Source organism: Drosophila suzukii, chromosome 3, assembly GCF_043229965.1.
Source record: "Drosophila suzukii chromosome 3, CBGP_Dsuzu_IsoJpt1.0, whole genome shotgun sequence".
Taxonomy (NCBI): Eukaryota; Metazoa; Arthropoda; class Insecta; order Diptera; family Drosophilidae; genus Drosophila; species Drosophila suzukii.
Genome location: NC_092082.1, coordinates 71,757,180 through 71,901,358, shown reverse-complemented (window position 1 = coordinate 71,901,358; position 144,179 = coordinate 71,757,180). Strand labels below are relative to the sequence as shown.

General features: G+C 39.6%; 1 protein-coding gene and 2 pseudogenes across 4 annotated transcripts; all 3 read right to left on the bottom strand.

Moving 5' to 3' along the window:
* Nucleotides 1-6,109: 6,109 nt before the first annotated feature.
* Nucleotides 6,110-6,699, bottom strand: LOC108006388 (uncharacterized; annotated as a pseudogene).
* Nucleotides 6,700-29,852: 23,153 nt separating this feature from the next.
* hth (Meis homeobox homothorax) lies at nucleotides 29,853-140,951 on the bottom strand. 4 transcript variants are annotated; one of them, XM_036817167.3, is made up of 14 exons: nucleotides 139,643-140,951; nucleotides 131,111-131,391; nucleotides 128,795-128,936; nucleotides 119,564-119,614; nucleotides 117,370-117,420; nucleotides 111,867-112,052; nucleotides 86,876-86,999; nucleotides 72,365-72,412; nucleotides 55,293-55,388; nucleotides 50,811-50,834; nucleotides 42,347-42,495; nucleotides 34,308-34,384; nucleotides 31,814-31,872; nucleotides 29,853-31,577 (listed from the first exon to the last, which is right to left on the bottom strand). In XM_036817167.3, the coding sequence occupies exons 1-14, from the start codon at nucleotides 139,655-139,657 to the stop codon at nucleotides 31,435-31,437; spliced, it is 1,446 nt and encodes a 481-aa protein (XP_036673062.1). In that variant the 5' UTR covers nucleotides 139,658-140,951; the 3' UTR covers nucleotides 29,853-31,434. The 4 variants fall into 4 exon arrangements, with proteins under 4 accessions (XP_036673062.1, XP_036673061.1, XP_065722462.1 ...); XM_036817166.3 differs by having other exon boundaries at nucleotides 29,853-31,595; nucleotides 139,643-140,950; XM_065866390.2 differs by lacking the exon at nucleotides 72,365-72,412 and having other exon boundaries at nucleotides 29,853-31,595; nucleotides 139,643-140,950.
* Nucleotides 47,231-50,797, bottom strand: LOC118877640 (uncharacterized; annotated as a pseudogene).
* Nucleotides 140,952-144,179: the final 3,228 nt, after the last annotated feature.

Below are 144,179 nucleotides of genomic sequence, written 5' to 3'. Positions count from 1 at the left end.
TCTTGTTTACTAAGTTGTATAAGATTTAGTTGGTGTAAGATCATTTAACATAAAGAAAACAGTGTGAAAATCAAACATAAATTTAAAATTAACAGATTATTCATACCAAGATTAAAAAAAATCTATTGAATGTCAAAAAATGTAATAAAACTAAAGTTTCAAAGATAAGGTGATAATGTTTTATGAAAATCGTATGAAATTACAGAAACCAAAACTCGTATTCAAAAGCAAACTATATTTAAAGTAATGTTAAAATAAATGATTTTTTTTCGAATGTATTGAGGTATATTCGAAAGTCTTGTAACACGCATTCACAACTCAATTATCGCACACTCACACAAACACACACGTTCGCAAGGCGAAAGGGGGGCGGAGAAAGTCAACCCCTTTCTCCGTCTGCTGGTGGTGAGGTTGATTTACGACACCCAGGCGGCGTCACCTGAGATTAAAAAAGTAAAAAGCCCGTCGAAAGTGGAAAAGTGGAAAAAAGGAGCAGCCAAATGGCGAGGGAAGAAAGGCAACAAAAGGGCCAAAGGAAGTGCTGGAGAAATAAAGGCATTAAAATCACTGACAGCCAAAAGGATTGTGCCGCAATCACACACAGATACACACGCACACACACACTCGCATGCCCGAACGTCAAAAAGGGCAACATCATTGGCACCATATGTTGCGTAATTTGTGTTATTGCCACACCAATATGCATACGTGTGTGTAGAGTTGTGCGAGTATTGCGCACTTTCTTTTAACCCTTAACCCTTTTATAGTGCCCCCTTCCTCACCCTTTACCTTTTGCGGTTGCCCTTTTTGAAATCGATATTTAGTTTTTAATTTTAATTCCAATTGCTACATAAAATATGGCACTGCACTTCATTTTAATTGAATTCGCACACTCTCAATTGTGCACGTGTGTGTGTGTGTTGGCGAGGGCGTGACAAGGCGCGAACACACAGATACACAGATACAAAGATACATACTTGCATATATAAATTACCTCATCGCCGATAATTGCAGGCCATCAATCTTGAGCACATCACACAGGAAAATTGTCAACGCGCGCAAAAAGTCATCAGACACGAGCACTTTTCCAGCTTAATGGCCAAAGGAGTTGTTGTCTACCTATGTGGTTTTTATCCCTCGAGGGGGGAGGGGGGATTGGAGGCGACTCTGTGCCCATATAGGTGGGCTTCATTAGGACACCACATACCTGCGGCACCTCTGGGTGGCAACACTCGACTGCAAGATATTGTTTCAGAAAGCATTTCATGATATATGAAAAGATATTTTTCTAGGTTCTAACCATTTTATTTGCATTTAGGGAAATGCTTTTTATTAGTGTAGAATAATTAATATAGTAAATCAGATAGAAATTTGAAATTTTTGGGTGACTCTCCTTCAAGTTTATTTTTATTTTTAAGTTAGAGGGCAATTAATAAAATACCAATGTTTGACATGACTGAACCATTTATTTTCTAATGTGTGAACAATAACCATATACTTTAATTTTACTACGTCTTCATATAAAACTAAATACTAACTTTTTCAAAATAATACAAAAGTAATAATAATATAAAAATTTTGTACAATTTAATTTAAGTTTTTCCCTCAAAAGGTTTCCAGTTTTGAGATTATATATACAAGTCGTTGATAAAAATATTTTGTCTTAAATTTTAACAATTTAAAAATATATTATAAGTTAAATTTGCTGCCAACTGTAATTGCTGTTGGTTTTGCTCTTGGGTTATTTTGTAATACACTGTCATAAAAGGCCCGCGAGAACTGGTGAGTTTTCTTAAGGAATTGGGGATAACCATCCCCGCCAGAACTACTCCATATAGTTCTTGGCCCGACTGTAAGGGAATCGTTATTAGTTGCTTTTGCTCTTTGGCCAGCAGAGTTGGCTGACAGGCGCTATGTCTTGGCCCGCAGCTGTCCTGGATTGGCAATTACTCGTCTCTGAAATCTTATCACGCATCCTCCAGCCACTCGGCTATAGAACCACCCACCCATCTGGCCACCCACTCACGCACATCATTAACAAGGCAGCTCCGTTGGCCAAATTACTCATTAGAAAATGTTGCCAACATCTGGGTGGGTGGCACAGGCTCATCCGCGCACAAAACGAAGGCCACCAGCCACGACTAACAGTAAACACTAGCTATATGGTCGCCTGATCCCAGAAATCCAGAAATCCAGGGGATCGGATGAGGAGGGTAAACTCCGGCAACTTGACGACGGCGGCGCAGACTGCGCCAAAAGTCAAATTTTGTAGATTGCAATAAATCAAATAGCAATTACACGAAATTAGGCATGTTTTCTCAATTTTGCACACACACACTGGAGGGGTGTGAGGAATTTTGAAAGGACCGACTCTATGTGGGTGTAATCCCGAATCCTCAGCCCACATGGAGCATTAATTGCAGCAGCTGGGGCCACGGCAACGTCGAAATGGCAGAGTGTGCGAAATTGGTAAAAGGGTTCAAAGCCGGCAAACTTGAACTTGTCTGCACCACCGAAAATTGGATGTGGAAGCGGTTGAGTGGTTGAGAGGATGATAGGCTGAGGAAGTGGTGTGGGGGCGGCAGCATATGCGCCAGCTTTCTAATTATGTAAACTTGGCCATGTTGCTGCGATGTTGCAATGTTGCGATGTTGCCGCTGCAGCTGCAACACTAAAAACGCCGCTGGGGGACAACGGCGACGACAGGCGGACAACACACCATAGCCATAACATGCACCAGGAGATGCTCCCCTTTCCGATCCAGTGATTCCTGTTCCAGTTCCCAATCCAATCCTATGCGATCCGTTGCCCGGCGGAGTGCGTGCTTCGAGCATATTTATCTTATGGCTGCAACGTTTTGGATTTTTATTACAAATCAATTGAAGCATCATTAGCATAATTTATACAAAGCGTTCGCTTAATGAACCTGGCTGATCTCCGGTTCGGTTCCAGCCCTAGAAAGGCCTGGAAATCTGCTATAGGGTTTCGGTGAGAAACGAATGCACAGGGCTCAAAATTTTCAACAAAAGCTAAATAATTCGGTTATCTTTTATTATATAGCTAACTGCTATACCTAAGTTAAATATGCCCAAAAAAATGTTTAAAATCAGACAACCTACTGATTCCTATAGTTATAACAATTTTATAATATAAAACTTTATAAGCATTCCCTACATTATGAAGTGTTATAAAACATTTTTTTAAAATAATAATACCCATGGTTTCTTGAATTTACAAGAAAAAATCTACATAATTTATAAATGTATTCAAAAACCATAAAGAAAATTGAAATCTAATAATATGAAATTATCAAGTAGATCTGTCACAGATAAAAAACCCCCATGTTGTATGATACTATCTGATCTTACAACCACTTTGAATGCAGATTTTTTCTCTCTGTTTGATCTGGTTAACTGAGCCGGGGTCTCGGTTCCCAGCTCTTGGGTCTCGAAACGGATCGGATCGCCGCCTAATCACGATCATCAGTCAAACGGCAAATCCGCCGCTCCAATGCTCCAATGCTCCATCGCTCCATTTGGCGCCCTGACACTTTGACTCGCCTGTCTCGGAGTCGCGGAATCGCGGATGCCAGTCTTCCTGGGGTTTCGATGCCCAAGCCCAAAATAGTCGCCTGGGATCGGTGGCAGCGTACTGCGTATCGCGAACGGCGATCGGTCACGTAGCTCGAGAGTTGGAGGTGCTGGAGGTACCGGTACTGGGTAGTGGGTACTGGGTATATATCCAATGGAACTGGAGGTGCCAGTGGCTCAGATCCGTGGCCAAATGTAGCGCCAATTGCTACGCATTTGCGAGCAGCGAGGCGCCTATAACAAATGCCAATCGTGTCGTGGACGACGCCAGCGATATTTAATTGTTTCTGCGGCGACAACTTATCGGGGAATTCCGATCGGAATTTTTAATTTCTGCAAGGTCTGCAGTCCGCTGGATTCTCCATCCCCAGACCCCAGGTCCCCAGTCCCCGAACCCCAATCCTCCGATTCCAATTCCATGATGAGTGTCACTGCAGAATGCATAAAAGGCGGCGATGTTGCTGCTGTGCCTGCAATATTGCTACCGCTGCTTTATGCAAATATGAGAGACGGACAAAGAGCGAGGCCAGGTATTCTGAAAAGTTGGCCAACTGTAATTACCAGACCCCTCCCTCTGCACCTGCCCCACCCCCTGACAACTTTTTCACACCTGTTCAAACAAGTTAATTAACAGCTCGCAAAACTACTTATTAAAACTAAAAAAAAAATAAAAATAATAAAAAACAGCGGGAGAGAGAAAAGAAAAGGCAACAACAGACGAGCAGAAGCCTATGGGAAAGTTTCTAATTAAATGATTGTCATCTCGACTGCGCAGTGGACAAATGGACGCTGACCACCGAGGAGCTATGTATTTCCGAGCTGGCGGCCCACAGTCGGCAGCCGGTGGCTAAAACTCCGAGATTGTAGTACAAACTTTTGTCATTATGCAGGCAGAATGCGCGAAACAAAACAAACAAAAAGGTGGCACAGAAAAAAAAAAGAAAACATAGTAGACAACCAGCTGAAATTATTAGCAAAGATGAGGGGCAGATGGTCAGCAGACCAGGTTTTGCAAAAATCCCAACACAGAAAGAAATATGAAAATCAATTGCATACTTAAAAGACTTCACAATCAGCTTAAAATTTGTAGTTCCAAAAATATTTTCAAATATTTAAAAGTTATTCAGATAACTAAGATAACTTATAAAAAAGAATACTTTAAAGGATAAATATTTGATATGACTTTATATGATATGGTATGATATGATATTATATGATATGATATTATAAGATATGATATTATATGATGTGATATTATATGATATGATATTATAAGACATTATATTATACGTTATGATATTATATGATATTATAAGATATGATATGATATGATATGATATGATATGATATGATATGATATGATATGATATGATATGATATGATATGATATGATATGATATGATATGATATGATATGATATGATATGATATGATATGATATGATATGATATAATATATTCAAATCAAAATAGCGTGGATCGTAATACAGCATTTTCTCCAGTGCACTCTGGGGTCCGGCAATGAGGTCATCAGCAGCATCATCCCATATATCATCTGCAATAAAGCGATTTCCCCAACTCCCCCACGAAAACCCATAATATCCACTCCAAAACAGAGTGTGAAAAAGCGAATGGTTGGAAAAAAGTGACTTTGCCTTGGTGGTTGGCCACCAAATTGGCGACAAAAAATTAACGGATTTTTTTTTTGGTGCCGTGTGTTTGCCATTCAATTAATATAACTAATGAAAAAGCTGCTAACTTTGGCCAGGCAACTGGCAACTGCCAGACGAACTGCGTCTCAATTAAGCCGAATCTCTCGGATCTGCCTTGTAATGAAGTTGCTCCACGACCGGTGGACGGTGTGTTTTTGCTGCTCTTTAAGGATTGCCAATTTATGATGGAGGCCCCCGTGTGGGGGAAAAATGTCAATCTTGTAGATGTAGATTAGCCACCAACAGCTGGGAGCCTTGACCACTTCGCTTGATTGGAACACGCCGCAAATGCCAGACGAAAATTAACTAAATGTCAACTTAATTCTGTAGTCTTGTGTATTGTACACAAAAGATGTCAAAAATTTGACCCAGACCTTAACAATTGGTTAAGTATGAACTGCTGTTGTTGAGTTTCATAATATATACAGATTCAATTTAAGAAAGATAAACAGCAGGTTAACATGTTAAAAAGGTGTTCCTAAAAGTAGTGAACCATCATGTTCCGCCAAAACAGATTTAAAAAATTTAAAAACAGTTCCTAGACTGCCTCGCAAGACAATTGACCTTTATCTAGTTGCCTGCCACTTTCCTTATTGAATCCCGATACTGGGCTTATGCAAATTCCCCAACTCCCGGATTCACTTTCTTTTCATTAGGATGAAAGCGGAGACCAGGAAATCGATGCATTTCGAATGGACTTGGCGGCGACTTCATTAAGCGGCCGTTCGATTGCAGTTTGCGTGCTACAAAAGCGAAACTTTTCCCGCCTTTCGAGCTTTTCAGTGGGCGGTTCGTGGGTTGGCTCGATTTCATTTGGGCCAGGACTGGGGGAAATCGAGAAAAACAAGCGGCGGCGAGTCCCGAAAAAAAAGGGTTAAAAAAGCAATAAATAAAACAAGTGGCAGCCACGGCGACAGCAACGATATTTGGTGAGTTAGGAGCATTTGGAAGGAGTTTTGGTAGGGGTAAGGTTGGGGGTCTTGTATTCTGCAAACCCTGTGACAGGCAAATCGCCAAACGAATACCGTGGGGATGCTGACTTTCCACCCAGAAACCCCCGCTACTCCCCCTCTGTGTGTGTGGCATTTTCATTTTGTAAATTTGTTTTTCTTGTTCCGTTTGGCTTCATTTCCGTTTCCGCCGCCAGTCTTCTCGTTTTCCATTTGCCAGAAAGTGAATGTCCTGCCACCGGAGGATATTCCCCACCCAATTCCACCCAATCACCCGCTGTCGATAAGAAAGTGCGTGTGAAAAGGGTTCCTTCGTGGCTGCATAAATTTGAATTATAATATTGCAATCCTGGGAAGCAGGATGCGGACTGGTCAGGAATCTGGATTCTCGATTCTGGAATCCCGACTCCTTGCTGGTTGCAATTTGTGTGCGGAATATGTTCCGGCATATATTATGGAGATTTTTTTCAGCCCCCTCATACGATCCGCCGACTTCTGCCAATGCATGATATACTCACATATCCGAGTGGGGATTTGCCTAAATCAAAAGTGCGTGCTCTTGAATTTATCAAAGGTGGATGGTCCGGCCAAGGATTCATCCTTGGTCCTTGGTCCTTTGGACTTGTGTGTGTATTTCTCCCAATTTCTGTTTTTTTTTATTTTTTGTTTGCTCGTCTGCGGTTGCGGGCTTGTTTGTTTGGCAAGCGCCGTGATTTATGGCTGAAAGTTTTCGCAGCGCGTGCCAAGTTCCCGGATTAGGAAAACTGCCCTGGAAATCGACCATTAGAATCCGCACAATTTGCTAGTCCCATGAAAAAAACTCAAAATAAAAAAGAAACTCTGCTTAGAACTTGGAAAAGTGCAAAACATGACACTTGGCGTTTATGTTAATCACCTGCCCGAAAGCCCGAGCAGCTGCAGCCTCCTCCTGCGAATCCGATTCCGATGTTCTACAGCCATGTTGACAATGACAAATACGCACACGAGTCCGCCAACCATGTCTAAATACATATATCTAAATATATATATATATACAGAATACAGTATCCAGGAGACACATTTGCACTATTGGGCTAGCAGGAAAAGTGCAGCTAATGAGTTGGATTGAACATCGCTCGGGAACTCATTAAACCAGCCAGTTGTAGCCGAAGTGCTGAGGAGCTGCTAGCTGCGAGATAATGATGAATTTCCATAAGTCCCCACAACAGAACGCAACTCGCCCATTAATCTTGGCCAGCGAGACATGGCATGGGTATGGGATCGGCTGGGTTATGTGGCACAGTGTCTGGGTTGCTCCTCCTTGACTGCACTATGTTGCTGTGGCTTCAGAGGATGAGGATAGGGATGAGGATGAGGATGAGGCTGCCCGCTGTTGTGTTGACATGCGTATGCGTTGTTAATTGCGAAAAAAAGGATTACCAGCAGACGGCGACTCCAACTCGGGGGATTACATGTCAGCGTTTAGAAAGTTTAATTTTGCCAATAGCTCTTGAGATTTGCATACGAGATGCGAATGAATGCCTTCTGAGATTGGCACTGGCCAGTGGGAAAATCATTTAATGGTCTGGGGAAATTTAGCTATAACCGTAAAGATATAAAAATGTTAGAGCTATAAAAGTAACACTATTATATCCAAGATAATTAGGAAAATGTGTTCTAAAATAAGTTAAAATAATAAGAAATTCTAATACCAATTTAGGAATCGTATCTCATAAACTATCTTAATAAACATATCATCATATCATATTGATAAACTTATCATTTTTATAGGAATTACTTGTACTTACCAATTTTTCCTTATCCCTAATCGATTATAACAATGGCAGACTCTTGCCAGATGGAGGAAATGTGACCTTTGGAGAGCCATTACCCTCGCGTAGTACCGCTATGAGTCTGCCTTTAATTAGTGCCAATATGAATGGGATTATCGCCAGTTCCCAGCGACTTTCGCCGATCAACCCCGTACAGACACTGCAACCCACATAATCCGCTTCATATTGGCCACAACGAATGTAATCAGGTTTCGGTAACCCTAGTCAATTCCATCGATAACACTTCAATGGACTTCTGTTCTAATCCTCCACCCCCTTCGACCGACTTGGGTTTAAATTTCCTCGATTCGGGGACCGAAAAACCTTTCTCCAGATAGACAGGCTGACACTCGGGAGCACAATACAATACAATGCAGCACGCCCAGTGATAATTAGTAGACATGCCCATTTAGAGGTTGCCCTTTTTGGCAAAGTAGTACTGGAAGGAGAAATGGGAACGAGGGATCGGATCGGATGGTATGGGATGGGAAGGGAGGGGAATGTACGATGTAGATACTCGTGGCATAAGGACTACGATGACCATTTCGGTCACGACATAAATCGTGCGTCGGAGCGTCGTTTGCAATTAGCAGCGTTACGTTGTCGAACTCTTAATCAAAAGTATTGAGGCCCAAACACTCTGGTTCCTTTATGGCCCACACCCACACCCGCACACACCCATACACACAATTGCGGAACGGCAACAACAAACATGCGGATGTCCTCTGACACTTCCTGTTTTTCTTATTCACTGATTTTTATTCGCTGTTTGAGGATACGCAAATGACCCATTTGGGGGATGTTATTACAACAGCAACGGCGACGGCGACGAAGTCGTTGATGTTGCCCCTTAACATCCCCCTGCTGCCACGCCCACTTTGCCACCCCCACTCCCACTCCCCTTTTTGGAGGCCATTGAGCTTGAGTTTTGGGCTTGGCATAACGGCACATGCCAAATGGGCACATAAAAAGGATAAAGAAATTATTTTCGCATTGAATCCAAGTTCCTTTTGGCATCGGATAAGAAGCAGAAGGGACTACGGATAAGGAACGTGAGGGCTATGGAAGAAGGATCTCTGCTAAATCCATTTATGTAATTTTTACAACAGCTTCCTAGCGTATTTCTGGCGCCTTTGTAATATTTTTTATACAGTGAAAACCAGCTTGTTTCTTAATAAATATTCCAAAAATATATAAAAACTTTTATTTTCAAAAGAATAAGAGAATTAATAGTCAAAGAAAGAGATTATACTAAATAAAATGTTTTTTAATGTACAAATTCAGCTTTTAATACTATCAATACTATACCAATTTGTTTCCAATTCTTAAAAAAACTTAAAGATTTTTTTTGAAAATTCATGTTTTTTTCATTTGATAATCTTAGATAACCTTATATTATTTAACATCCTTAAAATTTTTTTCTCGATCTTTTAAGTAACAAGTTTGCAATTTTTGTTCTTTTTTCCACAGGTATTACTTCATTTTTTACATCTCGGGATTTTTTTAATATCCTTTTCTATATCGTTTGGCACTGCTGATGCTGTTGTTATAATGGTTATTGTTGTTGTGGCATTGTTGCGGTCGGAGGTCGCGCATACGCCACGTGGCGCCACAGCGAAGTCAATGCGAAAAATTGCAGCGCGTGCCAATAATTAAGTCGTCTTCGTCAACAGTCTTCGAATGGGTCTGCTAAATCGGGAGAACCGTGAGGGGATTCAACCCTTTTCTTTAGAGCAGGGCATCAAATTGCAGGCTGGCTGCAGTTGGTGTCCTTTTGTTAGATGACAGACCACAACAACAACGACAACAACGACAACGGCAACCGGCCAGGTTATTCACAGAGTGTCCTTCTGGCCATTGTGAATCTACTGGCATTGTTGTGGGTGAGGTTGTTTGCGTTAAATTTTTGGATACGCCCTTTGTTGTTGCCTGCGCTTTTGTCTGGGGCATTCTAAAAATTAAATGCACAAAAGGCGGATTTTATTTCATCAACAAAACGGGAAACGGCAGCTTCTGTTGTTTGTTAAAGCATTCGCCCACGCAACAACAACAAAGGAAAGTAGAAGCAACAACAACGGGAAGCGGCAGGAGGAGACACTTTTTTATGCTCAGTGCTCAGTGAGCAGAACCCACCTCTTTCCCATCCTGCAGTCTTCGTCGTATCCTTTATTGCACTGCAAGAAATATTTTCATGATTTTTAATTATTATAAAAATTATATAAGATACTGATAAGACAATATTAAAATGGTAAAAGCTATAACTACTCCTATATTTAGGAGGTATACATGTTTTTGAAAGAACTAATTTTAATGCCACAAAGAATATTTTAAGGGACATAAAATAATAGTCTTAGTATTTTTTTAGTATTTTTAAACTTATTCATATTTATTAGACGGAAAACTTTCTAGTAAATAACGAAAACATAAAAATAGAAAGACAATTATATGTTAGGTTCCACAATAAATTTTATGAGAATATGATGACCTATAAAAATTACATCATTTTCAGATATAAGTGCAGTTATTTTTTCTCAGAGCACTAGTCTTCCTGCCAGCCGCCAGGGGCAGATCCCAGAACCCTGAGCCTCAGCCTCCGCTCGCAACAACAATTCTAGAAACAGACGTTCCTCTCAACGCAGCTGAGCCCGCCGCTCGACCCGCTTTCCCCGCCGACTTTCCATCGACCTTTCACAAAGGTAGAGAGCTGGAAACTGAAAACTGCAAACTGAAAACAGAAAACTGCTGCGCTTTGCATTGTTTTCCTTTCGGACCTCAGTGGCAAGGGGATTTTCCAGTGGGTTTATTTATTTTTCCTGGCCCTGCAACGCCACATCTCCGGATCTCCGCCTCCAATGAGTGCATTCTCCTTTGTAACCTGGAGGGGAATTTGAATTCCGTTTGGTTTCGTTTCGGGCAAACATACGCTAAATGTGAATGGGCCGGTGATAAATCGCTGCTTATGCAATCGAGTGTTGGCAGATTGGCTTGAGTGGTCTAAAGAATCTGCTTGTGGGCCACTTCTTCGAGTATTGTATTTCCGGCACCTGGTACTACCACTCAATATACTTACAGTGGGGAGAAATTGGCATTAAAATGATTGGATTTTAGAATATATGGTTATATGGTCTAGATTAGAGAACAAAGTGTAATAAATTAGGAATTTTTACCAAGATGATAAAATGATTTTAAACAAAGACTAGTCTCTGTCATTTGGATTTTGCTATAAGTTGATCTCTGGCTTCGAGTGGATAGCTTTATATAATATATATATATATACCAAGTTTTATAACCCTTTTCGGCAGGGTTCTAAACTATAGCTATTTGAATACTCCATTTAAAAGTCAACTTATTTCATGCCCAATTTTTTTTTTATATTTTCCCTATTGGTCTTCCTACACCTTAACCTCTTCAAAAGGACTTCTAACAGTTCCATTCGCCGCCATCCGAAACTTTCGGCTGCCGGGAGCACTTAAGTAATTGTAACTACTTGCCCTGACTGATATTGCCTATTTCACAAATTATTATGAGGCCCATTTGGAGGCACATTCCCCCCGCCCTGCCCACTTTTCCGCCCCTCGGAAAATCCCCAAAGCGTTGCTGATGTTACGCCTGTTGTTTAACGGCTTGATGCCAAAAAACGACGACAACGACGGCTATGAGCCTCATCGCATTCAATTATTTCGGCATTGTGCGGCATCTCGCCGACTTTCTGTCTGTCTGTCTGTTATCCAACTGCCAGAAAAGCAAAAAAGAAACCATCACAAACCCTCCAGGCAGAGTGGGTGCTTTTGGATTGGGTGGGAGTAGAGTGGGTAGTGGGATAAAGGCCAAAGGTTGAATTGGTGTTCGGTGCGTACGCCGGAGTTTAGTCTTATCGGCCAGCTAAGATCGCCTGGTGTATTCGAACCCAGGTCCAGAACTACTTCATTTGACTCCGAGGGGGAGTCCCCGCCCAATCCATCGCCTCCTGCGGATATCTTTTCCCCGTGAGTGCGAGAGCGTATTGCATAATTTCACAATTTTCCATTTGATGCTCGTTTTGCGCCGCCACCGCCGTCGAGATGTTTGTCTAATCAACTGTCATTTGTTTGACGTTTCCCTCAGGGAAGACGACAACGACAACGGCTGGGAATCAGACTGGGAACGGTCATGGGAATGGGTAAGAGTACACTGAGGGAAATGCTTGTGATGAGGAAGTACCTCCTTAAAAAATAATAAAGGTTTGATAGTTCTCAAGACGTTGTTTTAAAATACTGGAAGCTTCATAAAGCAGAAGAGTTATAAGATGATTGTATAGATTATTCTATCGCTCTAAAAAATATTAAAGGATGGTTAACTGGTTCAGATAAACTTCTGAAATACTTCATCTTATTATGATGGATGAGTTATAAAAGGATTGTGCTGGATACCTTATAAATTTATAGTTAAGAAATTTACTTTATACATAAGATCTTTAAGTTTAGCAAACTCCTAGTAAGAATAGTATAGTTAGGGATGTGTAAATTAAGAAACTATTATATAAAAATGGTATTCAAGGATGCAAGTTGAAAAAGTTTGGGAAAAGAAGTTCAAGAAGATCAAGATCAAGTAATAAAGCTATATTTAAGAAAGTTTTTACTCTGTCGGTTGTTATAACATTTCTTTATGATAAATCATAATACATATTTTGGGACATCTAGTTCTTCACCTCATTTTTTTCCAGTGTCTAGCCCTGGGATTGAGGATGAGTTTTTCGAGGATGAGTATTCCGGATGAGTTTGAGACCCAAAACGCACCAGGACGCAATGCACAGCTTCGTGGGCTTGGGCCTGGGCATCTGAATCGGCATCGGCACTCTTGTTGATTGCTGCGGGGTGAATAAAACCCCGTGCGGCGGTCTGGGGCGTCGTGGGTTAAAGGGGGTGGCGGCCAAACGGGCCCAGCAAAAAAGTTAAAAGCCGAATGTGTGCCCCTGTCCCCGAACTTCCGACCATCCACAACCATTTCCCCCTGCGACAAGTGCCCCTCACCAAAATTCTACAATCCACAATCCCGTGACAATGACAGCAAAACGTAAACGCAAAGCCAAATGTTGTTTTCAGTGAATTTGATGACTTTTATGTGCGCTGAGACAAGAGATCAGGCGTTTAAGATGGCCACGGGGTTGCCCATTTGGTTGTTTGGTGTTTGGTTGTTCGGTTGTTCGGCTCTCACTGTTACTGTTTGTACCGCTTTTACTATTGTTTGACGACCGTTTAGACGTGTTCGCCATTGTTTGCCTTGTTCGCTGGCCCGGGCAATTGGCTTAAGGCGCTTAAAATGATTTCTAATTAGCCGAAGTGGACATAAAAAATGGGGGACGGGGTTAAAGTACTTGCTCACCTGGCGGGGTGGCGATTTTTGACAGCTAAAAAGACCTAATAATGGGGGAATTTTGTTTGATAGTCCACTTTATCTTTACTTTGATAAGGCAAAATAAGTTTTGTCTTGATATCAAGATTATGGATTGGTTTAATAAGTTGTTAAACATTTTGTAAAATAATGTGCCTGTAACTAGTACTTTCAAAAATGCCTTGAAAATAAGGAAGTAGGTGATAATCTTTTTCTTATTATTGGTATGTGGTACTATAAGCAACATCTAAACATAAGTTAGGACTTTAATTATTAAGGATATTTAAAGATGTTTTTCATATTTCCATACAGAATAAGAGACTTAAATGTAATTATACAAAAAGTATTTTTGGTTTTTGTTTATAGATGTTATGGCTCGTAACCATGTTCTCTATTAAGGGATTGCTTAGTTTACGAGTTACAGATGAAATCTATGGTAGCTGGGCTACGTTAAACATATTAAATACAAAATTTCTGCCTAAATAAAGATTGATTTAAAGGTCAGTTAAGAGAACCGTGTTGTCCACAATTTATTGATCTCAATCAAAAATTAAGTGACAATCCCACACTTGGCTTAATAAATTAAATTTTTTTACCATTTACATGACGCGCATTTGTCGCTGCTTCTCAGCCCCTGCTCATTAGTCTTCTGAACGTGATGAGATTTTCGTTTCGGCCCTCGAATCGTGGCACATAAATTCCAATTATGTCAAATGTAATATTTTAATAAACACTTTCGCGAAGGCCGCTGCAGAAAAAGACCGAGAGAGAGGAAAGCAGGAAAAGTGGTAAAGAACCATAAATCTCGGGGCTCTCGACGACGTCAGAACGGGCAAGCGTCGCAATTAATTAACGCCTCATTAAAACCCAGCCGACCCAGACTGGCCAAAAAAAAAAACAAAAAAAAAATAAAGTTTCCCCAACGAATGTGGGAAAATGCCGGGCCATGAGCTTTGTTTGCCAACCCATTCCGGCCAAATCTCTGCCTATCTCTGCTGCTCACCTGCCAGGTGACTGGGAACTGGGAACTGACATTTGGCAACTGGAAACTGGGCTGATCACTCCATTTCACCTGGGTTTCTGGCCAAACTCTGGACTTATCGATGGCTCAATCAGTCCGGCTGGCTGGCTCACATAATGGCTTGATAAAGAGTTGGCCGGGGGTTAACTCCCAGTTGTAACATTGAAAATCAGCTCAAATTGCCATTAAGATTTTGTCGGCCTGGAAAAGGTAGATAGCAGGATAATGCAAAATGAAGTTGTTGTGTTGGCCAGGCCGGGATTGGTTCCTTCAAAGGGTTGCTACCCATACTCGTACCTCCGGAAAATTCTGGATTCCCAGGGGCGACATTTTGCGTTTTGGTTTATGCGTCAAAGCCAAAGCAAAAGAAGCCGTCATTGTCTTGGGTTTCTTTTCCCATTTCCCATTGCCGTTTTCTGCTCCTTGAAGGGTTCGTTTCCCTTTCAGTTTTCCGTATTTTTTTTTGTGCGAGTTATATACATAAAAAATTGAATTTTTAATTATCAGCTACGCGCCCGCAGGTTAGAAAACTAATTCCAAAGCAACCCCGAGAAGCGAAGAGCTGTCGTTCGGTTTGCATTATGCCAGGGATCTTGGAAAAAAGGGGGTATGGTTCCAGAGTTTGGGGTCGTCTGAAAGGGCGGTCCTTAATGGCGGGTTGCCTTACCTGCCTGCATTGATTTGGCTTGTAGAACATCGGCAATTATTGAACTTTCAACGGGAAAATTTGCATAAAAAGGTGCTCTAATTGAATCCGCCCAGCAGAAGGCTTTCCTCTCCCCGTCCGTCGGTTAAAAGGAAAAGCCGGAAAATTACGGAAAAAACGGGAAAATAGAAAAGCTGCTTTCCCCACCCTCTGGTTGGTAGCCCCCCAAAGATTCTGGGCTTTGGGTCTGGGTTCCTCCACCATAATAAGAAATTCAAATAAACCGCGCGCGCTGTCATCTTAAGCTATGCCACGCCTCCAACTAAAGCACGCCCCAAAGTGCCAACCCCTGCCCAAAACCCCCTTTCCCCACCCCCTCCCAGCCAGCATAGTTGGGTTGGCTAAACTCGAGCTTAGCTGCTTCGGCATGGCCACACTGATCGAAAAAGTAAGAAGGTTAATAGATATCATTGTTAAAAAAAATAGACATTTTATTGATAACAAAGAGGTTTCAATGATCATTCTAAAGTTTATATTGTTTAGAGCTTTCTCTCTGCGCATTAACAATTTAGTCAAGAAAATGATTAATATATTTTATTCTTAGTGATAAAGTAATAATATTTAAAATTGTATCTTATGTAGATTGAACAAAGAATAAATATATTTAAAAACAAATTTAATATTTTAAAAAAGCAATGTATATAATTTTAAGGACCCAGCAGCAAATAAGTGTCCCTATTTTTGAAAAATATCTAAAGAATATATTAATTTTTTAAAATATTCATTCTTATTTTAGATATATAGCTATGCTGTACATTTAGACCTCTGCATATCCATACTTCGTTTTGGAGACATTTAAAATAAAAAATTAATATTATTTAGTTGCTTGCCTTTGGAACCTCTTTGTTTATTGATGGTATTTTATTTTTTGTGCTGTGCCTATTTTTCTCTGAGTGCATCCCGCATTGGTCCTGTCTCCTGGCTCCGTTCTCGTTTTCGTCCTGGTTCGGCTACAGCTTCAGCTTTAGCTTCAGCTTCTGGTCCTGCTCTCGTCGTCCTTGCGCACTTTCCAGTCGACAGGATTTCTCAAAGATAAGGGAATTGCTCTGTCAAGTAAAGTGATATATGGTCCGAAAGGACTTCAATTTATACAATTTCTCTTATTTTTTCGCTACTTTTTGCGTTTGCTTTTTTCCCAGACCCCCTTCAAAGCCCCACCCCTGTTTGCCCCTGTTTGTTGCCCTTTTCCCGCAGTGTTGATATTGGGTTCAGCTCGAGGATGGAATGGAATTGGTAAGCTGGATGCTGTATGCTGTATGCTGGATCCTGGAGCCGGAGCTAAACTTCCCCCCGAGTTCCCGGCTTTTTGGGGTCTGCTGCGTGCTCGACAAAAATGCGAATTTGCGAGTTTAGTTTATTTTTCTGCTTTTAGACAATTTTCATTTATTTGTTGTTGGTTTCGGGGGATGGGGGAGGTTGGGTGGTTAAGGAAAAGCAATACGTAAAATGGGAAAATAGGAATTCATGACCTTCGGTGTGTGCTATAATTTAATACACTACGTCCAGCCCAGCCAAAGAATATTTTCTGCTTACCATTTTGAGCCTCGACGGAAAATGGAAGTGGATAACTTCTCGATCTTGTAGATTAACTGTGGAAGTGCAGCGATAAAACAAAGCCGAAAAAGTCATTAACTAAAAAGAGTTAGTAGATGGGACAAACTTGTAATTGCTTCATATAATGATCGATGGTTAGAATTGAATTCTTAAAAAAATTAATTTAATCACATTTTATCCGGATAGCTTATTTATTTAAGTTCTAAGTATTTGGTTTGTTAAAGCAAATTGACAAATACAACAACTTCACACCAAGTACCCAAGTACCTTTTAGCTCCCTAATGGATGTTTACAAAAATCCTCAAAATGACAAACAAATAAAGGCAAGCCAGCAGAAGAAACCGCTGTCAGCCAGGCCAATAGAACACAAAAGGCCCAAAACATGTATATTTTAATTTTAATAAATAAGCAAAATGGCGACTAGCAGATTTATGCGGCTCAGCCGCCGACGCCAATAAATGGAGTAGACGACCATAAAGACTTTATCCGCTGAATGGTATGGGATATGGAACCAATTTACGAAACCAAGCGTTCTTAACCAAATGGTTGGGGAAAAAAAAAGCGGAAAAAGTCGCGACTCGTCTGCAAATATGAACTTCAAATCGGGCGCAAAAATGAATAGCTCGCTGAGTGAATGGAACTGAAACCGGGGATCTGAGGCACCCTGGACTTTCGGCACATCCTCGCCGGTTTGGTGGATAGGAAAGGAAAGGATCTGTCAGCTGCAGGCCAACGGGATGCGAGCCTGCAATTGACGGACGCATTGTGCGGCGGACTGTTTTAGGACTCAGCCAACAAAGGCGCCACTGCTTGCGCAACAGGGGACGCTCTGGCACCCGCTTTCCCCTCATCTCTTACCCATCACCCACCATCCAAAAACCACCCACTACTCATGGAACCCACACCACAAAAAACCCAGCTAGCATTCTGGGGTGGCTCATGCAGAATTTCGGCCAAAGCATTCGATTGCCTTAAACGCAAAAATAAACCAGTCAGCCATAAGGATATGCACTTTTAGAAAAAATATTTAACACAAATTCTGAATATTTTGTACAAGCACAAAGAGGTTCACAGTCCTAGAAATACTTAGAGAAATAAGGAAAAAAATCAACAGACTTTAAAACATTGCACATGATATTTACGTATATTAAGTTTTTTGAGTTCTTTACTATTAGGATTTTTGGAATTATATTTAAGAATACAGATTTTAGGAAACGGTTGTAAGGCTATAAGTATAATGTTTAACCTTTTTTTTCCATAAATATATTTAAATACTTTTTAGGAGTTTCTTTGAGTAAATAATTTTTCGCAGTGCACAAGTATTTCAGAATCTATATCTACGATGCAAAGGATATTGTCGATGGCCCAGACAACGAATTTGCGTTAAATTATAATTAGAATTTCTTTTTTATAGGCAATCATCTCCTGGTTGTGCGAGTGTGTGTGTGTGCGTGTATAAGTGTGTGTGCCTGTTGTGTGGGTGTTGTTTGTCTGCCTTTGTTGTTGCTGCTGCTGTAATGTGTCCTTGGGGCGTCGTTTAATTGCTTTTACCAATTTGATTTTCAAGTGCCATTAAGCCGGGCACGCCCCACATGCCACGCCCCCTGCTCCCCGCCCACCGCCTCCTTCGCATGTGGCAGGAAAATGAAAGCGAACTCAATGAGGGAAGTATGAGAAGTGAAAGTATCGCGCGTGCCTCAATTAATTGGAAAATGAATGAAGCTCGCCACTGCCACACACTCATTGTCTATTTTCGGGGAAATCTCGAAAAAGCGGGAAAAGCGGGAAAATCGGAAAACTGAAAACCGAACAGAATGACAGTTGCACTACAGCCAGCCGTTGGAATTCCTCTAGCCGGCATAATTAATGGCGCATGTTGAGGGCCCAGGGCGGGAAAAATTATTAATTGCCACAACTGGCAACTGTCGCCATGTTTGCCGAACAGCGAACTTTGGCAACCTGACGCTGTCGTCGCGTTGTATATTCAACTGAAATCCGACAGCCGTCTGGTCGCTGTATTCCAATTTTGAGATACCCCAATCCTCGATCCCCAATCCCCAATCTCCATTCTACAATCCCCAATCCCCATTCCCCATTGCCATGTCATAAGTCGTATGCAACACAGCGGCTAATTGTTAGCAGCTTCCTTTTGCCGCTTATTAATAGAAAATTAAAGCAATTATCAGCGCAGGGAAATATGGCAAAGAGATCGACTGGCATGAGTAATTCCACAGCCACATGGGCAACACGCAACATTCGCCATACGAAATACAAATGACAAAAAAACACTGGCTACAACAGCAACATCGAGGGGCTGGCATCGCTCCGTTGCATTTCGCATGAAATTAATTACTTTTGGCACTTTTCATTGAGCAAACACATTCTTTTTTCCCGGCTCCTTCGAATGGCCCTCCGCTGCTGTTGTTTCATTCAGCGTCCCGAAATGAAAAATTGTTGTAAGAATTAATTACGCGCCAAACGCAGCAGCAACACCAAAAAAAATAAAAAAAGTCGAAAAAAAATAAAATAAGAGAAGTAAAACTACAAGAAACAAGACCAACTGCAATCAGAAGTCGGGGAACAAATCATCATTGGTCCGCTTCAAATGCTCGCCAAGCACTCAGGAATTCATTCATTTATCCAGTGGCACATCCATCGATATCCCCATCCACCCAGCTCCTTTTTGTACACAGGAAAAAATCAGGCCTTATAAGATTGCAATCCCAATAAAAAATCTTAATATTGTTGAAGTACAAGTACTGAAAAGGATAGGTCAATTAATTCTGATCACAACATTTTTATTGAAACTTTTGTAAGTTAGTATTTAATCTTTACATTCTATATATATTTATAGATTTGATTTTCAAGTTAAAACTAAAATTACCAAAGGATTTTAGCAATGTTTTTGAAAAAATTTAAATTAGTTTGCTTTCCATTAAGGTAGATTGGTTGATTTTTTTTTTGCCAATAAAAGTAGTAAGCCAAAACTTTGAGGATATGTAAAAGCACTGCTGTACTGATGATTTATCTAAAATGCAACTATGGGCCTATTGTATCCAAGATCCTTTTGGTAAATTCGGATACTTTTTTTTTCAGTGCATTTAGCCTCCGTTTCTGACCACCTTTCCTATCCATCTCAGTGCTCTGGTCGGCACTTTCAATGCCATCTCGAACGCAGGCTAATTAAAGTGGTGTCCACCCACCGAAAGCTCCATCTCCAACAACTTGGTCAAGAGTCCAGCTCGGCGAAGGTCTGTCCATCCGTCTGTCAGCGCCTGACACTAACCCTCGACCATCTACCATCTACCATCGACCATCTACCATCTACCATCGCCCATTGGCAACGGATCTGCCTGGATGGAACTGCTGATGGAAGTGGAGATGCAGATGGATGTGGATGAGGATGTGGATGTGGATGAGGCTGAGCATTGGGAGATGGCGAGTGAAGCCTTTCGAGGCGGCACTTTTGTTGCGACTGCTTTCAATTTGCGATTTTTATGCGATTTTTGTTGCTCCTCCGGACATAACAATGACGATAGGTTTCGAGCTGCGCTACACTTCCTGATCGTCAAAAAATTCATTCATGTTCATCCATTCTATAAACGGAAAAAGGAAATTGTTGCGGCTCTATATCAAGGAGTATTTCATTTCTTACATTTACTAAAAATTAATACTATTATAAGTAAAGATCATTGATTGATTTTTCAACTTTAAACTAAACAGGAATGGTTAAATTGTTTACTTATGTTATAAGCATTAACATTTTTCTGAACTATACTTTATAAAATGCACTTATACCCAAAGTTATATTTTAGCATACCTTTATATATGCTAAAAAATTGACTTCTTTAAGTATAACAATTAAAATGTAATACTTTACAGCCTTTAAAAATCCTGTAGCGTACATAAACTGTTCAAAAGTCCGATAAGAACACCCCAGTATAGTACTATCCCTCATATAGCTATCCCATTTTACGACTCGGCGGCTGACGCTTCACATATATTTATTAAGACTTAAGGCCGCACTTGAAGACTTTCTTCCCCTGCCGAGCAGTGCGAAACTTGGAGAGTGCAAACCCTCGTCATAATTATATTTTTGTTTTACGGCCTGCAAAAGTGACCAGCCCACCGAAAACGTCTTGAGCTTTTTTGCCATAAAACAGAAACTGTTGCATAAATGACACCTAGGAAGGATGATTGGAGGGGTGGGGGTATCCTGGCGGGGGTAAAGGGTATATTAAATGGTATATGGGTATTCGGGTGTTTGAGTTTTAAAAGCGTTTTCCGTTTTGCCGACATTTTGGACTGGGTGGTGGAGGTGTGGCCACAAAAAAGGGTGGCATATTGGGGCCTGGGGTTCGGAAATAATTCAAATAAATTGACAGCCGCACATTACGCAATGGCCACGTTGCAGCAACAGCAGCAGCAGCAGCAGTCGAGTTGCAACGTTGCACTTTTCGAATGACCACAAAAACACGAAAAGCCAACAGCAACACCAGGGTTAAAAACATTTTCGGGGGAACGAGAGCAACATGCACTGAGAATGCAGAGACAAATCTAATTGCCGAATGCAGTCGATGCGAAAGTGCAAAATCATGTCAACAGCAATTTTCCATTGTTAACTGTGTTGGCGACACCGAGATGAGATGGCCAGGAGAAAGGGAGAAAAAGAGATAGAGGGATATTGGGAGAAAGAGACGGCGAAGAACACGGCTAAGTGCAATGTACGCATACTTGATTATGGTTTTATTATCATCATCATCAGGCAGCAAAGACTGCCAGCTCCTCTTAGCCATTTCTTTGGCTAATTTCGTGGCGAATCCCTGGCACTTAAATTTGAAAACTAAACCCAATCCCAATCCCCCAGGCGCCCATCCTTGGCATCCTTTGCCATCCTCAGCATCCTTGCTTCGTATCGCTGCAGAATGGAGCACAGATTGCCACGTACAACTTAATGCGGTCTAAGTGCAATAATATTACTTTACTTCATTTATTTTGCGCAAAAATATAACAAAGATGTGACAGCGCCGAAGAGGAAGAATGGGTTTTATACCAGGGAAGTGGGATCCGTATCCCGGGGTAGGATGAGTTGGGGACCCAGGAAAATAAGAAGACGTTGGCAAACAAGGAAGTTGCTGATGTCGAGATGTTGCTGCTGTAGTTGCTGCTGTTGCTGCTGTTGCTGTTGCTGCTGTTGCCGTTGAAACTGGAAGCTGAGTACGCCATAATGATGATGTCATTGTCAATAGTATAGTAACAACAACAGCAAGAACAATGTCACTCTGCCATCGCAAAACAACAACAACAATGTCAAAGCATAGCAGCTGTAACTGAATTAAGCATTAAGTGCGGATATATAAACAACCCCACCGAAAAATCCATCCATGTGTGTCTCTCTCAACTGAACTCAGTGTGTGGGTTGGATCTTGAGAATACACAAACAGATTATTTTTGGAAGGGGTTCTTCAACGGAAGGAAGCATAAAATAAAATGCATGCCACACAACAGCAGCAGCAGCAGCAACATCATCATCATCGCCTTCGGTTGCAGCCAAAAATATGCAAAGATTTTAAGAAATTATTATTGTGACTTTTATAATATGGAACACCACACACACGCACTAGCAAATTTTTGGTAAATTTGTTGACATGCGCACAGTTTTGGCCACAGACATTTGCAATTGTTGTAAAATGTCTTGTTCTTTCCCGACTGCAACATTTTCCTTAGTTTTCAATATAAATTCTATTGTTGCTACATCTGCAGTACGAAACTTTCCCACTGCCGTCCTCATCTTTTACTTTTCAGTGCTGAAAAAGCAAAGACTTCTCCAATAAAGCACTGAAAAAATAATATAATGCAGTAATTAAATATTAAGACAGAAAATACTTAATCTGGTATAATAAAGTTCTTAAGAGAATCGTCAAATTTTAGTAAAGTTATCTAAATGCCAAAATGTACGTATTGTATTCAAGTCTGAATCATCCACCCTTTATTCTTACAAATGCCCTACTTATATTTTAAGACCCCTTTACCACATCATTAAAACCAAAAAATATTGATCGGGGTTTCTGAAGGGTCCCCAAATATTTTCTTTACAAATTGTCTTTAAGAACCTTAAGATTTCAATAAAAAACATTAGTTTTCAATTTTTCTCTGTGCACTTTCATTCAAATGTATTTTTCACTTTGGCATGTCAAACCGACAGTGGGCGTGGGAGTGGGCGTGGCAGGCCGGCCTGCATTGACAGCATTTATATAAATTCTGTTGAAAGATTTTTGCCAGAGAGATGGTATGGTAAATGTATATGCGAGTTCGAAATGCAAAGAACAGCCATTTTTGATTGCAGTTAAATGCATTAAAGTTGATTGGTTGTACATGAATTTAGGAGTATGTGGCACATATGTAATGATATATATATCGGCACATAAGTAGACTGTCTTAGCGACTAATTCAAAATTAAATTGCTTTTTGTTTGCGACATTTTATCTTCGGAGAGAAGGAGGTAGTTTTAAATAATTGAATTGCCTAGGCAAGTGAAGTGTGACTAAATTAATAATGGGAGATAATTGGCAAACTCTTAATTGGACGCATTGCCCAAAGTGCGTATTTAAAGTCACCCAATAAAGTCGAACGGGGTGGACCAAAAACCATGCCCGCAGGCGCAATCCAGCCACTTCATCCATCCAGAGATCTTTCTCGAGTGCCCCATAATCTGATCATTTAATCTGCATTGGAAATCATTATACGCATTAAAGTCAAGCATCCCGAAATCGGAATCGCAGACAAGCCCGCAGATGGAGGCCACCGCCGCATAACAGAAACCAGAGGCAACCACCGCAGAAGCCACCACAGCACCAGCACCACCGAGCACCAGATACAGCACCACATCCATATAGCGCATATATGGACCATAATTTATGCCCGCCGATTGTTTCGAGCACATTCGCACACTTCACAATCTGTTCGAGTTACATTTTTATTGACAAATTGCGTTGATTTTTGCGCCGGCGGATGAGGGCCCTTTTCCAGATTTTGTATCTCCGCTTGAGGCCGTCTCTCTCTATATATATATATATATGTATCTGAATCTGTGCCTGCAGGCCGGCATCGATGGCACTTCAAACTGCAAACGACCGGAACTAGCAATTGTCAATTTGATGATGCCTCCCGCACCGCGGAAAACAGCCAAACGAACGAACCATCGACAGCTCGACAATCAAGCAAACAAATTCAATTATGTAAATGCAGACATCAGCACGGTTACTGCGAGATACAGATAGAGATACTACTGCCGCGAGAGATACAGAGATACAGATACGGGGGAAATTATGCCACAGTAAGTGGGACAAGTACACGCGACATGCCGCGATGAAAGTGCAAAGGCAATCGAGACAAAAGTCAGCCCCATGACATATTGAAGCTGTCCGCTTGTCCGGTTGTCCGCTCGTCCATTTGTCCGTTTGTCCGTGGTTCGCGTGGGCGGACAACGGACAACGGACAACGGACATACAGCATCCAACATCCAACAGCCAACAGCCAGAGAATTTCCAACTGGCGGTGCACTAAATTTTTCATTGAATCAATTGTCAAAACAAAGTTTTGGGATTGTCGCCACACGGATCTCAGAACGCCAGAATGCCAGAGTGTCAGCCGCCGTTCGTGGTGTTACTTTCAATTGAGCTTAATTAAATTTGTAAGTGAATCTAGTGCGGGCCGCACGATATCGTCTGTCTGGGCTCTTTGGGCTCCTCTGGCCTCTCAGCTACCCCGCATTCCCCATTACGAACCAAGTGCATTGTCTGGGGCGACAATTTACATAATTCAAGTCATTTAAATTATCCGAAAACATTTCAATTCCCATTCTCCATTCTCCGTACTCCACTTGACACCAACGCCCCCGCAAAAACACATCGCATCGCCCATTGTCTGTCCCCTGAATGATTTTGCGATTATGCAAAGTGCATTAATGAGCCTCGGACTTTGTATTTCTCTTTAGATCCTAGCTCCAGGCTATAAAATTCTATCGAATGAATGGAGATGGAGATGGAGCCCTGAATGAATGAATGAGTGAGTCAGTGGTGGAATGAATGGTTTGACAAACGCGTGTCTTGAATGGATGGCTCTCGCTGCGATATCACATTACAGGCCAAAGACAATGGCTAATGCTGCTAAATAGATTTGGCCAGGAGAATGGGATAGCTGAGGCCAATGAATGCCAAATTAGTAGAGCCAGGCAGGCACAAAGGAAATCTATAGCCATTGTATTGCGATGGTCTGGGCTAACCATCTGTAATATAGCCAAAAATAAAACATCTTTAAATAAGTTTATTTGGAAAGGAGGCTTTGTTGGGTTATGAAGAACCATTTAATAATCGTGATCAAATGTTGAGAGATTTTGATGATTTTTTTAAAAAATTTCGATCCTAAAGTGGGATGATTTTATAGTATTGGAAAAATATAAATAATAAAGCTATAAATAGAACCAATTTACATATATAAATTAAAATGCATTCTTAAACTAACGAATTTGGCTCTCAAAGAACTGTATAATGGTTAGTCATAGCTTAAAACCTACTCTTTGTATCTGCACTTGAGGCTAGAAATCAAGTTCTTCTTGAACCGCACTTCTTTTCAACCCCTTGGCGGAACTCCCCCTAACGAAACCCAAATCGAAGTCCCCCTCTAGACAGAAATTGCTCATAATACGCTCGCACCTGCTTTGATCTGGCCGGGCATTTAACCCAATGCCGATGCTGATCCCACTTAAGACCCCGGCTGAACCTGAACCTGAATTTGAACCCACCGAACCCCTGGGCTCACTTCCCAGGGCGGAGATGCGACGATGATGCCATAAAGGAGATAAACCCGTCGCATAAAATGGTGTCACATATGCGCAACATTAATCTGTTTTGAAATTATAAAAGTGGCGAGAGAACGCAACAAAGTCGGGCGGGGTGAAAAAAACGAAATTAAAATAGCAACCACGGGGGGATGAGAATGGAGTTGTAAGGGATGGGTATATGGTGTGGTTGTGTAAGCGCAGTTTACAATGTTTTCGCTCCCAAATCATATTCATATGCAAAACGAGGGCCAACACACAATGGTAGAAGTAATGATGCCAACACCGAGCGTGACATTATAACACTCGGTATGGAATGGGAATGGTAAAAAAAAACAGGGGGAGGTACGGGAACATCCAGGGAACAGGAGGCAACAATAACGAGGGAATTACGAGCATCAAAATGCGCAATGAAAATAAATTAAAGTTTCAAAAACAACAGCCGCAGGGCGGGAATGGGAATCCCGGGATGTCGTCCTCTGCAATTGTGCAGACAATTTAAAGAACTTTCTGTGTAGGTGGACTGGACGGAAAGGAAACTTTTTTTTTTGTTTCTTTTTCAGGGGGAAATAAGAAATTTGCATAAATTGACAGCAGAAATTTTTATACGCCACCACATAATGACCACTCGGAGCAGCTGTAAACAGCTCGTAAAAGTAATTACAGCCGCCGACGGACAAAAGCGGGGGATGGGGGTTACCATTTCCATTTCCATTTCCCCCACGACTGCCCACTAATTATAGGCAACTTAAACGCAACTAATTTTCACACTTGGAAAATGATTAAAACTCCATTTATCTATGTGGCGTGCGAGTTTGTGGTCGAAATAATGCGTGTATGTTGTATTTGGCCAAGGAGCAACAGCGTGAGATCCCCGAGATCCAGCGGGAGAGCCACCAGCTCGACACCTTGGCTAATTAATATTAATTGAATTTCCCTGGCCACTCGGCGAGTGCGTGGAAAGCCACGCAGCTGTTGTCGGGTGCCACTCGATTGGCATTAGCAGCGACTGCCAAAAAATAACAACCCAATGAAGTGGAGAATACCCTGGTATTTGGAGCAGCACTGCAAGAAAAAAAATAAAGTTTAAAAATGATAAATATCATAGGCTTCGAAGTCTGGTAGCAATGTTCAATTACATTTTATGCTAAATAAGTTCGACTTTGAAATAAAACAATTGTTCTGGGTTTTTATAATAACAACCAAAATTATTAGATGATTTTATCCTCTAACAAAGAACTTAAGAAAAGTTCCTTTAACGATCAATACATGTATGATCAATAAGATATTCAAACATTGAATTTATTATTAAGTAACCTTTCAGAAAATAACATAACAAAGTCTATTCAATGGAATCACTTGGTATATCACGGGTTCCAAAATTCTATACAAAATTGTAATGCCTTTGCAAAGGTCTTTACTAAAAAGTGGTAATACAGACTTGCTATACAATTTTTTTCCAAGTACAAATTTTTTCTAACTATACAAACCTTTAATAAAGAGATCCCATAATTTTTTCCAGATTTTACAAGAATTTTTTCCCAGTGTCCAGACCTCAAGAAGAGCATTCAGTTCACACCAACTCAGAACTCAGCTAATGCCGGGTCTAAACGATCACGAAACCCTGGCGGAAGTCGAACAGATGAAGCGTGCTCCGCACGAACATTTCGGGGCAATTATAGTTCAATTATATTGGTCAGGAGAGCGCCGTGCATATATGTAGAATATATTGGCCATAGCAAATGACCGGGGCACGCAATGGTCAAGAGCGGGTCGAAAGCAGGGTCAGTTGGCGCTGGACTAAGGGTTTTGGGTCTTGGATTTGAGTTCGGGTTTGAGTTCGAACGACTAACTGACAGCTGGCAAATTGCGAGCGGACCCACGTCAGTTGTCAGGACGCAGGACAGCCAGGATTTCCCATTCCCAGGCTGGACTTTGGTCAGAGGTCAAGCGCCGAACCCGTTACCCTACCCACACTGCACGCCAATTTAAGAAAAGACTTTCTCGATTGGTTTTCATAATCTTTTATTTCATAATTTATTACAATTGAAAATTATGTTCAATATTTCCTCATATTCTGTTTCGCCCTTGCTGGTCCTAAGCCATTCATCTTACGATTTATGGCTCCAACAAGTTCAGGAATTCGTTAATTGGTTTTTAGTTCTTTACATAGAAGCTTCAATTAGTTAATTAATTTAATGATACTGTTTCCTTTCAATATATTTATATTTAATTCATTCTGGCCTTTAAGTCTAGCAATTTAGTTAAAGTTAATTTTTACACGCACAAACATTTATTTAATTCAATTCTCCATATAAATATATTTAAAGTTTTTACTTCTTAGAGTTTTCTTCCATTTCTTTTCTTTTGTTTTATTGATTTAATTTCTGGATTTCGCAACTACTGAGTTAGCTCTCCCTTTCTAACTCTTGTGCTGCCTCTTGCTCGCTCGCTCGCTCGCTCTCTCTTTCTCGCCCGTGTGTCTTTGTCTATTTCTAGCTCTTTCATTCTTTTGGATTTACTTGATGCTGTCGCGTGGGTAAGTTGTATAAATTGTTCATCTGTCTTTTATATTTTAATATTTTTCTGGTGCACTTTAGTCTATGCTCAGGGTTGCTTTTCTCCTCTGTGACGTACTTCCCTTACCATTTATCGCTAGGTTCTAGCTTTAGATTAGGTTTAAACTTAGCTCTATAATTAGTATAATGTTCTTAAGTGTGGATGATCTATGCAAATGTTGCAATATATTTACAGTGTACTTTCTAGGGGGAAGTTATCAAAAATGTACAATATTTATTACATACATTACACTCGAATATGTAAATTTATAATCGTATTTATCAATCGTAATAATAATAATAATGGTAATAATAATGTTGCTGCAGCACTTAATAATCATATTCATAATATTTACGGCGTATACATTAAAGTTTCGAGAAAAATCACATTTTAATTTAAATTCTGACACGAAAATGATTTCAAACGTAAAAAGCCATCGAGTTCGCCTCTTTCATATACAATGCGTATTATAAATCGTATAGCTCATTATCGGGATTATTGTGGAAAACATATCCACACCTATCCAATACGCACACATATTGCCATATCCCCTCGAATCAATCTTACTGATTTAATTTACAAGCTTTGGTCGGTTCGGGGCAGCGAGCATATCCCTCAGATACGATACTCCATGGGGCAGATATTGGATATCCCGACGATCGAATATTGAAGGGGCATATAAAAGAAGCTCATACAAAATACTTGAAAACTCTCGGGATTTCTCAAGACCCCTGTGAACTGTTGGATATCACTCGCCGCTGTCCGCATCGACTGCATTTGGTTCCCTTTTCTTAAGCCATAATGTGTATGATATATAGATATATATATACTATTCAAGATTTATTAAAATTTAGTTAGGTATAACTAGGTATAGTTTATGTTCTGTATATAGACTCGTATACATCATTCATTCATTCAATGCTTCCACTTTGGTTTCTCATTTAAGGCGTTCTGTACAATTTGCGTTTAAACGTTTCTCAAGTCAATTGTTGTGTCGATTATTTAACTACTTTATATATAGTCTAATAAATTACTAGCGATGCGTACTCGTACTCGTATATCGTATAGTTCTGTTGTATAATTGTGAAAATGTTCAATTTGCATTCAATTCAATTTCAATTACAATTTCTATTCGCAATTACAGCTTTTGCAGTTTTAGCAAATTTTGTAAATAAATTTATCGCTTCGCTTGTTAGGTGCAAAAAAATTCGCATAAGGTTTTCATTTATGGGGGATTCTTAGAGAAGTTCGTATACATTTGAGTGATTGTTTCGAGTGTAGTCGGTAAGTAGTAAGATGAGTTTGCCTAAGTGTTTCTGCCAATTAAATGTTGGTTTCCCATGCAAAAGAAGCTCAAGTTGCGTTCAAAGAGCCGGCTAAGTATCCATCTTATTTCGCGTTTGTATTTTCAAAATAGGTACTCGCTTTCCACACCTCCAATCTATTTATATTTAATAAATTCCAAACTAAATACTTAAATTTCGATTTGTTGCCCTCTGCATTTACGTATATTCGTTACCATTTAAGATTAATCAGATTCACAAGCAATGTAAATTCAATTCAGTTCCTTAGCATGTGACGCGTCTGCCAAAAGATCCAACAGGAGTACAAAATAAAGATTTCATGGTGGGGGATGATAAAGCTCTTGGAGCACAAATATCCCCTTCAGAAATTATAAACCCTTGCCCCGCTGTAAGAAAATCATAGGCCAAACCAAAATCAAATAAAAACACAAACAAAGGTTATTTTTTCAAATATTTTCTCATATATGCATTTTTGTTTTCATCAATAAATCATCTTTCGTACAATTCTATCCTCTTGCTCAGTGTTTTGAATTAGTTAAATTTAAATCATTAATTAAGTAAATGTAATAATAATAATAATAGTTAACTAAGGATTAACGCATACAAATTAGAATACATAAATAAAAGTACAGTTTAAACGTAAGCATAATTTATTATTAATATTACGTATACATATTCAGAGTTATGTATATATATGCCTATGCCATTATTTGTATCGTATTGTTTGTATCTCGCATATATATATATATTCAAATCGGTCCGTGTGCTTCAGTTGGAAAATAATACTACAAGATCCGCACACAATAAAAACTCTAAAACAAATTCCATTTAAATCATAGGGTTCCCTCCTCTTTCTGATTCTTTCATCTTTTCTTTTATGTAAAAATTAAATTCCATTTCGTTTTTACTTAAGTGTTGCAAGGCGTAAAATTAGAAAACAATTCAATTTATTTAAATTAATCGTCTAAACGTAGGATATATATAGTAGGGTTCTATCGCCTAAACATAGATGTACGTATGTATCTATAGTTTGTTATCGATTTGTTTTGTATGTACATATACAAGATGCGTAAAGGTATAGAAAACAAAGCGTTACTACAGCTGACTTGTTACATAACTAAAATGAAACTAAGAACTAGCAAAGAATTCTCCTCTCATCCTCTCATTCCGCAAATTATATTCAAAAACTTTATTAAATTTCGTGCTTTTTTTCTTGATTTTCTGGTGGGGGCGGGGCATTTTCTAAATTCAAACTAAAATCTATAACAATTCCGAACGAAAATGTCGCTTAAATTTTTGTGTATTTTAGTTTTAATTTCCTTGCTGGTCTGCGCCTAAATTCATGCTTTAAAAATGTTGTGTTTTGCATTCTGCAGCTTTGAACATAAAAATTTGCATTTCAAATTGTTGTTGTTGCCGTTGCTGTTCGGTGTGTGTGTGTGTGTGTTTGGGTGTGTCTGTGTGTGTGTTGGGTTCTGGTTTTATTTTGTTTATTTAACTTATAGCTAAGCGTTTCATTTTTGTTTATGCATAAATATCTTTTTTCTTGTTTTTATTTTTTCCCTTTTTTCTGCTTTTGTTATTTATGTTTAAGGTATACACAAATAGTTTCTTTAAAATTTCTGGTTTGTTTTTGCTGGTTGTTGTTCTGGATTCTGCAGTTGTTGTAGTTGTTGGTTGTTGGTTGTTTTGTTGCTTAGCTAATATCATTTTATAGATTTTTACTACGGTTGTTTTGTTGTTTGTTGTTCTTTGCTTGTTGTTTTTTGTTTGCTATTACTTGACTGATATTGCCACGCGGTATGCTAGTTTTGGGATTGGATCGGACTGCTCCTCCAGTTCCTGATGCTCCTCCATCCATCTATCTTCCTTCATTCTCCAGTTGTGGTTGTTGGTGGTGGTAAAATTTAAGCTATGATTTTGGCTTGTTCGCTTCCGGAGAGCTCTCTGGTTCCCGTTTCCGTTGCCGTTCCAGTTCCAGTTCCGTTTCCGTTTCCGGTTCCGGGCCGGATTACGCGGATTACAAGTGCTGGCCGTAGTACTCGGCCGGCGGATAATGCGGATAGCCCTGATGGAACCCGGGATCTCCGGGCGGACGGTGCATCATATGCGCCTGGCTGTCCATCATGTAGCCCATGGCGTCGTGGCCATATCCGGAGGGACCTGGATGCGGTGTATAGACTGTGTTGGTGAAAAAGAAAGCGTGGGGAAAAAGAGAAAAAATGCACATAATTAGAAATTGCGTTCGAGTGTGTTTGCTTTTTCAAAAATCCAAGCGCGGCGATCCTCGCGGTTCACCACACTTAGTTCTTAACTAGATCATCGCCATTTCATAGTTATGGATATTTTTTTTGATTTCTTTTCTTTTGTTTTTTTTTTTAACTAAGAACAATAGTTACCTGCACGATTCGATTGATCGATCATCGGCTGGACGATTCTTCGCCGCGCATTGATGAACCTGTAAGAGAGACACAAAGAGATTTCCGTTTTAGTGGCATTCATCTAATTAAAAAGCACACACAACCGAAAAGGTTGCCATGAATTATGCATGAATTGGAGCCGGATTTACCGCCGGACCACGGTGGTGCTTTATGTGCCCAACTTAGCCATAAACCAAACCAAATCTCCGCCAGAGTCACACTTTTTGCTGCCCTCCGGACCAACCGGAGGCCAGATCAATGGGCCTCGCCGACTTTGGTTATGATTGTCGTTTAATAAATGCAATAAGAAATAATAAGCAGTTGGGAAGCCAGCCCAGTTGCCCGTTGATCCGAAGGATCAGTGGCGACATAAAAAGCGCAAAAAGAGCAAAATGATTAAAGCAGAAAGCCGCCGGCGGAGTGACAGTCACTTGGCCAAGACGATGTTACTCGCAAGCTTTGACACGGCCTCAGATGGAAAAAATATATATATCAGCCAAACAACGAAACCACACGGCAAAAAACCCAAACAGGGAAAAGGAAAAACACCAGAGGAATCAGTTACAGGTGCACTGGGAAAAACTAGTTGTCAAACTTGGAAGAACTAACTAAATTTCGGGGATTAATAAAATTCTTTTTCATGGATTTATATCAGATTTTGTTTCTTCAGATTTCACTATTAAAGAAAGATTTAAAGAATTTGAAAATTTATTAACAACTAATTAAAATATTTAACCTTCAGTTAAATTTAAATTTGTTTTTTTTTTATATTTCAAGATGGCATTTGCTTTTACTAAAAAAAGATTTTGATATTTAAAAGAAACATATCATTTTTCCCAGTGCACGTACAGCTACTCGCATTAGCCAAAAACGAACTAACCGGAGGTTAATGCACTTGAGAACTCCTCCTCAAACGGATTGAAAAAGGGAACATTTCACCGCTCGCCCCTTTGACTTTTCAATTTGCAGTTCGTTTGCGATCTGCCCCTGATTTTTGCTCATTTTGGGGCGGAAATTGTTGCAACGCCCTGAAATCGTTTATCAAAACGACAAAATGGAATTGAGTTCCGTTTGCTGCCATATAGATATTTCGCCGGTTTTTTTCGCATTTCAAGATGCAGCTTGTAAGCTGCAAATCGATTTGCCCGCTGGCCCCACACTTGATTGGAATGATTGCAGATGAGAAAAAAAAGAGAGAAACATTTTATATATAGGTTCAAATCGGTAGGATAGCAAACATTTGCCGAGTTATTTATGTACTTAGGCCATAATTATAACTTTTCCCTCTGCAGCTGTAACTAAGCGTTAATATTTAAAACTTGCTGGGGAAAAAAAGCGAAACTTTTTCGATTACGAAAGTTACTTTTGCTGTCTGGCCATCTCTTATTGGGTGTTAATGGACTTGTACAGAATCTCCTGGTCATTTGAATGGCTTCTTATGCCGAGTTCCATTCTGCCCGTCTCAAATTGCGCAAAATAAATACACATTTAGAGGAGATATAGTCCTGCGGGGGCTATTCCCCCAGGATTAAAGTCCAGTCCTGCTCAGCGAAAAGGTGTTGCCCGCCTGCCCATAAATAACCAAAAGTGTCAACATTTTATTTTGCTATTTTCTGCCAAGGTTTTTCTTTTCGCTTTTCTTTCTTTTCCCTGTTTTTTTTTTGTTTTTCCCCAGGACCTTTATACGCAGCGTTGCGTGCCTAAGCGAATCGGAAGGATGGGCCACGGGGTCCTTTGGCTACTATTTGTTAATTTGCAGTGTGCTTCGGTGAGCGCGAAATTCAATTTAATTGAGCTGAGTGCCTGCCAGGCGGCAGAGCTCTCACACATTTCTCCTCGGATTTTATTGTGGCCTGTCGCAGCTTAAAAGCATTCCACAAAGCCACCTCGCCACCCCGATGGGAACTGCATAAAAGATTCAGCAGCGCTTTTAACTTGGCTCTCAAGCTTTTCCATCTCTATTCCTATATTTTCGCATCTTGCAGTTTGCACTTCTTGCACTTTTCAGCTTGCCGAGTGTCAAGTTCTCTAGCCTGTCGCATAATGTGCAAAATTTGATGAAGTTGCCGTCTCCCAGAGACGTTTCCCTGGATCTCTGTGGCCCTGTCTCAAGCCTAATGCACTTTGGGATCTCTAGGATTTCCAGTTTCTCCAGTATCCCCAGTATCCCGCAGTATCCATATGAACATGGCCCATAATTTTGTTTGCCACATTCTTTTCACCTCTTTGCCTGTCGGCCATGTGGCAGGTTCTATTTCCTTGGCGTGGGCTGCCTTATAAATTTGTTTTGGCCAGTTGTGTGCTCTGGTTTTGGTTTCGGTTTTCGTTTCGGGCTTAATCTTACGGCCAAGTTGGAAAATAAAGCGTGTGAGTAATGGACAACCCAGGGCATCGTTTACCATATTATGATGTTGGGTGTTTGAAAAGATATCTGAGCCAATGCGATACGATCGGATCTCGAACGGATACTCACCAATTATTCACTTGCAGTATCGTTAGGCCGGTGTCCTGGGCCAATTGTTTCTTCTGGTCCTCGGATGGGTAGGGATGCTGTAATGAAAGGGGGAACAAATGTTATTATAGATAATAATAATAATAATTAATGCTTAAAGAGTGCTTTAAATTAACAGAGGTTTATCCTACACTTAAATTTTATATAATATTTTGAGATGGGTAGTGGAATCATTGATTTACAATGATATAAGTATTCTTATTATATTATATTCAGCAAGTGGTAAGATTTTCATCAGTATTTCTTAAGTATCATTGATCTTCCTATCATAAGATTATCTTTTAAAATGAAAAACCTTTAATTTTATTGTAATTAAAAATGTTAACCCCTGTTTTTCAGGCCCCATAGCATAGCGTCTATAAATACATAGTGTGAAAGTTGGACAAACTGTTGCAGTGCCCAAATTTACAATCTATCTAGCGAACCGGCCAAACAATCGATCAATCATGAGCCGCAATAAAACCGAATGGGAACCTGTCAGCCCGCCTCGATGGCTGCACTTGAAACGCTGAATTTTCGGTTGTTTTTGGAGTTTTATCAGAGTGCCGGTTGCAGTGCCTTTGCTGCTTATCAGCAGTGCCACTCAAAGTGTCCTCAATTGCCGGTACCCTCAGGGGGTTAAGTGTAAGCGAAGGGAATGGGTTAAAGAGGCGGTAGGCGGGGCATTGCAATTGGAGCGCGTGTCTAGCGCCAAATGGGCAAACAAATGCCAACGAGCAGTCCACTTCCCATAAATCTTGCAGTCGAACCGCCGACACAGTGGCGTCAGTGGGTAAATAGTTTGACTAAAGTGAAAGTGCCACTCCCCCTGGACAACCGCCCCCAAGGCCCCCGCCCCCTTTAAGCCAAGCTAATCTAATCGGCTGCTCGGCCTGGCGCTTATTACAATTTGTTTTATTTGCCTAGTTGTTGTGCACTTTTTGTTGATTCAACGATTCCGATCGTAGCACAAATTTAGTTTATTAATGATGGTTGGGAAGGTACACAGAAAAAAATATTAAACATGCTTTTGAAAGCTCCACTAGTAGAAAAAAAATTTTAAGGATCTTTATACGGCACAAGACTAATGAGAGAATTTTTTAAACTAATCTTAAAAATCTTAAAAATAATAAAGAACCTAAAAAAAAATGTTTTTAATTGTTTAACGTTTTATAAAATGATTTTTTAGAATATCTGTTATCAACAATCTTAACTTTAAACATTTAAAAAAAATGGTATTCATAGTTGTAAACATTTTTCAGTGCAATAAAGTTAAAAAAGGGTTCCAGACGTCACCTGGTGGCTGTCAAAAAATTATTTCTAAGGATCTCTGTTGGGCGGAAATAGCCGTCAAATGATTTTGGCTTTGTTTCGCCCCTCGAAAAATCGGGATATTCTTGTGCGCGTGCTCCGCGAACGGAGGACCAAGGACCCAGGACGCAGGACGAAGGAGCCTTTGTGTTTTAACCCTCGACTGGCCGCAATCGTTTCCGGCAGCTGTGGGCGGTTCCTTCAGCTTTTTCGGCCACTCGTCACCAGTCGATAATTGTGATTCGAGGGGACTCGAACCCACAACCTCCATTTCCATTTGCCTGCGAATGCAATTTTGTGTGCTGGCTAAGAAGTTGTTTTGGCAATTTACGATGGCCCCCCGAAAAATAAATGAACTGTCAACCATACATATAAGGCGGGGCCAAAGCCATTCCAATCCAAAATGTGCAACGCTGCACATCCTTGTCTCCATCTCTATACATATATCTGTATCTGTATCTGTATGTCCTGGCCATCGTCTGTAATGCAATTTAGTTGCCATTGTTGTTGTCCTCCTGTAGAAGCGAAGGCTTGGCCTTCCCATACAGCCTGCCTTAAATGCATTTGGCTTATTGTTTGTGTTTAATAAATTTTACGTGTTGTCTTGCTGCTGCTTGTCCAAGTCCAAGAAGTCCTGTGCCCGGCAGCAATAGTTGTTTGCTGTCCTGTCGAGGCCAGGACTTTCAGCCTGACACGCCCGCACTTCGGACAACAACAACAACCGAACAACAAACATCTAGCAGATATACACCAAATACTATATGAAATTTGCGTATTGACAAATAAACGTAGGAGCCATGTAAATACAATGGACATGCCAATGGCAATGTTAACCCATCCCAACTGCTGCTGCACCTCGTTTTCCACACATATATAAAATGTTCAAGAAGTCAGAAGGCATAAATTACATGCAGGTAAATTAAAACGGAATTTATAGCATACTTTGTGGCGCACATCTATTTGCAGAGATGGCTTTCTCAAAAGGAGGCGATGGATTTGGATGGGTGTGGGTGGAAATAAGATGGGGGGGTTTTCGGTTTTAGTTGCAGGTGGAGCCTGGTTATTGATTTGATGTTGTGGCCAACAAGAGCCGAGACATCTGGCTGTAGCAGGAACAACTTTGTGGTTGTCAATGGGGAAAAGGAATGGTCTGCAAACTTGGAATAATTAAGAGTCCAACTCAGGGAAAAGCATATATATTTGGGATTTTATTGCCTGGACAAGGAAGTTGCATCAGACAGTTTTAAAGTGAAAAAAAGATAATACATATATTAATAAAAAATAATATACATTCTAATGAAAAATATCAAAACAGAAATGCTTGATTCATTTTGTCCTCGGAAATTAATAAATAATAACATAATATGAATAGGCTTTTTTAAATACCCAAGTTTATGATAGTATTCCCATCGTTAAATTATAAAAATATCATAAGATCAAAATGGATTAAGGATCTGAAAATATTACTTCTGAATATATAATCTACAATCCCACAGCAGAAATTCCTTTCACAGAGACAAAGAGTTCTTTACCAACTATAAATACAACAGACTTGTCCCAACTGAATATAATCCTTTATATATATATATCTGTCAGGTCAAGTTCGTTGACTTGCTCGACTCTTGGGGGATCAGAAGTGCATATAATTCATTTGCAAAAGCTTTTCTTTCAACGCCTACTCTTCGTTTGTAGACTCCCAAGAGTCTGTCTCCGTTTTTCCCCCCTATAACTTCCGTCTCTGTCTGCTTAAGCGTTTTTCTTTCAGCTGCACTTTGTTGCACCAATTAGACTAATGAAAGCAATTATGCATTTCGCACTCACATACAGAAATATATATATATATGTATATACAGAGAGTGCATAACATGTCAAGTAGAAACAAAGTCCATTTGGTTTATTAATTTACCATACGACAAAATAATTAATTACTGTCACGCCTTTAAGTTGTCGCCCCAGCCCATAGTCCTCATAGTTGTCCCGTCTCTTTCTCTCCCTCAGCTGGCCGTCTCTTTCTTTCTGATTGCTGTTTCTCTTTCTGTTGCTGCCTTCTTGTCCCTGTGGCAACTTGACTCGCTCCACTTTTTTTGTGCCAGCATATTTTCACTTTGTTGTGTGTTTATTTAAACTTGGCAAATGAATTTAAAACAATCATCGCACACAGATGTGTTGGGAAAAGGGGGGAAGGGGGGTTTCAAGGGGGGTTTAACTCCTTCCTGCTCTACCCCCCTTGCTGACAAGTGGCAGGCCCAAGGCCCCCAGAAGAGGGAAAGGGGGAGGAGACCCCCTTTTCATTGGACCTGGGCCCAATGATGTCAACATGACTGCAACGCCGTGACACATGGCACAACAAGCCCAAGAAGTCTGCCCCCTTTTGGATCCCCCGCCCATGTCCCCCCCCCCACACATACACATCAAGACCAACAACAACAACAACGGGCAACCATGCGATGCCAACGATGCCGACGCCATTAACAACGCCAAATGCGACGCCATTTGTGAAACAAGCCAACGGCAACAGCAACAACTGCTGCAGCAACAACAGCAACAGCAACAACAGCAACACCAACTGCAACAGCAACAACAACGTTGGCAGCAAATTGCAGCGGTGAAAATTGCATTGCCACAGCGAAGAAAAGGCGACTGTTGGCCATTATGAAGATTTTTTCCAGTCTAAACAAAGCCAAATGAGTGTTTTTCCCTCGCATTTCCCGCCCCCCTTGGAGGCCCCAATGATAAGGTGAGCTGGAAGGCCTAGCACTAATCGCAATGTTGTCCCCCATAATCAGAAAAAATCATAATAATATTCAGCTTGACGATGAAGAGGGTTATAAAGTTATGAAGATGCTCTACGTCTAGCAGGTTGTGAACCTTAATATAAAATAAATAGGAAGGGGTTTTAATTTAAATGAAAGGCCTTTGTGTCGCATTTAATTGGAAACCGCTCAAGGCAAGAAACCTTTGAAATAAGAACTTTAAAGTTACCTATTTATTGGAATAGTAAACAGCATAGGAAGGGGTCTTATAGTTAAGGCAATGGTATTATATAAAGTGTGATTTTGAAATATAATTCTTTTTCAATAAATATAAAAAAAGACACTACCATTTCTTGGCAATCAAGGTATCTTAAAAACTAAGAGAATCAAAAAAACCAAAAATATTATATTCTAATTTCTCTTTATACAGTTATTTATAACTATAATATTTTCTAGTCAAATAAAGTATATAGTATTATAGTATATAGTATAATATATAGCGCATTGCTGGTTCGTATTGAGTCGGTACCTTGAACCATGCCACACACCAAGCGCCGTTGCAACATGACTCGCTGACAACAATGCAACTCTTTCACCGCGGCTGCACCTAATTCCCCCTGCCAGAAAGCCCCCCTTTCGTAAGACCCCTTCGACCTCCCTCTATGGCTTCCTTTGGCCATTTTGCCATGGCTTAACATTTCGCGCTCTTCGCTGTTTTTTTTCGGGGGTTGCAAGTTGCAACGGCAATACCAGCAACAGTAACAGCAACGTCAAAATGTAGGCCCAAAAGCAGAACAGCAACAACAGACAGCCGGAAGAAAATTGCCGGCGAGGGAGGGTGTTTTTTTTTTTTTTTGGTGGGGAGGGGGCTTTGAATCGAGAATGGGAACGAACCTGGGGCATATGGGCAAACTGCACACACATGTGGCTAACTGCTCGAGTAGGCGGAGCACGCGAAATGAGACTTTTTTGCTGGTGTTGCTGCCGTGCCATTGCCGTTGCCTTGGTTGCTGCTGCTGTTGTTGTTGTTGTTGTTGCTGCCTGTCTGCAGTGCGCGCCAAATGTAAACAAAATATTCGCGCGCCTGCCATAATTATGGCAACCAAGCAGCGGCAACAACAGCAACACATTGCTGCAACAACGGCAATCAGCCCATAAGCAACAACAAGGCAGCCATGCAATGCCCTCAATGTTGCTGCTGTTGCTGTTGGTGTTGCTGCTGCTGCTGCTGTAATTGTTGTTGCAGCCAACGTCTGGCTTTTGTTTTTTGGTTGGCCAGTCAGTTAACCCGGCCCCAAGCACCCCGCCCCCTTTGCCAGAATGAAATGCACTTCATTAGCACCATCATTGCGGTCTTATTTGGGGTCTGTCTTATTCGGATTCAATGGCTTTCGAGCGACATCTCTTTAACTGAATTTATAATGCAAGCTAAATAATTCAGCTACCGTTGGGTATAAGGATAAGTCTTTAAGCATATAAATCAATAGTAAACACCCACAACTATTAGCGATCTTCAATATTTAATGGGCGATTTCTCAATGTCATGTTAACTTTTGTCAACTTTTGACCAAACTTCCCACTGAATTGTGGGATTATAAAGAATTAACCTTACATTGAAAAACAAATTTGTCTTTCTGAACAGTTAATCTTCATGTTACCTTTCTTTGACAGACTACAAACTAGAACTTTAACCTGAAATTGTGAAAATGAATGGAATTTTAGCGTGCTCTACCTCAATCATTATTTTGTTCTAAGTACATATTTTTTAATTCTCCATAAATATATTTTAAGCTGAAGAATTTTAAAACCACATCATTCATAGGCTCTTTTGGCCCTTAAGTTAATTATTTCGAAAGCTATACCCTCAGTCGATAAATCAAATTGGCAATCATTGCATTATGCCAAATCGAAGGCTTTTGAATACGAAATTAAAGTTTCAAACGCATGTCGGCGTAAAGGAAAAACAATTTCCCTAATGCGTTGAAAAACTGTTAATGGCATTAAGCCGGGACGACGGAGTTAGTCAAGGATGTGGATGTGGATCTGGATGGAATGGTGGATTGCCGATGAGGATGTGCAGGTTGTGAAAGTCGAGACGCTGCCGCTGGGCAAACATGAGTGATGCGCTGATTTAAACGGCAATTCATCAATGTCACCGAGGGTTTGGGGGAAATGGGGGTGGTTGGGCTAATGCTTCTTCCGTTTACTTTACTTTTCGCCCAAGGGGGTGGCTGGCGTTTTAAAACGCTTATATTCTTTGGGTTCTCTTCCTTTTTTTTTTTTGGGCCAGAAACGCATCCTCAACTTTAATTTCCGATTCGCTGGCTTATCGCGCTGGTCAGCTTTTGGTCGTTAACTTTGGCCACACACCAAACACACTCGCTTACCGAATTCCATTAAGATTTCTATCATTTTACATACGCAGCAGCGGCGGCAGACTCACAAAAAATCCCCAAAACTAATGGCCAAAAAACGTAGTTGAAACTTCCTTGACCCTTCCGTCCAGCATAAAATCTTATAGTTTTGTTTGGCTCTTTCTTGGCTCGACCGCATATTCAACCCTTGGTCACCTTGGATTTTCCCCTTTTCCCTCTTTTTTGTTGCTTAACATAAAGTGGCGCATAACAAATCTGTTTATTTGTATTACACATCCGGTGGATTGGACTGGACTTCCGTTTGGCATCTCCGAAATCCGAAAAAGGAACTTTGAACTGCAGTTTCTTTGCTTTGAATAGCCATTGCCATTGGCAATTTGTTTTTAGTGCCGCATTTCGAGGCCGTTTAGCCGAGCTCTTTGATGGCCCCAAAATGGAAATCTAATTGGACGCGATGACCGGGCAAAGAAGCCGAAAGACAAGGTCCGAAAGGGTATTTGGTATGGCCAACTGGATAAATGGCTAAATGGATGCTTAGGCCGAGTGAGTGGTCTGCGATTGGGCTTGGCAGTTGAAATGGGTGGGGGGGGGGCTGGTATAGGGGATAGAAACCTCTTCAGTCTGATCGAGTACAGCACACAATCTTGTTTGCATTTCCCACCCTAATGGCCATATAATCAAGGTTCCGAATGGCGCCTCCCCTGGCTGCTATCGTTTACATCATCGTGCAGGCTTTCCAAGTTCCCTCGAACCCAAGAGCCCCTTTTTTTGCTTCCCCCCAGCTTTTCCCCACCCACTGCGCCGCCCATTGACGCAGGCCATTCATTGGAGCCCATGCGGTAATCTTATCAACCTGCCACACGTTGGAAAAATGAACGGAAATAAAACAATAGGGGCACTGAGAAAAAAAATTCGTAAAAATCCGCTTGACTTACTTAAATTCTTAAAAAGTTTAAAGAAGTTTTTCCTAATAGTTTTTATTACCTAAGAATTAAATGTTTTCTTATACCAACGATATTACGTGGATTTCTGGAATATTTTAGAGCATTTCCTTTGCTCTCTGTCCATGCTTAAAATTCCCAACTTATTTTTTAGAATACCAAAAATTTACTGATTAAAGTATTTGTATTATGATAAATATGATATGATATAATAACATATAGGATATAAGTACTTTTAAACTGAATAACAATCTATTTCTTATAATTTCTGTTTATGCTTATAATTCCCAACTGATTTTTCAGAATATCAAAAACATACTTATTTAAGTAGCCTCTTTCATTCATTTGATATGATTTTAAATTATATTTTTTAGTGTTTTACATTTAAGTTCAAAGTTTTTCCAATTTTTCTTTCTTTTTCGTTTATATATATTTTTCTCAGTGTGACTAGACCACATTCTTATCAGACTGGGGCTGGTTTAGCTCCTAGTTTCTAGGGGTGGGGCCCCAGCCCCCAGCCAGTCAGAGATTCCCACTGAGATCGCGATAACATCTCTGACGTGCCGGGAAGCCATTGGCCATTGAAAATCGGAGGTGGAAATGAAGGTAGAAGGTGGAAACATGCCACTTGCGCTACTCACCGTTAAATGCTGAAACAGCCACGCTCTCAATATGTTGGTTGCTACTTTTGGGAAAATGCCACGTTTCTTTTGGTTCTTTTTGCCGCTCGCATCGTCGTCCTCCTCGCCGGTGCCCTCTCCACTTCCTATGCTGGCATTGCTGGCATCACCTGGAAAATTCGTGGAGAAATGGTAGAAAAGTGAGTGGTGTTCGGGGCATCTTCCTAAAGGCCTATGTCAATATTGTCACAGTTCTACATACTACTACTATGCTATACTATACTATAGCATAGCCCCCAAGATCCCAGATTCAAGACAAGTTTTGTGTTTGCTGTTCTGGTTTATGGCTGTTTGTCAAGTGGGCATAAAATTACTCGACTCGGTCGTAACGATAATCATATGGATGACATTGTTTGTGAGTGCAGGTCAGTAGAGTGGGTTCAGCTCCAAGACTTGTTTATAAACAAAATTAATATTTGTCAGGGCTGCCGCTTTGGCTTTTTGGTAATGTTCCTGCATAATTTTTGGTTAATTTAAACTCCCCCAAGGCTTTTATCTTTTGTTTGCCCCTCTCAGCCATCCCAGGCCAGGCGTTTCCTGTGTGCTTTCCTTTTCATCATCATCATCATCCACATCGTACTCAGTGGATCTCCCTAGTCTATGTATATTTTTGTTTAATATTAAGTATGTTATTTGTGTGTTTACTTAAAGTTTTAGTTACACTTAAGTAACTCAAATGCCAGCAAACAGGAAGCCTGAATCGCTGCGCACATGCAAACAAAATAAACCAGACCAGGCTGGAGCAACCCAAGCAACTCGAAGACCATCCATGGATTGCATAATTTCACGCTCCTTCCTCGATGATGATGATCATCAGATTTCGGGTGCCCCAAAACAAATATTGCCCAACGCCAAATGTCTAACTTGGTAGCCTTCGTTTAATTCCTTCATAAATTTTCCATGCTTTATCTTTTGCACAACACCTTTGGCATTTGCTTTCGCTCCACCTTCACTCTGGCCGCTTTTCATTAATTTTTCAGTTAACTCATTCATTAATTTTCACACACAGTAGCCACACCTAGAAACAAACACTCAAACACTCAAACATTCAATGGTGGCAGACTTCACGCCATTTTGCGTAAACCGGAAGTTCGTTTTGATTAATTTAGTCGCCGATGGAGACGTTCGCTTGGCGAGTGGTCAGAAAAGTGGAAAAGGTAAGGGAAGGGGATTTTCCAAATAGGCCATAAAACAAAACCCGATGGCAGCAGACCAAATAAAAAATGGATGGAAAAAACAAACAGAACCTGGGGAATTTCGATGGTGAAAAAAGGCAGACCTCTCTATACTCTCAATTTAGATAAAAGAATTGACGAAGATTTTTAAGCTCACATCATAAGAAACTCTTAAAAAGCATAGCTAGATAAAATATTATACCAAAATTTGTTTGTTTAATATAATAATACTCTTAGATGTCGTCTAAAATAGCTTAGATAGGCGAAAGTATTTTTGGAAAACCTAAAAACATAAGACAAAAGCTAGACCTTGTTATTCAAATATTATTACTTAATATTCAATATAACAACCTGAGATACAGAAATATAGAAAGCCACTAACCAAATCAGCGGAACACGAAACCGGAAAGTTGTAAAATTAATTTACCAGAAAGAAGAAAAGGCCCGAAAAACGTAAACAAAAGAAGAAGTTCCCAAAACAATCACTTGTTGGAACGCTGGAACCTTTCTAGCGCCTTTCGCCCCCACCATTCTTTGCATAATTTAGCAATTATGGAAATGCGTCTGTGGCCCCATAGTGTATATATGGATGGTATGGTATGGTATGTGGCCAAATGAAAGCCAAGAAGGAGGCGTCCATTACACAAAGCTTATCGAGGAGCACTGTGAGCTGCACTTTAGCTGCGAAGAGCGCCGAAGAAACTAGCTGCTGGCACTTAACAACTTCATTAAAAGTTGTTTATGATCCTCGAAATTGATTATTCCACTCATGAGGGGGGAGGAAAGAGGAGGGTTCAGGGGGATCGGGATCTCAAGGCCCCCCGAATTCCCGCCGCCTAAAGAGAGATCCACAAGGCACTCAAATCGCGACGGGCGCGCGCTTAAGAAAACATGAAATTGATTAATGCATTTGCCTGCAACATGGTCAGGAGGAGTCGGAGATGCAGATGGGTCGTCTCTAGAGTCCGGGGTCTCTGGAACTCGGGATCTCGAGGCCCGGTATCTGCTGGTGATATGTAAATTCCTTCAAGTGGATTGCACTTTACGCCGACTCCAAGTTCGGTTTGCTGTGGTGTGTGCTCCCATTTCCATTTTCTTATTTAATACTTCTTTTTTTCAAGACCCAAACACAATTAATCTTTGGCCGAAGCCGCATCTTCTGGCTCGCTTATTATTGTTATAATAACGATGTGCAAAAGCACTTGTGCCACTTGAAAGGGCACTCGTAAGTTGTCGGTGGAAGAAAAATAAAAAGGGGGGAAAACCGATTAGGACGCGGTGCGTTTTCGTAGCTTTTTCCCAAAGTGCTTTTCGCTGTACGCGATAAAGGCGCTTGCATTTTTGCTTTTAATTGAATTGTTAAGCGCAGCGCAAAACTTAATTAATTTTCACTATAACTTTGTGGACTTTATGGTGCCCGCTCGATTCTCAATAAGTTTGCTTTTGGGGGGGGGGAAGCGGTGGGGAGTTGGAAATAAATTTGATGCCAGGGCAATTTTCGTGGGTGGCTCACAAACAAACCCACACAAGCATTTTTATTTATTATTGGCTTAAAGGACGAAGGATGCAGGAGCCAAAGACGCAGACGCAGACAGACATATATATATACATATATTTCTATATATATATATACGATGTGTGTGTTGTTATTATTGCAAAATGCTTCCAAAAAAAAAATAAAGAAACTTGCTTGCCACATTTTCATGTTTGTTTTTGGTACGCTCTTTTTGCTCCCATTTTTTTTTCCTTCCTGCCTTCTACAATTGCGCAAAATTCCAATTTGCAGTAAATTTTGCGATTTTTCCTTTATACGGACATACAAAACATTTTTAGTTTCCTGCTGGCTTTTCCTTTTCCTTCCGCCCCAGAATGCAATTATAGAGTAAAGCTGACAAAAACCCAAATGCTTCGAGATGCTTGCGGAAAGTTGCCCGATTGATTAAGATTTTTGCAGAGCCAGCAGCCTCAAAGAACATATATTTTAATAAATTTTATTTAAGTCGGTTCAATATATCCAGATTTTTTTATTAAACAGTCAAAAAAAATGGAATAAGATCTTTAAAATATCAGAAAATATAGACCACCAACTTTTCGTATTATTACATTAAACAAAAATAAATCTATTGGCTCTTTTATTTAATATCTTTATTTTAATCTAAAAATTATTATTCATCATTTTATGTGTACAGTTTTCTATTGAAAAAATAAAGGCCAAAAATAAATGCATTTCTTCTACAGGCTGCATAAAATTCAATAACAAAATGCACTTTTCCACCCGTCAAGTTGCAGCAGGAAAAACAAACAAAATTGCTTTTCCAGCCGACAAGAAGCGAATGGCGAAAGACAGTGAGGGCTATAGATATTTTCCCTCTCTCGATGGCAAAATATTTCCAAACTACTTGACTGTGGAGGTGGAGATTGGGGATTTGAGGGGTTGGGGGTTGCTTTTCAATCGTAGCAGTTTTCAATTAGTTTTTAAATAAACTTTTGCCTGCGCACCAACTGAGAAACGCCAAATGCTACCGCACAAGAAAACTTTCCATTTTTCCAATGGGATATGGGTATAGCCAGAGTTGTTCAGTTGTTCAGTTTTCAGTTTGTTTATACAAATCCATGCCAATCGTCTGTCAATCATTTTCCAATGGGAACGAGCCACGAGTAACATGGCGGAAGTCTGCTTAAGCTCATCGCTTCGCAGAGTATTTGGATTTTTCAGGGTGCCTAACTAATTGAGTTTGGCCCGAAATGATAATAAACAGCGGTGTGGCGGCGGTCTAGGCCGGTTAATTGAATTCAAAACATGTCAAAAGAAATCACACTGGGTGGCCAGAAACGCCCTCAAGCTGCGGCATTTGTCGTCAGCTGCAGCTTGGCAAACACTTGAGAGAGTAGGGGTAAAAAAAAAACCATGGCTCAAGTGTTGGCCAAGAAGCTGCGTTTGAGCCAAACACTTCAGCGGCAGAAATGCCAGAAGAGAAAAAAAAACAGAAGCGCCTGACAAAAGCCCTGGAAAGGGCGTCATCATCATGCTCATCTCGTCAAGTGGGTGGCTCTACAGTAAACACTCGAGCGGTGGACCCCCTACTATTCCAAAAATACGAGGAGAGTGAGACCTCCGAGGTGTTAGCCCGCTTATTAGCCAACATCACGAGCTGCGCTTGCTGACTTGGGCCTGATTTATGGCCCGGCATTTATTGTTTATGAAACGCTTTATTGAATCTCATCTCCACGGCACTGTGATAAACATGAGCAATTCATTTCGGTTTAGACGGTGACCAGTTAAGTGATATGCATACGATCGGCAAATTAATAAAGCTTAAGTGCCACTGGCAAATGGCTTAATTAAACATGGAATAATCAGCGCGGTTTGACTTTGCTTGGTTTGACAATCGCCTATGACTTATGGCTGCACAGGGGAAAAACATTCTAATCGAGAAGAGTCTTGAAAAAATATTTGAAAAATTAATATTCTTAAAACTAGCTTAAAAGATAAAAAATATATAACATCTCAAAAGGTTTGACAGACTTCTTTCCATTTGAAAACCAAAAGGAGAACTCTTTCGACTTGATTTCAAGAAGGTTTCCTCTCAAATAAGTGAGAAGACCGGTTCTCAATTTGAGAACATTTTATCCTAGCTATTTTACGTTCTCAATTTTTCCCGGCTGTAGGATAGCCTTTGAGTACTTTGTAATTTCAAAAGCCCTCAGCCAAGAGTTTTCCATTTGGTCTATTCGATTTCCCTGGCCATTTTCATGTGCGAATCAAAAAGGGAAAAAGATGAATAAACTGCAAATTATCGGAGGCCGCAAAATGATGATGGATCACCCAATCGCGCAACGCCATAAAACGGCAACAAGTCAATAAGAACAACTACAAGAGCTCAGGCATATGGCAAACCAGACTCCAAAGTCAATAGCAATTTTTGTGGCCATTTTTTGTTGTGATTTTTTTTTTTTTAACTTTTTTGTGTTTGTTGTTCCCAGGCGCAGGCACAAAAAACAGTTTGAAGTATTAACACAAAAGCCGCTTTAGCTTTTGGCTTTGCCATCCACACACGAATATATCTATACACATATATATATATGTATCTATAGAAAGGAGGCTTTTTATGGAGGATTTGTGTGATCCGCTGCAATATTTTGAGCCGGCCAGCAACAACCAACAACCATCATCATTGTCGGCTTGTTGCATTGTTTTTGGCCAACAAAAAATGGGAGGGAGCGGGGGGAATAATAATAAAAAATAATAATAATAATGTTGCAAGGGGAAAAAAAGTCTGTGGATGCTGCAACATGTTCATGCCTCATTATTTTCGTACGGATTTTTGCGGTTCGCCTTGGACTCTTTGGATTTCGGTTCTCAGGCTGATGATGCTGGAGTTCATTCAATAGGCTTATGTACAGTACAGGAAAAAAAGAAGAGCCAGAATACTGCCTGGCGGAAAAAGTTTATTAAAATTCCAGGCCAGGCCAGTAAAAAAAATACAACAAAAAAAGAAACAGACCAAGCCAACACATGTTTTCACGCCTACGAAAAAAAAAGCGGTTGAAGAAAGACGGAAAAAAGCTGACGGAGCACCGCCTTATATGCAGATTAGCCATATGGAGTCGCCGTTTCTTTTCTCGACTCTCCTACCCATATGCAAAATCAAATTATTCAAATTCAATTATTGTCAATTTTATTTATTATTAATGCGCATAATTGTCAAATTTGCCAAATTTATGAACCCCTCGGTTCGTTTTTTCGTTGTTGCTTTTTTTGTTAAAGCCATATGCAAATGGCGGCAAGACAAGATTTCTGTGCGCTCAATCCGCTCGAATTTATGAGACATGTTGAAATGCATCTCACCTTGCTTTTTGGAGGATCCCAAGTCTCAGAATCTCAAAATACAACCGAGACAGGAACTGAGAACCTGGGATACTGAAACCGAGTCGAGTTCTGGAGTTGATCTGCCACCAAGGGAGTTGGCCGGGAAGATTAATGGCCACGGGTTTAATTTGTTTTTGGCTGTTCAGGTATTCATTACTCTTTATGCACTCGCATTGACACCTTTTCAAAAAAAAAAGGGGGGAATAAAAAACAATATTTGAATGGGGGGCCCACAGGTGAGTGACTGGGATTTGAAGCCTCCTTTGGTTTATTACCCTCACTCCTTTTTATATTTTTTCTCTACGCCTTGTGGTACATGATATTAAGCAATTCATAAGCGTGTAATTTCGTTTAGCACACGAACCAAATAAAATACAAGCCAGCAAAAAAAAAATGATGGAAAAAATTAAATGTCTGCAGTTGATTTTTTCCTGACATCAAAATTGCAGTTGTGCCGCAGACAACGCGCCAAATTCAAGGCGGTCCCAGACATTGGGGATGTTCTGCTTCTTCTTAGGCTTCCTCCCCCTTCTTTTTATTTTATTTTTTTAATAACACACACAGAAAATGCTTTTTTAACAGCCTGAAAATTATAACGCATCAGTCACGAAAACATGAAGACAAGGAAACTTTTGCTTTATATTTTTTTTTGCCCAATTTTTTCGCTGTTATTTCCTGTAGTTTTTCCCTTCCTCCGCGTTTGCATGTGAAAATCTTTTTTTTCTCTCTGTACATTGTTACCCCATTTTGTGCAGCTTTGTCGGCCATATTGGAGGGGAAAAGTCTGGCCAGAAAGATAGAGAGAGAGGGACCGAGGGCGTGCGATAAGGAAAGAGAAACCAGGGAGCAAAGTGCAAAAACTCAGAGTGAGGGCGAGCAAAAAATTCGCATTTATTCCGCCGCTGTACTTGGCAACAAAATGGTTTATTAGATTGAAAAGCGAGAAGCACAACCAAATAGATACAACTTCAAACCTTTTTTTATTCTTTTTACATATTACCCCTCTAGCTTGAGAATATGCAAATCAAGTTAAGTAACAGACAGCATAAATTAAAATTAAAAAAAAAAGACTAAAGAATCTAGATGCGATGGGGAGATCAGTTGAAATGAATCTTTGAACCGCTCGGCAACTGTCCAATAATAATGAAATATTTCCAACTCGAAACCGGCAAAGAAATAGACAAAAAACACGCTTGTAAGACGGCAGTGTGGTATTTGTTGTTAGCCTTATTTATGTTCTCCCTACTAATTTCGAATTTGAATCTTTTCGGCTGTGTGACCTTTGGGGGCCTAACACACATATCTCGATATATATTTGGTAGATGTGTGTATTTTTCTTAATTTTGAAAGCGTATTAAATTACGAACCGAGGGCTCGGTGGGGCCCCCAACCGCCAAACCCCAAAATTGAAACAAGAATTTCAAGTATGTTTAACCCAAAACACACAGAGCCAAATGCCGCAACAGAACAGAACAGAATCAAAATCAGAATCGGAATCAGAATCAGAGAACCAAAAACCGAAACCGAAACGGAGAGCAGATTGGATTGGAGTTGGGAGTTCGGTGTTTTGGAGTTGGAGGCTCTGGGCTTAAAGTATTTCACAGGAAATCTTCGGAAACGCAACCCAACAGCACACACACAATATGTTCTACACATTTCTTTCGACCCCTCCCCTCGTGTGTGAGAAATCGAAATCCCAAAAACTAAATCCTATAATGCCTGCGAGGGGCGCACACACCATCGAAAAATCGAAAAATCCGACCCGCACTCACGCACGGCTACATTTTGAAATATCTCATCGTGTGTGAGAGTGTTCGGTTCGGTTTTGGTATTTCTTTTTCTTCATATTATTTTGTTTTCTGCCCTTTTCATTTTTTTTTGGTTTCTTTGTTTCACATCCCCACCCAGGTTCCCAGTCCCTTTCTGGCCCCATCTCAAGAGTCACAGGGCACTGGCAGCCCGAACAGAGCGTGCGCTCACTCTATAATAATGATAAGATGGCTCTTAATCACAAAATTTATATGTGCCCCGGCATTTAGTTGTTCCTTCTCCCCGAGAAGCCAAAGACCAGAAATCAAGGGATCTGGAAACTGAACACTGAACACTGAAAACTAAGGACTGAGAGGCCCCATCTGAACCAAACTGAACTGAACTGATGATGGGTTATGCGCGTTTATAATTATGGGTCCTGTCATTCCGCATCTCAAAGTCTACAATTTTCAGTTTAGTGCGGAACAGAGATGGGCAGTCATTCCTCTCTCATTCGGTTTCTCCATTTTGGCAGAAAGAACTCTGATCTCTATGGGCGTGGCATTTTTCGGGGGCTGCCCCAAAAAAAAATTCGTAATAATAATTATACAATTATAAGGAGAAAGCTTACCGCTTGCACTCGTTCCGAAGTTGTCTGCAAATAGAAATAAAATGCAAAAATTAGTTAATTATTTGTTCAGTTGTTTGTTTGCTTTTTTGGGGCAACAATAACCTGCCTAAGACCCAAATATTTCCTTCCAACTTGGCTATAATAAATCTTCTCATAACCCAAACACAAAATTTCAAGCCCAACAACAGGAAAAAAATTGAAAAATTTCGTGCAGACTTCTGACCGCAAATTGTTGTGAGTCTTTTATTTCGGTTTTGTCGGATTTCGCTGGCTATAAAATATGAAATATATATTCACACGCCGAAGGGATTGGAGGGGTGGCAATCAATCAAAACTATGTGAAGCCTGTGGAATCCACACCAAGTGTGAGCCCAAAATATTTGGAGCAAATCAAATGCAGCCTCAAAGAAAACAAAAGATGAAGACCGTTTCGGTTCCAACATTTTATTTTATTATTTTGTTTCTCAGTTTTACTTCGGCTTTTTCGCACGCAAATCATTTTTTTGTTGTCTTGTTTTCTTTATGATTTTTGAAGCATTTTGTGATTTTGCTAGGGGCATTATGCAAATCCCTTTTTGTCGGTTAAGATGACCATAAACATTATATTCAATCTTTGGGGGATCTTGGCATGAATTTTCTAAGCTTCATTTGGGATAGCGACCAGTTTTTTAAAAATATATTATCCATTTTATCCATAATATTCTGTCTTAAATCTTTTGTCCGCGCTTTTTTCCTCCCATATCACTGGTGTCATTTAGTCAGTTTGTAATGACATGGCTAAGAGTATTTTGTGAACTCGGCTTTTGAGGTTGGCCAGCTCAATTGCAGCCTTGGCATCTCGAAATGGACGCGTTCCTCTTGTCATTTAAGTCATCGAACACGCATTGGTACATTGTACACAGTGTCGGTGTCGGGTTTGTTGTCGTTCGCCGTCTCTTTCTAGGGGGCCATCTCCCTCTCCCTCTACTCGCTGGATGTCAGTGTCCTGGAACGGCCATCACCAGACCGAGTTACCAAGTTCCCAAGTTCCAGTCTCAGCTCAGTTCCAGAGTGTAGGATCCCCAGCCCCCCGAGCAGTTCATAAATAATCGTCTTAAGTTGATGGCAATGCGGTGACTGTCGACGATTGCTGGGTGGCACTCGCTGCAGTTGATGGCACACCGAAAGAAATAATATTTTCTAGTATTTTAATATATCAAAATGGCATTTAAAACAGATCCTAATCATGTGTCTTCCATATATAAGCTTTCATTGAAATTCTAGGTTATTAAAAGCCCCTCGTTGGGCGCCAATTTTTTGTAATATCATTAAGGAATTAATTTTTTTCGGTGCAGCTTTTCGGCTTGGCTTTTTGGATTTAAGCCCGAGTGCTTAACATTGCAGTTCGAAAATGAAAAGGCACGGGAATTTATCAGCACTGCTGCAGAAAGAAAGCAAAGGCGGCTGGGAATCGTTCAGATATTCCGAAAACGTTTCAATGAATGTCAGCAACGCATTGCTTCAATTTTTTTCTGTTCTGTTTGTATTTTGTTTTTCTGTCTTTTTTTTTCCTTACCCCCATACAAACTTGTGTCGTGTCTGATCCCATTTTAATATTCTAGATACTTAAATAAAATACGTGTCTGGCCTGGCCAACAAACGTTTATTGTTTGTTAATTGATTTCGCAGCCAAAGTTCTGGTTAAAATGCAAAGTGCAGCTTTTTCAGACGGCGTTGCGAGGAGAGAAAAAACAAAATTTACAAAAAAAAAAATACAAAACGAAGACAAAACTTTGCACACTGGTCTTCTGCTGGCTGGGAATTTGGTATGCAAAATTTGTTTGCCTTTCGGCCGGGCCAAGATCGCTGCTCCTCTTCTTCTCTTTGGCGTTTTGGGCGCAATTAATTTGCAGACAGCGAATCAGCCTTGAGGCTTCTTAACCAGTTGACAATTGTCAAGGACTGCGACAACTTGGCGGCAGAACGCAGTGTTGTTCGTCTCGTTGTTGGTTGTTCGTGGCCGGTTGTTGTCCCTCGCATGGTTGTTGCCTTCCACTTGCCACCTGACAGCTGACAGTTGCAAGTGACTTGGTCTCTAAGCCTCGGACTTGGGTCATTTAACGGTAATTACCAAAATGCTGGCCGCACAAAAAGCTTTCCGCGAACGTTGGCTGGAAAACGCTTTGTGTTTTTTTTGTTTTTTTTGGTTCTGTTTTCTAGTTTTAGCCGACTTTCCGAAGAGCAGAAAGAGCTGGCTGAAAGAGCAGCTCAAGTGCCGACAAAGCCAAAGCGGCCAAGTGAAGCATAAAAATGAAGCACCCAAAACGAAGAAAAACCTCAAAAATGGCAGAGCAACAAATAGAAGTTGAAGTCGGTGTGCACTGTAAAGATTTGATCTTTATTTTGGCAAATATTTCATTTTATAGAGAAAGATCATTAACTTTTATAAAGAACAATGAATTTTCATATTAAGAAGTATTTCATTTAACGATCTATTTATAATAAGCCCCACGTTGGGCGCCAGTTTTTGTACAGTACATCAGTTGTCCCAATGTTCGTACAGAACTTTCATCTAATAAAATTTTTAAGATTATTTACTTAAAAACTAAGACATTTCATAGATGCTTTAGTCAATTTTTCCTCTCTTTTATTGCAGAAAAAATATTTAGAGTGTAGAAACACAGGCACACGATTTTCCATTTGGCCAGAGCCGAACTGCGCGAGACTCTCGAGCGCGACTCACAGTCTATTTATGTGACTATTGAAGTGGGCTTTCTGTTCACTTTCTGGGTTCTGGGGTTCTGGGGCCTCCTCTTCAGCGGAGTCTCGGAGTCCATGCTCCGCACTCCATAATACTCCAGACCTGAAGAGACTGCGGCGGCTCGGGCTTTGATTTTTGCTTGATTTCTTTCAAAATCGGCTGCAGCTAAAATAGAGATGCAGAGTAGGTCTGCTCCTCCGGACCCGAGAATCTTGGGCCTCCGAAGAAGAGTTGAGTCTGCTTTTATTTTGCTTTTTGTATACGTTTTTTTTTGTGCTTTTTGTGTTGCATGTGCAGTGACTGTGACGCCATTTTCAGGCGAAGCGTATGCAAAAGAGAGAGAGAAGCCGAGAAGACCAAGGTTGGAGAACATGTCCAAAGGCAAACCGCCAAAAGGATAATCAGCAACAATTTAGTATTATTACACCACGTTTCGAAGCCATCGAAAAAGGGGTTTTGTGGCATGGGGAAGGGGTCTAAAAGGTGGAGCACACAAAGTTGTCTGTCAGAGGCTCTGGGCCCTGGCCCTCTTTTAAGCCTGGCTGAGCTCTCGAGTATGCATTTCAAAGAAAATCATTATTATCGATGCGGCAAGAGGATGAAAAAAGAGGCTGAGACCGAGGAGAAGGAGGATTAAGGCCCCGGGTCTTGCCTTTCGGTATTTTCACGTAGTTCGTAGATTGAGTTTCAATGGAAAAATGATTTGCAAATTGACTTTAACGAATTGCCAGCCAGAACGGGCAGGTTGGCTTTTGGGCATGTTATGGAATTTTGATTACAGCATTTGCTATTAGAAGAAAGCTTCGGCTCCATGTAATTGGCACGCATTTTGGCTTGGGATGCATGGAGCTATGGAGCTATGGATCTAGGGAGGGACTCCTCTGGCCACTCTGCCATTCAGAAGACAATCGAAGGCGTTCTCCGGAGCCATGTCGATGCCATTTTGATGGCCGTTTCATTGGCATCGGCATTGGCCAGGCCGAAAGTCTGGCTCGGACTGAGAAACTCAAGATACTCGGGGCCGCAGGCGGGACGTCTGATCTGATCCATGGCCGCCGATCAGGCGCACTCTCTTAAAGATCTCACTGGGGAAAAATGAGGTACAAAATAAGGAACATGACTACTGATTTTTAAATCTTATTGTGATTATATTATCAGAATTATTAGACTGAAGGTATATTTTCTTTTTACCTTTCAAAATAGAGCTTTCAAGCAAAAATCACATGGTTATTTACTTTATTAAATTCATTTTTCTGACTTTTTCTGGTCTATTATAATATTTAATATTTTTTCTTTTCTCTCCGTGTTGGATTGCAACTTCAACTGGGACTCCACTGCGGAGGAGCCTTTGCCCGTTGGGCGATGCCAGTTCGTATATCATTATAGAAATTACCTACTCTCGGCAGCAGCCATTGTTAGTATTTTGCCATTAACGTTAACTCTCTGGCACAATCTGAGCCGCTTGATCTCTCGCTTTTGCAGCAGAAGCAGCCTCATCGATGGGGCAGCAGAAATTAAAAGCAAACCAGCCAACAAACCAACCAGCAAAAGACCACAAAAAACTGTCAGGCGGAAAGGTGAGGGACCGGTAAAAAAAATTGATGTTGTAAATTATTGAAATCTAATGGAAACGTTGACGTCAGTTGGTCTTATGATGATAGCTCAAGTCCGCTGATAAGACGCACTATCAGCTGCCCAGACAGATAATGGAATATGGAGTTGGGTAAAAAGAAATTACTTACCAGGACTACCGAGGAAGACTGAGGAATACAATCGCCGGGAGGCGTCTGCATTGCGAGCATCGGCAGGTGAGGACCATTCTCTTCGACACCATCGTCCTGGAAGAGATAGAAAAGCCGAATGTTAGAAATGATTAGTACTAACTTAAATACTAATAACTAGCTTGTGAATATAATGAATTAATGAATATAACAACAATTCAGTTAAAATTACAATTGTAATCTTTTGAATAAAAGTTCATAATTTCTGTAAGACCATCGGTAAACTAGGGCTCCACCACCACTCAGTTATCACAGCGGGGAAAACCACATATAATTATTAATTAAATTTTCCGCGTTCTTAAGCCTTTCGGCAAACGAAGTGAAACTCATTTCCAGTTAAGGCATCCGCAACAGTATTAAGATCTTGAGCCACTCTAAGCCACCGACTGACTGACACAATTCGCAACACTTGTCAACTTAATGCTTTTCAACCGATATTGACAGCACGCTGAATATGTTAAGCCAACGCACATATATCTTATGATATTTGTGGAAGGTTTACGTAGATAGTTGTCTTCTTGGGGCTTTCGTCAAAATTCGAGTAGAGTGACAGGTGCCTCAGCCCCCCTCCCCCAGCTGAGATACCACCAAAAATAATCTCCGAATGAAAAGGTCGCTTTGTAAAAGAACCCTCAACGAAAATGGCCCACAAAATATAAACATAAGAACCTCAATGGACACTTTAAGCTTATAAAACTTTAAATGAAATACGTAGTGTAAGAAAAAAAAAGAAGGAAAACCAAGGAAAATGGCGCTAATAATAATTTGGTTTATTGGCTTTAAAGCACAATGAGGGCGGGTGAAAAAAATGAAGTGAGGGGGCGTGCCGGCCAAGAACAACAACAGCTACCCTCGGCCAATCTCCCGGGCAATTTCTATTATTTTTTTAAGCACTTTCTTGAGCTCAACGACGGGGGCAGACAACCAAACGCACCTTTATTTAAATTTTCTTTTTTTTTTCCTTCCATTCTATGGTCAGAAGAAGAGGAAGCAGAAGAGGGGGCCAGACTACGCTTCGTTTTCTTCTTAATGGGCAATTTTCTTGGTAGTAAATGGGCACGTTTTATGAACGCTTTTGTGGGGTGTTTATGGGGTGGTGCTGATGCCCAACCTTATAGCCACCCACCTTTCGAGAGCCACCCCCTGACACGCCCCCTGTGGGCGAAAGCGAATGCAAGTCTCTTTTGTTTTTTTTTTTTTGTTCAAAATGGAATATTAAATTGCCACTGAAACTGCACCTGTCCAATTAAAATGTAACATAATACGCTCGAAAATATATATTCTGAAAAACTAACATGGAGGGGAAAATATCTCTTTAATTGGTCATCAATTTTCAAGTTTTATTTTGGTGGAAATAAATTTGATTTTGATTTATTATACTTTATAGACTAGTTTGTAATCAATTTAAACAAATACAAGTGATAAATATTTTTTAATATTTGTAAATTTTATAGAAATGGAAGGAAAAATATTTATTTTATAAAGTTATGCTTCTAACTATTTTGTATTACAAAATATAAAAATAAAAAAAAAACTTGTACTCTTTAGTTTAAAAATGATCAATTTGTCAGTTTTATTAGGATGGAAATAAATTTGATTTTAATATTTTACACTTGATAAACCATCGATTTCAATAAGTTTTTAAGATAATTATTTACTATTTTGTATGTTTTCTGAGGAAATTGAAGGAATATTATTTTAAAAAATAGTTATGCTCTTAATTATTTTCTTTAAAATTGAATTTAAAACTAAAATTTGATTAAAAATTCCTAACAATTTACATTTTATAAATTTGCAGTTTACCGAAATCAATAATAAAATTAATAGAGATTTCTTGGTGGCCACAACAACACACAATCTACAATGAGTGACCGAAAAAAAATTGTTCGCACATAAATCTTTGCACTAAAAAATTTTATTGTCGTTTTTATTGTAAGGAAATAAAATAAAAAGCCGAAGCAAAACAAAACAAAGGCACAACAAAAACAAAAACAACAACACAAAGAGACAGAGCCAAACAGTCTGCTGAATTTCGCTCTCCCAAACCCACACACACACACACCAAAAGCATGCCCCATCTCTTTCGCTCTTTTGATGGCCGCGTATATTTCCCCTGGCGAGATTATCGTACCGTAAGTTAGCTGCTTAAATATCGTAAGAAGGCAGCGCCATTTGCCTCGCAGCGGCTCTCCTCTCTCATGATGCGCCAGAGCAAGACGAAGCTAGTGAAGACATAAAAGTGCGGCGAATTGAGTTGTATTTTTTTTTTTCTTTTTTTTTTGCTAAGTTAATGATTTTCGATTTTTGTGACTCGACTAATTCGATTTTTAAAGTCACTCCGCTATCTTTCAATATTTTTTCTACTTTTTTCTTCAACCTTATGCAATGTTAAATCAATAAAGCGAACAAAGCCAATTCGCTGCGCTTTAAACGCTCGAAAAATGCCACAAAATAAATATAATTTGAAACAAAAATGCTTTTTTCAGATTTCTTTGTTTATGGGGCTTTTAAATGTCACAACTCTCGATTCTGAGAATGTGCTAAAACATTTATGGTTCGCTTGTCTCAGAATGTATTTTAAATTATTTTTGCTTTTTGTGTGTTGTTCGAATTGCTTTAAAAATGTATTTTAAATTAAATTGGTGGTTTCGTTTGTTCTACTTTATTTTTGACTTTTATTTGCATGTCGTTTTGTTTAAAATGTTTTTCGAAATGTTTTTAAAAATTAAATTAGGTCCTGCTAATTATGGTGTTTTTCACTCAAATTGCCGAGTGTTTTGTGGTCTCTCCAATTTGTTTTTAAACTTGTATTTTTGTTTTAGCATATTTTTCTTGTATCTCTGGGTAATTTCTGTTTTAAAAATGTATTTTAAATGTTCTTAGGTTGTGTTTGGGTGCTTCATTCTGATTTTCTTGATCTAATATTTATTTTTAAATCCTTTGTTGCTTTGCTTGATTTGCTTTTTGGCCTTTTGTCGGTGAAACGCAACGAATGATTTTCTATTTTTAGTGGCACTATTTCGGTGGCGACCCCATTCGCTTTTCAGCCGCCAGCTAAGTGTATTCTTCTCCCCACATTTCCCCGAACTTTCCCCGCATTTCCCCGAACTTTGTGAAGTGCCCATGGGCCTGATAAATGGCGCTTAGGTATTGATTAGATGCCCCAGAGCTACGAAATGCATTTGCCTTATCACCCATGCACTCCTCACACACACTGGCACACATTATAACTAACACCCATTATCCCCCACTTTCTGTTCCATCCAAAAGTATTCCCCCCCTCCACCCTGCCAGTCGACCAGCAAAAGCCGAAAAAAGAAAAACAACAGACGCAACGAAACGAATTTTCCATTTTCCATAGAGTTCACTTCACCCCAATGCCAAAGTCTCTTCAATTCTGTTCAGTGCAGTGAGAGAAAAGAGGTTAAAGATATTTAAATATATATTTACAACTTACTTAAGTTGTCTAAAAATAATCTAAAATTATTTTAATGATTTTAATAGAACTGCTAGCTTATAAACCATGTTATATTTAATTAAAATATTTATTTTATTATATTTATAGCTCAAGACCTCAAAGTTTATATGAAAAATTTAAATAAAGTTTAAATATAGAAGTGATACATTTAAGACATGATTTGAATTCTAAATATGTTGTTAATTTTGTATTTGTTTTTTGGTTTATAATTAAGAATCTTAGAAATCTGGAGATTTGAAATAGTTTTAAATGGCGTCTAAAAGTATGCAATGAAAACCAAAACTAAGTGCTTTTTCGAATATTCCAAATAGTGGTCTGTAAAATCTTCATAATTTCTACTAAAGGTAAAATTAAATATTATTTTTTAATTTATAAATTAATATAGTAGAATTCCAGAGATTTGAAATAGTTTCAAATGGTGTCTAAAAGTAAGCAATAAAAATCAAAACTATGTGTTTTTTAATATTTCCCTAAGAATGCTCTATAAAATCATCTATATTTCAACTAGTTTTAATAGAAAGTAGATCAAGAATTTGTTCTCTGTGCATTTGTCTGTCGCTTTCCGTCTGTGTGCGAGTCTCTGTCTGTGTTTAGATAAAATTGTGTTTCGAAAGTGACAGTTGAAATGATTTATCACTTGCCAGCGACTGCAAGGCGCAAACGCCAACGCTGCCCCGCCCCCACCGCCGCACCGCCCCCCTTTTCGCCCAGTGCCTGGCTGTCGTCAAAGTTTTTAGCACAAGCTCTTTCCCTTCGAACCCCCCTTGGCCGCCTCCTCTGATTTTCTCAGCCCCGGCATGTTTGGCATTTTTGTGTAGAAAAATTGAAAATTGCTTTTTTCGTCAGAAGCCCCCCTCATAACCCACCTCCCACCCCCCTTTTGTCCTGCTATCTCAGGCAACTTCATCTTTCCAATTTTCTACTATTTGGCTTTGTTCCCTTTCCCCTGCCTCTGTTGTTGTTGTTATCTCTGAGTTTTTCATATGAAAATTTAATTTCGCTCAGACCCCCACCACCCACACCCCACTCAAACCCCCTTTGACCCCCCCCCCCCCCCCCCCCCCTCGAAAACACCCAGGCATTTCCCATGCGAGCTAATTTAAAAATTTTTGTAATTTTTTCGCTTTGCTCTTTTGGAATTTTTGCAATGCGCGACAAAATGATTTATGTCGCTGCCTTGGCGAAATTAAAAATATTACAAAAAGCCACAACAGCAACAACAATGTGAACACATTTAAATAACATAAAAAAAATCTATATATATGTATATAGATACAGATACATCTGTATATACGAGATATACGGTGTCACTTGAAGCTTTAAAATGAAATTGTTGCCGTGTGGAAATTTACGCTGGCTTTTCTCAATTTTTATGCCCAACAATTTCGAGCGACTGCAGCAGCGGCCGAGGTGGAAAAAAATTTAAAATAAAATACATAAACCGCAACAATTTTTCAACATTTTGCACGTGTAAATTTTCCAATTGGTTGAACGCGCCAAATGAACGTAGGGGAAAAAGTTGCGAAAATGGGTTGGGGGAAAATCGAGGGGGCAAAATGTGTGGGCGGCCAAAAAAAAAGCCGGATGGTTCGCAGGGGGCGTGGCTCTCTTATTAAAGGTCGTTCTGATGGATTCATTTAGTCGATTCTTGAGGCAGGTGAACAAGTTTCCTACTCTTTCCCCCTTTTTTTTTTGCATATACAAAATAATGGTTGAAAATTATGGCGGAATATGAAATTTGCATAGGTTATGGGAAACCCTTTGGGGTGGCCCTAAAAACTTCAAAACAAGTTGGGAAAACAGGTATTCTATCTGTCTCAGTCTTTCTTTTCGTCAGTCTGAATATTTTTGCATTGCCGTCGGCAGTTTTTATTTTATCAGGTTCATGGTTTTTAAAAGATAAGCGGCAGAATAAGAAAACAATTTTTAATCAAAATAAATACAATTTTAGTTTATTAAAATACTAAGAAAAAATATTTAATCTCAAGATCTGTTTTTTCCAAATAATTAAAAAGTTGACACATTCATGGAGTATTTTTGCTAATTATACCCGTTACTCGTAGAGTAAAAGGGTATACTAGATTCGTCGGAAAGTATGTAACAGGCAGAAGGAAGCGTTTCCGACCCCATAAAGTATATATATTCTTGATCAGGATCACTAGCCGAGTCGATCTAGCCATGTCCGTCTGTCCGTCTGTCCGTCTGTCCGTCTGTCCGTCTGTCCGTCTGTCCGTCTGTCCGTCTGTCCGTCTGTCCGTCTGTCCGTATGAACGCTGAGATCTCGGAAACTATGAGAGTTACAATACTGGGATTAGGCACGCAGATTCCTGAGATTCCTGCGCAGCGCAAGTTTGTTTCAGTAGAGTGCCACGCCCACTCTAACGCCCACAAACCGCCCAAAACTGTGGCTCCTACAGTTTTGATGCTAGATAGAAAATTTTAACTGAAATGTAATGTTCTCATCAATACCTATCGATTGACCCAAAAAAAAATTTGCCACGCCCACTTTAACGCCCACAAACCGCAAAACCCTGTGACGCCCACAATTTTCATGCTAGATAAAAAATTTTAACTGAAATGTATTGGTCTCGTCAATACCTATCGATTGATCCAAAAAAAAATTTGCCACGCCCACTTTAACGCCCACAAGCCGCAAAACCCTGTGACGCCCACAATTTTCATGCTAGATAAAAAATTTTAACTGAAATGTATTGGTCTCGTCAATACCTATCGATTGATCCAAAAAAAAATTTGCCACGCCCACTCTAACGCCCATAACGCTTAAATCTGTATACCGCCGGTAGGTGGCGCATTTTAATCTCGCTTTGCTGCTTGCATATCTCCATTTAGCTGAGTAACGGGTATCTGATAGTCGAGGTACTCGACTATAGCGTTCTCCCTTGTTTTTTAATAAGAAAGCCAGTTTAAAATATGTAACAAAATCTTGATAAAGTCCAAGAAAATCTCAACTCATAACAAAAAATGTACTAAAAAGTACTTAAGAACTTGTGAATGAATTTAGCAGTTTCACTCAAGTACAATCCCGAAAAGATTAGCCCCCAATTGATAAGATTAAGCCCGCCTAGTGATAGGAAAATAATAATAAAATAAATATGGCTTTATTTTATTTCCATCCTTTTCGTTCAATTCTATTTGCAAAATTAAAGCCAGATAGCCGACGAGCGAAAAAAAGCAAACAAAATATTGTTAACCCAAATTGCATTGGCATTTCATCTCTGCAATCTTTCATTTGGTTTTTCCCCTCACTCTTTTTTTCTTGGCTTTTTGTGTAATTATTCACATGCACCGAATGAATTTTTGTGTTTAATTTTTTTTCTTTTAGTTTGCCATGATGGCCGGAAGGTGGCGCTGCTGCAGCTGCTTTACGAGCACAGAGCAAAAAAAAAAAAAGCAGAGCAGTTATCTATTTTGTTGCACTGTTTTTGTAGTTTGGCTGGCATTTTCCGCTGCCGTTTTCACAGAATTTTCCAGTTTTTTTTCTTTTTTTGTTTGCCCGCCGACATTTTTTTCGTTGAGGAATTTTGTTGTTTGCTTTTGTTTTAATTTAAATGAAAAAGCTTTTCGCGCATAGTTATGAAAATAATGGCTGCCAAAAAGGGGGTTAGGCTGGATATATGTATGAATATACGTTAGTATGGAGCCAGTTCTAATGCATTAAAGCAGACTAAGTGGTTTTAGTTTGGGCCTCAAAAAGCCAGAGGCCTTAAAGAGACGCTTGTTTTTTTTTTTCAATAAAAAAATCAAGGGCCACACCTCGAACATGACTTGTAACTTAAGCTATGGAACTCCGTTCCTTCAGCCTGTGTCATCAGTTTTGGCGACATCCTTTTGGGATCCGCATATCGCTTTACACTTGAAGCGAATTTGAAAGTCTGGATCGGTCCGCTCGTAACTCTTCTTGTTCCCGCCCCTTTAACCCCTCGTTACCCCCGTCGTACTGCCCACACACACGCTTCTCTTCTCATTGGGTTTTTTTTCTGGATTTTTGTTTTGTATTTCTTTTTTTTTTTATCTGGCCCGCGACTAATATAAACGTACAATGGACCAACTTAAGCTGAAATGACAGTTGCGACATGTTTGCGTAGGCGTGTGCGATCTCCCGGACGGACAAAACGGACGGACAACGACCCAAGATCCAGACATACATACCATACAGACCAGCAAATGTTTTGGTATTAATTTTTCTTGTTATTCCTTTGAGCATCTGGCCCCTCAATCTCTGGACTTCATTCCCCGCCCGAAAAAGCCACCAAGGCGACCAACTGACAATAAACTTTATCGCATTCATGTGAATGCACTTTATGACACCTAACCAGGCAACACGGCCAGTCGAAGGTGGAGAAACTTGTTTACCTGCCCGCAATTTCCACGGGACGAACAAAGAATTTTGTTGCGGATTTCGAAGGCAATTTTTGCACGACTGATTTGAATTGAAAGACTTTGATGAGCTCTACATGTGGCTAAGGATATTATTATGAGTAAATGTAAATGCAGAGAGAAAAAATATTTTAAATATTTTAGGGGATCAAGAAATTCTGTAAAAATCAAAAATCTAAACGTTTTTTAATGGGAAATTAAAAAAATTTACGAATCAATTTGGTATTTTATTCGGTATATTTTAAAAGTAACCCTATTTTTAAACCATTTTTGACATAATCGATACTATTTTTCCATGTTCTTAGATATTTCAGTAACTATTTGGCTTGTAAAAACCTAATATGAGTTTCGTAAGTGGACAATAACGATATTGTTATGCTTTTTTCGCCGTGTGGCAATGGGTATTTTGTGGTCGTCTGGCTGGCTCGTGACTCGTGCAATTTCAGTCGTCCGTTTGACGGTCACGTGACCCTAATAAATCACAGAATTAATGTTACGTAAAATGGAGTTGGCTCGTCCTGAGTCGCTAAAGTCCAGAACTCAGGACGTCCTGAGGAGGTCCTGCGAAATGCGAACTGCGAAAGCCACCACCGTTGAGTGGTTAAACTATGCCGGCCGGAAATTGAAAAACGTTTGCGGCATTTCTGATAAGCCAAAGGGAGCCAGGGAAATCGTGTAACTTAAAGATCAACTGGTTAATATAGGAAAACCGAATTTAAATTTTATACTTAATTTTAGCACAGCACTCGCACTTGGTGAAAGAGATAGCAAGAGTCAACACATTACGGCCATTAAAAATACCCAAAACGACAACGACAATTTCCTCATTATCGTAAAATTTATTCAAGCAAAATAAATTCATTGGTCGTTAACCTTGACACTGGTTTTTCTTTTATTTTTCCCCCGTACACAGATGGGTGTGTGTGTGTGTGTGTGCACATAAAACTCATGCTATGACGCGTGTTAAATAGTCGCCTGTCAACTGGGGAAAACTTTGGCCCGCCAGCTGTAAAATGATTTTTCCCAGACGGCAGAGCTCCAAAACGCCTCGATTTCGACTACATTAAGTGTAGGCACAGACATACAAATTGTGATTACAGGCAGAAAAAAAAGGAGATACTAAAGTGAAAAACAGAGGCTCAAGGAATCTGTAAGCCAAGCATGACTTTCATTATTTTCTTTGTCTGGTTACCAAACTACCAAAAATAAAAAAAATGAAATGACGCCCGTAAGTATGCTACAATAATCGATACGGGTTTCTTTGGTTGTGTGTGTGTGTGTGTGCTTGTTGTTTTTACTGCTTGACTGCGTTTTTCCGCACACACACACACACAAGCATACATATACAGGCAGAAAAGAGAGCGATTTGTCATGGGGTTGCCGCGAGTTTTCGGGAGTTTTGCATTTTCCCCAGACATCAGACATTTTCCCCGGGGCTGTTTTCACTGGCTTAAAGTGTTAATGTATCAGTTTGGCATTGTTTTTCCACAATTTATGCACTGCGAACTTGTTGAATACCTTGTGGATTTATGTCCGAACTTAAAGACAAATATGGCGCCCAACTAAATTAAATTCCACATGTAAATCGGCATACACCAGACTCAATATAGCCCCTTTATATATGTATATCAAATTTATAGCTGTGACAAAGGAAAGCTGGAAATGGGAGCTGAAGGAATAAATAAAGAAAGTAAAAAAAAAAGAAAGGAGGAGAAAACTAAAATGAAGAAAAGCTTTTTTCATCCCAAAAGCTAGCTGGGTGTACGTTTGTGTGGCAGCTGTCTGTGTGCGTATTGGCGAAAACTCCAACCGACCAACTCCGACTGCCTTTTCCCCACCGCTTTTCCTCTCAAGCTGTCGTCGTCATTTCGTTCTTTATATAAAACCCGAGTGGAGCCAAGGAAAATGCTCAAGCACACACACACACACATACACATTATATTTTTCCGCTTTTTTTTTCTAGTATTTTTCTACATTTCTTTTATTTTCAGTCAGCAGAAAAAATTCTTATACACAAGCATTGCGTTTTCTACAAGTGTATGTGTATGTGTTCTGGGGAAAGCTTTGCTCTCATGTGTGTGTAAGTGTGTAAGTGTGTGTGTGAGTGGAGAGCTGGAGCAGTCAGCTCAGTTTTCTTTTGAATGATTCGATGATTTTAAGCGCCTGCGTTATATGAAAACCAATCGCATCAAAGCACCCCATTAAATTTCATCGTCAGGCATATATCCTTGCCACACACACACACATACAAACGGGGGCACAGCTGCTGCTAGCTGATATCCTTGGCTCCTGGCTGGCTCCCAGCTCCCAGCTCCTCTTGGCCACGTCTGCATCTATTCCATGGACGTATTCGTCTGTCTAAGCCCAAGGCAACTGTGCTGTATGCTGTGTGTTTGCTATGTGCCGGGGAAATCCGTCAGAAAAGCGCAGCCGCTGCAGCTGCTCCTTCACGAGCATCCTGATCCCCACCTTTCTCCATCCCCCCTTTCTCCTCTTTCCCATTTTCCATTTCCCCTCCCACTCCATCATTATGTGCTGACGGCGTAAATGGCTCTATCAGCACATTGTGCCTTTGGTGCCTCTGACATGTGAGCCTTCGAACGAACTCTTAGCCTCATGCGATTCGGGCTTAAAGTTTCGAGCACATTTTAAGGCAATTTAAAGTGCTGCTAATGGCTTTATAGGAGCCACAAAAGAAATGTGAGGAGAATGTATAAATTGCAAGTCATGCTGGGGAGGGGGTTCACAGTCGAACCTGTCTTATGAACACTTTGTTACAGACATTAAAAGGTGTTTTATCATAAGAAGTTAACATTTTTGAAGGCTTTTAGATTGCCAAATAATAATACAATATTTTTATTAGTATTTAGTATTTTTTACTTAGTATTTATTATAATAGGTACTTCTTAGGTATTTAATTTTAAAAATATTTTTTCTATATACCTCTAATAAAGCTATCCACTGAAAACTGAGGATCAGTGCACAGCGAAATCTACTTTAAAGATACTGATCAAATTTATTTCATTTAATTTGTATAACTCTAATTTAATATGTTTAAGTTCATCCCATGAGTAACTCCCATTGTTCTTATAAGAAAAATCATTAAGGATTCAACTCTTATGATAATTAAATATTCAGTTTCTGAAATGACGCCTGTTTTGAGGTTTTATTAATGATATTTTGGCACTGAACATTTCTGATTTCAAATTTATGACTGTAGTTTGTTTGTAATGAGGTATCACTGTAGTTTTTGGACATGTACAGTATAGCTGCTATATGCACATAGTACCATATAGTCTATCACTGGAAAACGCCGCCATCTTCTGGCGTTCGTCGTTTGCTTTATTTGCAGTTGGTTCTACTCCATCTCTTATTTCTTCTTCTGGCTTTCATTCTTTTATTCTCAACCCACCACCCCCCACCCCTTTAACTCTATATATATATATATCTTTTTTTTTTTGATGGCAAACATTTAATGGGTTTTTCAGAAAATTGCATTTTCTTCTTTGGCACTCTTTAGCCTTTTTGTTTAGCTGCTACTTTGCTGAGAAAGGGGGTGAGGTGGGGGAAAGGGGGTGTGGGAAAGTGGGTGGCTTGTGGGTGGTTGGGAGCCAGTCCCAGTTGTTGTTTTTGTTGCTGCTGCTCATGACCATGGCTGCCATATTAGATTTTGAATGCATTTCCGCTTTTTGCCGCAGCGAGCAAAACTTTTGTTCGCCATGTTGGCTCTGCTTTTCCAGCTTTCTAGCCCTGTCTCTTTCTCTCCAGCATAGCCTTCTCTTTCTACTGCTCCTTCTGTGGGGCTGGGAAATATTTTCCACTGACTGACAGCTGTGCAAATGGGCGGCAACAAGGACGAGGAGGCGTACTGCAAGTTTGTCTATCTTCGGCTTGTTTTTGTTTTTGTTTGCCAAAAGTGGGAGGTGGGCGTTGGGTGGTGGTAGGTTGCATTAAAAGTTTGTTTCATTCTCCTCTTATTTTTCCTTTTTGCTTTTGTTTGATGAAAAAGTCCAAGTTGTTGCGCAAAAGTTTTTATGCAAGTTTTGCTATTTTGGCAAATGGATATCCTTCTGCTACTCCAACTCCCCTGCCTTTCTCCCCTCCCCCCTTCGATTATGCTGTGGGCGCACTCTATCTATATCTATGTTACTTATATGAAAGTTGGTCAGACATATAGCACGCCATATATATATATTTGTATATACGAGCAGTGCTTGCTATTGGCAAGAAGTTTAATCAAAGTTTTCCCTTGAAATGGGGAGGGAAAAATAAATTAAATAGGGAATTAATGCACAGAAAGAACAAGGGTTCTTATTAAATAACTAAATACATTTTATGAATTCCTTTAAACCCTTGAGCTATGTTAAATCATTTATTTCCTACTTCAATGTTTTAAAAATATCCAAGAAATATCTTAAAAATATAAAAAAATCTTGAAAATTAAAGCAATTTATTTTTTACTTCTCTATTTAAAATATTATAAAATCAGCAATATTTTTAAGTTAAATTCCATATTTTTCCCATAAAAGAAAGGTATAATACCCCCTCTTAAACACACAAAATTCCTCCTGTTTTTCCGTGTATGAAATTCCGAACCGAACACACCTTCAAGCTATGCTGGTGGAAACAAAAACCACTGCATATTTCAGGGCGCAGGCTGCATATGCAAATGAAACATTCCACACATTCCCCCCGAAGGCAAAAGGCCATTAAATGTCAAACCCGCAGACACAAAAAACAAACATCAGCGAACACATTTTCCCCAACCCGTTTTCGTTGACCAAATTAAAAAGCCATTTGGGCCTAGCCGAAGCCAACAGACTTTTGTGCCAAGTTACCTTTTTGGCTATTTGGCTGACGGCAATTCATAATATACCCACTACTACTACTACTACTGCTTTTTGAGTAGAAAAACATACAACCGGTTGATGGGTTTTATGAGTGCCAATCAAAGTTTATCGATTATGCGACAGCAATGCGTCTGCTTTTCATCAATTCAGTTTTCGATACCAATTCCGATCTGAAATGTGAGGCATATCTTTAACGATTCTCAACGGCACTAAATCTTCAAGGACAGGGAGCTGAAGTGAGTTAATCATGAATGATTTAACGAGTCGTAGACCATTTAATTGCCATTCAACTCGGACATGACAGCAATCGGTGATTAAAGCCAAACGAGACACTCACAAACAAAAATAAAACAAAAAAGCGACACCAAATTGTGTTCGCTTTTAACGACTTGACAAAGTCATTTAAGGAATTTCTTTTGACAATTTTGAGTGGAGTTTCCTCTTCAATGGGGAAATGGATACGGGCACCTGTAAGTTTTTCCGGTGGGGAAAGTGTGGCGGTGGAAGCTGTGCAGCACGCGCCATTTCGTTGGAAATTGAAAACGTGTCCAACATCGAGACATCAATTTTTAAACAGAAGTAATCACTTTGTAAACGCCGAGCGGAGAGGAAAAAAAATAAATATTCGAGCATATCCTTTGGGGGTTGACTTGGGCTAAGCCAGCGACCAGGGACCACAGTTGAGTCCTTCAAGTCCTTTTGGTCCTTTTCGGGCTTTTCGGGCTCTTATATTTTTTCGCCCTCGAAGCCTCAACCAGCAATTCTGGGGTTCGGCTTGGCTTGATTTCCAAATTTCTGCACGTAACAACGTAAAGTTGCAGAAATTTTTATACAATTTGTTGCATGCATAATTCACGAGGACAAAAATAAAGTTTGGGAGGGACCTCTGCTCGGGATTTATGTGGGTTGTGTTGTCTGGCTAAAGAACTTTCGGTGACTGTCGAGGAATTATGATGAGCCAACGAGAGCATCAAAGAAAGTGACTTAAACGGTTGGGGGTATTCAATTTGGGGGTAAGTAATGGTCTAAGCAATTTGTTTTCACCGAGAAAATAAAGGTATTCGAAATATTCCCTCCATTGAACAACCAATTGTGGTAATATTTTTCATTAACTTGATTTAAGGCTAGAAAGCTCTTGCTGGCTAATTGATGGCTGGGCAAATAAAATCGAAAATAAAGAAATTCGAATCCCAAACTGAGACCCCATATCAAACAACATTAAGACCCCCGTTAATCTATCGAAACGAGCGCCACCATTTGTCTGCTTAAATATATTAAAAAAAAAAACCAATCATGCACACACGTTTTAATTGCCGTCCGCACTAAAAACTGAAAATCCAAATAAGCTAAAAATTTATTAAATTCTCATTTATCAAATGCCATAAATCACGACGCGTCTGCGTTGTATTTTATTTCAAATGATCTATCAACAGTTGCCATTTGTTGCCTCACTTCAGCAGACGCTTTTATGACTAGCTAATTTGGTTTGTTTTTGATTTTGATTTGTCAGTTTATTATTATTGTTTATTGTTGGTCTGTCAATGATACGCTCTCGCTTTTTTCGGTGGTTTCGGTGGCTCAATGAACTATAAAAAACTAATGTTTCAGAGTTTCGCTAACTGTGTGTGCTGTGTGCTCCTGACAAGTGAATGAAAGGCCGAATGATGATGTCAATCTATCAAATACACACACTCCCCCTTTCAGATGCTTTTTTTTTGCCTAACCATAGCACTCACACACACCTCTAGGCCTGTCAACTTTTACTTTCCGAATGACCTTTGCTAAACTGTCAAAATTTGTGTCAAAATGTGTGAGTGTTGCTGCGGGGATGTTGATGTTGCTGCTGTGCTGTACTGTATTTGCATTTGACAGCTGCTGTCGGACGTTCGCTGCCCTCACATATATGTACATATATATATTTTTCGCACTTTTGCAGCAGACGCAAAACGCGGCTTTGAACTACTAAATCATTTTTGACAGTTGGCAGCGAAGCCGGGGAAAGCCCCCAGTTGCTGTCTCTTTCGCCCATGACCTTGAGAACCGTTACACAGACACCACACACACACAGACAGCAATTTTTATTCCGATGGCGTAGCCTTTGTTTATGCAATAAATTAAAAGCAATAATTTTTCATCTTGAGCCAGCAGCAGCAGCAACAGTTGAAAGTTCGCCCGCTGCGGCGCAACAACATTAATTTTACACACACACACACGTTGAAAGTGAGAAAGAGAGGGCCATATAGTGAACCGAAAGAGAGGGGGCATTTTGATAAAGTACCGCCATGGCAATGGCATTGTTTTTAACTCGCTGCGACTGCGCTAAAAGCGAACAAAAAAAATGTGCAGAAACAATAATTCAACTTGTGCTCCACATACACAAATATACATATACACGGACTGCAGGTTCAACGGACGCTTTGCGCCTGCGCAGGGTTAAACAAATTGCAGCTGTCTCCCTCTGTCGCCCTAGCCCCTCTCGCTCGCACTCCCACCATCTGTGTGTGTGTGTGTGTGCCATTAATTCTAGCGCTTGCCGGCTTGTTTGACAGTTCTGACAGACGATTATTTAAAGTTGTGCTTAAACGCTCGCTGTCCCTGTCTCTTTCTCTTTCTCTTTCTCTCGGGTTCTTGGCCATGGCCCACGGCTGTCTGCAACCGCCTCCGCCCCTCCCCCCCTGCCACGCCCCTGCCCCCCAACGCCCACGGGGGCAAGCCCAGGGAAATAATACAAATTACACTTTTGGCATATTGTTCGGCTGCTCTCCTTTTTGGCCAGCCTAAAATAAAAGCTCTTTTTGTAGGTTACTGGGTCTCTCGAACTTGAATTCGCACAGCAAACAAGTTGGTAAATCGGTCTTCAATGAGGTTATCTTAACAGATACCATACTTATAGGGAAGAATGCAACTTTTGGATTATCATATGATATGATATAATATAGTATATGTATATAACATGATTATATGATGATATTTATTACATTATTAGGAAAAAACCTTAGCTTCACCAAAGTTTTTACATTTTATAAGTAGGTATCAGTCTAAACCAAAATTCTTCTTTGTTTTGAAGAAGGGTTCCTAATATTTTCAGGATTCATTTTTAAAAGATGAAATGTTACCGACTATAATATAACATGATATAGGGATATTATATATATATGGATTTAACATTTGCAATTTAATAGACCTTTACCTAAATTTCTATTTACTACCTATCACTTTCCAACTTAAATTCTTTAAATTTCATCAATATATCTATCACCTCGGTCTTTAGTACCCACTCAAACTTCATCACCACAAACCAGTACGATTACGACCTCTTTTCGGTGCAGGAAAAACAATCGAATGTGAGTTACATTCAAGCGGCCCTACACTTGCCTTTTTAACGATTTAAATGCTCTGGCACGCCATTCCTCAATTTAACGCATCATAAAGAGGGGAAAACTGCATCCTGAGCTGGGGATTTTACGACCCAGAGGAGGCTGCTTAGCCCGGCAAAAAAATATATATACAGAACACAGAAAGAAAAGCCCCACATGGAGGGCCGCTCGCCGCTCGCCGATCATAAATCAAATTTCAATTCACGTGCCGGTCGCTCGTCCATTCGTTTTTGCCTCATGTTCATTAATGAAAGCGAAATGCGCTTATATAATGCCGTAATGCCGGCGACTATCGGCCCTCGGACATCATCAAAACTGCCACTGATTTTCGCAGCGCAAAAATTGGCACAAGTTCGTCATCATCATCTGTCGGTTGTTTTATATTTTGTACCCCCCTCTTATTTTTCAGGGGGCGTGGCCCACATGCACGTTGAAAGCTCCGGAGACCGCCAATGTTCAATTTATGAGCCGCAGACAGTATACCCAGTCCCTATAGCCCTTGTCCCTCTTAATCGATTGTAGTTTTTAATTAAAATTTAACTTTATAATGATTTTTTATCAGCTGTCCCGGTCGGTCGCCGTCTGTTTAAGTCTAAATTAAAAAGAAATTTCTCATTTTAAAAGATCGCAGAAACAGGAAGCCGCGACCGTGAGCAAAGTGGGCGTGGATCGGGCATGAACGTGATCGCGAACGGGATTAGTGACAGACATCAAAGAGAGGGGCTAAGGAACCAGGAATCCCAGACCCCAAAACCCTATATCGATGATCATGCCCTTGGCCATCGGCCAAACTTTGATTGATGTGCGAACCAAGAGGACAGCACGTGTTTCACTTCAGTTCTACTGGGTATACCATATCTTAAACTTACAGACTATCAATCTACTCTATATAGAGATGTGTTAAATGGCTTAATGCGGAATGTGACTTACCATCATATGTTAGTTCTGAAGGATTGAGTGATGATAAGAACTTACCATCTGCAAAGAGAAGAGAAGGGGAAAAGCGAATTAATTTCAATTAAGACTGTCCACATGCATTATAATAATTAGGTATCAATAAATTGTGATTAACCAATAATCTGTGGTATACTTTTTTACCTCCTTTCAAACAAAGTACAAATCTTGTTACTTGTTACTTGTTAATTTTATGTAATATTCTAACCAGAACTAGAAACATTATATCATTTTGTTTGTCTATAGCTGTAAACCAAAATCAGTAAACACTGCGTATATGGGTATACAATTTTTATGTGGGGTATTAAAAATGCACATATTTTCCTGCCCATGTTTGCTCCCACTCTTCTACCCTTTTTTTTCTCCATAAATGAAGCATTAAAACGCTTAATTACATGCGTTTTATTGTTGCTGTTATTGAACGATATAGTTTTTGTCGGGGTTTTTGTTTGGCTTTTGTTTGCTACCTTTCTGCAATTTTTGGTCTTCCTGCCACGCGTTTTATTCTATCCGCATACACATATTTTTTTTTTTGCTTTGGTGCTTGATTAATTTTATTATTGTGCAGCATTTAATTTAATACGCATTGCGGCGCATAATGTACAATAATTATTTTAAATTCACTTTGACAAGCGCACACACCCACGCTAACCGCTTTCATTTCCCTGTTAATGTTAATTTAATATTTTTACATTGTGCCCGTATTTTAATTTTGCCTGCGGTTTGCCATGTTTGTTCCCGCTGAAAATTGTTCAACTTTTTCGCTTATTTTTTTCGCTTTTGTTATCATAAAACAAAAATGCAAATTAACGCAGAATCCTCTTCTGCTGTTTCATCTCTTTTTGTATTGTTAATTATTTATGGCTGTCATGGTGCATTTTTTCCCCCTTAATTTTGCCGTGTTTTATCTTTTTTGCCGCATTTTATTTGCACGCATTTTATTTCAATAAATTATTAAAAATATATTTATTTTTTTTGCATTTTTTCAAGTGACATTCTATGGATATTTTAAGGCCATAAAGACAGCTGGCATTTTTTGTTAGCCAAAACGAGGTAATCCTTAAAAGCATGATATCGCAACTACTTCTTCCCGATTTCCGTTTGTGGTTACGAGCTTGTAATGCTTAATTTTAATTTTATTTTTATTACCCAGCAGGAGTTTTCTTCTTTTGTTTTTATTTCTTGTAAATAAATCAACGATAATTAACCTTCTGCAGCGCGTAGAAATAATTTTACTGTCAATGTTGTCACCACTGACAGTCGAACATCTTAAATCATTTTGTTGTTGTCGCTCTGTTTCCCGGTTTTTTAGTTGTTTTTGTTGTTGCTGTTGTTGTGCTGATCACAAAACGAAATTAAAAAGCGCAACAACGACGGACACTAAACACGGCTAAATGATCAACGCGCCCCGAAAATGCCAAATGCGCCAAATGAAATGCCAATTCGCACTCAATTGGAGGTAGCATTGCCGGACTGGCGACAAAACACCTTTTCGAAAAAGTCTTCTTGGGTCTTCACTGTCTCTTTCTTTTGCTCTGTTGCCGTCTCTTTCGCTGTCCGAGCAGGGAAAAAAGAAACTATATAATTTTCAAGACACGGAAATAAATACTTATATACCAAAAAATATTTGATGTTGTTATATTTATATTTTTCAGAGCAAATCCATTCTTTTCAGTAGCTATTCTGCACCAAAAATATTGGAAGGGTTCATTGGAAACCATTCGAAATTTTTTCTTATACAAAATAGATCATCTTTGCATTATATTGTAGAAAACAAATTTGCTATTTTTATCTTATACATTTTTAAAGTTCAGAATCAGTTTTTGTATATAGTTTTTCTACACTAAAAATAAAAAGAAAAACCATAAAAATGATATATGAACATATGATATGATATATTATATGATATATGATATGATATGATATGAACATTCTGAATTCTTCTTTATAGAACATTGTATTTAGAATACATTTTGAAGATGACATACTACATTTTCCATCAAATATTTCCCTTCTTTTAATGGTAATATAATTATAATCTTTTTTATAATATAAAATCAAATTGATCTCAAATCTATCCAAAATTTCCCTCTGTGCATCCCTTCTCCCTGATGCGTAGACGTCAAAATGCCGCGGTGGCAATTAAATGCCTTCGACGCTCATTGCCAACGCCTCAGTCTCGAATTGGACTTTGACTTTGGTTTGGAGACTGGGGTTTCAGGAGGAGTCTTCAGGAGGAGTCTTCAGGAGGAGTCTTCTGGAGGAGTCTTCCCCTGGGTTGGGCTGTGCTGGTTTACTACCTCTGTCCTGCGGGCAGAAGGCTTCCACTTCCATCTCCATCTCCACCTCCACCCTTTTTCCACCTGGTTGGGAGATTCAGAGAGTCGGAAAGTCGGGGCCACAAATAACGCCCAAATATGGCGCAATTTCATTCGCAACGCAACGAATCGATTGCCGATGCCACCGCTGCTGCTTTCAATTCGTTGCGTTTCGATTTATTTATCACCTGTCGTTGAAAATTGAAATTGCATTCGCCTCGAGACTTGGATTGTTTTTTTGTTTTTGGTTTTTTTGTTATTTTGTTTTTGCCTTAGTTTCATTTCGATTCGTTTCGTTTCGTTGTTTTTCGTCTTCGTCTTCTGTTGGCCAGGTAATCATTGTCAACAATTAATGAACAGCCATTGGTGGGCGTGGCAGTCGTTTAATGAACAAACCACCAAAGGGGCGGTGGTGCTTTTCCCCCCTGCTTTGGTTTTTTGTATCTTTTCCTCTAGATATATTTTATAAATTAGCCGAGGCCTTTTCCTATTAGAATGGCCAAAAAACTCATCAGCATAATGTAAGATGTTGTGTTGCTCGGGGCGATAATGAGCCATAATGGCGTTGGCCAAAAGGAGTTGGGGGGAGAGAAAGAAAAGGGCTGGAAGAGGGTCCAAAAACTGGTTCGAAGTCGCTGGTCTTAAGAGCTCTTAACGCCGTATGTATATATATATATTTTTTACATTTTTTTTTGTACCTCTCCTTTTTGCATATTTAAAAGCTTGATTCCGTTCAGACCGAACATTGATCGACTAATCAGCAAAAGGCAAAGAAGGGGTTGTGGAGGGGCTCTCCTTATCAATGCACTTTGCCGTGCTACACGTAAACTTACTTTAAACGCGCCAAACTTTTCATTGCCGATAAGGAGGGTAACTTCCGAAGCATCCTTGCCTCTAGACTGATAGTATTACATTGAGAAAAAATCGAGAATAACATTAAAAAATGTTTGAAGAAGAATAAATAGGTACCACCAAATGACTTCATCTTATTTTTAGACACTAGGCATATGTTCATTATTTTTTAGTACGCCCTAAAGAAGTTCTCAGATGCAGTAGCAAAACTTATTAATCACTTTTGTCATTAAATAACTTTTATTCAAAGAATTTTATTTTGTAGAACTTTTCTGAGAAAGACACGTTCTTAAGTCTGCAATCAAAATTCTAATTCTTCTTACTGAAGTTCTGATACATTTAAGAAAAACAGCGATAATTTAAATAAGATGGATGTAGATTAAGAATTTGCAATATTTTTAAAAAATGTAGGGCAAGTACCTGAGTAATTTTTAAAAATATATTTTGTAATGATACGATTACATATAAAAGTCCTGCTCTACAAATGAAGATCAACTTATAGTGGTTACTTGTTTTCATAAATAAAGTTCTTAATGATATTTTGATTAAAATTTCCCTCTGAATTTCCATAAATTTTTTTTTTCTGAGTGCACCCATTGATTTCCATCATTGTTTATGTACTTTGCATGCGCCTCGAGAGTTGCACTTGATTGGCAGGGAGTTTGGCAGGAGTTTTGCCCACTCAGGAGCGGAGTCATTAGAGCGGCAATTGGCCAGGGCCAAAAGGCTGAAAGGCTGAAAGCTGAAGGCTGAGCGTGTTCGTGCCGGCGGCGCGCGCTTCAACGCTTTAGTCTTGGCTCCATCTCCATCCACTGGATTCATTCTCCTCTCGATCCAAAGCCTGGCTCTATAGTCTTCGCTCTATAGACTATATGGTCTACGGGTCTGGTCTTGTGGCATGCGGACTTTTGTAGCAGACAAAATTGTCGACAAATAGTTTACACAGGCATGAAATTTTGCTGCCCCAGCGAGCAGGAAAAGAATGTTGTTGCTCTTGGCGCAGTTGTTGTTGCTGTCGGCGTTGCAGTTGTTGCAGCAGGAATGTTGCAGCAGCAACATGCAACACAAAAAGCTATTGGCGAAAGGCAAGGCAAATGGCATGGGGATAGATGGCTTGTGGATAGAGACAAGTGCAACATGATAGCCCACCTACAACCCACCGGCAACCAACCAACCACCACCCACCTGCCACAAAATGTTTAATTAAATTATGTGAGCAGAGCGATATGCTGCCCCAGGATTATGCATTGTATGCGGTCATTAATTCATATCAAAAGGGTAATTGAAAACCGCATAAATTAAACAACAGCGCAACAAAAAAAATATGTATAAAACAGAGCAATCAGTTTTTTATTCAAATTTCTTTCGCTGGGGAATGTGCAACGCGCGGCTTTGACATTTGGCTGCATTATAGTTTAATCTTATTAAAATATTTATTTTATTAAAATATGCATGCAATTTGTTAATTTAACTGCTGCGTTTGCTGTTATCCACCGCTGCCCCCCGGCGCCTACTATTTTATTTATGCAGCACTTTTCTCTTTGATACCCTGGAATAGCTTCAGGTATTTCCATGTTGAATGAAGTATATAGCTAAGAAATATTTTAATAAATAAAACCTTTGAATTTCCTATAAAACACTATGATATTAGTAATATTTATTGGTTTTGTGGATTAGTTAATTAGGTAAATGAATACCTATTATCGAGGGTATGCAAACCATCGACGACTCAACTTAATATACTTTTGCGCTCTCCATTTTTTTAGTTGGTCATCACTGATTTCGTGCTTTTATTGTGGCAGCCACTGCGCTTAATTGCATTTTGTATATGAATTAATGCATTTTTTATCAGCAACAATGCACCTACACACACAGAGAGACAGATGTGCTATATAAGCCTCTCCACATGCATGTTTTATTTATTTGTTGCCTCGTTTTTTTCGTGTATTTTTTCTTGTCATGGCGCCTGATAATGCAATGAAAACAACAAATGCGCCAACCGCAGAGGCTCACATTTTTTTTAATGCATTTTTTACGCTGCGAATATTTAATTTCATTTGTGGTTCGACCAATAAAATCCAACCAGGGATAGACAAAGTGTCATTCGAAGGCCGGTTAATCTTTTTAATATTAATATTCCGCTGCAAAACCCTCCAAGGATTCGGAGCATTTACCATATCATTAACAACTAGGCTGATATCGTGCCGTTAGGATCTTATTATATAGATCTAGATTCCCTAGAAAAATACAAAAATAAAAAAGGGTTTATGTTTACCCCGGGGCCGGCCAGTTGTACCTTATTCAGTTTCATTAAAATGCAATTAATATAGGCTTTCAGCACTCTCTGACGACTTTGGGGACTCCAAATGATACCCGGACTAGCAGCAAATTAGGGTGCGCCTATAATTAATAACAGTTTCAACGCAGATAAGCGGGGGTCGGGGGAAAATGTGAGGCATTTCATTAACTTCCCATTACATATTACACGAGCCGAAGACCCGAGGCCGCTGCAATTGTCCCAAAAACTCGGCCAACAGACACGTGTAAGCCCTATGCACACAGAAGTGCACGCAAGATTACACTGTTAAAAATTGTATTTAATTTTATGAAGTCCTAAAATAATACCTTAAAGTCTTTATACGTTTTTTTCTCAATCAATTTGATCTTAAATGGTATGGTATATGGTTTTTCCGGATCAAAAAATCACTTTTGTGGTTTTAAACATACTTTTTCTATACATTTCCCTACTGACCCTTATTTATTTGATTTTTTCCCGTGCAGACAGGGATAGAGAGTGCTTTGTATGAGTCAATCCATTAACGTTTTGATAAAAGATCTTTATGACGACACTCGAAGCGACGCCGGCAATCATCATCATCAGCCGAAGAGCCACAGAAATGGCTTTGGTACGTGTTGGCCGGCACAGAGAGATACATACGTTGGGTGAAAAGTAATTGCGTTTAAATGCGTTTACATTAAGGCCCAAAAAAAAAGAAAATTGTATATATATACACCTATATAATGCAAGGGAACTCGAGGCGACCTAATTGCACAGAGAGGCCTGGATGACCAGGGACAATTATTACATTACACTTGTAATGGCATTATTAATGCCGCTCGGTCTGATTGTTTTAACGCCATTTCCCAGGCGATAAGTCAGAAATAAATCTCCATTGGCGACTTTACGACAGCCAAAGGCCAAACACAAAAACCAAAGACCAAGAACCGAAAGATCGCCCAACTCCTCATCGCCACCCCTTCATAGTTTTTCTTTTTACGACTTTTTAATAGTTCTCACATAGATTTTATAGATCTTCGCGCTCTGAAGCTTTGATGGGGCTCCCCCACCAAATATTTGTTGTTCTTACTTCTGGCCAGAGCGCATAAAATTGATTTCCTTTTCCCGGTTTCCCGACTCGGGCGTTTACTTCTTTCTGGGCTGTCATAAAATTTATGTTTATGTCGTAAAATTTAGTTCGATTTTTTGCCCTTTGAGCAATCAATGTGCGTGTTTCACTCCCTCTATTTTTTCCTTGTTTTTTTCTGTTTTTTACTTTAGTTTTGGTGGACCACACCAGGTGTTTGCAAAGGGTTTTCGCCTGGCAGGCTCGAAGATAGAACAAAATAATACGCAACTTTTCCGGCCAAGAAATTGCTGCCTTCTTTGATATAAACAAACGACAGACATTTATTTTTATTACACACCTTTTTGGGGGGGACTTTCTTTTTTCGTTTTCCGAAGGGTGACACTTTGGTAGTAGATTCTAGTTATTCTAATGCACATTTCATAGGCAATTCCAAATTAGGCAATGTTTGGCAATGTACTTGTACATCCCACCCACCCTGTACATCAAGGTGTGGCCTTGTGGGATGGGATGGATGGTTTGGTTTGGGTTGGTGGGGGTGGTTACTTTCGCTTTTTCGGGGGCGGCTGTTCTGTGGGTTTCCCTCCTTATAAAAAAGTAATTTTCTCATTCGAGGCTTTTTGTATATTAGAAGAAATGGCTTTATTTATTTCTTATTTCTGGGCGTACAAGTGCGAAATGAGGAAAACTTTTCTGCCGACCGCTTTCACTTCAGTTCGCTCTACTCTACTCTACTCGCTTTTCTTTTATTTTACTTCACTTCAGTGTTTTTACTTTATTTTTTTTCTGGTTGGGCGCCCGTTAAATTGGCAAGTTTGTTGTGCTAAGTTTTTGGGGTCTCTGGCTGCCACTCGGAGCCCATAAATTAGACGCACAAATTAGAAATTATGTGCGCATTTAAATGTGAAGAGGAGCTCCGGTTCGCTCCCCATTTCTCCGGCTGTCTGCTCCATATGTTTGTATTTTCTCCTTCATTTTGGTTTTTTTTTTTGGGCCAACTTCACCGAGAGCTAATGAAATGGCAGTGGGTTGCCGTTGCCTTTTAGTCAAACTCAATGAATATTTGAAGAGCCAGCAAACGAATGGTTTTCGCAACAGCAACAGTACAACAAAAAAAAATATAAGAAACAAAAGTATAAGTACGAAAACGCCAGGCGAAAATGGAACTTTTGTGCCACGGCGCCATTTGGCGCTACAAAAGATATTTTTCCATTGAAAGCGTTATATGGCCGGGGCGAAAAAGTTGTTTAAATTTAGCACAAGACACATGTGTGTACACACATCTCCGTTCAGTGGGTGTTGCGACTTACAAGCCCCAGAAATTCCGCATTTCGCATTTCTTTGTGCCGGATTCTTATTTTATTTCTCGAAGACCCGGAGACAATTGCACAAGCAAAATGAAAATGACTCAAAATTGCAGACAGTTCAATGATCATCTTTGGTTCCTTGCCCTCGTGATCTCAACACTTTTATCAGCCCATTTGCATCGCTCAAGGAAAAGTCCGTTCCCCCCTTCAATTTTGCTAATGTCGTTTATCATTAGGGTAGGCTAACCTACAATTTCCATACCGCTGGGCCCAGAAAATGTATATATAAATATATACGTGTGTATTTACCGTCAATTTTCTACACAATTTTCTTTAGCGTTTTGTGGCACAATTTTCCTCCTGTTGACGCTAGATAATTTCTTGTTTTTCGAGGGCAGTGGACGAACGCATTACAAAATGTCAAAATTTCCTCACAAAACGCCCTCGACACGCTCCAACCAGGTGGGCGGTTCTTTTTTTTTTTTTTTTTTTTTGGGTAGACAGGGGCGGAGGTGGTTCGTTAGTTAAGTTAAGTTAGTAGGTGGCATAACAAAACAACGGAGGAAAACAAAACTGAGAGGCAAGTTGGTCAGGTGAACACAGAACCACCGACCTACCACGCCCATCACTCAGCCACAAGGCGCACAATTTGTCATTGAATGTTTGCCCAGGCAAAAGAGGCGGAAGGTGATGGGGGAGGGGCTGCAGCCACGCCCACTGCGGTCAGTGGGCGCAGGGGATGGTCCTACACAGGAATAGAAAATGTACTATACTATACTATACTATCTAAAATAATGAAGTTAAAATATAGATTTTAAAGTATATTATAGATTTTTTAAGACTAAACATCCCAAGTCCTTATCACATATCGACTAAACTAACTAAAATATTAAAGTTAAAATAAAGATTTTCAAAAATGTTATGGATTTACTTAGGACTAAACATCTCAAGTCCTTATCATCATAAGTTATTCATTCATCACTTTTTAAATATTTTTTAAGTAAAAGCACCTTCGATATTTTCTCTCCCTGTAATATCTTAGCTGTTTTGTTTTCGAAGCGTACAAAACGGAAACCAGGTCTCTTTAAGGGGGCTGTGGATAATGCCAGTAGTGGGCGTGGCTGGTCGAGAGGTTGTCGGCTAGCCTGCCCAAAACATGAGCTGCTTAATTTGCCTGGCCAGGCATTTAAAAAGCATTTAGCATACAGTGGCGTCAATGAAAATATGTCCACTGAACAGAAAATATTTTAGGAAATTTACAGGCCTCTAATATATAATATTATAAAAGAAAACCTTAAAAAGATTATAGCATTCTAAAAACTGGCCAAGATCTTGGGGATTTTCAAATTAAAGATCTAAAATATTTTATATAGAACTCTCTTGCACAAAATCTGTGATATTTTTCATGAATCTTAAGCTTGATAATTTCCTTATAAAGATGATCCGATTTCTCAGCGTGTTCCCTACGGATTTCGCTGCTATCTCCGGCGTATGTCATTGATTCTGGTTTCAGCGAAAATGAGAGGTCGTCAGGGCTCACAGCACACTCACAAAAACACACTTGAGCACCGAGCGGGAGAGCCGTATAATTATAATTGCTGATAAATGCCTCATACTAATAAACACTTGGAACCAAGAGGCATATGGTTGGGGGGATATGTCAGATCGGGATTGGGATCGGGACGTGTGACGCTAATGACACTTGGCTTCGTCGGGCAAAAATGAAATGATTTGTGTGAGAGATTGCATGCCGCGCAGTGATTTGTGATTTGTGTGTTGAGAAATGCAGTTTTAAACTGCAAAACTGCAAAACTGGCAGCTTGATAAGCTCCGCCACTGTCATCAGCAGCATACGGCACTTGATAGCTCTATTAATGGCACGCCACCATCACGCCATCTCTTTCGCATTCCCATATACCCGTCTCTCTTACGCGGATGCAATTCAAAGAGACGGACGCCGAAATGAATGCGAAAATAATGAATAATAAAAGTCGGGAGTACATGATTTTTAATGTTTTCTTGCGAATGAATAGCACTGAGGTTAAGGCAGGGACAGAAATTAAAAAGAAATACTTATCTCTAGCTGTCTGTATGTCTCTCTCTCTCTCTCTCTCCACCGTACTTGCCGTCTCTTTCGCAAGCTTATCATTCGAATGACTTGAGTTTGAGTGTTCGGCCGGCTGTGTCTAATTTATGCGACCGCTAGTGTGGCAGATCCATAACTATATTACGACGATAAGTGTAAAGCTAGACAAATTTCAAGTCAAAAGCGACCACCCATGAAACGCGATTCTCAGCGAAAGAGACGGGTATACAGCGCGTGCGAAAGAGACGGCACGGAAGTTTGCATTTTGTTCGGGAGTTTTTTTTTATTATCAAGCAACCCTCGAAAGACTTTTTGGTGTTGCTTGTTTGTCAACTCCCGGCGACCTTCGGCCTCATCCTCCCAGAAAAATATTCAGAAAAAACATTTTTCGGAAACTCCCAATGCTGGTGTTGATGATTCCGTTGATGTGAGGGTTACCCCGGGAAGATCCCGTCCTGACTGCCGGGAAATTCGATGCGCATTCTATTCATTGGCGTGTCGGTCCAGAAATATGATAATGCGTACCCAAAAAAAAAGCAACAGTCAGTTCGTAAATTTTCATTGTAAAATAAGAACAAGTCCCGTCAGTCGTTCAGTTCGCTTTTTTAGGGGATGAAGATGTATTGCCTTTTGTGTCGTTTGACGTAATGTTACATAAGCTCTCTATGGTCCCTGGTTCCCATTCCTCATTATGAAACATCGCATTTCTGTTTCAATTTTTACGAGTGCGAGTGCGAATCAACCCGAGCGGAATCCCAAACGTGCAGCAGCTGGTATGGCACGTTTTCTAGGGGTTAGGGATTCCTATTCCTATTCCGATTCCAATTCCTATGCCTATGCCAAAAAGATAACCCCGAACAGATATGGGCAATTTCTGTCAGCCCTTTCAAAAGGTTTTTTCTTCGTTCTCGTTAATGCGTAAAATTTTAATTTCATTTTTTTGTCGATCGTCTGTCTGTCTGGTTTGGGAAATTCGTGACAGCGTTTTGACAAAAGAGTTAAAAAGTTGTGGGAACGATAAAAAGATGGATCGCTCAGATACGAGAGAGGTGTGAATTATGATTGGATGTCATGTAAATATTAAGGGGAAAGGAATTTACTCCATTGATTTGTCAGAAATAAAATAGCGCACTCTAAAATTTGCATGAGGAATCCAAGAGAACCGCATTTCCTTTCCCAAAACCAAAAAGACAATAGAATTAAAAGAGGGTGGAGGAGTGAGTGAACCAAAAGTGAGGAAAATGCTTTCACATCACAAAAGACAGAGAAAACTCCCAAGGCGAGTGGACTGGACTGAGTTGAAGTGCCTGAGAAAAACTGTCAACGCTGAGGGGCGCATAGGAAAACAGGGAAAACCCAAATGGAAATTGTCTAATTGTGCGTGGTAAGATAACAAAGCAGAGTTAGAGCTTCCTGTTATTGTTATTCCTCTTGTTGCTGTTAAACATTCATTCCATCAATGTAAATAAGCTAGAACAACAGAGCATCGGACCAAAGATAATCGCTTTAGTGGGATGGTATGGGGGTTATAAACCAAGGAAAAAAGTGCACTTCACACAAGGTCGGGTAGGATTTAAATGCCGCAGTGACAAAAACAAGCTGCCATCCCTCACACATCCCTCTTTCACTTTGATCCAAAGGATACTCTACTCTATGTATGTTTTAAAACTGTAACAATTGGCAATTGTGTGGGTCTTGCGGCTTGACGAACTTCCCGAGCGGAAAGGATAACACGCACTTTTCGAGCCCAACCCCCATGAATGTTAATTTACGTCACGCAGCATTTTCAATCAATGTCAGTGGCGGCGGGGTAGGGGGTTTGGGTTCCTTTTTTTCGGTGAAAATCAAGGGGTTGCTGAACGACGACCGCCTGCAGTTTCTGTTTATTTTCGTTAGCAATTTTATTTCCCTGACCCCCAGGATTGATCTCGTTTTGATTTGCATTTAAGCGCGACACTTGACGACTTGCCGTGTAAATAAACAGATTGGGCTTTAAATTTGTGGTATCTTTGGCTCTTTAACGCGGCATTAGCTCGTCATCCCAAAGTATGTATGGGATTTAATTGAAGTCTGACTGAAGTTGATGAGGGTGATGGTATGGTATAATTACAGGGTCTGCGGCTGTCAGTTGGAGTTGATTCGTTTTTATAGGGAAATCTATCGCCCATTTAAGGGGTTTCTTTTTATATATAATTATACACGAGAAATATCTTTAAGGTCTTAGGAGGAGACAACATTCCCCCTACTTCCATGACCTCTGCTCGCACAATTCATGGAAATTTCACGTTGCGCATCCTTGTGCACTGAGCTCTTTGGTCCTTCATGCCCTTTCTTTTTCTTTGTGCTCTCTCTCTTTCGGCTGGGGCATGAAATTCCTGTCAAAATTGATAAAAATCACATTTTCCATTTGAATAACATTTTACGAATTCGTGCATAAAATTACGACAGAAAAATATTCCCTTTGCAGTGGAATTTCTGCAGCTCAGAGAATATATATGTATATATTCTTTGGCAACCGCATTCCGCCCTTCCGTTGCCTTGTCTACTTAAAATGTGGAAAATATCTATTTGCTACGCCCGAAATACGCGACGCAAATTTCCCACAGAGGGGCTTGCCATTTTCTTATCGCTCGGAAAACAAGAAGAAGCTGCGCTCCAAAAATTAACATGGAAATTTTGCGCCCTGCTAGAAATTATTCAACTGTAGATAATTTCTATTGAGTGCTCGTCGGTCGTTGGGAGTGCACAACTTGAACTATGCCGAAATTTAATTTGTCTACAAAGTCAAACGACGTGTAGATAAATCAATCAAAATGGCGCGCACACACGACCACATAAAAAATAAATATATATTCCTCTTTATATATACACATCGATGGAACTCGCACACTCAATCGTTAAAGTTGCCGTTCGGCGCGCTTTAAAGTTTTTCGAATTTGACGTCAACGTCAATGGATTGGCTGCGGAACGCCTCCTACTCTCCAGAGCCCTCTTCAAACCCCTTTTTCTTTCATTTACACAGGGAAATATATTGGTAACCATATAAGAACATATCATATAGTAAATAATTTCATATGTTTTTATATCATAAAATATCATATCATATCATATCATAACATTATCACATCACATCATATCATATCATATAATATCATATCATATCATATCATATCATATCATATATTATATCATATAGGTATATATAATCATATTATTTGATATGATATCACTATAATTATATTTATATTATATATTTTCAAGCTTGGAATGCCATTTTCTAACTATTTTAAAAAAATTCCTTTATAAAATTTAATTTTCCCTTAGATTCATATATATTTTTATGTTTTCTGACAGTGCACAAATTCTTCTAGCAGTGAAACTGCATTATCACCTTGGGGCCCCCCACTCAATCCTCGTTTTTTCCCTGTTTTTTGGAGAGCAGACGACGAGTGGCCCCAGAGTGTCTTTTTCGAGTGCTGTTTTGGCCAGGTCTTTTGTTTTTTTCGCTGCCGCCATACAAACAAAAGGGGAAAACAACGCACTCGCGCTCTCAGAAGAAATACAAAAATAAGGTGAAAAAAAAATACAGAAACAAAATATTATTTTTGCCTATCACCATAAATAATTCACCTGACGCCCCGACACCCCTCCCTTGGTCAGCACACACGAGATCTTCAAAAAGAAGCGCCAAGTGCAAAGTCAGTCGCACTCGAAAAAAAAAAATATTGAAAAAGCAACAACATCGAGAGTGTGGGGAAAATACTAAAATACAAAAAACAAAAAATACACATAAAACTCTTCTGCAGGCTGAAGTGGAGTTTGGAGTGGAGTGGAGGGTCCACAGAGCACCAAGCTCCAAGTTCCGATCTCCAAGACAGGCAGTCTAGGGCCTCAAAACCGAAGATCTGAGGGCTGTCCCTAGGAAAAGTCGTTGCTCATGTGAGGTTTGGTTTTTTCGTACTTGTTGTTTTTCCACCAGTTGTAGTTGTTGTTACTCTTTTGTCAAGTTGTTGTACGATTACGCGGCAAGCTTGTTCGAAAAGCTTTGGCGGCACTTGAAACTGAGGCAAACAACATAATCAAAAGAGGGAGACAGACGCCTCAAGAGGTGTGAAGTGTGTAACACATTCAATAGGGATTAAGCCGATCGAAACTGGCTAAAATCAGCATAAGTTTTGCTATGTTTGGGTCTTAAAGTTAGGAATTAAAGCGTTTCGATGGAATATGCATGGAATGGTGATCAAAATTGGTAGCAAGGCTCAAATGTTTCCTATAAAGATGCTTATGTTTTGGATCGTATCATATTGTTCTTTCAAGAGATCCATATTTACCATGTAATTTCCCCCAGAATTAAAGTTATAGTACACTTTTTTCCTAATAAATACCTTCTGAAGAAAGTTCACCCAACTAAATCCTAGAATAAAGTACCATATCAATGACATGATATGATATCATGCATCTTTTTACGTTAAAACTTCAAAGCACCTATAATATTCTTTATATTTTCGCTCCTAAGTCCTTAGTCCGTAATATTTTTATAGATCTTAAAAAGGACTTACCAGGGTCTGATGTATCTAGGGCAGGTGGCTGCTGTGACAGTGGACCGGGAGTACTACCAGCGCCCGGCGATCGGGCGTCATCGTTCATTGCGCCGCCATAAGACAGCGATGAGCTCGGCGGCCGCTGTAAATAAAAACAAAAATATATATGAAATATAAGTAAATAAATTCCATAAAAAATGTATGTATAATAGAGAGACGTGTGGGGGGCATGCGTTAGCTGATTGTTAGAATTGATTACAAATTGGTTATAAATGTCGCTTTAAATTGACACGCCTGGCCATTAAATGAGCCAGACGATATGGCCATGGCCAATGCCAAAGGCAGACATTGTCAGCCCGTCTTGGCCGGATTCTTCCGCCTCCTTGGGCCCGGCCATGGCTATAAGTCCCAGTCCCCCAGACTGTCTGCACGACTGTCAAGTTGTCAAAAGTGCCATGGCCTGGCCATATTGTGGACAAACAAATGTTCAAGATTGTCGTGGCCTAGGCCTAGAGCAAAATACAAAACCAAACCAAAAACGACAAGCGACCAGACAACATCGTGTGCAGAAATAAATATAGCTAGATATATAAGTATATATATATATAAGTTATCAAATTAATATGCAGCGACTGGCTCTGGCGATCTGGCCGTCTTCTAACTAGGAGTAGAATCAACTTGTCTCCATCTCCATCATCATCAACATCGTCATCGGCAATGGACAACAAGCCAGCGACAACGATGGCATATTAAACGCTGCTAAAATAATACACAAAAGGAAAAAATAATAAAATAAAAATCAAGAAAAACTTATGCAGAAACCAAAAATGTCAACGTCCCAGGTATTCAGAGACCGCAGCGCGATCGAAATCGATCGAAGAGCAATTTAAATTCTGCTAATAACGAAAATATACAAAACGCTTCGCATTAATTTCATGCACGTGCAAGCTACAATTTTTAGCCATAAAATTATTATTTTCCCAAGCTCGTAAAAATTCTTGACTTTCGAATACAATAAAATATATGTGGAATTCGTCGCTTTTTGTGATTCATTTGGGATTCGGGGCACATATTGCATGTGTTTTCGCTAAATATTTGTTAAATCGCATATTAATAGCGCCCTGCTATAGACAATTTGTGGCTTGTTTGCTTTGTATAATTGTTATGGCCCAAAAATGTTGATTTATAAAGGGCAATGAACTAAAGGAGTTTAAGTGTTCTAAAAGGAAGATAGATAATCCACAGTTTTGAGTTAGATAAACCTTGGACTTGGACAAGTTCCAATAGATTGGTTCCTGCTTTTTGCCTACTTTCCATTTCAAACACACTCGATGCCGCGCAAATCTATTAATAATTAGACAACGCCGTCTGCATTTTAAACACTCCAATCCAAACCAAACCCATCCCTCCACTTTATTAGCCATAAGGTGTCTCTTGATAGTCGCATAAACAATTTCCACCATAAACGGACGCGATAAAACAACCTCTTGCAATTGTAGCAATTGTCGTTGCTTTTATGGCTTATAAACAAAGACAAAGCACAACAACGACTTTACACTGGCCGCCGGCTAAAATGAAACTATTTAATTAGCCAGCCGAAATCAAATAAAATGGCCATAAAAAAAAACTGGCCAAGAGGGGGGAACAAAAAAAAAAGAACAACAACTTTCCCAACCAACTAGCCAGTGAAATTCGATAGGCTTGACGGTCTGGCCCAAAGTCTTCTGGACTTGTTCGCATCTTTCACACTTGCCGCACACTTTGCCAGGGTTCTGTTTCATTTTTTCAATATTATATTTTTTCTTATTTTTTTTGGCGGCCTTTAGGGCCCTGTGAAGGTGTCTCCGGTTACTGGGAGCTGAGAGCTTGGAACACGCCCGAGTGTTGGCCAAAATAACTGGCGTGCTCCTTGAAGAGGATGATGGGATCCCGACCAACGATGCGTGCTTTAATTACATTTTCAATTAGCCCACGGCCAACGGCCCGCTCCACAAATTAAGCTATCGAATTCCATTCGCATGTCCTGTGACAATTATTAACAAATATCGGTTTTTATTCAAATGATGAGCGTCCATGCTGCGGGACGGCTTTTAATATTAATGAAAGCGAAACGAGGGGGTTCACCCATCTAACCCCAATTCCATTTCCACGTCACGTAATGCTCCCTCATCGTGAAAAGTTTTTTTGCCCCCCGCTCTTTTTTTGGGGGGAGCGGCCCTTTGGGTGCATTAAAATGATCAAGAAACAATTTTCGTTTACCTGCCGGGGAGCTAAATTATTTATTTAATGCCCTCTCCACCCGCTCGTCTTGCTAAATTTTTGATGATATCTGGAGTGGAGCAGCGACAATTGGGTGAGCGCAAGTGTAGATGGGCGACCGAGACAACAACCGCAAATTTCTAGGGCCAAGTGAGTCATAAAAAAAGTTACGACCAAAGCCATCAAAGTTTACACTGAGAGTAAGGTGTTATGAGAAGTCATAGGAAATTTTCTTTATATAAATATTAAAGAATTCGCATTGTGTTGATTACTATTCTAACCTGGTCACACTGTTTAAAGCAATAGGGCGCTGTGTGACCTTGCAGTCTAACCAAAGCTCAATTATTCTAATGATATAAATTACAAAAGAAGATAATTTCTTTATTTTTCCGCTGTGCATCACATAAATTACTGAAGTACAGACGAACTTTGCTCAATTGTTTTGGGTTTCGCTCACTTCATTACTCCGGCGAGAAGTTTGACTTGCGGTCAGTCTGAGAACTTTCCAAGTGACTTGGCTAAGTCGGCTCAGCTGCGGGAGATAATTGCTGATGGAATGGGGCGGCAACGAACAAATATCGACGCGTGTCGTGCTGCGTTCCGCCCAAAAGTCAAAACATGCAATTTTCATAGAGCCCTGTAATTTGGTAAAAATCTCTGTCACAGCTCCTGGCCGGTTAATCACTACAATCAACAGTTTTTGGGCCCCGGCCCTCTTGAACTGAAGTCCCCCAGATAAACTAAAGCAAAACAATCAAATTACGGTTCGTAACTGAGTTTTTGGTGCGTGGGAAGTTTTTCCCTTTTCGAAATAGGGCGTGGCACTCGCAGGGATTTCCCTCCCTTTTTTCCATCCTTTCCTAATTGCCCGGCGGCGTTTATTCTGCATTTGACATACGGGAGAGGGTTCTACGGGGGTAAGTCGAAGCCTAACCCGCGGCTAAATTCCAATCCAAATCTGCGTTTGAGTCTGGGATTAGGCCTACGCTTCGGGCTCAGTTCACAATTAAAAATACAAACTGCAGCTTAGCTGGTAGAGAGGTATTAGAAAAAACAGTAATAATCATACACAGAAAATAAAATCTATTAAAATACGTTCACCGAAAACTATATCGTTTCCCTTATATAATATTCAATTTAGTTGCTTACTTTATACACCTGTCCACACTGTTTTGCAGTGTGACCATGCATAGTGATAAGATTTTTATTAAACCCTGATATTTTGTGCTGACATTTCCCCCTGTGTAGCTTGTCCTGCTATTCAGTTTGATTTTATTTACCGAACGCCCTGCCAAGTGGACGTGAAACATATTTTTTCTATTTGTCGGCAAACACTCATGAACAAATTCTCTCCCCCAATGGATGAGCATATCCTTAGAGCAAATAATTAAATCCTTTTTACACGGCCGCTGCGAATGAAAGTTTTTCCGTGCGGTTTCTGGTTTCGCCGGATTTTCGATGAGATGGGAAATGCTCGATGTGGAAAAGTGAGTGGCAGCGAGTGGAAGTTGAGCCCAAACCCCAATCCTCGGAACAATCCCTCCTGGCTGTTTGTTTTGATGGATTTGCCGTTGTTGTTCTGGGGCAACAAAAGCTTTTGTTTGTCTGCTTGTGTCATGTTTGTTGTTTTGGTTTAGGTTTTGGTTTTTGGCCAGGAGGCTAAAGGCCCTCCAGTCGGAATTTCACTCGGTCTGAAGACTCTTTGGCGTTGGGTTTCTGTTAGCAGGCTGCTTAATTAACGGTATATAACCACCCCCCAAAGTGAGTGTGTACGAGTGTGTGGCACTTGAGCAGCAGCTGCTCCACCCTTTTCCACTTTTCTCCACCCAATGACTCCCCCTTTTTTGCTGCTGTTGCCACCTTTTGTGTATTTAATTGCGCGCATGGCATTTAATTGTTTTTCAAATTTGCTCAAGCTGTAAAATGTTCATGTGTGTAAGCCATTTTGTTTGGGGTGGTTGAATTTTTAATTAAAGCCAGTGGAGGTGCAAAACTCCTTGCAACAGCCCGAACAATTCAATATGGCTGACTGGAATCGTTCTCCCCCTATTTCAACCGCTTTTCACCCATCACTTTTGGCAGGCAAATTGCTTTACTAAGAATTTTCCACATATGAATAAATGGATGTGTGTTTGTGTGTGCGAGGTATAATTTCAATCAAATGGCAAGTTAATTACACACAATTAATGTGCACACACACACACTCAGTTGGACAAACAGATGAAGGGGCTTAAAATGTTGAAGTTTGCTTAAAGTCTAGTAAAAATTAAAGGTGTTAAACATTCAACAGAACATTTCACTCGACTATCACAAACTAAATATTTTAAATCAACGTATTTCTTCATTAATCAGCTAGCAAGTCATGGGCTATCAGTATTTTAATTAAACACCAATAATTACGCACATTTCAGATTGCTACTATCATATCTAAAGAATTCGAACATCAGCAGCAAACTGACAAATTAATTTTCCAGCTAAATTCCAAGTCAAGTGGCAACATTTTAATTTCATGTCGAAACACTTGACATAATTAAACTAAACCAAAGAACCAAAAAGTCAACTTTTGTTTTAGATATTACTCATACGCCATGGTGCAGCTCCCTTGTGACCATTATCTAACCAAAAATCTTGACTTCCTATGCTCCGCATATGCTATCAGCAGCCAAAACAAAGTGAAACCCCCCTCCCCCCCAAAAAAAAAGAAAAAAACCAGAATAACAATAAAGTACAGGTCTGTGATTAAATATTTATAGGCTGATAACAGCCAAATTGAAGCGGAGGCAGCAACGTAACAGAGAAAAAATTTGGAAATCTTGTGCAAACAATGAAATTAGTATTTTGATAATAAAAATTCAGAAGCTACCTGAAAACTACTCTACTTCAAGAAGTCAGGAATATAAGTAAGGTATAATAATAAATAGATAAGGCTGGCAAGCGGTGGCGCGCAATTGTGACTCTATCAAACTTATCACTTGTTTGCCTTTGTTATTATGTTACCCAAACAGTGGAAACCTTAAAAAAGAGAGAAGACTGCAGGCCCAAAAAAAAAATGGTATAAGCAGGGGGTAATATAGGGAAAAATCCTAGGAAAATCCACAAGCGGAAATGGAGCAAATGGAGCTGCACGCGATTTTGCATTTCGCAGAGAGATCGGGTTTATCTGCTCCACAAATCTCGGAGCTATCAATTTGAACTTTTCGCTCACACAGCCCGAGATTAACCAGTCGGAGAAATAGAGCTGGGGTCTCCAGAACTTTGGACTCTAGTTTTATTTTTTTCCCCTCCTCTTTTTTTTGTTTGTTTTTTTTTTTTAATTTGCACTTGAGTGCATTTCTCGCTGCGGCTGCCATGCAAATAAGATAATTATTCAAATGGCATGTTTCACACAATTCCAACACAAATTCCTCTGGGAGATGAAACGGGAAGGCAGGGAAATCACGAAAGGCAATGGAATCCTTTTCTTGCCGGCAAAAGATATCTAGATAGCGACATGCAAATGCTGCAATGATCGCGAGAAATAGATTTGCATAAGAGACTTGCAGACTGGCTTGCATGTGAGAACATTAATCGTGTAATTAATTTGATGCATGTGTATGCAAAGTAATTTCATGTAAACTGTCACGCCCCCCGAAACCCCCGCTCCTCTTTTTCTCCTTATTTTTTTTTCCCTGTGGCGTGCTAAAAAGTCTCCCGGGACAAACGAAAAATCCAGCGGAAAGACAACAACAACGACACCGAGGCCCCAAAACCCCAGGCCAAGTGAAAAAACCCCAGACAGTGTCAAATAGATTCCGCAGTCCGATAGAGACGACAACCTGGCCCAGAGATTAGCCAAGACATCGGGACCGGGCATCGAGCAACCAGGATACCGATTCCCTGATTCCCTGATTCCCCGATCCCAAAATCGGACACTTCGTGGACGTTTCCCTGTCAGCAGACTAACGCAAATCCCCACGACAGTGGAAGAAACCCAAACATTTTCATTTCGCAAGCGGCTAAAAGATTTCATAGATTGCATTTTGCAAGTGCCCGAATGAGGTGTTGGCCAACTTATCGCCTTCGCCTTTGCCGGCTTGTTCCTTTTTGGCCCCGAACGATAAGCTGACAGCTGAAATTAGCCCGACTAGAGGAAACATGCCCAGAGACGAGGCATTACAAGGATTTGTCGCTGTCTGGCGAGTCATGCCTCAAAAAAATGCTGTTTTCGGTTTCCGAATGGCTCGCCGACGGGGTGGAGTTGTAAGACTATGACCATGGCTCTCTGGAAGCCCAAAAATGTCGAGTCATTTGCACCAGGCAAGCGGTATAATACGAAATTCATACAGTATTATTGATATGAACACACTGATAAATGGCCTAGAGTGACTCAAATGTAGATCAAAGATTCGCGCGAGCTACGCATTCCAAATAAACTTCCCCATTCCCTTGGGAGCACCTTCAATAGGAGTTTTACACTGGGAGAAGTTTATGAAGTGTTCTTTAAGCTACGATGTAATAAGGTAGGTTGATGATAAAGATTATTGTCAAGTCAACGCCATTTAAAGATCATTAAATATTTATTAAGAACGTGGAGATAATTCATGGTATCAATAATTTTTCCGAATAAATACCCTATTCAGATATAATATTTTTAAAAAAATCCGAATTCTCACGAGGTTAACTTTTATGAAATCCTAAAAAAATGTTGAGTCTATGGGCCCTACATTTGAATAGTTGTTTGAAGTATTTCAAGTAACTATTTAAAGCAATAGTAAATAGTATCTAAAGGTATAAGAATATTTAAATATGAATTATTTATATAATATTTTTTTATTTTAGAACATTTTTTAAAGTAAACAAATTTCCCCTCAGTGCTTTGAAATCCTCATCTGAATGCGATCTGAACACTCTTGTTTTGAATTTTAGCCCCGTCATCTTTGCCGCGAACTTCAGCACGGCGCTTTTGAGTTCTGTGTATTACTTCATTCTTTTTTTTCCATTTCGAGATAGTCTTTTGAATAGAGGGGCGGTCGACTCTTTAAAAGCCTGGCCCGGTCTTGGCCAAAAGTGTCGCATCATGGCCAGTGCGAGCAGCAGACTGGAAGACGACGTCGCCATGGCCATGACAAGGCACAAGTTCCGCCCCTCGACTCCCGAGTAACATTCCCATTCCCTTTACCAATTCCCACTCCCAGATATTCCCCCGAAAAGCCTCTACTTCTCCAGAAATAAAGAGTACTTAAGGTTGAATCATGCCGGCCACTGCCAAATCAATTAGACCTGGTCGTGAGCCTCACTTTTTGGCCATTACTCGCCGTTTGTCAGCCCCGCAGAGGGCCATAAAAATTAGAAAATTTGATTATTGCAACACGAAACGCTGCCCGAGATTCACTTTAGTCGAAGAGGAAGTATTTTTGGGAGGTAGGTAGTATAGGAGTAGGCAGGACGACGTCCCACTGGGCCGAGCCATTTGCATATTATCATTGGGGGGCAAAAAGATGCTCTAACAAAAATTTCATTACCCAAACCCTAGACGAAAACCCAAAAAAAGCACAGTCCACAACGGTGGCGATGAGTTTAAATGAGTTTATTACATCTTTTGGCGCCTTTTACAGCATTTAGCCGGGGTAAAAAGTTTTCAGACCGAGCAAAAGGGGTGTGCGATAATGAAATTTCCATAGATTTGCATAAAACGAGAGATCCCCCAAGCGACTCGAGTCAGTCAGCAGAGTCAGCAAAGTCAGCAGTCGGCAGGCCGGAGATGCCCTAAATTAGATAATGTCTAAATTGGATTTAAAACACGCATTTTGCGGGTTTCCAACGGCAACAGCAGCAGCAAACACCCATTGAAGACCCATCGAGACAACATCAAAATATCATTAGAAGGCTGTGCTTTTTTTTTTGTATCTGGTATCGTATCTGGGTGTCTGGGCATTTGAAGGGTTGCTCTCTGATTTGTATGCAAATGTTTTGGCTTGGCTGGCATGAAATTTGATTTTCCATTTGGTGGAAAACAGGTGCCAGACATTCCCGCTTTTACGCTGCCGGTAAGCCGATTATAAAGCGTAATTAAATTACGCTGGAAAATCATATGGTGTTTTTTAAACAAACAACCAACAATATTCTGAATTATTTAAAATTCACAGCCTTTAAAATTAGATAACTTAGTTAAAAAGTGTAGAAATATAAACAAAATGAATAAAATAAATCTAAAAATGTTGTTCTATCACAAAAACATAGCAAATTGCCCTGAATAAATTTGATTATTTATTGTATATAAATTCATTAGTTTTAAAACATAGAAATATGCTAAAAGGGATCTAACAAAATATCTAAATAACTGATTCTACCGCAAAAACACAGCAATTTGCCCTGCATTCATTCTTCTATTGTCTTTAAATACTTAATTAGTTGGGGGGACATTGTTTGGGTTCTTTGCCAAGTTAATAAATCCTGGTCCGGCCCACATTGTCATTACGTCATTTGCATGCACATAAAAGCCAAGTCATTGGGGCGGCCATTACACAAAAAAAAAAATGAAAACACAACATACTAATATACACTTGGACAAGTTCATAAACTTTCGTTTCATTCTGGCTTAAAGGTCTGGTCTTTATGTTTTTGTTACCTTTGTTTTTAGTGTGTGGAGATTGCGTGGCATTTTTCGCATATTTCTGCTGCACATTTCGTGCAAAACTTAATTATATTAACTGAGTTATTTGCGGCATTTGGCGCGCTCTGCGACTCTGAGTTGGCCCTCGAGAGTATGGCTTATATATGTATGTATGGCTCTATATGTGCATGATACATACTGCAGGTGTTGTTGAACGACAAAAATTATGACAACTTAACTTGACTAACTGGTGTTGGCCTGCTGGCCCGTTGGTTGTTGGCCGTGGAAAAGAGAGGCAGCTAGTTGTTCGCACCTAAATGGCCAGAATGACGGGCCAAGAAGGACGGACAGACGGGGCAATCAACAACATAATTAAAGACAACAAATGCCCATGTCTCCGGGATCTTTTCTTTTTTCTCCCCGCCTTTTTTATTTCGAAGTTTGCCTGCCGATCTCCTCCAGACGTTGGTATGCAACGAGTTGCAATTAAAAATCAATAAAATGCGTGATTTTTGCAATTTCTGCGCTTGCCATTGCAATTTGTAATTGCCATAATTAAAATGTTGACCAGACCAACGAAGACATCGAAGCCATCCCCCCCCTCCCAACATCATTCTCTTAATCAAATTTTCACCTACCAAAACGAGATGAAAAACTGGCAGGAGTCAGATGGCAATGAGATGCAATTAAATGCGTTTTCAAACAATTTCACTTCGGACTATGGTCTATGCGTTTGAGGGTTGTGTGTGTTCGTTGTGGAGGAAACCACCCCGAAAACCCTGACAAAATCAGGCAATCAATCACAGGACCGCCGCATAACTCACCCTCGTCTCAGGACTTTTCGGTTAGGGGGCGCAACAAATCGGATTAACTCCGCCAGACTGTACCGAAATCCACGCAGGCGCATTTTTACCAAGGATGCTGCCCAGGATGAGTTCTGAATTCTGAGTTCTGATTCCTCAACTCCTATATCTGTTGCCCTCTCTTTCCCACCGATTACTATCCTTAGCAGGGGGTAGCTTATAGAGCACACATAACAATTAACTTTTTTGAGATTGAGGTTTTTGCGCTGTTCTGCGGGGCGTGTCCGACCATCCCTAAAAAAAATATAACTAGATTCCCGAAAAAACGAGCAATCAACTGAAAGATCGAAAAGATTCCGGTTCCAGCTGCGTTTGTTGATCGTTAGCCAACACTGGGGGGAACAACACAGAAAAAAGTGAAATATTGGAGGGAGATCACGTGGTCGTGTCAGTTGCCTGTCAAAATAATCATTATCGATGGTCCACCGCCGATAAGGAAGAGATCACGATGCGAGGATCGCTGTGGGTCGGCTGGCGATTGCCGTAGCTAGATTGAGGTGCAAAGGTTGTCAGACAGAGATTTGACTTTGGACGGGTTCTAACTAGCTCTGCACTCACAGAAAAATGTGAATCTTAGATGTAGATTATAGTAATTACTAGTCTGGTATTTTAAATGCTTAAAAGAATTTATTACAGAACACAATATATCTGCAGTTACAAAAAAAATATAGGTTGAAATATTTTTACAAAATTCTTCAACATGAAATACCTATTAATCAGCAATAATCGATGAATATACAAATTCCTAAGAATTGAAATTATAATTTCCTATATAATATGATCTATTCTACCTATAATTCCCAAGTGTTGCTCTAGGGATTTTATGAGATATTTTGCAGTATTGTAGTCTTCATTTTTGGCGAGTGTAAGTGGGTTTTTCTATTAAACCCATACAGCTCTCTCACTCACTCGTTCTGCCCACAGTCAATTGAAATTCTACGCATTCCAACAAACAACAAACAAATGCAGGCACACACAGATACAAAGTTACATTTAGACACATAGACATACAGACAGTTGCATATATAGAATTCTCAATTGCTTTCGCATCATTACGTCTGCGAACAATTTATTTTTATAAAAGCGAAGCGACCGCCGCCAGTCCAAAGTTGGCGTCATCATCAACATCATCATCATGATCATCATCATCCGTCGTTTTCCCTGCATTTCCCTGCATTTTCTCAGCGAAGCGTTCACGTTCGAAAGTGCAGAAGTGCATGAGGGAAAATTGAGGGAAAATACTGAGGCATGAAAGCGGCGTAAAGAAATCAAATAAATTTTATTGTATAAAAGCAGCAACAACACCCAAGCAAAACAATCATTGAGCCTGCTAGGCTGTAAATAGTTTACAGTTCTCTCTGCGGTTGCTCACACTTTTCCTTTGCCCGTTGCAATCGATCGCAAAATTTCCCCCACTTTTCCGCGCTCTTTGGTTTTTCAATCCCTCTTTTCCTATTTTTTTTTTTGTATTGTAAACAATTCTGTTGGCGGCTGGCGGCCACATCATCATCATCATCATCAACAGCCAGGCGGCCTAGCTAAATGGGTGTTGAGTGCAAAGTGTTTGTATTGCCACAGATTCCCCGCCATATCCCCCGGTATATCCACCGATATATAGATCGCCCGCCATATAGCCCCATCGATCCCCACTCTGCGGCGATTGCAATATGGTCGATCGCGATCCCAATTCTGCATCTGCATCTGTATCTGCATCTGAGAATCCGTTTCGGAATCGGAATCGAAATCTTTGCCCCGACCGTGTTAAACGCTCGATAATTTTCGTGTGCATACTTCTACGCCTTGGGGGATTTGTCGCTCAAATGGTTCTTTATTTTGTAATTAATTATTCATTTAGTAAAAAGGCTAGCTATTCTCTTTATGTTTTTAATCCCTCAGTTAGTTTTAACGAACAATTAACAAGATGTATCTTTTATTTTTAAGATGTATCTTTTATTAGATTATACGCATTTATTGTATCCAGATTTCTTCGCAAGTTGGGTTTTTTATTATTATTTTTATTTTCATTAAAAGCCGCTTTATTTGATTGCTAATTTAGTAATTAATTATTCATTTAATAATAAGATTTGCTCTACTTTTTATGTTTTAATTCTCTCAGTTAGTTTTAACGAACAATTTACAAGATGTATCTTTTATTTTTAAGATGTATCTTTCATTAGATTATACGTTCTTATTGCATCCAGATTTCTTGGCAAGCTGAGTTCTTTGTTATTATTTTTATTCCCATTAAAAGCTGCTTTGTTTGATTGCTAATTTATTTTTTGCGCAATTTATTTTCTGTTTAATTATTGCTTAAATTATTTTGTTAACCTCTTTTTTGCTGTTTTATTTTTGTATGTTTGTTTGGAGCAGACTTTTGTTCGTTCAGCGTTCAGTTCCTTACTTTATTATTATTATTTTTCGATTCTTTTCGGGACGCAGCGGGAGATGCATCTTTTGTGCTGCTTCTTGATCGCTTTGTGTGTCTTTTTAATTTTATGTCTGGCCTTGTGCTTTGCAACGGAGTTTTCTGGTGAGAGAAGGGGGCGGGGAAACGGAGTTTTTGGAGCTGACACTAAAAATACAATTTTAAAATACGAAAAATTCGAAATCGAAGTGAAGCCAGAAAGAAATCATACAAAGGCCATGGTTAAAAGCCAGAAAACATCAAAAAACGAAAAAAAAATCCATCCAGCTCTCAGGTCTTTTTGAGATTTTTCATAATTTTTGCGCGCTGACCACAAAAAGGCTGCAACAACAGAAACACAGCAACGACCACCATGTTAACGACTTTGGGCTCAGGCTCCGACTCCGACTCCGGCATCATCATCATCATCATCATCATATCGGGGTCCCTCCGAATCCCAATCCCTCTCTCTACATTGTCTGCCGGATCGTTTCCTTAACTTAACGTAAAAGTTTCATTTTCGTTGCCTTCGCAGTGATACCAAAAGGCAGGAACCGAACCGAAATGAGACTTTGTCCAGAACAACGAACCTCGCGAAGCTGCAACAAATGAGTTTCGTTTTTTTTCTTGCCCCGTTTATATTTTTTATTTTTCACTTTTTGCTGCACCCCTCTCTGATGATTTTTGAATTGATTTGTGTTGTTAAATATTAAATTCTTATAAGTCATTTGCACTCGGTGCCTGGGTCTTCTGGGGGCCCGGAGCTCTCGGTTCTTTGGGAGCTTTGTGTGGCTCCAAAATGACAGACAAGACGGTCCAGTCCCGATGCCAATCCCCTTGTTTCAACTCCCCGTATCCCCCCAAAATGCCCACATATATCATTTACACTCGGCCAACTTGGCGGCCAGCGAGCTGGCAATTGGAAACGGAATCGAATTCGAATCCAAGAGCCACGGACCCGACTCAGTCAGACATTCAGTCAGTTCACAGCGGTCGGTCGGCCAAAAATGGCAACGGGGCAGCATCTCAGATATATACGTATATATCTCTACGTATGATTCCCCATTCCGATTTTTATTTCTTGGTTTTGTTTTTTTTTTTTTTTTGGTTATTTGGTTGGGAGGGGCCGCTAGGTGGGGAGCCTGCTGACTCAAACAGAAATTATATTTTCAAGGTGTTCTCCTGCACATTGCTGGGTGCCTTAATTTTCTCGTATTTTTGTAATTTTAATTAACATTGCTGGGGCGCTTAAAGATTGCAATTCGATTTTGACACAGTCGGAGCGTTAAATACAGTCATGCTTCGTTATGACGAACATTAAAAATGGTTTTGATGTACTCATTAAGATTTATTTCACAATTTTTACGACAATGCATTGATACCTTGGAGAGGATACAAGAAACACTTATTTGTAAGATGGTATAAAATGAATAATTAATTTAAAGAACTGAATATTTTTAAGTTACTTCACTTGATTTTTTATAAATTATAAAACTAATAGGTTTTTGTGAGAGATATATTTTGTGTGTGAGATATATTCTGTGTGTGAGATATATTTTTCAATTGCAATATCTTAAAGATATCTCCTTTTTCTAGCATTTCTTACTTAAGGAAGCAGTACTGTCTTTGACTCTCTGATTTCATATGTAAGAAACTGCAGTTTTATTGCCATTTTACGGCATTTTATTAATATTTGCCGAGCCACGGAGACAGACTTTCTTTGGCCTGGGGAAGGAGAAGTTTTGGGGCAGTGGGCCTCGAAAAAAACATTCAATAAACACTCACGCAGTGCACAAAATGGACTTTAAACAAGTGCCACATGAAGTCTGGAAATTTATATGGGGAGCTTTAAGTAAGTCTCCAACTGCTGTTGTTGCTGTTGCTGCTGGCTGTTTCTTTCTTCTGCAGCTGCCTCCTTCTTTCTTCTGCAGCCTGAATCTTTCTTCTGGTTCCTCGGCAGCTCGTTTCGGTTGCATTCATTACAAGCGAGCCAAAGGTTAACATGCAACGACTGAACGAACGGCAAGCTGCAATACAGCAACAGCAACACAGCAACATCAGCAACAGCAACAGCAACAGCAACAGCTACAACAGCAACATCGGCAACACACCAGCAACAACTGCTAAAAAGCTTAAATTTCACAACACGCTTCGGAAGACAGACAGACAAACAAACACACAGCATCAACGTTCCTCGTCGTCGTCTCTCAACTTTTGCGTTTGAGCATTTAAGTGCCAATTAATAACAATTTTTATGAACCGAAGAAATAGTTGACAACACGGCATGGCTTCTCCACTCGTCTCGACTCGCCTCGTCTCGTTTCTCGGCTGCGATGAGCGTTGCATGCAACAAGCAACATGCAACATGCAGCCAGCCAAACCTCATTTGAAAACACATAATATTGTACACTTTATGAACAATTATTATATAAGTTTTATTAGCTGCGCGTCCGCAGGAGATGAAGAAGGAAGCAGAACCCCGCTAGAGTCTTTAATTAATTTGTGATTTTTCTGCATCCCAAGAAGTTGAAGTTGCAGACCAGACAACTAAGCTGTAGATACTTTTTAAGGTACAGCAGCAACATTGAAGCTACTAGCAATACGAGTGGTAATTCTTGCTGATTTTACAGGAAATATGGCTAGGCTATATCATAAATAATAAACAGGATTAATAACAGCAATATGTAGAGTATTAACTGATGAGGATTTTTCTAAAGTGATGTTAGGAGGTAAAAGTACTACAAGAATAATATATATATAAGACACTTTCCTATGTTTTGACTGATGGGATTTGGGTAAAAAAGTCATGGTAACTATTTTCAGATCCTTAAACTTGTAGGTTTCAATATATAAATATAATAATAATATCATATCATATTGTAAATAAATGTAATATATTCGGTATTAACTAAAACTGCAAGTGCAAGACCATTCTTAACTCCCTTAAAATGCTTTCACACCAAAGAACCCTCAAGTAACTAATTAAAATACAAAAAAAAAGCATAAAATCAGCCATTACCAGCTGGAATGGGAACAGAAAACCCACCCGACTTGGCCATTGCATTAGAGGCCATTTATGCCGGCTTATTGACGGGGTCCCAAAGTCCTCTCTAAAGAAATCCAATAAGCACACCGGCTGACTTTGAAACATTTGGCGACATTAATATGATTTAATGCGTTAATTAGCGCCTGGCAAACAGTAGTAGTAGCAGCAGCAACACATTTTGCCGAGGGTGCGAAAACCAGCAACTTGAGAGCATCTGACGCAAAGTGTTGCTCCCGGAAAAGTATGCTATGGCCCTGTTTTCAGAGAAGAGAATTCCCCAAATCCCCGAAGCGGATTAGCAAAAGCACAGGCATCCCAAGAAAATAAAGGAAAGCCGGGGGAAAAGCGGGAAAAGCTGGTGTCTGACTGGTAAAGCCCGTGTGCATTGCGTAATTGACGTCAATTTTGTTTTCGCACCGCGCATACCAAGCAAAAGCAACAGTCCACAATACAAAAAAAAAAAGAAAAGAGGGCTTTGAGTGGGTGGTTTTTCCCTTCTCAGGCCGCCCCGGGGAAATCCAATACCCGACCGAGAAAATAATTTGCCAAAATATAGAAATTGTGTCGCCGTGCAGAAATATGCAGAGATATTGAAAACTTGAGGCCGGGCCAATAAACAGGAGCTACGACAATTTCCATTCGGGGGCTGGTATGATGGGTGGTGGCATCATATTTCATTTATTAGCAAAGAGCGTGGCTGGCATTTTTATTTATGCCTCCATAATGCCGGGCATATGTGGCCCAAATGGGAATTGCCTTGGCGGATAAGCAAGCCAGCACTCAGAGAACTCGGTGAAATGCAGAGAAAAAGTGTACAGAGTGTTGGAGAAACGGGGAGAGAATTCTCAGGTCCTGAGTGCCCTTGGCAAGTAAAAGTAGCTTAGAGATTTATGCGGCATTTGTTCCATTGAATTTTCTGTTAAGCTGCACTTAGCAGCTCTCCAAACTTTTTGGTTAATTAAAAGTTGAAGCGAAGAGTGTTTATATTTAGAAGGTAAACTTGGAGTGGGCATTACTTTAAAAGGGCAAGCTTTAAAAATATTATATACAATATTATTAAACAGACTCTTTTGATAAAAAAAACCTAAAATTAGGCCAAAGGAGTTGGGTTCCCTGGCACGTGCTCTATTAGATATGCAATAAATTATTTTTGACTAGTTTCTTCCCAACCCTTGGCTACTGCGGAATTTGCTAAGCTGCCTGCAAATTATAGAAAATCCCCCCTAAAGACGCCGAGATGTGTGGGGATAAAGAAAAAGCCAATGTAAGCAATAAGCAGGAACACCATTATCTAATGCTCGGCGCGCCATTCAGGCATAAAGCCCATTGTGCCCCAACTCCCAAGGATTTCCTCGTGGAAAACTTCTTCTTTTGGGCCCCCTGAAAATAGTGCGCAGGAAATAAAGCACAAAAAGGCAATAAAAATTGATGCCCCTCCCCAACAAAAATAACTTCTGACTATTTTGTAGATGCTGGCCGCACAGCTTCCGGGCCAATAGAAATGCCAGCCGAACAACAAAAGGCCAAAAGAGAGAGGGTGGCCCTTTCGAAATAAGCCAAAATCCAGGACTGGGCCTAATGGCCAAGGCAAACAGACAGATAGACAGATAGACGGGGAAAATACAGATAGAAACGGAGACGTCGCCAGCAGCGGGTTTAAGTGCAAGTGATTTATGTCCTCCGAGATGTGGGCGAAAGAAAAAATCACTGGACTGAATCAGAGACAAAAATTAGCCAAAAAGATCCTGACCAAAGCCAGAGCCAAATTGCAATTTGTGGTCCAAAAATCAATCAAAAGTTCAATGGCAAAAAAAAGGGAGATAAGTGCATCAAGTGTGCAGGATCAACATGAATAAAAAATGTTGTTCATTTTCAACATAGTTTTTAAAGATTATAATAGAAATATTCATTCATTTAGAACACAAATAGTAACCAAATAATATTCCACTAATTCATAAAGGACCGATTTCTCAATGTCATGTTAAAGTTAAAGTTAGTTGTCGGTCAGAGATTGCTAACGTTAAGTTAAATCGTAATTTATTGTGTTGTGCATTTTTTTTATCGAAATTATATCTCTGACAAATGTTAACTTGACATTGAGAAATCCACAAAATCTATCACATTTTATTGCCAGCTTTAAGATCTAAAATCAATTCTCGAAATGCCCGACATTTCTTCCTGCGTACAAAGCAAATGTTTGAGGACTTCAGCCAAAGGGTTAAAGTTAAAAGGTTCGAGCTAAATTCAATTAGCAGCGGTCAGTGGCTGCCCTTTTTGATATTTGAATCATAGGAAATAGATGCCCTTCAAGCGGGATTCAATTACATTTAACAAGTGGTCAATACGGGCTAAGCGGACTTAAGGGCCCCCGTTTTTATATTTTCTCTGTGGTCAGTTGCGTGTTGGTAATTGAAAAGCACTCAAACGGGGGGTTCGAAATGGATCAGCGGAGCGATGAGGGGGTGATCCGATGATAGGATCAACTGCTGACTAATCGAGTTTAAAACAAGCGTAAATTGTCCTGGCCTTTCCTTTTGATATTCGAGCGGACTTCAGTGGCGTTATTTGCGGTGCCAAGTGCAGCGAATACGCCGGGTAATTAATGGTAATTGTTCAGAGCTGAGCTGAGCTCCCACATAGGGCTTCCCTCAGGTGAGCATGGTAAAAGAAAAAAAAAAGTTAACAAAAATAAAAAAAAAACCCTGAGTGAGGTGCTGCATTTGCCTAATGACACAAAAGTAAACCGTCCAGCGGGCTTTGTATAATTTCCACCGCCTTTTCGTTAAGCTCTTAAACCGATTTGCAGCTTAGTTGAATGGCCAAGAGATAGAGGAGCAGCAGTGCAAAAATATTTCGCAAAGCCAAAAACGCAAAAAAATGAAACCGAAACTGTGTTCATTGGAAAAAATGTTTCAGTCCAAGACAAAGACTGAGTCGCTGGCTTGTCTTGTGGCATTTTTACGGCATAAATTTCCATTGAATTGATACTTTTTGGCCGGCACTCCCCCGCTCTGCTCCCCTAATCATGGCAAAAACTTCAGGAGTTCAATAATAAAAAAAAAGGGTTGACACAATCAGGTAGAGTATTTCCTCCTGTCGGCGCGCCGCCCTTTGAAGGCAACACTTGAGCAGCGAAATTTCATTAAGATTTCAAAAATGTTTTTTGTCCAGCTTCTACGATTTCCTGGAAACGAGTAAAACAGTTAAAATGGTAAGATATTCTATAAAATGTTTACGACTAGATATTAACTTTGTGGGCAAAAGTTTTCATTAGTTTTTAGTTTTTTTTAGATAGTCATAAAATTGGATAGCCGTCAGTTTGGCATGTCTTTTCACGCCCTGCAAAAATCTTTGGTGACCCAAAAGGTATCGCATTCAACGCTTTCAGATCGTGCAATTCCCCTGACAAAACCAAATTCTGATCAAAAAATTTGCTGTCGAAAGCTAACAAAAAAAATCTGGAAAAAGAAGGAGAACATCAGATCAGCCGCAGACAAAATCTTGTGGCAACTGCATTGAAACATTAGCAGTGATGACATTTTTGCGGTCACCCCTTGTCCACCCCCCAAAAAACTGTCTGTGGATTGTCTGCTTTTGAAGCTTTTGTTGCAGAAATTCCTGCCAACGCGACACTTCATACATAATAACAAAAGATCGACGGATCACAAGGGCAAAATCGTCAAACACGCATGACTTTTGGGTTTCGCCAAATACCCTGTAATTTGAGGGTATGATCGCATATTCATTTAAAAAAAAATTCTTCAAAATGTTTTATTCAAAAGTTATAATGAGATTATAATTCCCCTAGTTTCTCATAATGAACTCATTTGAAAATATGTTCTTAAAAATTCCCAAGAGGGTATCTTCTGCCTCGTTCCCTCAAGAAAACCGATCAAGCTTTCTGGTTTTTTGTTTTTTGGGCATTTGTAAGGCTTTTGTGGCCTGTTGGTTTATTAATTGTAGCCTTGGACTTGGCGATGGTCCGTCTTTGTTTCACAAATGAATGCACAAATTTCGTGACAAGTCTGCTCTGCGGTTTCGTTTGTGCCACAAAACGCAGACAGTATGACGACGCCGAAAGCCGCAAACCCAATAAAAAAACCAAAAACAAACAAAAAAAACACACATAAAAGTAAATTATAAGAAAGAAATCCTTTTTGGCTAACTCGTATTTCGGCCCAAAAGTCTTGAGGTGAGAGTGCGGCTAATGAGCCAAAGCCAAAACCCCAAAGTCTTGGATCCTTTGATATGTTTTTCTCGTACTTTTTCATCTGGCTGTGTTTTTTTTGTTTTGGTTGGGTCTTCGATTTCAAAACCAGTTGGAGAGTTTTGGAAAGGGAATGGATTGACTTAATGTCTCTAAAATTATAGGTTACTTTGCGCGCTGCTTGGAAAATTGTGTGCGTTTGTTTTGGGGCGTTGCTCGAGAAATTAATTCAAGAAAAAATCAAGCCACACGAAAGAGCATTTTCTTCGGTGGAAATGCCTTGGAATTGGTTTGACTTTGAAGAGCCCAGAAACACGCCCCGGGCAATCACGCAAAATGCCAAATTACATGTAGCCACCATTAAGCGAACGAACTCATCTAACACGCACCCAAAAAAAAGGGAAAAATAAACCCGCTCGGGGATAAGAAAAAAAAAAGAGTCATTTAAGGTGTTTTACACACGTTCCTTCCTCTCGACGCAGCTGGCCGATACGATCGGGTTCACTGCTCGAATTTCAGAGATCTGGCGCACTTATCCAGTGATCCCTGCCAGCACCCCCAATTTTCTGGATCGAAAACCTCCCTCTGCACTTTAAGCGGCTTACACGTGCCGCCGGTTTTTGTCTTTTGACTGGAATTTGAACTGCAACTGGGGTAATACGAGCCGAACTCCTCTCAATTTACACACGCTGTTAATGGAACAGGAGCCAGAATTATGTCCACTTTCCAGTTTCTGAACAGGGTAAAAATATCAGACCAAATGGTCAGCAATTCGTAGAATATATATCTTAGTATTATAATATAAGTTATAGTTTTGGTTAGTAATCATTGGAAATATGGAAAATATTAGCCTTTAAATTGTTAAAATAGATATCAAAATTGTGGTGATAAGAGATATTTTATATATGATCCCTAGTCAGCGTTGAAAGTCACAAAATCTTTAGTATTTATGAAAAGTTTCAAGATCAATCCAAGCATTTCAGTAAGACTCTCTTGAGGTCATTTCAAAAAACGAAATTTCAGTTCCGATATTTCTGAAAACCTAAAGAAAGGCATACCCTTCTTATAAAGATCTTGGGTTTTAATAAGATGTTTCCAAGCGCGGCTGAAATGTAGAAAAGTTCCCTAAGCGATACATATAAGTCCATCTTGAGTTTTCTGCTTTCAACTGAAGATCAGGAAAATGTTGATCTAAAAATTTCAGCTACAAAGAATTAAAAAAGTTGGTAATCCTTTTAAGTAGTCATCCTTCTTTGGTTTTCTCAGCTGAATATCCATGGATGATGATCTTCAATCGCTTCCTCTAATATTCCCAGTTCCATTTCGCTCCAAGTCTTTAAATCCATTTTTGCTTATAAACTAAGGTAGTCAGAAAAAAATCAATTTCATTTTGTTTTATACTTTTCAAATATATTTTGGTTTTTTTGTTGTTTTTGTTTCTTCGTTTGTTTCATATATTTATTGGCTAACTCTTTAAACTTTACTCTGTAGTTCTTTTTTGTTTTTACTTAATTCTTCTGGGTTTTTGTTTTTCCTTGTTTTAATTATATTATTAGTATACATATAAATAATTAAAAATATTACATTAAAATGTATTCGTATATCGTATAGAAGTTGCTGGTTGTTTTGTTGTTGGATTTTTATTTTACTTTTCTTTCTTCTCTCAATTTTTGATTGCGTTTTCTCTCCATCATTTCTTATAACATTTATTTTCATTTTACAATTTTGCTAAAAACTAAATAAAATGTTTTATTTGTAAAAACAATAATAATAATAATAATTATTAAAAAATGTATGCTCAAATTATTATTAATTTATTTATTTATTTTATATTTTAAAAATAGTAAAAAGCAAAAAAGCGCCTTCTTTCGATTTTTAAAACATATTACGTATATATTTTGCATCATTTTTTAATTTTAGTGTTTTTATTATTATTTTTACTTGTGTTATATTTTTATAAAATATCACCTAAAGCAATTACGTATTTCAGTTTCAGTATTTTGTGTTTGTATTTTATGTTTATTTTTACAATGCAACAATAAAAAATTTTGCTTCTTTTTTTAATTTTTGTATTTTTTTTGGTAGCAAAACATTTAATACAAAAATTATTAAAAATAATATTTAACGAAAATGCAAAAAGCTCACACTAAAACCATAGGAAACAAAGTGTATATCTTCGTATATTCTCTCCTTTTTTTTTGCAACAGTGTTTTGTTTTTAACTAAAAAGTGGCGAATTATGCTAACAGAAAAATTATTACATAATTACAGCAATTTTTCAAGTTTAATTTTAGTTTCTTACATACAATTTTTTTTTAGTTTTTCTGGGTTTGAGACAAAGTACAACAACTATTTTAATTTTTTTGTTTGCAAATTTTATTTTTATAATTTTGCAAGAAAGTTTTTGTTTTGTAGTTTTGAAAAAATAGTACAAAAGCTTTTCACGTTGTTGTTGTTTTTAGTTAGTTGGCTATAATAAACCGCTGGGAATCGGTTCGACTATAGTCTAAGTATACAAATGACTGCCCATATAGCTGAAGAACTGCGATCGCAGCTCGATTTAAGTACATTTTTTGTAGTTTTGTTGGTTTTAGTAGGTCTACAACTCAAAATAGTAGTAGAAATTAGCAGTAGAAAGTGTTTTGTTGGTTGGTTTTGGTAGCTAGAAGAAGGTTTTGCTGCTAACGTTTTCCCGTATCTTTGAGTTTCGATTGCAAGTTTAGTTTACGCCTAGCATACAACTCCTAAGTTGGGGATTTTTTTTTGGGATTTTTGGGGGCCTGACTAAGAACTATATAACGTACGCTATAGTATACAATTGGGGGAGGGGAGCGAGGGGTCTCTAAGTTTCTCGACTGCTCTCTAATTCAATTAAATTACATTAGCTTTCTCTCCGTTTTATATTTATTTAATAATAATAGTATCGCGTAGTTTTCGATTTGCTTTAGTAAATGCTTAAAGTTTGTTTAGTTTGTTTTAGTATTGTTGCTGTTGAATTACGTATATCATTGTTCTTGAAAGTTTATCGGCTCATTTAAAATGTCGTTCGTATAGGCGCATTGCAATCCTCAATTAATTAAATTAACTTTAAGTTTTTTTTGTTTCGTTTTTGTTTTTATTTAATAAACCATAAAGTTTTATTCGTATACTTTGCATTTGAACTCAGGTTGGGGTTTCTTTTCTGGTATCTCTTTTTACGTATATGCGTTGCATGATGAGAGTTAAACAAAAAAGATCAACGAAAATATATCTATATTTTCATCTAGTTTTTTTTTTCTTCTTATTATTTGGCAAGTTCTCTTCGGTGTTGTAAAACACGCGAAGGGAAAAAGGACGTTTTGTTTTTGAAAAATCGTATACACGTTTGCTAAAGTGAAGAATTCCCGAAAACATAGTGAAAAACAAAAAAAAAGTATGGAAAACTAAGCATAGAAAATACGTTTAGAAGTTTCTAGGAATTAACTATACTCTTAGCGTTTGTTTCTCTCTCATTCTTCACTTGCGAGTGAATTTCTTTAAGCGCAGCCTAGACTTGATTTTAATTACAAACTACATGGCTAAGCGTTATCTCTATATTAGATAGATTTTTTTCAGTATATTTATAGAGAACTGTTTGGGGGAGGGGGTCTCGAGGGGATAAAAAGTCGGGCGGGACTAGAAGTCCGCCTCGTGTTTGATGCGATAGCTGGCATAGGTCTCCTCCAGCGGTGAAAAGTCTTGGGTGCTGGGCTGTGATCATTTTCCAAGTAATTGGCACAGATTTACGTAAGAATTTTCGTAATATAGATAGAGAGAGATTTTAGAAATGTTGGGGTATAAAACTCTGTGTCTGTGTCTGGTATTTTGTTATCTGTTTTTGTAATTTTTTTTCTCTTATTTTTTTTTGGCTATGTCAGTGTCTGCATGTCGTGCTGCTGTTATTGTTCAGAGAGGAGGGACGGGGGATGTCAAGTATTTACAAGTTTACAAACTCAAAAACCGATAAGCGAACCTATCGATCCCACTGTCTAACTGACTGTACCCGATGGAATCAGGGCAGAAAAGTCAGGCCAGCTCTCGTATATCATATCATATCAGTATACATATATAATATATGCGTATTTGTGGGTATTTATATATAGTTTCTATATAGAACTCTATATAGAGTTATGTGCATATGTAAAATTGTTAAAAATTGGTTAGTTTTGGGGTTAGTAAACTTTCTCATAATATAAGTGTTCATTACTTCAATTCTGGTTGGTTGGTATTTTTTTTTTTTTGGGTGTTCAGTGTGGATTAAGTAAAGAAAAATAATCAAAAATAGTTAGTTAATGGTGTATGTGAGTGTTGGGGTTTTTTTTGTTAATAATAATTAATAATATATTGGCGAGCTATATGGGCCTCTTGCAAAAACGAAGTTCTGGAACATTGTTCATTGTTGTAATTTAGTTCTCAATTACTTTATGCTTTTCTTATCTGGCTTTTGTTTCTTTAGTTGTTGGTACTTTTTACAAATTAAGCGAAATTGTTTGTTGCTCTAATTATTGTTGCTCAGTTGCTTTTGTTCATTTTGGTTTTGTGTCTGTTTATCTTTATCATTTACAATCTGCTTGAGATATATAAACTGATGTTTGTGTATTTACGTGTATCTGTATCTTTTGTTTTGTTTGAGAGGGAGTGAGATGCACTACTGAAAAAGGCCGTGGTTCAGGCAAAAGTGTACTCACTTCGGCACTGGCCACGGCTGTCCTCAGTTTTTTTTTTTGGAACTTAAATTTATGGCATTTACTGTACTGTACAGAGGAGAGCAAACAAATTCTGGCCGTGGCAGCAATAGCAACATTAATGGGTATCCGTGAGATACGTTCGCAGTTCGCAGTTCGTTCGTCGTTCGTGGTTCTAGTCGGTTCGTTGTGTGTTTTTCGGTTCTTCGGTTCGGATTTGTGGCCGAAGCCGCTTGGAAGCTCGTTTGTCGCTGGTTAGTCACTCATGTCGGTTACTGTCCTCGGTTGCTGCTGGCCGCCGCTGTTGCTGCTGCCTTGCTGCAACTGCTGTTGCCGCCGTGTTGCATGTTGCTGCTGCGGATGTTGCTGCTGCTGCTCCGGCTAGGAAATTCCTCTGCTCTCCTTTTTCGCTTGATTCTGTATTTCTGAATTTATTAATATATTTTTTGTGTGTGTTTTTGTTTGTTTGTTTTATAGTTTTTTCAGCTTTCTTCGTTTCGATTTTTTTTTTGTTTTCTGATTCTGACTAATTTACAATGTGTGTGTGTGGGTGTTTTGTGTGTGTTCATAATGACGTACAACTTCTTCTGCGTTCGGATTTGGATTTGAATTCATCAATATTAATATTATGTTTGTTTCGCACAAAGTGAATTAATTTTACTTAATTTGCTTATACAGTGTGCAGCAACATTCTTTTCTTTACTTTCTTTTTTCTTTTCTTTTTTTTTTTTGTGGTTATCGCTCGGTTTATTCGCTCGATTGGCATTTCGTATTGATTGATCGCAATTATTATTATTGATTCATTTAATCCCAGGGCATTGTGAGCACCCGCTTCGTTTTTGCAAGAAGGTCGTTATCGTACTACGAACATGGGTGCACCACCGCATTGTAGCTCGCCAATATAGGACCATGTGCTCCCGCGAAGGGGGTACTCACAACGTCTGGTGTACTAGCTCCATCGGTGTGCGATGTGGAGTCGGCATTGCTGCGCCCTTCTCCGTTCGCCGATCCCAACTCCGGTGGTTTGGTGGTGTCCCGTTCGTCGATCACTAAATCTATTGGCATTTTACCCTTTAAACACGATATATACCGATGACAGAAGTTATCGCATAATTCGTGCACCTGAGGAGTTGGTAGAAGAGAGAGAGAGAGAAAGAGAAGAGTTCATCAGTTTTAAGTCGTTTCTGGGGCGTTTCGTGGGGTTTATTGGGTGCATTTTGGGGGGGGGGGGTTACTCTCTAAAGGGGTGCTCTGTAAAACATCATACATTGATATTTCTCAGGGGGGTTCTTATACATAATCTATGGATATATGTTGTTAAGATAGTAACAAAAACTCAAGTAGAGGATCGATAGATTTAATTTTCTTGGTTAATTCAATTTTCAAGTATTCAAACATTTTATTTACCATCTTTCGATCATTTGCTTTGTAAATCCTTGTTAAAATCCAGTGACCCATAAATATTGCTTGCTTTACATATCGCTAATATTTATTTTTCACTCATAGCTTATATCTACACTTGAAGCCAGCTTAAACATTGCCATACTAAGCGCCATCGCATTCTTCTTCCAACCAGAAACCTGCTCATCCCGAACCCCATCCCCAGCCGCAAATGGCATGCAAATTGCTTTTGATGCGTTACCTGAAAACTCCAACCTGGACTCCATCGCAGAGACCCAGACACAGAGAACCATGACCATGATGATGGCACTCAAAAATGGCTGAGGCAGTAGGATGGCAGGGCCCCCGAACCAAAAGGCCCATAAATATGCATAGAGGTACGAAATAATGCACTGGCCGAAAAGGAAGTGGCCGGCCGAGGCAGGCAGCTTAGCCCCGGGGCACACTTTCAGCCAAATAACCCAGGCCAAAGCCAAACCAACCAGGCCAGGCCAACCAAGCAGCAACATGAGACAGCAGCAGCACGTGCAACACTCGCATTAGCAACATGGAGTGAAGATCGCTGGCGTCATCGTCATCGTCATCGTAAGCGGGGAAAAAGGCCCATGAAGACTTGGCCCAAACAGAATGCGTTTTTAAGGCCCTGTTGTTGCCGTGTGTTCGTGTGTGTGTGTGCTTGTGTGATAAAACAAATGCGATAAGGCCCAAAGTGAGTGTGAGTCAGGCATATATGCAAATATGCAGCAACAAAGAGAGGAATGCAGCCGCCGCCACGGCTAAAAAGAAATTAATTGCACTGGGCCATGGCTGGCAGACACAGCAGCAACAACAGCAACACCAGCAACACCAACAACACAACCAGCAACAACAGGGTGCTCCATTTAACCGGGGCCAGGCATTTAATTTACGAAAAAGTGCGCGTTGCTTATGCAAATTGTTTGTTGTTGCTGCTGTGTTGCTGTTGCTGTTGCTGCTGCTGCTTCTTTTCTTTTCGATTCTTTTTTTTTTGGCCTGCGAAAGCTGCAACAGCCAGGCTATTAACTTGTTGCCCATTGCCCAAACTTGTCAAACTCGTTTGCAGGCTGCTTTCAATGTTATTGTCACCGAAAAAAAAATATTATACGCAAAAGCCAAAAAAACAGAAAAAAGTATAACGATGATAACTGGTTTATGACAGGACAATGTCAAATTTGTCGCCGTTGCTGATAAGCTTCTCCACAGCAGCAACAGCAACAGCAGCAGCAACATGTTGCCGGTGGAGGAGACTCGGTTTTATGATTGCATTTGTAGCTGTCAAAGTGACCATAACAATATCCATAAAGCGTGCAATTAGCACGCCAGCAACATGTTGCCGCTGTGGCTGCGCACATGCAACATGAGAGCGCCCACCAAATTGATATGTTTATGCGATGCTGTTGCTGCTGCTGCTGCTGTTGTTGCTGCTGCTGCTGCTGCAACTTGGGCCCTTCGGAGACTGGCGGACTTTCGATCCGGCTGGCTGATAACTTTTGATTAATTTGTCAGCATTGTATGTGACATTTTCGAACGGCTCATTGCGATATTTATGACTGCCAGTGGCCCCCATGTTGCTGTTGCACATTGCTGTTGCTGTTGCCTTTGCCGTTGCTGTTGCACATTGGGTGGGCCCACGAGCAACAAGGGCGACAGGCGGACATGGACAGCAGCAACAGCAACAGCAGCAACGGCAGCAACCAGAGGGCGTTGCTTGTAAATTCTGACGCTCATTTGTACATCCTGTTAAGCAAAACTTTTCACAGCAGCAACATTGGCTTTTCCCGCCCGTTAAAACCTCACCCCTTCCCGCGCAGCTTCCTCTGTGTTCTAATCTCGATGCAAATCGCTCCAATCTGCGCAGTGGTAATTCTCGATTTCCGCTCATAGATAGCTTTAAACTATACGAGTATTTTTCCCCCCTATCTAAAGTCTCGGCACGCAACCTCCAACACACAGAACACACAGTCTGTCTAACAAGTTTACTGAGAGCTCTCCTCTGACATTTCAAAGCAGTGCAATTAATTGTAATATGGATTGCATAAGTGCCTATAATAGTCTATCAACTTTGGTCTAGTTTAATGGGATCCTTAAAGTAAATGTCAATAAACGGAACCTCTTTATCTAAACATTTTATCATAAGAACCCTCTACAAAACTGTAATACATTTTTTGATAAATTCCCTGATATACCTATATTTTCTTTAAGCAGAAAAAAAGTTCGAGAGAATCATCAGTTGTCTTTTTTGGCATCCCTCAGCTTGCATCATCGGCTAAACCAAAAGTCTACAGCTGTCGCTGGCGTTGTTGCTGGTGTTTTTTAGCGAGAGATCCCGAAGCGATCTTGGCCAAGCCATCAAAAACAAGGCCCCCAAATCGTTGGTGGTGTTTCTGTTTCTGTTTCTGTAGCTGTTGTTGTGCCCCCATGCCGGCATTAACCCAACCGATTCCGATTCCGATTCCCCGATTCGATATACCCATATACCATATACCCCCTGCCGGCCGAGAAGCGTGTGCAACTGACCCAACGTGTTGTGTCTCCGGCTCTGTCTGTTTGTCCCACTGTCCATCAGTCGTTCTGTCTGTCCCACTGTCTGTTTGTCAATTGCAATGCCTGCCTGCCTGTTTGATTTTTTTTTCTCCCCTTATACCATTTTTTTTTTATTTTTTATTTTTTGCATGTGACTCTGTGACGAGAATTGTCCGTGTGCTGGGGAGCTAAAAAGCTGGAGACTATGGAGACTGGGGCCCCAAAGCCTGGAGCTTCGAGACTGAGAAACTGAGAAACTGAGACTGCCAAACCAGTTTTTGACAGACACAAGTCTTGAAAACGTCTTTTTAACTGATTCTGTTCGCTGTTGTTGTTTTTAGCAGCGGCAACAAATATGCACAGATACAGATATACATTTTACTCGCTCCCATATAGATGTTTTTTCTGTTTTTTTTTTTTTTTGCAAGTCAACCCGCACATTTTATTTAAGTATATTTTGTATTTCTTTGTAGTTTTTTGTTCTTTGCATTTATATATTTATTTTATACACCAAAAATCGACCGCTGCATTTTGTTGGCTGCATATAAATGAATGTGCTTTTTTATGCTTTATTTTTTAAGGTTTTGTGTTTTTTGTTGGACAAGTTGCTACAGTTCTTTGTTGGTTTCGTGTGTGTCGCAAGCTGTGTGAGTGACAAATGACAAAACAAAAACCTGTCGTGGTCTCCACCGCTGCTGTGATGTTGATAAAGATCTTGACTGTTTTATTTTTTTTTACTCTTTTCTGGCTTTCTATACAGGGTGCAACAAATTGCAGCTGGCCAACTGACTGACTAACTTGGCTTACTGCACTAGTTTTGTGCTTTTGTTTGCTTTGCGAACTTAGAAAGCGTTTGGTGATTAACCACACTAATTGCACCTTGATTGACTCTTCTTCGTTCGATTCCTTTTCACTGTCATTAGCCTATATCGAGGGTCTACACTCTCCGTATAAAAAGAAACTACATTCCACAGCAAATGACTGTAAAGTTGTACTAAAGGGCTTTATCTTATAGCTATGCTGCACATGTTATTCATTTAAGATTTTACTAAAAACCCATTTCATCGATGCGTATCTCGATGTATCTTGTATTAAACAATCACCAAGCTCTACTACTCTACTATAAATTCCCCAAGCGTTTTGTCTTGTTCTGCTTATTTCTTTTCGGTTCGTGTAGAATGCTTTGCATAATTTCTTACTTAAGACTTAATTGAAAAAAAGAGTGAAGAGCGACTTTCGGACGGGACGGGTTTTCTGGCCGACTTAGCCCCTCAGCCTCAGAGACTTAAACTCCGGCTCTGGGTTTGGGTTTGAGTTTGGGTTTGGGTTTGAGTTTCGGTTTCAGTTTCGGTTTCGGTTTAGGTTCGCTCCACGCTTCGTTGCGCATTTGCCTAATTAATTTTCTCAGCACAGCAGCAACAAAAAATATATATAAAAAAAGGGGGGGGTAGCCGGCATTAATTACGACCACGTTTGAGGAACAACTTCCATTAAGTCACAGGGACTGAGAGACACGCACCCGAAGCCGCTTGCATATTATTTGAAATTAAAACAAATTAGGCAACCTGTAATTTTTCCATTTAGACAATAAAGTGTCTAATAATCAAGTAGGTGTTTGTAGAGAACCCTCTCAGCATAAAACCTCCCCCTTCTTTTTTATTTAGTTGTGGAAATAATTTATGTGGCTGCGCGTTATCTAGGAATTATGTTAGAAAATCGAGAGGGGAAGTTCTGCAGTCATCACACCTCATGTATCAACAACAAAAGAGAAGCCGAAACCCTGAATGCATTCCATTGTTTTCGAAAATATTTTCCTTTTTATTTTATCTTACGCATGAAACTGTAACCAACTACAACAAAAAAAAAACACCTGCCGCTGGCCAAATATTTGTGGTCTAAGCCACATCCTGTTTCCCCCTGACCTCCTCCCCTTTAAACAAATATTTCACTTTGATTGACAATTAATTTCATTTTTTTGTGTATTTCTCCTTTAATTTAGACATTTTGCAAGTGTATTAGACCAATTGCAGATATATGTATATATAAAAATATATGTGGCCGCCTGCTGTGGGACTCTATGTCCCCGCCATGCCCCTTTTCACCCCGTTTTTGCAACATGGCTCAATAAAATGTCAACACAAATGTTGGTAATTGAAATGCGCGCCCGTTGGCAACTATTTGCCTGCTTTTTTCGCCCCGGCGATTTGGGCCCGGTTTTATTTATGGGCCTGCTGGCTGGAGACTGTGTTTTTGGGTCCTGGGTTCCTGGTTAAACATTTTGGGTGGTCTTTTTGGGGCGTTGATAAATGACGACGGCGACTTGGCCTGGCCGGGCACTCTGGCTTTTTCAGTTAATTGCAATGACTAAACAAATGCTGCTTTTTCTGCTTTGATGAGGTTGCACAAATGCGGATTTGATATTAAATCTATGGCAATGTTTAAGCTGACTTAAATGGTAAAGTAAAATTAGGGAAATTTCCTTAAAGTCGGTACTTACTTTTTCTAATTCTAAAAGGTGAAACCGAAGTACTTGTATTGCTTGCACCATCTGTAAGAAAAGGAAAATAAAAACAACATTATTAAGGGAATTTACACTCAATTAATATTTATAGTGTGACCAAACTTAAAAAAATTTGTTTAAATCAAACTATTTAAAAGGATTGTGATCAATATTAAACTAACAACCATAATAAACATTTTCAACGTTTTTATTGATTAAACAACACACTCACTCTTGCACACTCATAAACACACATGCATTAACATTTTCGCTGGTGTGACCAGACCGCTAATTAAAACATCACTTTGACATTTGACATTTTTACGATGCTGCTAACTGCTGCTGTGTGGCCTGTTTGGTTTTGGTTATTGTTGCAGCTACCGCCAGGAATTCCATTTTAACCCAAGACATGCCATAAACATTTTTATAGCAAGGGGTTTCTTTTTATTTCTGCCTCTTCCTTTAAGTGAGTGTTACTAAATGCACTTTTAAATGTTCAAACACGATAGCGGATAAAGGGGGCGGAGTGCACGCGGGGGGGAGTGGCGACCACAGAGTGGCATGCCAAAATGATTTATGGCCAAAGTACGCAGACGCGAGCGGGCCAAAAGATAGACACACACGGCCATGGCCAAGACGATCTATGTATGAGGGATATGCAGTTCGGTTTGGTGGGTGGGGGCAGAAACTCGGGGGTTTTTCAGTGATTTTGTACTACAACTAATAAACTAATCTGCAAGTGCATAAAATTAGGGCCACCAGAGGAAACTCCGCCGTGAGTGAGTGGGTAAGTGAGTGACACATTTACGACTGCCGGCAATTAAAATTAGTTTTGCCCATAATCTCTTTATACTCCGCCAGACTCTCTGCCATATATATATATATATATTCATCTGCGTTTTTTCCCTGTTCATCATCCGACTTTAGCTTAGCTGCTAGCCAATTGCATGGCTCGTTTTGCACTTTTTGCACGCGGCATTTCCGTCTTGATTTACATTCTGCTGGATGCTGCCTCCGAAATGATCTCTTTTTGGTCCCCCCCTATTCCCCAACTGAGGCCCATAAAAATTGTTATGACTCGATGGGGTTCAGAACTGCCAGGAAAAAACAAAAAAGCAAGAAGAAGGATCTGCTCAGCCAGTTGTATTAATGGTTTATTTTTAAGTTGGATGTTTAAAGGATTTTCGATACACATAAAAAAAAACAATGCTATTTCTTCCAATGGAGCTAGAATTTATTTTATTATATTATATCTTTATGATTTTGTTTTATATCTTCTTATAATCTGTTCGTTCTTTTCCAGTGCACCCACTGACTCATTTCGATTCTTTATTTCTGGCTGATCCTCTGAAATGTGCTGCCCCATCTGAATGCTAAAAATCTCGATGCTCTTTTAACGATCATTTCCTTTAACAGATTAGCATGAGTTCCGTTCCCCCAAAACTATAATAATGCTCCTCGAAGACTTTAGCTCATCATGAGCGGCGATCATGATCATGATCTCCAAGGTTGTGCTGCTGGCATTTGCCTTGGATCGCGTACCCCCGATTCGGTTCCCCCCTTTTCTGGCCCCAAGATAGCGAATGCATATTCTACTAAAGTCAAGACGTTGGCTCCATTGTTGTTATTTTTTACTCTTTTTTTTAGTGTTTTTTTTTTTTCTTTGCACACCCAAGGCTGGCAGGCAGGCAGCCCATTTAGAGAGTGCAAAAATGTCATATGCATCATTAAATCGTTCTGCTTCATATTGTCGTTCGCATGGGTTCGCTCGACGCCAGCCCCTCTCTATAGCACTATATACCCCCGATATCGCCCCCAAAGAATATACAAATGTACGTATACTATCCCCCGAGAGCAGGCACAGAATCGAGAGCGAAAAGTATGGCAACGCTGTCCAATAAAATGACTAAACAACTCAGTTCACGTTGACGAACAAATGCTCATAAATTGCGTTCGTTGGCTGTGCCTTTTGCTAAATTCACTGTGATTTATTCTAAATAAAAGAAAATTATTCAATTGTCGTCGTTGTTTTGGGTCAAGGTGATACACACACAGCGAAAATACAAATACAAAAAAAAGAAAAATAGCCATGATCTTTGGCTTTGGCAACTTGCTGCCAAGGAGGCTGTGGCCACATTGTTGCCAGCTTTGGTTTCTTTAGATTTCTTTTTTTTTTAGCTTTTTTACTTACCAGTGAGTCGACTTCGGGATCTGCGGTATAATAGGGTTTCTGTGATCTTATCTGCAAAGAGAAAGAGTGAGAAGGACGATGGTTAGTGAGTGTTAAGTTTTACAGAGAGGGAAAAATTATAGATCTTTAGTTTAAGTAATATAAAAATATCTAAAATATGTAGATATGTTTGCCCCTCTGTTCAGACTATGGACAGCTGTCCTATTCTAAAAACCTACTCCTCTCTACCACGACTCTTCCTTCTTTTTTTTGCTATTTTATGATGGCCTGGTGGCCGATAAGCTCATGCCAAACCAAAATATTGTACACATTATAAAACTACAACAACCATAAGCAAATCGGTTCCACAGCGAGCATGGGAAACGCAACATTTGTGCGCTCATCAGCTCATCAGCGGACCCAAAGCCAAAAACCCAGACCAGACCAGACCAGGCCAGACCAGAGACCCCAGATCCGAAGAGGTGACGATGCGACTCGCTGTGACCATAAAAGAGATTCTCGCTTTTATAGCAATCCCGAACACACAGAGATATAAAAATAAACCACACACTTAGATAAAGATCACAAAGGCAATATCTGGCTAGATAAAATGCCACACAGACCCGACCGAGAAGGTCATCAAAATGCTGTGCGAATTATTTGAAATCTCATGTCGAATTCGAAGTGTTGGCTGGCTTTGGTTTTGGTTGGATTTTGGCTCTCACGGAACTGAGCCACAATAAATGGTCGAGATGAGCTGGGGTCTTCAGTTTTTAGTCTTCGGTCGTTAGATAAACAGATATCGCCGACACACACCCGCTGCGATATCTTATATAACGGTCGAGGGACCTGACCTTGTCTGAATGCGTGTGTGTTATTGTGTTTTGTGCAAAGTTGTTGCCGGTTGACCACCCAGCAACTTGCAACAAGGTTGCCCTGCAGGCGGGAGGTCCATAGACAGGGTTTATATTGTCCCGGGAAATAAAAGACGTGGCCCTGAAAGGGAATTACGGATCTCGAACTGTTATTGCCAATGAGAGGATCAAAAAAGTATTACATTTAATCTTATTCCCATCAGAAGATTTTTAAATATCTGCTAGGGAAATGGTCACACTAATATATCAAATAGGCAAGTAGCATGTCCACACTATGTGTTCTGATTGCAAAACCTTTCTCAAAAATGTTTAAAAATCTTAATGCAGGTCGCCTTAAATTCGATAAACAAACTTAAGTGATCTCCTGCAGTTGAAACTATGATCTTCCAGCTTTACGAACCCACAGTGCCCCGAGTTCGAGTCCAGCGGTCCAAGGCAGTAACGGCAATTTGAAATCAACTGAGGCATGTGCAGCTAATAATTACACACTTTGCACACTCTGGACGGCATGAAAACGGCGGGAAAGACTTGGAAGACTTGTATCTAGATATGTGGGCACTTCCATACCATTGTACGATCGTATGTTCGTATGAGAAAAACGCCCCATTGTGAGTACCATACCATACCATACTATATATACAATAATAACAAACACAAAGCACGGCCATTGAAGAGTCGCGATCGGGGAAAAAGAGGGGAAAATGCGGGGAGCCGGGTTGCGTGTTGGGTATTTTGCAAAAGTTGTTGCCTGTTGGCTTTTATGTTGCATTTTCAAATGCTGGTTGGCTGATGTGGTGTTGCACACTCACACCGAGATACGGAGATAAAATGGGAACTTGCCAAACTGGTTTCACTATGCAGGCTCGCGCTTTTGGCTTTAACTGATATGAAAAGCAGAAAAGCAGTCGGCGAAAGATGTTGGCCGGGCTTATATTGCACGCACTTTACCACCAGAGGTAGGCCTTTTAAAAAGCAGAAAAAAAAATGGCTGACCCGAAACCTTGAACACTCTGTATACAAAGCGGTCCATCCTAATTGAAGTTCTTCGCCGAAAAAAAAAAGCGAGAGACGAGAAAGATGATTTTAAAAATATATAAATCATGCGGGCAACTACTAAAATGCACAGCATGAGACAAGTCTATAAATACACGAATGTTCAGCAGTTGGGGCGTGAAAATGAAATGGAAATGGGTATAAAAACGAAATGATTTTCCCCGTGCTTTTCCCAGCAGTTTTCCCCAAACAGTTTTGTCAACATGCTGATGTTGCTGCATTGCGTGGGCGTCTGCAGCTGACAATTTTGTATTTATAGTTTAGTTTTATTTCGAATCTGACTCAAATCGAGTCATTGCGGAAATCGTCACGCGCCTGACAAAAAAAAAAAAAAAACAAAACATCGGAACCTGAGAACCCAACGCGAACCCCGTTCGTAATCAGTTTCACATGAGCACCTCATAAATTTCTATTTCTGTTTTTCGTTTGTTTTTTATTTATTTTCTGCTCATTTTTGCGACAACGGGCGAAAAGAAATCACTACTGTTTAGATACTGCTCTTCAAAGCGCCTTTTTTATGATGCCAATAAATGCAATTATACAACCGGCAAAAGGTTTACAATGTCGCGTCTCCAAATCGCCGGCCCCCAAAGATACAAAAAAAAAAAAAAAAGAAAGAAATCTAAAGTAAAATAAAATAAAAATCGAAACTTGCTGGCGTAGGTGGTCATAAATTTCCCGCGCGCGCGATTATGGGGGGAATTTTGAAATCAGTACCATTTCATCAACCACGTGCTATCATCCCCTGTCATAAAAAAACTATATTGAGAACCAAAGTGTGTGGAACTTAGACAGTCTATCGAATTATGATTCAATCAAGAAATTTTCCTGAGACAATTATCAGGAAAGACGAAGAAAGCGAAAACTGAGCAACTAAATCTGGGTTCATAAAAGACAGAAAATAAAAGCATTCATTCTAGCCGGGGACTATATTCGTTTTATAATGCCAATACACACGGTTGGGCATGATTTTATGGCCAGGTTCGCTTGGCTATAAAATCATTCCGAGCGGTGCGAGCGGAGGAGATAGCCCCCGAGACTAGGGACAATAGTACGGGTATACCAGACTGTATATGTGTATTCCCTGGTCTGTGGTCTGCAGGCACTTGAGTAATGTGGTGATGGCCATAAAGCCCCCATACCCATTCCCATTCCCAGTCAGAGTTTTTAGCCCCGGACCGGGCCATAAAGCAATTTATGCCCGACTTTTGGAATCAGCGCACAGTAGCCAGCATTTCGAGTTGTCGCTGCCGTCAAAAGCTGCCTGTCGATCGCAATTGAGCCTTCAGCCACTTGAGAAAAGAGTGCAGTGATAACAATGATAACACCAGCCCAATAACAAGAAAGAAGGGCTGAAAAAAAAAGATTCGCAAAAACTAAACAAAAAAAAAAGAGTGGAAAGTCCAAAAAGTTGGCAAACCATAATGTCAAGTCATCGAAAAAATATACGAATGGAAAAAGTCAGTGACTAAATGGTTTCTTTGGTACCATAAATAATAATCTTACGCGTTTGATATGGTAATAAATATTTATTTAACAAAAATTTAAATTCTTTTTATAATTGAACCTTGAACCTAGAACTCGAAAAAGTTCAAAGTTCAACCTACAACTGGCACTATTTTCCCTGGAGAATCCCCATACCGCCCTGTTATTAGTTGATCTAATTGCGGAGCCAAAAGTCAGCGGGGGATATGAAAAGCGAGGCGCCTAAATTGCAGCACGTAGCCGCATTATATTATTTTCATTTCCATGTTGCGTGCCACGGCGCCAGCCGCATGCGGGTTTTCCCTCACTCCCCTTCAACATTATAAACAAACAAAAAGAGCAACAAAATATATATATATATATGTATTTTTTTGGGAAAGAGATAGGCGACTGAGTGCGAGTGTCTGGTGGAAATGTTATCAAGATTTGTACAGTGGCCCAAGGAAAAACAGAAACCAAATTAAAGTAACAGCCCAAGATGAAGATAGCTTTTGAGACATTTTTCATACAACTCGAGTAAAAGATTATTTCGGTTTCTACCATCAGGAGAATGAAAATCTTGTCTAGACGCGAACAAAAGTTGTGACCGCAAAAAAAAATAGGAACAACATAAGATATTGTTCAGTCACTGCAAAATTGCACTTACCTCAAACAGCGATACATAAACTGAGGCTAAAACCAACTCGAATCGAGACAAACAAAACCATATCGGGTTTCTCACACCTACACAATGGGAAAATGGAACCACGCTTAGGTGCCTAAAAGCTTGCACAATCACCGAAAACCAGAGACTTAACTCTTGAACTAAAGGGGGATTCCCCTATAAAAAAGATCCTAACTCTAAAGGTTCTTAAAAAGTATTGTATTTATAAATATTTGAAATATTCTGATAAAGACAATCAAGGCAAAGCTAAATTTAACAATTATATTTACTATTTATTCTAACCCCTTTGAAAACTTTTTTTCGCCGCCCTTGTGCTTGCAACCCACTCATAAAAATAACAATAATTTCGTTGTAATACAAAACCGAAATCCAGCAGGAAAAATAGAGAACTTTATTTGCCTAGCCGATGACGATGATGTTGGACTTGTTTAATGTCGTTGATTACTTTTACCCGGGGCATCATCAACAAACACAAATAGAACAAGAACAATAACAATAACCATGCGTTGTCATAGTTGTAGTTGTAGTTGTAGTTGCTTTTATCTATATCTTTATAATGGGCGCAGAATATCGGTAGTAAAACAGCCGCAATTGAGGTGACACAAGCAGAGACTAGAAACAAAACCAGAGACTCGACACCGACGACCCCCACCGACAGTTTCTTTTTTTATAACCCCATGTGTGTACGGTGTACACTGTACACCCTCTGGAAAAAAGAAGAAGAATAAAGTGCGGGGTCCCCGGGAGATACTCCACTTCAGATACTTCAGTTTACGACCCAAAAGCAAACTCACTGGGGCAGCTACCGCTCAGATACACTACTTCTAACGCTATTTTCTTCTTTTTTTTTTAGTAAGCAAACACACGGTAGAAAAATAAAGAAAGAGCTCTGCAGAGACAATGTAAATATTTGCATTGGCCAAGAGATTTTGTTGGCCACCTCTATTTTACCTGCAACGAAACAACACTGCAGAGATAATTGTAATGTTGCTCTAAAAACATCCGGTCCTTAACCGATAATCGTGCAAATAACCAAAAATATTTTTTATAGACATTTTATCAACAAGTTGGCCTGTCAATTGTGCCACAATTTGTCATTTTACAGCCGCTCGTTGTGCTTTGCTTTTTAATTGAGAACGTTTAGCAGACATCTCGTCTCGAGAGCCGGCGCTCATAAATCATTTTGGGTTAGCTTCTAGGGGGGGGAGGATGAGTTGAATTTTCCCCATAAGTAACGCCACATAAATAAAGGCGCAGCGAAAGAGTGAAATATATCTCAAAAAGCGGAGACAAGAGGAAATTATATTGATCTTGGGTCCCATTTCTACATCTCATATTAAAACTTTATATTATTAATTTAAGCAGTATTTTATATGCTTTTGCTATCATTTGTGGCTCTATTTCTTGCAGACACCCTAATGGGTTAACACACTTTATCTATCCAACAGATACACATTATTCCATGCCCTAACATATATAGAGCTGTTAAAAAGGGTCAAACTACTGAACAAATATTGAAAGTCAGCAGCAGCAGCAGCAGCTCGAAAATGTTGCCATAATCCAAACACAAACTCTGAAATAGAGATGGCTATAGGATTGGAGAAAGAGACAGAGAGGGGCGGCCAGATATTCAGGCAGTTAACTAAATAATCACATTTAAAAGGCGCCAAGTGGTTCCATAAACAAATATTTGAGGGAATTTGGAACGCATCTTGTCTGCTGGCTGCTAATGGATTGTGGCTCGTATGCAACTGTTAAGTAAATAATCTTGGAAAATCCACCCTGCGTTCGAATTTTTCCCCCCCCATTCCATTTTTTTTTCTTCGTCGGCTGTGCCAAATCAATTCACGCTGTGCAATTGCGGCAATCAACATCAACATATCAAGAGAATGAATGATTCCGCTTTTTTTTCTGTATTTCTGGTCGAAACAGTTGCGTCTGCGCGCTTTTGCTCATTTCGCAGTTTGGCTAAAAAATAATATAATAATAAAGGAAAAAAATAAAAATAACAGAGGGAATCTTTTGTTCTGCCCAAGAAATTCAAAACCCGCTAAGGGTTGCGATCGCACAAAACTAAAAGAACAATGCTTTAATAATATAACTAGTAAGAGGGAGAGAGGGTCGCCGAGCGAGCGAGAGAGATTAAAAAGGTACCAAATTCCAAATAAAAAGGTAAAGGTTTCTGTATTTCTTTTTTTTTTATCATTAAAAGAACAAAACAACGGAGAGTCGAAGCAGGGAATATTGCACAAAAGAGATTAAGTTCCTTTTCTTTTTCTTTTTTTTTTTTGTTTTCTTCTCCATGGACCCCGAGAATCCCCGAGAATCGGAGAAACGCAAATGCGTAGAGGAGAAAGGACGGCGGCGGGAGGAGAAGACGGCGGGACGAGCAGAGATATCTCTCCTACAGAGATCCCTCGGCAAAGTGAACATTCCAATGAGGCTGTGCTCCTGCTGACAATACAAACCCAAATGCGAAGCGTAACCTTTCATACCTGATTATGAACCATCCTCCTCCGTTTCGGATGAAATCAGAAAATGCAATTTACGAAACAACAAAAAAACCTTCGTACGTATCAGGGGAGGGGGGTCTGGAAAAAGGTAAGCCAGTAAATTGCCTTTTGTAGGGAAAACCCAACCATATATGTGTATATGGATAGTATACCCAGCGAAGTCCCGAAACATTGATTGGCATTAGGGCTTAACCTGTTCAGTTTCGGTTAGAACTCTGTTACCTGCGTATTTTTTCCTCTTCTTGGTCAGCTTGTGAAATGTTGTGACAGTTGTTAGGCAGCCCAGACAAATGTCAAGGACGGACAACTAGAGGCACTTCATTAATCATCTCGAATGGTTCATGTTCATATCTATCTATCCCCTCCTCACCAAAACTGCAACGTGCCACAAATCAACTCATCGCATGTCCAAACTATTAGCAAAATGTCAAGAGACGAGCTGATTTTCATTTAAAATTACTTAAAATGAAATCATAAAATTATCCCCATCCTTTGTCTCATTTTCGGGGGGACTTCTTCAACAAAGAAATGATCAGACAACGAACTTTTCGCTGGGCATTTTATTTTTATATATATTCATATGAACGACGCAGCACTTGTCTTATACTTTTTGTGGTCTTTATTTTTTTGTTCATCATTTGCATCACATGTTGCTGGTTTTAAAGAGAAATTATAAAGCGTTTCCTTAGCTGCATCATTAGCAGCGCCAACACCAAAAGTCTCCTAACTATGCCCGCCATCCAGAGGAGGATACATATACGTATATAGGGGATCCTATAGATGGGGACTTTTGGGGAATGGGTCTGTGAATATAAGGAGAGAAAAATAAAAAAGAATATCGCCCTGCCGCTGGCGTTGGCGTGGCGCATTTTACGCAGTTGCTTAGTCCAAATTAAAGTGAATATATATATAGCATAGCGGGAGAGTGCCAACGAAGAGATATATCTATGCAATCTATCTATATAAAATGCATCGGCATCATCATCATCATCAGCAGAAGTGGAAGAAGCAGCGGCAACAACAACTGCGCCAACAGCAAACTGAACTACGAGTAAAAAAGTGCCAATGCCTTATTTTTAGCCCCTCTTCTGGGGCGAAGAAAACGAAAAACTGCTCCTCTGTTTCTTCTGCTCGTTTGTTAAAATTCGATGGGCGAATGACATTTTTGAGTTATTTTTGTCAGTCCGACAACGACGAAAACACCAACGAAAACAACAAAACTGAGGCGCAACTGCGGCAGTTCAGCCCAAAGAACTCAGCCAAAACTATACTGAAAACTGAAAAACTGAACACTGAAAACTCAACGGAGACTACTGACTGAACCGAAGAGGCAAAAACCGAGGCGAAATAAAAGCGAAATGCAAGCGACAACTTAGTTGTTGACGTTCGGTTCGGTGAATGATCAACAAATGTCAACTGCTAGATGGGATCATTGAAGATCGTTTTGCAGAACCAAAAGATACTGTAACTTTTGGGTGAGGTTTTCGCTTAAAAGAGGGTTTGTTAGGAACTAGAAAACCTTGTTGTGATATTAGTTAATATAAGTATATCCAAGTTCTAGTGTTTAAGGAACTTTCTCTGTGATTTGTTAAGAGATCCCCCACTTTATGTGACATTTCATTGACAATCTGACAAAAGTCTATCAAAATCTCACCCAGCCAAGAACCCAAAAGACAGACAGATCTTGATAAATGTGGCTCGACTTTGAGATGGTGTTTCGGGTGTTGTTTTATGTTGTTCTTGCGGTTCCTGTCGTCGTCGTCGTTGTTGTTGTTGTTCGTTTTATTGCCCATAGCAGGGGCCTGTCAAAATTCCAAATGGACCATAAATAAGAACATCATTTTTATAATATTCAACTGGGGGCGTCGGTTGTTGCATTTGTTGTTTGCCAAAAAAAAAAATGTCACATAGCGTAGAATGGAGCCATAATTTCATTTGGCATCATCATTTGGATTCTGCGCATCTTCTAGTGTTACTCAAATGCGGATCTTCACTGACTCATAAAAATAGCTGGCTAACCGAAAATAAGGGAGCAGGATGTGGAGCACAGTGCCTACTTCTGCAACATTATAATTTGTATGTTAAAACATCGTAAATTATCCAAATGTCAGTGTGTGGCAGAGTATCTTTAGGATGGTTTTATGAACTCGAACAAAAAAGGGGGCGAGGTCCAGAGGAAGAGCAAGTGTCAAGTGTGGGCAGCGCCATTCTGGAGTCATCGCATATTTGTGACATATGGCATCAAGACATTGTTGATGTTGCTGAAGGGAAGGGGACATGTTGCTGCCGGGATGAGGATGATGTTGCTCTTGTCAGCGGGAACTGTAATTAAGTGCAGACTGCCCCGCTCATTGAGGATCGAGAGATCTGAAAGAGATGAGAAGGGAAGGAATCGATCCTCAACGATCCTCGGGGCAATGTAATCCGATCATTTAGCGGCTTGCTTCGTTAAGTTCGTGTGCCGCGATTTTGCTGTTGTTTTTATTTTTATTTATATTTATTTAGTGGCCACATGTGGGCCATGTGTTCCCCTTTCCAATTCCAACTCATCTCTGGGATGGTATACCCAAAACCCCAACTCCTCAACTGCTCAACTCAACTCTCAAAGAATCGTCTCCAATTACCGAATGTTGGAATCGAAAGCTGAGGCCATTATTCTTACCTGTTTACTGAACATTGCAATATCCTCGTTGAACGATTCCGACGAACAGACATCGCCACCTTGCACCCCGGGCTCCCTCGGCGTACATGTGGCCAATTCGCACTTCTCAAAGATCAGCGCCAAAAGCGGGAATAGCGGATGTCTGCAAAGTAAAATGGCATGGTTAATACATAATACATCAGTTGGTCAAATTTCAGGACATTTCCTGTCCTACAAAATGCAAATGAGCAGCTGCCTTTCGATCTTGAAATCTTCAAATTGGTAATAAGCGAGAATTAACTGGTCCATAAATAAGAACATAATCTTACTATCTTTAAAATATAAATATAACTAAAATGAATACAACATATATAATCACTATTAACAGATCACTCTTATAATATCTATTTTTAGCTAACTTCTTGACTAAATCCCACATTATATGGGAGTACTTCTTTTCCAAAGTATTTCCCTGGTTTGCCTTCAAAAACCCAGGACATTTCCTGCCCAAAGCAAATGCAAATGAGCAGCTGTTTTTCCCATCTGCATCTGTACTTCTGTTATTTCTCTGTTTCTATATCTGTTTCCATATCTTGGCCTTTATACACACATAAATAATCCCCCTCTTCATGCTGACGGATTAGTTCAACAACTCAACATGATTTGACCATTTTTTGTTCTCGCAGTAGTTTTTCCCTGACCAATTTCTCAATTTCTGTACAAATTGCACCTGAACAAAATTAGGCGGGACCCCTCTGACCAGAAAAAGGAACCCATTAGATGGCACAAAAACCGGACCGAAAAAGAGGGGGTGTCGACCTGCGCTTAACAAACTATTAATAAGACTCCGGAGTTGCCAGCCTTTTACGGTTGAGTGCGTTTTTCGGCCCGGGATCAGGAGCAGCTACAACTCAAAAAAAAAAATAAGGGAAAAGGCTAAAATAAAACCGCCTGACACTCATTTACGATGACCAGGCAAAAAGAGCAGCTGAAGTTGCTGCCAAGAAGGTGTTAAACAGAGAGCTCTTTCCCTTTGTCTTGCCTTTTCCATAATTTCAATTTGGATTTCGGAAAAAGGTGCCAAAAAAAAAAACAGAAGAGAAGTAATAATAATCATAATGGCAGGTGCTCAATGAAGTCATAATCATCATCATCGTGTTTGAGCAGACACTCGAGACAGGGACAATCATCAAACAGTCATCAAACAGCTGATTGAAGAAGACCTTATAAGTCATTCATGAAATTCCCTTTCAAAGCAAATATTTGCACAAAAAATATCAGAAAAAAACAGGGAAATGCAGGGGGAATACAAAAAAGTGGGCAAACAAGCATTTCAGGCACTCAGACAGCTGGCAAAACAGTTGCAACACATGAAAATTGCCAGGACACGCAATGACATAAAAAGGTATGAAACTCCGCAGATCGGGTTAGAAATAAAAAACCCTACTAAAAACAAAAAAAAAATTGCCAGAAGAAAGACACAAAAACCAAATGGAGAAGAAACCACAATTTTGGCAAATTAACACCCGAACCGCAGAGCGAGAAACTGCACCTCATTTTCGATGATGTTTTGCTGGTTGGTTGGTTGGTTTCCTTGGGTTGGTTCGTTGTTCACCGGTTTTCGGTTTTTGGACTCCCTAATGCCTAAGCACGTTCATGTTCCGTGTCCGTCACTAAACACCTGACACACCCCCAAGATAGAATTGGAAAACGGACATTTTTGTGTGAGTTTCAGTTTCAGCCGCAAAGGCAAACCCATAATTTTGTATTTTGCGCAAAACGCAAGAGGATCACGCCCATTTCACTCCGTATCTGTCTCTAATAAAAAAAAAAGGATCGCTTCTTTATGGATCATTTTTGAGATACGCGTGCGCAAAGGTGAAAACAGGTGGCAAATTGGGTTGGATCACAGCGAACATGCCAAAAATTATAAATCGATAAAGGGCAAGCCCATGATTGGAAAATTATAATTATTTAAGAAAGAAATCTAAACTAAATATGTTCTCATTGATAAGGTTTTTTTTATATATTATATATTTTCCCCCTTGACATCAGATCTGACTTGTAATATTAATATTTTTCCTTCATTATTTTGAGTGATCTTTAAAAGTTCTAGTTTTTAATCAATGATTTGACTTGACAGCCAACGAATAAAGCTAGTTCATTCGGACCGTTTCCCACATTTCTCATCTATTAGTTAGGAATCTAATCAGAGACTAGCTGAATTTTGACAAACAACAAGATCATCTTGGGTCATCTTGGTAACAGGGTTGCCACCCCTGCCGAATGACCAACCAGATCGATTTCCATTAGTTTTGCCATATACTCTATACTCACTCATAAATCGCATCCTTATCACGTTTGTGTACTTCGGGTATTGCGCCCATTAGGTGATTACCGACCGGCGATACATGACTAGGTGTTCCATGACCCCCGGCCCCCGAGTGGTAGCCGTGCATGCCCACTGTGGCCGCCGCCGCCGCTGCGTGCGTCATGTGCGGAGAGTGGTGCGAGGGGAGGCCCTGCAGGCCGGGCGGCCGGTGACCGGCGTGTGGATCGTACATGGCCGCTGCGGCGGCTCCGGAGTCCATGCCGTAGCCGTGTAGGCCATCGTCATACTGCAAGTTTCAAATGGGAGTAGAATTGGAAATTAGTGGGGGTTTTAAGTGGGCAGGAAGAGAAAATATGCAACCCAAACTGGTCATTATTTTGGTATTTTTATATTCACTTGATACTCATTTTATATTTATTTAATATTCACTTTAAATTTAGTTAGTATTCATTTGATATTCATTTTATATTTATATAATATTCATTTTAAATTCATTTTATATTCATGAACAATCCTTTTTTTTATTCACCTAGTATTTATTTGATATTCATATCATATTCATTTTAATTTTATGAAGGATACCAAGATCACATAGATTTTAGAACTTCAGTATCTCTTCAAAATCAGGAAGAAATACTATAATTAATAAATACAATGTGGTAAATGAGCTTAGTTTTGGTTGCATATTTCAGTTTTTATTAATGGGTTAATAGTCCTGAGAGTGTTGTTTCCATCTTCATTCCTGTAAGGTTTATTTAACCTTTCCTTATTTTAATTTGATACTCTTACTTATTTTTATTTAGCGATAAATTATATATATAATGGCTTTAATATCAAAATATATTCTTAATATTTTCTTATTTTCCTTAATATAAATAAACGATTTATTATTTGTATTTTTCTACAACTCTTTCTACAACTCTTTTTTCTCTAAGTGCAACCAAATTAGCGGCGACATGAAATCTTTTTTTAAACACACATATTTAAATACATTTTCTAAATTGAAGACTCTCGGCGGCAGAAGAGAACATGCCGATAAAAAAGACAAAACCCCAGCAACAAATGACGACCTTGTGATTACTTTGCCGCTGCTTCGAAATTATATAGATATACGTATAGGTAGGTATACCCCGTACAAACCATACAGCTATACATACTATACATTTCGGTTACCTTACTTTTGTCTTTCAACGTTTTTTGCATATTAATTAAGCGCCAAAAGCAGCAGACAATTTTGAATATTATCAGTTAATCTGTCCAGGCTAAAGTTGTACAACATTTTGTGAAGCCGCGCAATTGCAAACCGGTTTTGTGCAACAATAATAATAATAACACCAAACAACTGAGAAATGATTTTTCTTCTTATTTTTGTTGAAATTTTTTTCTGATTTTTTCCTCTTTTATTTTTACAAAAGTTCAACAACGCTGTGTGTGAGATTTTTATCATTTGTACTCAAGTGGCGTCGACTGAAGATACACTTCTCCTCGCCGTTTCACACTGCATAATTTGAGGGAGCCCGAAGAAGAAGTTGAAGTTGACAAAAAGATTTTTGTGCAGCGACAAGAGATGTGATGTGGCCCCCCCTTTCACCCCTCCCCAAAAACAAGTTGAGGTTGATTTTTTATCAGCCTGGAAAAATCTTTGACACTAAATGAGCAATTGACTTGCCGTTGAGAGAAGAGGGTTTGGGTTTCTGATTGGTGGGGGGATTCGAAATTGTATTTGGCGAAAATGTCAAGGATTTGCAGCTGGTAAGGATGTGTGTATCTTTGTATCTTTGTATCTATACTTTGGAAATAGTGCAGTGCGCGTCATAAGGCAGCTGTCTTTGCAGGTGGCTCAAGAAAAGAGAAAAAGAACCAGAAATAAGCTTTGTCAACCTTTGAGGTTGGCAATCCTTGAGATACACACCAGAGATTAGTTTAGTGAGGCGGTCGTGCTGCCTCCGTTTTTTTTTACCTTAGTCTGTGTTGGCCTGTGTGTGCACATGCACGAGATACAAACTCATAGATACTACCGAGTTGTCCGGGTTTAGTCAGTTCGTTTTGGCCTGGCTTTTTCGGTTTTTCGCGCTGGGGTTCAGTTCATGGCTGTTAAACTATAAAGTTGTTATGCTAATTTTAGTGTTGGTGGCACAAACCGAATGCTGCTGCCTTTTTTTTTTGCCTGCTGCTGTTTTTGTTTCGATTTCTTGGCGTTCGCGTTTCGTTCGTTTAGAAATGAGGAAATTGTGGAGCAACAAAGAGATCTTGAAAATTACCACAATTTGTACTTGTACATAAGTAATGTGGGAATTTGAGATGCCGTAGAGAAGAGCTCAAAGAAAAGACAAAAAAAAAAAACAGACATACACAATGAGGAGTAAAAATCGAACAGGCAAATACACTTAGGTTTTTGGTATTTTTTCCCTTTTTTTTGTACAACTCCCCGAACCATTTGGGCCAACTTTGATTGATGATCTCTCTCTGATGTTGTCTCTGTCTCTCTGTATTTTTCCCCCATTTTTCTGTGTTGTTTAGTGACCAAGCCATTGACCTTGTTGAATGGAAAAGCTCTTGGCCAAGCGGATCAATATAAGCCAAACCAAACTGAAACCAAACCATCCACCGAAACAGTTGAGGCCCATGGTCTGATTTTGACAAGTTCAGCGTCGAAAATCCTTCAAAAATTTATGACGCCCCCCATGGCAGTCACAATAACAACAACAGCAACTAGGAGAAAGGGGGGGCCAAAAGTGGGCGGTGGTGCTCAAAACTGTCAGTGACAGGCGCTGAAGGAGCTACGATTTTGTTTTTTATTTTTATTTTCGGAGCAGACTTTTTCGGGGGAGTTTTCCTGCGTTTTCCGGCTCTTGTCCCACTTGCTGTCTGTTTGTGTGCCTGGTTTTGGTATGTTTTTGTCGTGTTTGGGCCACATTAAGTCATTGCCAAAAGCCAGCCTACCAACAAAACAGCAACAACTCAATTGGCATTTTTAGGCAGAGCTTTAATATGCAGATTTGCGCTTTAAGATTTCTAAGTTAAATAAAAACAACTTTATAGAAAAAATACTAGAAAAATACCGACTCAAATTGAATTGAAATGGAGTCAAGTTCTAGCTTTAAGTGACCTGCGTGAACTTGAAACTGAAAATATTGCCCACACAAAAACCCAGAGAGGTACCGGAAATAGTCGCACAGCAAGGACATTTTACGGAACACGGGGAGGCCCTTAAAAAAGGGGTAAATGGATGGTATGGGTGGTATAGTGGGTGGTGGATGGTGGATGGGCTTTATCTAGCGGCGCCTAAAACTGACCAAAAACCAGACGCCAGCGGCAGAAGAGTTATGAGTGCAAAAATGCAGCCAGACCCAAAATGCGAGACAGAGATAGAGTTCGTATGTGTGTGCTGCTCTGGTGTTTTAGCCAAAATGGTGACAATGGCCGCCATTACATATAGCCATATAGACCACCCACTTTCCCCGCGTTAAAGCCCTCAATATGTTTGTTGTACAACCGACTTCGTTTATCGATTTCTTGCGTTCTTTTGCGCCCCTCAACACTTTTGCTTTTCGCCTTTTCTATTTATTTTGGTATTTTTGTATTTCCATAGCCCAAATAAAATCGACCATCGACAAAAAACCTTCTTAATTGCGCTGGCGCGGTCGAAGGCCTAATCAAAATTAATTGTTTATCATGTTGTATTTGAATTTCTTTCCATTTCTTCGCCATATATCTGTATGTATTTCTCTATAATTCTTTCCCCTTTTTTTCTGGGGCTCTAGCTTTAGCTTTAGCTGGGCTTAATTAGCAGACGAGCCGCAGTTGTAGGTGTGTCCCACTGCCACGCCCCCATCCCCCGATGAACCAAGTCACGCCCAGTATTTTCTGGTGTTTTTTTTTTGGCGGCCTCAAAAGTTTATTTGGTGTTAGACAATTAATTTTTGTTGCGTGCCTGGGTGTTATTTTAATTTACAGTTGCAGGCATTGCCAAACAAAACTTGGAAAACACGCTTCATCCTAGGCGATATTATTAACTTTTATTGGTTATAATAACAATATTATCGAGCAGGCAAACATCAAACGTTGAAATTGGGGGTTTTGACAACAGTCGAAAACGTGCGCTTAATTTTTTTCCTTTCTTTCATTTAATTTATGTCTAAAAACAAATACTTAGCACAGGCGAAAATAAATATATATGCATAAATTTAAAACAGAAAAATTAGATGCTCGGTAGCCAAATTGAAAGTGAACACAGGGGGAAAAAAGTATAGAAATGAATTCTTTGGCGTTTTAACATTTATCAAAAATCAACAACAAATGACGTCAGTCCGTGGCATTTATTAAATTAAAATGAGCCCCAAACTCGCAGACAAAAAAACTGGCAGATGATTAACAAAAACCAACAGGGCAAAGCAACAAAAATTTGTCCAAAAAGGTAAATTCAAATTTCGTGTGTTCCGACAAAAATAAAAAAATAAACCAACAAGCAACACAAAAATATCGAATCAAAAATAAATCGAAAGAAAAGGAATTTAAAAAATATTTTTAGCTGCTTTCTGGGAATTTAAAGAGCAACGAAAGCGAAGACAAAAATGTTTGAATTTAAATTGCCGGGAAACTGTGGTGAAAAATTCAGAATAACATTTAAATAGTGGAACATTTGAAATGAAATTAAACAAAGAACATGCTTTCGTTTTAATTGGAATTAATAAATAATATACAAAAAAAAAACCGCTGTCAATCTAAATTAACTATCTACAAAATCCCGTTTCGCCAGCTATTTAATTAAATAGCTCTGCGCCGAGGACTTGGCCAACTTTGCTAACAAAATTCCAAGCGGAAAGAAACAAAAGTCTTTTGGAGTTGGCATTTTGGCCAACGTCTCCTGGCCGAGGCCAAAAGTTACTCAAAAATACGAAAATAAATTGCGTGCTGATGGCTCATTTAATTTAATGAGCGGCGTGCAAGTTGTCTAAATGATTTTTCCTCTACTTTACAACACATTTTTGTCTGTACACTTTTTTTTTCTTTCTCTGGCACGAAGGCAGTTTTTTTTTCTTATAGATGGATCTGCCCCGAAAAAGAGTTTTCTACTAACAGGAAAAAAGAAAAGTAATTCCACTTTATTCGATGAATATTAGCAAAACACTTTGACTTAATGTTGGGGGGAAATTACGGCAAAGAGTCAGGAGATATTTAAAAAACTTTTAAGCGTAAATGTACAAGAAATGAAACTAATGAAAACACTTTCAACGGCAGCAGCGGCTAAAGCTGGCGACCTCGTCAAACTTGGCAACTATGTGTAGTATAGTAAGGCAGCAAAATAAAAATAATAATACTACTCTATAGGCTATAGCAACAAAGGCAACAACTATATAGCACCAGCAGGCACCGACCCAAGAATCAGGCACGCAATTTGATCATTAAACATGAAGCTCTTTAGCACACGAAAAACAACATGGGATGGTTGGAGATGGAGATGGTGGCCCCATCGTATAGGCCCCATATAGAGAGTCTTAACCCCCCAGTGCCCCGCTTGCAGAAATATGCATATGTAATTTGTTTATAAATATTCCTCTCAGCCTGACGCTTCCTACTCGCTCAATTTTCGCTGGCATGTGAAGCGTCTGCAGAGCGAATTCTCAACAGCAAAGAAAAAAACCCAAGATATATCTGCAAATCTCCAGATAAACGGGGCAGACCGGGGAAGGAACTCTCTTCTGGAGCCGTGACTCATGCGGGGAAGCTGGGTAGACCGCAGAATTACTCACTTAATTAGAAAAGAATTGGACGCTAACAAAGATTAAGAATTTGGCAGATTGATAAGGGCCAAGCGGGAAAAAATGTTATATTTATAATGCTGACGAATTCTAAGTTAAGATACATATACGTATCAAAACGGAAATTCCCGAAAATAATTCAATTTCCTGGAGAATACAATACGAACTATAAGCTAATTCAAATGGAATTTCGGTGATTTAATAATACATAATTAGACTTTTTGTTTTTTGGGTTTGCCTATCACATTTTTAAGCTATCTTACCGATCTTTAATAGATTATATCTTCTAAATAGATAAAATACTAAAAAATACATTTTTTAATGGTATTTTAATGGTATATGCCTACAACTACTTTTTAAATAGATAAAATACTATGCAAATACATTGTTGAATGGTATTTTAATGGTATATCCCCACAAAAAAAAAAAAGTTTCGCTACCAACTAAACCGAATCGCCAATGTTTCCGTGAACTTTTGTAAATGTTGTCGGCCACTAAAGTAAACCGCAAATGCTTTTTAATAGATTATATCTTCCAAATAGATAAAATACTATAAAAACACATTGTTGAATGGTATTTTTATGGTATATCCTCATAAAAAATATAGTCTTGCTATCAACCAAATCGAATCACCCATGTTTCCATCAACTTTTGTAAATGCTTTTGGCCACTAAAGTAAACCACAGCCATCGACTGTGGCATTTTCCGCTGCTCCGCTCTCCTTGATCTTTTCTATTTTGATTTTATTTTCTAAAGCGAACGAAAAAAATGCTTCGAACAAACAGAGAGCACACGATAGACGAATTATATTTTATGCCACAAATTACGCTGCGGTTAACCTTTAAATTAAAATAACACCAAAACAATTTTTGTGCTGCATTTTGCAGGCGTTTGAAATGGCACACGAACTGAAAAATGGCAAAATGCAGAGGCGGTGGTTGCAAGGGGGGGCACAGGCAGTGAAAATTGCAGCAGCTGCAATGCACATTTTTATACAAATTGCAATTGCAAATGCATTTTTTTTTTTTTTTTTTGGTATTTCTCTCTGGGTCTCTCGTACTCTCGGTTCTTTTTCGAACGGCATAAAATAATCAAATTAAATATATATAAAAATTCATGAGATGGGGCAGAAAGAGAGAGAGAGAGAAGAACAACCCGCGAAAATTGCTTCCCGCCATTTTTCGCAAATTATAGCAGGAGTAAAGAGTAAAGTCATGGAAAATGGTAAAAATAAAATTGTAAATAATAAAACCGCGAAGCGGGAGAAACTGAATGGATCGCTTTTGGGCCCGCTGGCAATGTGCAAAATGTGCAATAAAATTATATGCATCAAATGCACACAGACAAACCGACAAACCGACAGACAGACAGACAGTATACCCCTATATATACGGATGGATATACATATATCTCTTGCCCCGAGTCGAAAAATTCATTTGATGGAATTGAAATGGCGCGATTCGGGTAAAAGAGCCAGTGCCGCAGGAGAATTACGAAAATGGGGGTTCGAAAAGAGGTGGATTCGGTTGGGAATCGGGTATTAAACCACAAGCGTAAATTTATTCGGCACTCCAAAATTCCCGCGGGCATTTCTTTTTCGTTTTTTTCTTCATTTTGATTTTTTTTAATGCTACCAAAGAGCCATGGTATCACACACACAACCTCACAAACTTGCTAATTGGTAAGACACACACAAACATACACTCTTATAGCCATGTTTCAAGCCTTTTTGCTCCGTTAAATAAAAATCAAGTTCACTTCGCGTAGCCATGATAATCAATTGATAAAGTCTAACTGCGATTTGGTAATAATATATTTATTTTACCCTTTTGAGGAGCGAGTGGGGCGGAGACCGCCGGTCACCTGATTAGCATATAATTTATGATCCAGATGGATTGTTAAAAATTATTACTGCGTTTAAACTGAGGCGAGAATTTATGCCTTATAAACGTGATGGAAAATGTTGGAAACATCGGGAGATCTACAGCAGGGGGCTTTTTTGAGGTGAAGGTCCCAAACAATGTTTATACAAAAAATCTAATAAATATTTATGGTGCGAAGACGAGTGGTCTTCGGGAATAGGTTGATAGTTCCGTAATAACAAGAGCAAAGTCAATTGTTGTGTGGTTTTATTAATTGTCTTGTGTTTTTAAAACTTTCGCTGACCTCAATAAAGAATTTATTATACTAGAACACAAAATTATACAGACTTTTTCGACAAAAATGTAAAGTTCCCATAATATCCATCATTTTTATTCATAGACATTGTATAAATTGTAATTTTAACATTTCCCCAAATAAAATAGGTTGCCTGTAGACTCGGTTAATTACATAAACTTGTACCAGAAAATGACCCGCATAAATCAAATTTCCTCCTCCATCACACACAAAGAAACGCTTCATTTTGATAGGGCTCTATTAATAAATAAGACCTGTATTCCCCATTGAATTGATTAAATGGGTTAAATTTTGGGAGTTTGAAGACTTTACATAAGAAAATTGTTCAGAACTCAAGTAACTCTATAATTTAACTTGAGATACTGAAGATATTTCTTGGCTTGTACATATTTTGGTTGCACTTATGATAACTGTAACTGATATAATACCTCTATAAACTGATAACTATTAGTGCCGTCGGCCTTTTAGAGATCCTAACTTGATAATACATCGACTATAGTAACCAACTATTTAGCCGTCGCTACTTGTTTCAGGATAACAACACTCTCTGGAGGACCTGTTTATAAGGTTTTCCTTATAGATTATAGATCTACTTACCCTGGGCTGAGCCATTAATGCTCTGGGAGCGACGTCTAACCCGATTTGTGCCACTTTTGGAGTAGGAACAACAAATGGGGCGCAACACACTGACCGACGTCCCGCTCCGCCGCTTCAACTGCCTCTCTGTTTTAGGGAAGCTCTACTGTAGCTGTCCGTTTTGAAGTCCTCTTTACTCTGTTCTTTTCCAGTTCTTGAGTTTTTCTTTTTTAGTTTTAGTGGTATTACTTTCTTGGTTTTGGTTTTTTTTATAGGTATGTTTTGCACTTTTACATCTATTTTGGAAGCTTCTGCTTTTTGAATGCTTTGCTTCTTTATTTTGCTTTCTTTCTTTTGTTTTAACACAGGCACATTTGTTTAGATTTTATGTATTATTATTACGTTTGTATACTTGTTGTATTGTTGTTGTTGTTGTTACGCGCGCGTTTGTTGGTTTTTTAAGCGGGAGATCTGTTTTTTTCGAATGTTTTCTTTTTTGTATGTTATAATAATTATTTACATAGAATTTGTTGTTTGGTTTATAAAAATCGTATACAATTTGTTGTTAGTTGCCGTTGCAGTTGTTGTTGTTGTTCTTGGTATACTCGTGTATGGTTGTTGTTGCTGCAACATCATTTGTTATTGGGTTGCATTTGTTGTTGTCATAAATCCATGGCGATTTCCTTAATTTTCCTCTCTCTCTTTGAGTTTTCCTTAAGACCTTTTCCTTGGTTGTTTTTTATGTTTTTTTTTTAGTAGTAATGTGGTTGCTTTTTGTTGTTTGTTTTGTCGTATACTCTTTTTGCTTTTTTTCGTATAATATGCGCACTATTTATCACAGCTGCTTCTACATACTACGTTACTAGAGATGAACAAATTATATTGTTAATATAATATAATATATTAGTATGTTTTTGCGACGGCAATTTAGCTTGTTTGGATTTTGTGTTTTTGCGGGGGGATCGGCGGGATCCCCTCGTTTAAAGAAATTCCCTCCGCGGCCCACAAATAGCAGTATTTATTTGGGCCCTATTTTCCTGGATTTTCCGATTTGTTTGTTTCGGGGAAAACACACAAAAAAGACGTGATGCAATTGTTTCGCGCGATGGAAAAAACGCGCGCGATTTCCAAGTGTTTGGTTTGATTGATGGCTATCCGTGTTAGCAAAACGCGTGGCAAATATCAGTAATATCAATAATAATAATAATAATAATAATAATAATAAACTTCACCGACGGCAACGCTTTTTCGCTTCGCTTTTCCTCTCTTCTTTTTTTTTATTCGAACGCAACGCAACACAGACACACGTCGTACGCGCTTCGCAGTCAAAAATACACTGTGCGGATGAAAGAAATTTGGACGAAAAACCAACCCGCCATTTGGTCGGCCCTAACATTGCTGTTAGTTAACAGCGGAGAGCAACAGTGCAACAGCAATAGCAGCGGGTGCGAGCAGTGCAGAGCGATTGTCAATCATGTCGCCGTACTGCTCGTGCCCGCTCTCTCTCTCTCTGGCTCTGGATGCAACAATTGTGCCATTAACTCGGCACATGGCCATAACTCAGCGAGTGCAAGCGAGAGGAATATATACATAGATTAACCGATGGGTCGCAACGCGTATTGTTTATGCGCACGCTCCGGCGAATTGCGGGCGGCGCGGCGAGAGAGCGCAGGCGCTCTCACGTCCTGGGCGACGATGACTGATTTGTTGGTACGCCTCTTCTGTCATGCACACACTTGTCATTCACATGCACATTCGTGCTCGCTCGCTCTCACTCTCTCTCTCACTCCCTCTCTCTCTCTCGTTTACGGTTTTCGCCTCTTTTTGCGCAATGTTCGCCGCGTTTGAAATTTATTTGGCTTTGGCCAAAAGGAGACGGCTTATGGGTTTTTCGCCTCTGCCGGCGTCGCTGCCGGCGTCCGAAATCAGCAAAAACCAATCCCATTTGTTATTTTCGCTTGAGTGAGTGGCAGCTTGGCTCGGCTCTCTTTCGTTTCGCCGCACCTTTTGCTTTGGCACTGCACACAGGTTGAAAGACACACAGTTGTCCATCAGCTTTCGCTCAACATTTCGCTCTCTTTTGGCACACTCGTGCCTACACACACACGCGCGCGCCAGAAATGGCAACGCCTTCCAAGAAAAGCGGTAAAAAAAGGCAAAGAGAAGAAACTGTAAGGCGAAGAAGAAGAAGCGGCGACGACAAAAACAAACTTTTCGCTGCAGTTTGCCTTTTTTTGTGTTTGTAACGGTGATCTGGCCACTTTGGAAGGATATGCGATCCTGACAACAACAAACAGCTGTTTGGCTCTCCCCCTCTCTTTCTCTTTATCTCCATCTCTTTCGCGGACAACAACAATTGGCACGGCGATAAATCGCCAAAAACATTCGCTGAAAATTGCACATCCTGCAGGTCATTCTGCGCTCCTGTCTGGCGACTATGCTTTTTTTTTTGTTTTTTTAGTACCCTGTACTAATGGTATTCTTACTTTAATAGAAAACAAGTTAAGAAGGAAAATTCCTGGCAAGTTTGGACAAGAAATAGTTGGAAAAGTTTGGTTTATTTAGGGGGAGGAGTCATATAAAATACAAAACCAATTGGAGAGGGGGAAAAAAATGCAAGATATTTATTTCTTTTTAAATATAAACACATAAACAATAAATATTAAATTATAAAAAAACCCTTATTGCGAGATTATGGTGAGGAAATCATGGATATTTTGACTTTTCTTTTTTATTTCTAGGCATACCACAATAACATTTATGTTTTTCTTGAGTAATAGAATTTGTTATAATGGATATTTTGATATATTAACGATTGTAAGGATTTATGATATAATAAACCAAAATTTGGTATATTTTATTTCTTCTTCTTCTTCTTACGCTTGACCTCCTCCTTGCAATGAAAAAATCTGTCATATTCAGATCAAATAATAACTGGCTCAGTTAGACACCTTTTATACAATAGGCTGGGTATACAAATAGATTAATTTATCTTTTTTAACTCTACAAAATTCAGAAATTTAAAATTCGGAAATCTTTCTTCTAGACGTTTTTCAAATCAAAAGCACTTAAGAAAAATCTGCACTATTCCTATAAGAACCCCACGATCTGCCATATCTCTACCATCCAAATCCAGGGTATTCCCATCTTCGTATTCCTCCCAAAATCCCCTTTATGGTTGCTGTTGTTGTTGCTGTCGTGCTGTCGTGTCGTCCTCGTGGCAGTTTAAAAAGCAGTTAACACATATTCCCAGGCAATTTTTCACCAGCGTATTTTTGGCTTGGCGCTGCAGTTGCCATTACGCCGAAAGAGAGGGAGATGGAGATAGTGGGGCGGGAAAGAGACGGGGCGCTTTGGCCGGCGTTTTTAGGAAAATGAAAAATAGCCTTGTTTGTTTTCCGACGCTCGCCAAAAGGATTTCCCGTGTCTGTTTTCGCTGGTCAAAAAGATGATGTTGCACTTAATCTGGTTGCCATTTCATCTCTGGCATCTCGAAATCCACCTCTCACCCCCCCCAAAATATCTTTGGATGGGATCTATGATATGGGGGGTCTGTGTCTTGTCAACACTTTGACAAATTTATGAGACTTTGATTGATTTGCGGTTGTCTGCATTCTTTTTTTCGGGGTTCCCTTTTTTTTCTTTTTGGCCTTTTCGACTTGCGAACTTTTGTGCGGCTTCTCAAGTAATTTATGTGAAACGAAAATCACACAAAATCGAATCAATTAAATGCAATAAATTAGGCAAAAGACGAAGTGTGGGAACTTTTCGGTCTGATGACCAAATTAGATTCGACAAACCACAGATCGATCGGTGCGGTGGCAAAGTTCAAGGATCCCACCGAAATTATAATGAAATTAAGTTTGTTTGTTAGAGCAACTCAGTAGGTTAATCAGAATTGATAAGAGGTTTTCGGGATACTGATGTTGAATTTCCCGGAATTAACACGGGAAACTGATGTTTTGTCTTCCAATTAAAATTGATAAGGTGAGATAATTCAAGGTTCCAAGAAAATAAATAAGACTAAATAAAAAAATTTTTAAAGAAAAAAATTTCTGACAAATTTTACAAATAATATAATGAGAGTATCAAAATACCTCCATATGAAGGGGGTTACTAATTCTATTTATCAAAATATAAAAGTTTTAGTTTAGTTCTATAAAAAAGCAAAAAAGAATTTATAAACAAAACTTGTAGGTTTATGGGCTATCATAGGGTTCTTTTTTTGGGATCAACTAAGTTGTAACATTTTTCTGAAGTAATATTTGTATCCTTCTTTATATTTCAACTAACAACTTATAAAAATTGAACATTTTTAATATAAAAGAAGGCAACGTTTTACAAAATGACTTATTTAATTCTGCTGAACACCTTTTTTCCTCCCAGGCCCCGAAAAAAGCCGAGGAAAGCTCAAGAATTTTCCCAAATGAGGCAGGAATTTCATTTAATATTTAGAACTTTGCCAAATTGAAGGGACCATGAAATTTAAATCACCAAAAAAAAGGAAAATAATCAAGAGTTCGCCTCTTGAGAAGGAGAAAGGGGGGCAAGGAAAGCG

Bases quoted from the DNA above. Each gene is read 5' to 3' on its own strand.
- hth (XM_036817166.3), bottom strand. The intron at 117,421-119,563 runs GTAAGTAAAAAA...CTTTTCTTACAG, and splicing joins ATCCCGAAGTCGACTCACTG to ATGGTGCAAGCAATACAAGT. The intron at 87,000-111,866 runs GTGAGTACCCCC...TTTTATTTACAG, and splicing joins GAGCTAGTACACCAGACGTT to CGGCCGCCGAGCTCATCGCT.